Source organism: Meles meles, chromosome 6, assembly GCF_922984935.1.
Source record: "Meles meles chromosome 6, mMelMel3.1 paternal haplotype, whole genome shotgun sequence".
NCBI classification, from domain to species: Eukaryota; Metazoa; Chordata; class Mammalia; order Carnivora; family Mustelidae; genus Meles; species Meles meles.
In genome coordinates, this window is record NC_060071.1 from 54391035 (window position 1) to 54515068 (window position 124034).

The 124034-nt window shown below is 44.4% G+C and overlaps 7 protein-coding genes and 1 non-coding gene across 16 annotated transcripts; 4 read left to right on the top strand and 4 right to left on the bottom strand.

Annotated features, from left to right (window-relative positions):
* Positions 1 to 1763: 1763 nt before the first annotated feature.
* RNASE9 (ribonuclease A family member 9 (inactive)) lies at positions 1764 to 30748 on the top strand. The gene is given in 3 exon segments (XM_046007825.1): positions 1764 to 2013; positions 2016 to 2343; positions 30643 to 30748. Coding segments are annotated over 3 exon segments (684 nt in total).
* An 872-nt stretch (positions 30749 to 31620) lies between these two features.
* RNASE10 (ribonuclease A family member 10 (inactive)) lies at positions 31621 to 52733 on the bottom strand. Of its 2 annotated transcripts, XM_046009258.1 has the most exons (3): positions 52686 to 52709; positions 37548 to 37759; positions 31621 to 33293 (listed from the first exon to the last, which is right to left on the bottom strand). In XM_046009258.1, exon 3 carries the CDS (start codon positions 33286 to 33288, stop codon positions 32641 to 32643), a length of 648 nt encoding a protein of 215 aa, XP_045865214.1. In that variant the 5' UTR covers positions 33289 to 33293; positions 37548 to 37759; positions 52686 to 52709; the 3' UTR covers positions 31621 to 32640. The 2 variants fall into 2 exon arrangements, with proteins under 2 accessions (XP_045865214.1, XP_045865215.1); XM_046009259.1 differs by lacking the exon at positions 37548 to 37759 and having other exon boundaries at positions 52686 to 52733.
* Positions 52734 to 58886: 6153 nt separating this feature from the next.
* Positions 58887 to 66345, bottom strand: LOC123944293 (purine nucleoside phosphorylase). Of its 2 annotated transcripts, none has more exons than XM_046009257.1 (6): positions 66189 to 66345; positions 64477 to 64646; positions 60813 to 60916; positions 60432 to 60607; positions 60126 to 60316; positions 58887 to 59543 (listed from the first exon to the last, which is right to left on the bottom strand). In XM_046009257.1, exons 1-6 carry the CDS (start codon positions 66197 to 66199, stop codon positions 59326 to 59328), a joined length of 870 nt encoding a protein of 289 aa, XP_045865213.1. In that variant the 5' UTR covers positions 66200 to 66345; the 3' UTR covers positions 58887 to 59325. The 2 variants fall into 2 exon arrangements, with proteins under 2 accessions (XP_045865213.1, XP_045865212.1); XM_046009256.1 differs by lacking the exon at positions 66189 to 66345 and adding an exon at positions 65963 to 66182.
* LOC123945243 lies at positions 63335 to 63484 on the bottom strand. Its single transcript, XR_006819132.1, has one exon. It is a non-coding gene; the product is annotated as a U12 minor spliceosomal RNA (small nuclear RNA).
* A 12475-nt stretch (positions 66346 to 78820) lies between the features above and the next one.
* On the top strand, positions 78821 to 82558 carry PIP4P1 (phosphatidylinositol-4,5-bisphosphate 4-phosphatase 1). Of its 2 annotated transcripts, none has more exons than XM_046008975.1 (7): positions 78821 to 79237; positions 79575 to 79765; positions 80148 to 80254; positions 80698 to 80803; positions 81008 to 81060; positions 81162 to 81252; positions 81716 to 82558. In XM_046008975.1, the coding sequence occupies exons 1-7, from the start codon at positions 79096 to 79098 to the stop codon at positions 81857 to 81859; spliced, it is 834 nt and encodes a 277-aa protein (XP_045864931.1). In that variant the 5' UTR covers positions 78821 to 79095; the 3' UTR covers positions 81860 to 82558. The 2 variants fall into 2 exon arrangements, with proteins under 2 accessions (XP_045864931.1, XP_045864930.1); XM_046008974.1 differs by having other exon boundaries at positions 78853 to 79258.
* An 82-nt stretch (positions 82559 to 82640) lies between these two features.
* On the bottom strand, positions 82641 to 85701 carry APEX1 (apurinic/apyrimidinic endodeoxyribonuclease 1). 4 transcript variants are annotated; one of them, XM_046008973.1, is made up of 5 exons: positions 85576 to 85701; positions 85115 to 85240; positions 84734 to 84918; positions 83738 to 83930; positions 82641 to 83414 (listed from the first exon to the last, which is right to left on the bottom strand). In XM_046008973.1, the coding sequence occupies exons 2-5, from the start codon at positions 85170 to 85172 to the stop codon at positions 82897 to 82899; spliced, it is 954 nt and encodes a 317-aa protein (XP_045864929.1). In that variant the 5' UTR covers positions 85173 to 85240; positions 85576 to 85701; the 3' UTR covers positions 82641 to 82896. The 4 variants fall into 4 exon arrangements, with proteins under 4 accessions (XP_045864929.1, XP_045864925.1, XP_045864928.1 ...); XM_046008969.1 differs by having other exon boundaries at positions 85545 to 85616; XM_046008972.1 differs by lacking the exon at positions 85576 to 85701 and adding an exon at positions 85391 to 85538.
* A 227-nt stretch (positions 85702 to 85928) lies between these two features.
* LOC123944142 (O-sialoglycoprotein endopeptidase) lies at positions 85929 to 92390 on the top strand. Its single transcript, XM_046008968.1, has 11 exons — positions 85929 to 86301; positions 87941 to 88060; positions 88241 to 88416; positions 90202 to 90297; positions 90435 to 90484; positions 90629 to 90707; positions 91284 to 91349; positions 91461 to 91551; positions 91763 to 91838; positions 91938 to 92036; positions 92188 to 92390. The coding sequence occupies exons 1-11, from the start codon at positions 86187 to 86189 to the stop codon at positions 92225 to 92227; spliced, it is 1008 nt and encodes a 335-aa protein (XP_045864924.1). The 5' UTR covers positions 85929 to 86186; the 3' UTR covers positions 92228 to 92390.
* A 12689-nt stretch (positions 92391 to 105079) lies between these two features.
* Positions 105080 to 119123, top strand: KLHL33 (kelch like family member 33). Of its 3 annotated transcripts, XR_006818762.1 has the most exons (6): positions 105080 to 105905; positions 109508 to 110432; positions 110548 to 110715; positions 110820 to 111610; positions 111862 to 111927; positions 119041 to 119123. XR_006818762.1 is itself a non-coding variant. In XM_046009145.1 (4 exons), the coding sequence occupies exons 1-4, from the start codon at positions 105152 to 105154 to the stop codon at positions 111370 to 111372; spliced, it is 2400 nt and encodes a 799-aa protein (XP_045865101.1). In that variant the 5' UTR covers positions 105080 to 105151; the 3' UTR covers positions 111373 to 112121. The 3 variants fall into 3 exon arrangements, 1 of the variants encoding a protein (XP_045865101.1); XR_006818761.1 differs by lacking the exon at positions 119041 to 119123 and having other exon boundaries at positions 111862 to 112121; XM_046009145.1 differs by lacking the exon at positions 119041 to 119123 and having other exon boundaries at positions 110820 to 112121.
* Positions 119124 to 124034: the final 4911 nt, after the last annotated feature.

The window sequence follows — 124034 nt, forward strand, 5'->3', positions numbered from 1 at the left end:
AAAAAACCCCTTCAATGTGATCTATAGAATGGAATGTATAGAGTTTCATTTTGTAAAAATAAATCATATGTACAAAAGGAAAAAAAAAAAGAAAGAAAACCCAGGACACCTCTCCTGCAACAACACAGTTACGCTTCGTGCCATGGCGGCCAATTTCTCACAGCATCCACTGGTTCTGGCCACTTTCGTGATCTCTGTTTCTGTTAGTGTCTTCTGATAGTTACAAAGACAGTGTGGAGAAGGAGGTACATGTAGGTCTCAGGAAGGGAAACTAGACTGATAAAGGCCATAGAAGAGCAGTGAAGAACAGAGATATGGACATTCAGCAGGATTAGTGACCTGGGCTTGAATCAGGGTTCTGCTGGAGTCTAAGATCCTAAAACTACGATTTTAAGCAACCTCCTTTCACAAAGAGATGCTAATTACAATGCAAACCAAAAAATACTAAAGGAAAATATGTTTATCAAAAGTTGTTTGGATGATGAAGATGGCCATATGTATTTAGTGCTTAGCATAGGGCTTGGCACATGTCTGCTCATTATGCCAGCCATGATTATTTATTGTTTTTCTTTTATTTTGGGGTGACCCCAAGAATGTATGTATTTCAGCTGCTCTGACCTGTTTTTCTCCCTTCCCACTCCAAACTCCTGTATTCTTAGAGGAAGGCAATACCCGCCATGTTAGGATCTCTCCAGCACAGACCCAGAAACATCCCTTCTCTAAAGCACATACAAGAAAAAGACTGAGCGAGGTAAAGAGACCACAGGCTGAGGAAGGCCTGGGAGCCTGCTGTCCAGCAGACCTAAGGTACTTGTCTTTCTCTGGGAGGAAAGCCTCCTTGGAGAATTAGTGATTAACTAATTTATTAGTTAATTAATTAGTGATTTGGAATAGAAGTGGAAATCTAATCACTAATTAATTACTAGTGATTAGTGATTATATAATAATTAGATCATAATATATAATAGATAATAGATTATATAACATATATAATATATAATCTAATTATTATATAATCACTAATTAATTAGTGATTTGGAATAGAAGTGGAAAAGGATAGCTGGGCCCAGGAGCTCTTTGTGAAAAATGACATTTCGCACTAAAGGACCAACTCTATGCCCTGATGTCCATCAATGGGACATAATTCCTATGACACATGTTATTGCTGTCCTGGTTCTTGCAAGGAAAGTTTTAAATTATTTAACATCATGACCGTGAAGCTTAGTGACAACTTGCTTCGGGAGTATGTACCAAATTAGATATTTTCATTTCTTTTTAAAGTAGGACAATTTTTTTTTTTTGAGAGAGTGTGAGAGTGGGAGGAGGAGGGGGGAGAGGGAGAGAGAGAATCTTAAGCAGGGAGCCCGACATGGGGCTCAATCCCACAACCCTGAGATCATGACTCGAGCAGAAATCAAGAATCAAATGCTTAACCAACCGAGCCACCCAGGAGCCCCTAAAGTAGCACAACTTTTTAAAAATGTACGTCATCTCAGTTTACATATTTGTGTAGCAAAGACACTTGCTCATGTGCATTTAAAGTCCCAGCAGATATTGGTGTGACCTGAGCGGGCTAAGCAGACAAGGGGACCCACAGAGAGGCAGGAAAGCGAGGACTGAGATCTCTGATGGTGAGGTTACCATAATTGCAGAAGAGGCACAGGGTGGAGAGAGAAATGAAGGCATTTTGTTGGGGAACAGAAGCAGGCAGAGTGTGGGGGTGGCACCTATCTCTTTCTCTCTCCTAGTCCCCACCAGAGAACATGCGGATTCTGATCGCTGCGCAGATGCTGACTCTGATGCTCCTGCTGCTACAGCCCCTGCAATTTAAAAGTTGGCGTTTCCAACTCAGTGAGTCAGAGGAAGAGATAGAATGGTTTGAAGGTTACTTGGTGGAAATGCACAGTTCGGGACCTCCCAGACCTCTGACCAAAAAAGCTTTCCAAAGACAGATGATTATCGATCCTGAAAGACCACTAACCGATTCTAACTACTGTACTGATGGAATGAAGATGAAAATGTCCACGACACCTTCCGTTGTGTCAGAGAATATTTCTTCCTCCAAATAGTATATGAGGACTTGCAAAAGATCTGTAACAACGTATTTGTGCCTTGTAAGAAATGTCACAGGAGCAGTCACCTAGTAGAAGGAGTGTACTGTAATTTAACAAGAGGAGCTGGAATGACAGACTGTGAATATGACTCTTCTTATAGGCAGGGCCATGTCCTTATCACTTGCTGATGACAAAATGATATTCAAGAAATTGTTCCTGCTCACGTAAGTAATATTATGGTTTTAGATGATGATATGCAGGGTAGTAGCATCTTCCACAATGAAGCCGAGTGGCCATTCTTTTTTTTTTTTTTTTCATTTTATTTATTTATTTGACAGAGATCACAAGTAGGCAGAGAGGCAGACAGAGAGAGAGGAGGAAGCAGGCTCCCTGCTGAGCAGAAAGCCCGATGCGGGGCTCGATCCCAGGACCCTGAAATCATGACCTGAGCCAAAGGCAGAGGCTTTAACCCACCGAGCCACCCAGGTGCCCCCGAGTGGCCATTCTAAAAAGTATTCTCTAAAGTCATGAGTAGGAGGATATCACCTGTTCCATCCTGATCCTTGCAAGTTAAAATTGAGAACGGTCATTTTGAGCCCATTCATGTTCATCATCTGCCTTCTTCCCTTCTTTTAACCATGCAAAGGTAATGTGGGCTCAGTTCATCGATGACTCTCGGAGATGCGGTTTCAAACAAGTCAAGTAATTTAGCACATTTTGAGTGTGTTATGAGGACAAATGCCTACAGTGAAAGGAGAGCCAGCTCCAAGAGAAACAGGAAATGGTTGTCTGGAGTGTGCTCCTGACTCTTTAGTTCAGTAGAACTAATAAAGTGTATTGACCTAGTGAAGTGTGTCCGGTATGATTATGAGGGGTTTCTGGGTTTGGAATGACCTTTCTCTGTAACATAATTTGAAAAGAAAAGAACTCAAAGCTCCTCAAGAAGTTGTGCAATTCAACTTTCGAGTACTATATTTGTAGACATGTCACTTGTTCTGTTCTTTCCCTACAATGAAATACAATGAGAACATGAAGGTGTAGATTCTAATAGGCAACATCTCAGGATAAATGCCTAAATATTCAGGATAGCAAGCTTCCCGGAGTGTGGAGGCCAAGAAAAACAAGGCTGTATCCACCTCGAATCTAGCCCTGACATAAGTACAGCCATCTTGACAAAGCAAAAGCTGGCACCTCGCACCCCCTCTCCACCCGCTCCCCTCCCCTCGGTAGTATGTATGACATTCCTCAGCCACCCCTGGCTGCCCTAAAAGAAAAACAAATAGTTAACTTGCAGAGATCATAAGCCTGCAAGACAGGAGTCTCCCTTGGTTTACAAATGTCCTGGAGATGTACAACAAAGAAGCTATCTTAACAATAGCCCAATTTCCAGAGGCAAATAACTCAGTTCCCCAAGCCCTAACGTCGCCCTCCCCACCATAAAACTGAAGGAGGCTGAGGCAGAAGGAAATGTAAATAAAGTTAAATTTCTTCTAAACCTAAATCTCACTAACAAGGATACTTGATAGGAGAAATGTGAAACTTTATCTCTAAACCTCGGAGATAGTGTCAGCAATCATTCCCAAGCATATGACCCACTGATATTCATCTAAAGGGTCTCATGAGAAGATTTTTATTACTAGTAATAAATAACCTTTCTCCCAACAATAGCTAGCCCCTCAAGGTCCTGGAGACCTTGCTTCCAAAATTCCTTAGAGACTAACATCATCCCCTTTGTCCTCACCCACCACCGTGTCCAACCCTGCTCTGCCTTTAAAACTGCCTTTAAAAACTCTGACTGTAATCTGGTTCGGGGTCCAAGTCCCTACTCCGCTGTGTCGGGTACACTTGGGCCCAAGCTTAAGCTTGCTGAATAAACCCTCGTGTGTTTACATCAGTGTTGGCTCCTTGGTGGTCTCTCAGACGCGAAAACTCGGGCTTAACACGGAGTACTTTTCAATTGCCCGATGCTGTGTCTGTATATTCCCATATCTTTGCTTTGGATTAGACTATCACTGTTCACAAAACTCCAAACAATTCCTCACTTTCTGACACAGTTACCTTTCTTTATGATTCCTTTCCTCACTTGCCAGTATGTGGCTGCATCTGAGAATATGCCACTTACAAAAACGGCTGGAGAATCTGTATGATAAGAGAAATCTGTCTGTCCAGTACAGGTAATAATTTCTCTCTTTTTGTCTGTGAAATTCCATAACAGCCTTTAATTATGAGTCTCAATAACTTACAGAAGATGGGATAAGAAGTAGTGAAGGGAGATGGTAGGGAGAGTGTCTATTACTTTTGCACACTGCACTGAAATCCTATCTGCTCATTTCCTCCCCCGCCCTTATTCTTGTCTTCAGACTCAGAGCTAAGAGCCTACTTTATCAATCATTTGATGTAAATTAAGGGCCTAGGGCCAAGGACTGCCAGAACCCATTTCAGGGACTAAGGAAAGAACACCAGAAAATGAAACTACTCTTCATATGGAAGCCTGGGACTTTTTTTTTTTTAAAGATTTATTTATTTATTTGACAGGCAGAGATCACAAGTAGGCAGAGAGGCAGGCAGAGAGAGAGAGAGGAGGAAGCAGACTCCCCGCTGAGCAGAGAGCCCGATGCGGGGCTCGATCCCAGGACCCTGGAATCATGACCTGAGCCAAAGGCAGAGGCCTTAACCACTGAGCCTCCCAGGTGCCCCACAAGCCTGGGACTTTTAATTGTAATGTATGCATGAATGAGGATCCTATCAAACTTTAGAAATCTTATGACAGGCTCTAAGAGTCAATCTTCTATACATGAACCAAAGCAGTTCTACACAAAGGCTAGCCCAGGTATGTGCTATGGGCCCTCTCATCTGGTCCACTCTCATCTCACCTGTCTCGGGATTATACAACACACAATATATTTGTGAAAGTATGATATAGTACAGTAAATAAGGCATGAAATAATCATAAGATTATCTCTGTCTCTCCAGATAAGGGGTCTGATCCATACACATTGAAAACTTGAATCAAGGAACTAGAAGGATTATTTATACAGATTTTTTTTTCATCACACAATTTATTCTTTATATTGGAATTGGAATCCCAATAATGATGATGCAACAGTAATTTTTTAAATTGTGGTAAGATATACATAGCATAAAATTTACTACTGTAGCCATTTTTAACTGTACACTTCAGTAGCAGTAAATGCATTCACGCTCTTGTGCAACCATCCCAGTTGCTGTCTCCAGAAATTTTTCACCTTGCAAAATGAAACACTGTGTGCATGGAACAATAACTCCCCCATTTCCCCCTCCTCTCTGCCCCTGGTAACCACCATTTTACCTTCTGTCTCTTATGAATTTGACTACTCTAGATACTGCATGTGAATAGACCCATACAGTGTCTGTCCTTTTGTGTCTGGCTTATTCCACTTAGCATGTCTTCAAGGTTCATCCAAGTTATAACATATGTCAGAGTTTCCTTCCTTTTTAAGGCTGAATAATATTCCATTGAATGTATATACTACATGGTGTTTATCCGTTCATCCATCGAGGGACACTCACTTGGGTTACTCCTACTTTTGGGCTACTGTGAACAATGCTGTTATGAGCAAGGATGTACAAAGATCTGTTCAAGTCCTCACCTTCTATTCTTTTCGGTCTATGCCCAGAAGTGAAATTGCTGGATCATATAGTCATTCTTTTCCATAGCAGCTACACTGTTTTACACTCTAATGGCCATGCACTGAGGCTTCAGTTTGTCCAATCCTCACCAAAACTTGTCAGCTTTTTTTTTTTTTAAATAACAATCCTAATGGGTGTGAAGGGGTGATACAACCTTCATTTTAAATTTTAATTATTCAGTGAAGGAATGTAGGCAGCAGCATTTGTAAGAGTAAAGGGAAAAACTAGAAATGGTATTTGTCTCCTAACCAGAATAAACCCAATTGGTATTCTCCTTCAAAATGTATGATGTGGGGCACCTGAGTGGCTCAGTTGGTTGGGCATCTGCCTTTGGCTCATGTCATGGTCCCGAGGTCTCCCTGCTTGGGAGGAACCTGTTTCTCGCTTTCCCTCTGTGGCTCCCCGTGCTTGTGCTCACACACACACACACACACACACACACACACACACATACTCTCTCTCTCTCTCTCTCTTTCTCTCTCTGTCAAATAAATAAAAATAAAAGCTTTTAAAAAAGAGAGAGAAAAATGTGTGATGGACATTATGTCATTGAATAAGATCAGAAGAGTATAGTACAAGAAGAGAGCATGGTTGCTCCATCCCTTTTTTTGTTTTGTTTTGTTTTGTTTTAAGATTTTATTTATTTATTTGACACACAGAGAGAGATCACAAGTAGGCAGAGAGGCAGGCAGAGAGAGAGATGAAAGCAGACTCCCCACTGAGCAGAGAGCCCGATGTAGGCCTCGATCCCAGAACCCTGAGATCATGACCTGAGCTGAAGGCAGAGGCTTAACCCACTGAACCACCCAGGCACCCCTGTTCCATCCCTTCTATCCTAGCACAACATAATGAAATGACATGAGGGGGGAGTATAGAACTGAAGCTTGCATCTATCTCTGTGCTGTTCCTTATTGAAGAAAACTAACGATGCCAGGTTGAACCCTATTCATTTGCCCCTGCATATTTTTGTGCAAAATTGAATTCATACTTCTCATTGCATTTGGTGCATTCTATGACTTGCATTGAGTATATGATATATAACAGAATATATAAATATTCTACCCTAGTTTTCATGGTTAGAAGATTACAAAAGCTAGTAAATATTATCAAGTTCTTCTTAAGAGATCTAAGGAGATACCTCCAGTGACATAGAGCTTCTGGATAGTGACTCTAGCCTATCAACACAAGAAATAAAAGATACTTTATCCAAATGAGATTTTGAATTCAGGAAGACCTTTTCCACAAGACGGGACTCTGAGACTATGTTTTCCAACCACTAGGATATAAACTTCAAGAGAACGAGGGCATATATATATATACATATATATATATATATATATATATATACACATATATATATACATATATATATATATACATATATATATACATATATATATATACTTAACCCTTATTACAAAATGCCAATATTTGACATTATTTGGTTGTTGAAGATTACCTTCCTCCTCTTATTAAGATATATTCATTATAAGTAAGTACAAGCAATTTACCATTTCAGTATATGCTCTAATAATAGTACCAGAGCAGAGGGAAGAACAGGTTTTGAGGATTTCATAAAGCAAAATAGGTTATGACTATTGGACTAGAAGCTTGTGAAACAAATATCAAAATAGAGGGATCACTTTTTTTTTTTTTTAGGTGCAGAGGGAGAAGGAGAGAAAGAAAGAAATAGAGAGTATCAACTCTATGCCCAGCATGGAGAGAGGGATCACTTCTAAGAAAGGGAGAGATGTTAAGAATATAAGAGGGAGAAATTTCAAGGAGAAAAGAGAAGTAAGAGAAAGAATTATTTTTTTCCCTACCGGGAATAGAGACAGAAGATGAAAATGAGGCTTAGACATGAAGAGGCCTCTATACCAGGAATAAAACTGATGTCAGTAAAGGGCAATTTAAGGAGCATTGTTAGCCCATGGGAAGTCATCAGTCAATGCTATCCAATGTCTTTGTCTTCATACCTTCTGTGTCTTTATGTGCTGAGGGTGTGGGGGTCTGAAGGAATATTTCTAGGGAAGGCAGAGGGAGACACACCTAGGCCTCAGTTCTAAAGGCACATGTTCCCTCATTGATCCTTGGGAGGGTGCTGAACACTCAGTAAGATACAGAGTTGCCATAATCTACTACCACCGAAAGATGTGAGGTTGCACATTTAGAAAAAGGGAGAGTGAAAGTCTGTTGGTGTCTCATTTGTTGACATTCTGACTGCAGCATTTTGGAGAAAGGTATAGTGACAGGAATTCAGCAAGTCAGCAAAGATCCGAGACTACTGGTCCTGTAGGCTTCTGTCATAATTATGGTACAGAGGAATCTGATACAACAAAGAGTCCTAAAACACAGTACCTCAAACAGACCAAAGTATACCTCTCCTTTCTGTAACAATCCAGCGGAGGCAATCTGTCCAGGACGGGAAGGTGGCTGTGTTCTATGTGATCACTGAAGGACCGGGGTTCTTTCCACATGGTCACTCTGTCATTTCTCCAGCTCTAAGGTGCTGTCTTTGTCCAGCTGGCTGCAGACAGCTCACCACACCTCTGTACTCCAGGGTGTGGAATGCAAAAAGGATAGAGGGAAGCCAGCTTTCTCTAGAGGGAACATGGCAAGGAATTTGCTCCCATTTCTTCAACTCGCATCACACTGGCCAGAACTTAGTGCCAAAGACACACTGAAGGCCAGGAATCTGGAGACTGTGGTCTTAGTGCTAAAAGGAAGAATAGAAAAATGTATCTTGGGAAGCAATTATTTTGCCTATAAAACATCTGATCTGACCTAAGGAAATGTTTTTCTCAATGCAACTAAGCATCACTGTTACTATTATTCTGTCTTTAAACATCTGCTTTGACCAACTTCAGACCTCTATAGGAATCCAGGGAATGTACTCACGACTCATACTGAAGCCTCCAAGTATGAGCATCTCTAGGTAGGATTATAATTGAGGAATAGAGTGTTGACTCCTTGTGCAAAACCTTATTTCAGCCAACCTGTAACAGATATCCAGAATCTGTGACTAAGAGTGTCATCCTGAAGTGATAGCTAAAACCTAACTGCAAAAATTTGGTCCAGTGATTTTAAACAGTCTCTCATGAACCAGAATCTTTTGTAAAACCTTAACAAAATTGCTGAAGTGTCTGCCGATTTATTTGATTCACTAGGTGTAGATGAGACCGAGCCATCTGTGTCTTTAACAAGCTCCACAGGCAATTCTAAGGCTCAGCCCGAGCTCAGGATCACTGACTCTAGTGTCATGCCAGAAGCCTGACTATTGAAAAAACCAACAAGAACACATTATACCCATGATAGGAAATTCCTTTCACTAGAGATGTGTGCATCAGGCCATTACAGATGGCTGACAAAACTCATTAACCTGCCAAACCACAAGTTCCCTTGCTGTGGGAAGCAGCCCATTAAATTAACATGGGATCATGACCGAGGGATGAGAATTAGTCTTTCTCGCAGCTCTAGTTCTCATTTGAATTTGTATGGTTTCATTATAAGTTAATATATGGATGATGTACAGCAACAAATTTCCTTAATTTGGGGTGTTTTAATAAAATTGAGTGTCTGGAAAGCAAAGCTGAAAACCGATGTTCAGGTACAGCAATCTTGCCAAGGTAAGTCTAGCTGGCCTCAATTAGGGACACTTTTGTCACATCTCTAACCTAGTGCAGTCATCCCCACACAGAACAATCTTAAAATTTACCTTATGCTGTAACTCAGATGTGTAGGAAAGAAGGCAAAGTCTTTATGTTGTGGATAACGAATCTGCCATTCTCACAAGGTACCACTCACAGGGAAGTTGATAAATTAACTCCATATCTAGTATAGTTCCAACTTAAACTCATTCAATAATTTAAACAGCCTCTTAGGAAATAGTTTCTCCTTGAGATTAATATGCTCAGACTCTAGAATACTCCTCCCTCCCTTTTCCCCTTCTCTGTGGAAAGGAAATGCCTGAGGAGAGAGGAAATTCTGTTTCTACACTGTGACAGGAGAGAGTCAAGTCAGAGACTCAAGCAGCTATTTGCACACTGATATTCATAGCAGCATTATTCACCATAGTGAAAGGTAGGGAAAAACCCAAATGTCCATCCAAAATGAATGGATAAACAAAATATGGTGTGTACACACAGTAGACTATTATTTCGTTTTAAAAAGGACTGAAATTCCGATACATGCAACAACAGGGGTGGCTCTTGAAACATTAAGCAAATAAACCAGACTCAAAAGAACGAATAGGATATGGTTCCACTTATATGAGGTACCTAGAATAATCAAATTCCTAGAGACAATATAAAATGGCAGGGTAGAACCAGCTTCTGGAGGCAAGGAATTTCTTCTACATGCACATAAGGAGGTTGGAAGGTGCCACCCCTCCCTAGCAACAAGTACAAAGCTCAACAGACTAAAAAGTCAACAACTCTTCTGGGATCTGTAAAAGAGTTGAGGAGAGGGCAAAGCTCTGTCCCCAAGACTGGAGAGATTGACAGGCAAATACAGAGACTAACACCTTAATGGAGGAGAGATTCCTGAAGGGTGCTAAAGTAACTAGACCATGGGGGCCATTAGACAGAAGAGGCTCTAATGCCTTCGTCATCTAGGTAAACAGAACAAAACCTAAGCCTGAAATGCCTCTATGTCAAAAAATTAAAACCTAAGGACAACCAAACACAAGCAGCCAACTAGGTTTTCCCAGACAAAGGGACCATGTCAACTAGAGCCAATTAAATAATTTCCTTCCCTTGCTTCTTACCTCTTTATAGAAGTCTTTCCCCTCACTCCTTTGGTGAAGTACTCCTAACCACCTCTGGTTTAGCACATGATTCAAATTGGTGTTTGCTCAAAAAAACTGAAAAATTCAATACACCTCATTTTATCTTTAACAGAGGAAACCACTGTGGGAAGCAGAGCATGGGTAGGAAAATCAGAACTGTCATTGATAAATGGCTGGAGGCTCAGTATGGACAACCCCAAGAGTTAAAAATTCCAGGAGACCCAGTCATGGGGAGGCCCCACGATACAGGTTTCTCACATCACAGAAAAATCCCCTAGTGCTTTTGGCAGGGAGGGGAGAAAGCAACCATGTTTCCTCCGTTCTTAGCCCTCTGTTTTCTTAACAGATGCACCCTGTTTTTATTAATAAACTTTGCCCTCAGGAGAAACTAATTAACCTGAGGTAACCTGCTAGGGAATTATCAGAGGCTAACTGACCTAAGGGAAAGAAAATACCCAACTCCAACCCATTCTAGCCATTCTCTCCCCTGGAGAATCCAAGATAGGGCAGACATGACACAAGCGAGATTCTAAGAGCATCCGGAGAGTGTAGGGTAGAGCAGAAGGTACCTGTTGTCCCTCAATATGGTCATTCCTGTCTTCCTCTGGGGGTTGTAATAGGAAACTCAAATTTTACCTGAGCACACAGTCACTCAAAATAAGAGTTTTCTTCCCCAGGTTTCTTTGCAAGTAAAATTGTCCACGTGACTAATTTCTAGACAGTGGCATGTCCACAGAAATTGAACGAAATGAGGGAAACTTCTGAGACATATCCTTGAAGGGGAGGGAAATGCCCCTGTTTTCCTTTTCTTTTTCATAATGGCTGGAATAGAGCCAGGATGGCTGAAAGTAGAGGAGCCATTTTGGATGCCAACATGAAAGCCACATGCTCAGTTTGAGCAAAACAAAACTGAACAATAAAAGAGGAAGAGACTGGATATCTTACACCACGGAACACCCATATCAGACTTAAGTTGACTGTCATTGGACTTTAGAGCAAGAAATGTGGGAGAGAAATAAACACTTATCCGGTTTCAACCATTGTTATTTGAAGTTTCTGTCCCTGCCACAACAATTCCAACTGATACATACGGGATTTGGGGAGGAGGGAGCATAATCATGTGAGATGTAGGTGGTTACCATTTTTCTTTTTTTTTTTTTAAGATTTTATTTATTTGAGAGAGAGACAGTGAGAGAGAGCATGAGAGGGGAGAAAGTCAGAGGGAGAAGCAGACTCTCCAAGGAGCAGGGAGCCCGATGCGGGACTCGATCCCAGGACTCTGGGATCATGACCTGAGCTGAAGGCAGTTGCTTAACCAACTGAGCCACCCAGGCACCCCACCATTTTTCTTTTTTAAGATCTATTTATTTATTTAAGAGAGAGCATGTGCTTTCACACACCCAGGGGTGGTAAGGAAGGGCAGAGGAAGAGAGTGTTACGCAGACTCACACTGAGTATGGAGCCTAACACAGGGCTCAGTCCCACAACCCAAAACCAAGAGTTGGATGCCTCACTAATGACACCATCCAGGTGCCCGAGCAGGTGGTTACTATGAAAGCAATTCCATCAGTAACCCCAGACCGATGAGGCCTGATGAGATCTAGGTTGTCTAGGTGCAGGCCTGGTGTGAAATTTAAGAATGACGTGTAATGGTGTAATTAGAAAAACAAAAGCACAGCAGTGACACGGTGTTAGAGAAATAGCGACCCTCTTTTAACTCCTGCTCAATCCCCACTCTTTATTTTTTATTTCGTTTTGAAGACTCTGTTTATTTATTTGACAGAGAGACAGCAAGAGAGGGCAAGCAGGGGGAGTGGGAGAGGGAGAAGCAGGCTTCCCGCTGAGCAGGGAGCCTGATGTGGAGCTTGATCCCAGGACGCCAGGATCATGACCTGAGCCAAAGGCAGACGCTCAACGACAGAGTCACTCAGGCATCCCAATCCCCTCTCTATTTAACCCAAGTGTTCTGGCATGGTAGAACATTCAAATTCTGGCAAAAGAACATTCAAATATAAGAATTAGTAGAAACAACTCAGGTTGGGAAGTCACAGTTTGAGTTGCATCACTGACTTATGATCCTGGAGGACCACAATTACTTGTTTCATTAGCCTCAGATGATTCTTCTCAATCCAGAGATTGTGACAGGCAAAAGTGAGGCTCTCTACACCCCAAGCCAAGACCCAACCTGAGATTCCCTGTGCTCAGCCTCCTCCATATATCCGTTTCATGAATTATGACCATGGCTCACAAGAAAGCTTTGTGAGATACTCCAAATGCGGCAGGTATCTACTGAATTTATGAATAAATAACAAAATTTGTAATTTAAATGTAAAAACAAAGGAAAAACTATGGGTTTCATTTTTGTATTTTAACCAATTTAATTCCCATTGTTAAAACCAAAATGAAATTCTTAATAAGTATTTTGGAAAAACGGCTTTGGGTGCACCAAAATCTCACATCAACCTGCACACCCCCGTTCCTCAGTAGGCTGATACTATTGGCATGCCCTCGGTTAATGTTCAGTGCTAAGTTTACAGAAAAATCCTGATGTTAGGCCTGGTGCCTGCTCTGTGCCTTCTGTTTCTGGCTGGGGTCCAAGACAAGAAGGCTGATGCCTCTGAACCTCACTGGAGACCTTGGGAAACCCCTGGGGCAGAGTTTGGGCATGATCAAAGGACAGACCTGATGGGTAAAAAAAGATAATGGAGAAAATTAGGAACATTCTGGCATGTGTTGCCCATGCACACACTGATCTCATTCGCCTCATTGTTCAGGAGGTATCAGGGGTCAGGTGTTCTCCCTACGTGGGACCACTTTTTATTTCAAATAGTAATGATAAAAATCATGAAAGCTACATGTCCAGACTTCTATAGCCTCTAAGTATAAAATAAGGTTATTCTTCCATTAAAAAACCCATTTTAGGGGGGCGCCTGGGTGGCTCAGCAGGTTAAAGCCTCTGCCTTCGGCTCAGGTCATGATCCCAATCGAGCCCCGCATCGGGCTCTCTGCTTGGCTGGGAGCCTGCTTCCTCCTCTCTCTCTCTCTGCCTGCCTTTCTGCCTACTTGCCTACTTGTAATCTCTATCTGTCAAATAAATAAATCTTAAAAAAAAAAAAAAAAAACCATTTTAGGGCTCTTGGGTGGCTCAGTTAGGCTTCTGTCTCTGGCTCAGGTCACCATCTCCGGATCCTGGGATCGAGCCCCACGTTGGGCTCCCTGCTCAGCGGGGAGTCTACTTCTCCTTCTCCCTCTGCCCCATCCCCTATTTGTGCTCTCTCTCTTTCAAATAAATAAATAAAACCTTTTTTTTTTTTAAGAAAGAAATTCAGTAGAGTTGGATTTCTTTGTTACATAGCAATAAAATAACAAATACAGCAAGATTGAGAATTTTGACAGAACAAAAAACAATGCTATAGAGAGGCACCATGTTGACATTAACTTTTAAAAGTTTCCTCCAAAATGATAGAATTATAAAAACAAATGTAGTGGAATGTTAATACATGGGGAAACTGGGTTAAAGATATATAGGAAGTTTGGGTTTGTTTTTTTTTTAATTTGTGTGTGTGTGTGTTCCTTTTTTACTATTTTACAAATGTTCTCCAAGTCTGATATGAACTAGCAATTCTCAGAGTAGCAGAAACAGTAATGTGAATGGTCTTTAAGCATTTGAAGTGTTCAATTCCACTGGTAATGTGGGAAGTGTAAACAATTATGATAATAAGGTAATCGCATACATATTGCAATTTGGAATTATTTCAAGTATACATCCTAGAAAAACACATATATAGGCAAAGGAAGATACCCAAGAAAATTCATGAATGCGCTATTTGTACAATTACTGTCAGGAAATTTAAATGGCCATTTATGAAGGAAAAAAAAAATCCAATATACTTAGAGAATACAATAATAGAAAATCAACAAACAGGATCTAGATACAGTAGTGTTGATAATGTCAATAATAACATTGAGGGGCGCCTGGGTGGCTCAGTGGATTAAGCCGCTGCCTTCGGCTCAGGTCATGATCTCAGGGTCCTGGGATCGAGCCCCGCATCGGGCTCTCTGCTCCGCAGGGAGCCTGCTTCCTCCTCTCTCTGCCTGCCTCTCTGCCTACTTGTGATCTCTCTCTGTCAAATAAATAAATAAAATCTTTAAAAAAAAAATAACAACATTGATTGTTAATTGCCAAAGGATACGTACAACATGAAGTTATGTCCATTTCAAAAACACAAAGTAGTATACTATATGTATTTATATATATTGTTCGAGGTATATGCAAATCTAATAAAAGCATAAAACTAGGGGCACCTGGATGGCTCAGTGGGTTAAGACTTTGCTTTTGGCTCAGGTCATGATACCAGGGTCCTGGGATTGAGCTTCACATTGGGCTCTCTGCTCAGTGGGGAGCCTGCTTCCTCCTCTCTTTCTGCCTGCCTCTCTGCCTGCTTGTGATCTCTCTCTCTCAAAAAATAATAAAAATCTTTAAAAGAAAAAGCATAAAACTATCCAGGGGAAAAATATTCACTAACATCTCTTAAGTAGTTATTTCTGGAAAATGAGGATGAAGAATGGGGGAGTAACATTAGCTGCACCTGCATCCTTTAATTCTTTTTAAAAATAATAAAAATATCTTTACCACATATGGCTAATCGTTAACATTTAAAAAATCCTGATGGAAGTGTATATGTTCTAGTATTATTCTTATTCTTTTCTATATAGCTGATTTATATTATTTTTAAAAGAAATCAAAGAGACCTAATTATAGAGTTCTTTTTTTTTTTTTTTTAATTATAATGTTCTTAATTGTGGAGATAGGAGGCGGTGGAGAGGGAAGTGTCTTTAATTTTCTTAATGGAATTAGATGAAAAAGAACATTCTGAGGAGTCTGTTCATGAGATAGCTTTGGAGTAATAATTTCAAATAGTGACAGGAAAATAGTGAGTCACCAGTTTGTACCTTTATGTTAGTTTCTCGCCCTCCTAAATATTAAGAGTTGTGTATCATAACATCTAGAAACTATACTGTTTTACAGAGATATATCATTTTGATTTATATCCCTCGAATAATGCATAGTAATTGTTAAGTAAGAAAAGAGTACTATTGAAACAATTAACCATATTCTGTCATCCAGAGAAAATTATGATTAAATTATCAGTTAATCTTCACAGATTCTATTCAGTAAAATATGTTCCTGAGTACTCAAATTTTTATTTACTTAATTTATTTTTTATTCGTTTCAGAGGTAGAATTTAGTGATTCATCAGTTTCATACAACACCCAGTGCTCATTACATCACATGCCCTCCCTAATGTCCATCACCCAGTTACCCCAACCTCCCAACCCTTCCCTTCTAGCAACCCTTAGTTTGTTTTCTAGAGTTCAGCATCTTTTACAGTTTGCATCCCTCTGAATTTTCATCTTATTTTATTTTTCCTTACCTTCTCCTATGGTTATATGTTTTGTTTCTTAAATTCCACATACGGGGGAAATCATACGCTATTTGTCTTTCTCTGACTATTTCACTTAGCCTAATATCCTCTAGTTCCATCCACATCACTGCAAATGTCAAGATTTCATTCTTTTTGATGACTGAGTAATATTTCAGTGTGTGTGTGTGTGTGTGTGTGTATACCCCACATCTTTATCATTTTATCTGTCTAGGGGCATCTGGGCTCTTCTCAGATTATTTTGGCTCTTGTCGACATTGCTGCTATAAACATTGGGATGCATCTGTATCCTTTGGATAAATACTTAGTAGTACAATTGCTGGGGGGTGGGGTAGTTGTATTTTTAACTTTTTGAGGAATTTTTAACTTTTGAGGAACCTCCATATTATTTTCCAGAATGGCTGCCTCCCAGGGGAATTCTACCGAACATTTAAAGATGAATTAATACCTATTCTTCTGAAACTGTTTTAAAAAATGGAAATGGGAAGGAAACTTCCAAGCTCATGAGTACTCATATTTATTTTTCTTTAAAGATTTTATTTATTTGACAGACAGAATTCAGAAGTAGGCAGAGAGGCAAGCACAGAGAGAGGGGGAGGCAGGCTCCCTGCTGAGCAGAGACCGTCCCCCCCCCCCCGCCCCCCCGAAGCGGGGCTCGATCCCAGAACCCTGGGATCATGACCTGAGCCAAAGGCAGAGGCTTTAACCCACTGAGCCACCCAGGCACCCCAGTACTCATATTTTTAAAGAAAGCTTGGGACCCTGGTAAGAGTTGAGCATGGTTTCATAGTTCTTATCCTGAAACTTGTGCACTGGTGCCATCTGGTGGCCCGCCTCATACACGTTGTAGGTGCTGTGGGGTTTATTTTTGAAAAAAGAATACATAAAAAAAAAAAAAAAAAGAAAGAAAAATGATTACATAAAAGAGGAAAAATTAGATCTACCATAAATTCAGCACTTACCACATCCCTAGTATTACACACACACACACACACACACACGACACATACCAAACACACACATGCCTTTATGTTTCCATATATCTTTTAATAATACTGAATTATCTTTATTTTAAAGAGAAATTTACTTGTCCAAGTCTACAAAATCAGTCCTATTTGTTTGCAAAGTCCATTTTCTTCACATATTGGATGGTTTCCATGTCTCTTTGAAGATTGCAGTTAAAAAACACAAAGTTGGGCAACGCTTTTGGGTCCTCTCTGTCTTTGGGAGCTTTGTACTATCACTCAATAAACTTTGCTTTGCTACCCACACAAAACAAATAAACAAACAAAACTAATGAAGTAAAAACAAACCTCACAAAGCAGGGACCCGAAGATAATATCATAATAACTATAATTAGATCTTGAGTTACTGTATTCTGAGTTATCAGGGGACCTATTGCTTTTTTTTTTTTTTTAAGATTTTATTTATTTATTTGACACAGAGAGATCACAAGTAGGCAGAGAGGCAGGCAGAGAGAGAGAGGAGGAAGCAGGGTCCCTGCGGAGCAGAGAGCCCGATGCGGGGCTCGATCCCAGGACCCCGAGATCATGACCTGAGCCGAAGGCAGCGGCTTAATCCACTGAGCCACCCAGGCGCCCCGACCTATTGCTTTCATAAAAGAAAAACAGAATGCTGTGAAAAAGTAACAATAGAAAAAGAATAAACACTTGCAAAATAAGTATGTAAATGTGATGGGAACAAAAGAATCAGTATTAGGATCAAAAGATAAGGACAAAAAAAATAGCCAGCGCAGGAAATGGTCCCTCTTAGGACTTGGACCGGATTCAGAAAGTGGTGGGAAAGAGATGGTAGCTTCTGTCTCTGTGCAGGTATTACTTTGATAAACACAAAATGTGATCTGAGTGACAGAATTTTCGCTTGGGTAGTGATGGTTCCCCAGCATTGTGAATGCAGTTAATGCCACTGAATTGTATACTTTAAAATGATTAAAATGGCAATTCTTATGTTTACATATATTTAACCACAATAAGGAAAAAGAAGCATGACGCATGATAAGATTCATATTTTGCTGAGTCCATGAATTCCTCAAGATGGATTTAAGTGACCACAACTGTGAAGAAGGAAAGAACTGTGAGGATAGGGAATCGCACTCGTCCTATTTGGTTATTTCTGGATGTGATGCTGCCTGTTCAGAATAAAAAACATGTGTCACCATTAAACAGGGCCCTCAGGGGGAAAAGTTCTCATTTTGCAAATGGCTTGCTCTTTTTTTAAATCTAGTCTTGGGCTTTTAACTAAATCTCTTTCCAGTCTAGGATTAAGATTAAAAGAGTCACTTAAGAAGTCATCAAGGTGACTAATCTGGGCAAGACAAGTAGATTATAAGAGGAGGAAGTGAGGAGAAGCCTGGGTATGGGAGCAGGATGTCCAGGCTGCTATAGATAATCTGCAAAATGGTAAACACTGATGCTGGCATGACCCAAAGAAGGCTGTGTGGCCAGACTAAATATGGGTGAATTATGAGACGTCCACAGTGCTTGCACAAACTGAGCACTATTTGTAATTTCCCTCTAGGAAAATTTCTCTAGGAGAAATTCCTGAACCATATCATCCCTGGATATTTTCCTAAACAATCCCAGATTCAACACACTGAGTGCATGACTGAAGACATCACACAGTCATCATGAACAATCCACTCAAATCTAAAGAGCTTTTAATTTGTGTTTACAGAATATCAAGAAGGTGTGTGCAAAAATCAGATTCATGAGGGTTTGTGTCATGCAGTGGAGAGAATCTCAGGGAAGAGGAGACACTGAGTCACTAAGAATTGATTTAGAAATGGCCTGTTCAGTAAAAGATATGCAAAGTTAAGTAATAATGAGAAGCTATATTTTGCCTATCAAACTGTCAATTAAAATAAAAGATAATGCCAAATTATGCAAAGGATACAGTTGGCATGGGCCCAACCTGTGTACTGGTAGGTGGGGATATAAGTACAACTTCACTGAAAGGGAAGGTGTGAAAACCTAAAAGTACCTACAACTTTAAGATTATTTATATGCTTTGACTTAATAATTCCTACCAGAAGAATTTTTCTTAAGGAAAAGTATCTGTACAAATTATGTATCAGTGGAAGTCACTTCAATGTCCAAGAGTAGGGAAATAGTTAAATAGATAATATTTCATTAATGAAATAATATATTGGTAGTAACATTTTTAAAATCCAGAAAATGCTAATGCATAATTTGAATTTTCAACAAATAGAACTTCTTTCCTTTCCTTTGCTCATTTCCCCATATCTTCCCCTTTCCTTCCCTTCTCTTCACTTTCCTCCCTTTATTTCCACTTTCTTCCCTTCCTATACAATTTATTCCTGAAGCTATTAAATGGGACAGACCAAGGTAGGCATCCACAGGAGGGTGGGGCCGGTGTGAAGAATATAAGTCAAAGCATGAGACAGGTGAATGGGCCATCCATTTGGAGGTGAGAGGGATTTAGGTTGAGGTATGATGGGGGAAAATCCAGCATGAAGAGTCGAGCTTGAGTAGCTAGAGGAGGTGTCCACTCAGAGGGTGACCTGATGTGGGGTATGAAAACTGAAATGGGGAGCATCCATTTAGGGAGGCAGCTCGGCACAGAGTATCAGAGTCAGAGTAGGCAAAGGACATCCATATAGAAGGGGGACAGCGGCAGCTATAGAAAACTGGTTACATATGTGGAGATTGATCAGATAAGTAAAAATACTGAAGAAAATATGGGGGAAGAGGGTTATAAATATGGAAATGGGGATATAAATACAGAAAGGGAGAAAACTAATATGAGCCCTGTGGGGTTAGACTGGAATTGGACATATTGATGTGAACTCATGTTTTTCCATGTAAATATATAAACAACACACATGTAACTGTGTGTGTGGGTCCTCATGTGTGTGTTTGTAATTGGATCTCTTTGCTACATTCCTAAGCCCTGTCTACTGACAGAGTCTTGGAGCTCTCTCACCCCAACAACCATAAACACACAAAATTCTATTCTCCACAGAAAAAACCAGGTGTCTTTGGAGAAATGACTGGTTCCAGGGCGAGGAAAATATAAGGTAAGCTTGGACCATCTTGTTGTTTCTCAAAGCAGGGAAGTGCCTAAAGAATCATGGGGACATGGCAATAGCACCCAGAAGCCAGATTTAAAGGGCTTCCACTGACTAATTCAAGGACAGGCTATATAACTCCTTAAATTAAATAATAAACTATGAGGCCCTACTGATATAGTAAATAAGTACATTGAAAATGTGATTAGGAATGAAATACATGCATAGTTTCAAAGTACATTTACCACAAAATATGTATCACTTATTAGTTACAAGAGAAACAAATATTGTGAAAATGTCTATGCTATCTAAAGCAATCTATACATTTAATGCAATCCCTATCAAAATACCATCAATTTTTTTCAAAGAAATGGAACAAATAATCCTAAAATTTATATGGAACCAGAAAAGACCCCAAATAGCCAGAGGAATGTTGAAAAAGAAAACCAAAGCTGGTAGCATCACAATTCCAGACTTCAAGCTCGATTACAAAGCTGTATTTATCAAGACAGTATGGTACTGGCACAAAAACAGACACATAGATAGATCAATGGAACAGAATAAAGAACCCAGAAATGGACCCTTAACTGTGTGGTCAACTAATCTTCAACAAAACAGGAAAGAATGTCAAATGGAAAAAAGACAGTCTCCTCAACAAATGGTGTTGGGAAAATTGGACAGCCACATGCAGAAGAATGAAACTGGACCATTTCCTTACACAACCCACAAAAATAGACTCAAAATAGATGAAAGACCTCAATGTAAGATAGGAATCCATCAAAATCCTTGAGAAGAACACAAGAAGGAACCTCTTTGACCTCAGCTGCAGCAACTTCTTCCTAGAAACATTGCCAAAGGTAAGGGAAGCAAGGGCAAAAATGAACTATTGGGACTTCATCAAGATCAAAAGCTTTTCCACAGCAAAGAAACAGTCAACAAAACCAAAAGAAGATATTGTAAATGACATAGCAGATAAAGGACTAGTATCCAACATCTATAAAGAACTTATCAAATTCAACACCCAAAGAACAAATAATCCAATCAAGAAATGGGAAGAAGGGGGCGCCTGGGTGGCTCAGTGGTTAAAACCTCTGCCTTTGGCTCAGGTCATGATCTCAGGGTCCTGGGATTGAGCCCCGCATCGGGCTCTCTGCTCAGGAGGAGCCTTCTTCCTCCTCTCTCTCTGCCTGCTGCTCTGCCAACTTGTGATCTCTGTCTGTCAAATAAATAAAAATAAAATCTTTAAAAAAAAAAAAAGAAATGGGAAGAAGACATGAACAGATATTTCTGCAAAGAACACATCCATATGGCCAACAGACACATGAAAAAGTGCTCAACATCACTCGGCATCAGGGAAATACAAATCAAAACCACAATGAGATACCACCTCACACCAGTCAGAATGGCTAAAATTAACAAGTCAGGAAACAACAGATGTTGGCAAGGATGCGGAGAAAGGGGAACCCTCCTACACTGTTGGTCGGAAAGCAAGCTGGTGCAACCACTCAGGAAAACAGCATGAGGTTCCTCAGAAAGTTGAAAATAGAGCTACCCTACAACCCAGCAATCGCACGACTGTGTATTTATCCTAAAGATACAAATGTAGTGATCCGAAGGGGCATGTGCACCCGAATGTTATAGCAGCAATGTCCACAATAGCCAAACTATGGAAGGAACCTAGATGTCCATCAACAGATGAATGGATAAAGAAGAGTGTTTTTTATATATATATATATATATATATATATATATATTATATATACATTATATATATAATGGAATACTATGTAGCCATCAAAAGAAATGAAATCTTGCCATTTGCAATGATGTGGGTGGAGCTAGAGGGTATCATGCTAAGCGAAGTAAGTCAATCAGAGAAAAACAATTATCATATGATCTCTCTGATATGAGGAATTTGAGAGGCAAAGTGGGGGGTTTGTGGGGTAGGGAGGGAAAAAATGAAACAAGATGGAATCGGGAGGGAGACAAACCATAACAGACTCTTAATCTCACAAAACAAGGGGTGATGGGGTAGGGATATGGTGGCTAGGTTATAGACATTGGGGAGGGTATGTGTTATGGTGAGTGCTATGAAATGTGTAAGCCTGACAATTCACAGACCTGTACCCATGAGACGCCTTTGGTGCAAAAGGGTGGTTTTATTAAAGCAGAGGACAGGATCTAAGGGCAGAAAGAGCTATAGCCCCAGGGGTTGTGAGGGGTGACTGATTATATACTTTGGGTTTGGGGGAAGTAAAGGTAAGGGAGGTTTCAAAAAGATCTTCATACACTAAAGAAGACTCTCAGGATCCTGGAGTCCTTGCTATTGTCAAATGAAGATTGTTTTTCCCTCAAGCAAGGCATTAATATTAAGATAGTTGGGAGCTTCCTGGAGGATTATACTCTGCCTGCCTCAAGTATTTGTTGGGCTGCAGGTCATAAAGACATTTTTATCTACATTTCTTTCTACCTTTGTTTCCCGCATCAATCTGGTCTTGCTAGATCTAGGAACCACTTCATTGTGTTCTTTATTGCCAAACTATCATTCTTAGGTAATTTTACCTCTCCCACCACAAGAGAAAGGAAGTACAATGTCATGACTCTTCAAAACCTGAATTTAACCAACGTAGCACTCCCAGCCACTGCAGTTTCCTACCCTTTTGATTTAGTGCTGGCAATATCCTGACTCAGGACACTGTGTCACACGCACACACACACACATACACACACACACACACCCGGATGCCCGTGCACACCAGCTTCTAATGACTCTCTCCAAGTTTACCATGTTACTTTACCTTGTTGACATTGATCACAAATGCAAGTCTTACCCAGTAGATTCATCCGTTCAGGAGGTTATAACAAAATACCACAGACTGGGTGTTGAATAAGCAACAGAAATGTATTTCTCAGAGTTCTAGAAGCTGGAAGTTCAAGCTCAGGGTGTCAGCATATTCGGGTAGGGCCGTCTTCTGGGTTGCAGACTTCTCATAGCATCCTCATGAATAAGGAAAGGATGGGACTTTAGGGAGGGAAAGAAGAGGCCCTTGACTAGGTTCTGAGGGCATTTCAGGTATGCAGATGCTGAGACAGAACAAAGAGATCAGGAAAATTTAGACCACCCTATCCCAATTACTAGGGTTAAAATGTTTTCCTAATAATTGCATTGTAACCACAGAAAATAAAAATAACCACAAAAACTAATTAGGCCTCAAAGGAAAAGTTCACTATAAAGATTAACCAGACCTAGCAAGACATACCTATATCACAGATGTCACAGAAACAAAAATTCACACAACGTACAAACGTCATTTCTAGTTCTATGCCGCTGACCTAACCACCAGTAAGTTTCCTGGCAAAGTCTTAATAAAAGGTCAGAGATGGGGACCCCCGTGTGGTTCAGTTGGCTAAGCGTCTGCCTTTGGCTCGGGTCATGATCTCAGGGTCCTGGGATCAAGTCCCACATAGGGCTCCTTGCCCAGCAGGGGACAAGACCTGTGGGCAGAAAGAGTTGCCCTGGGGTCATGAGGGGTGGCCCATTATATACTTTGAAGCTGGGAGAAAGTTAAGGATAGCATAAGCCTCCCAGATTTTTTGGAAACAAGGTTTCCAGGATCCTGCAGAAGCTAACTATTGTTAGGAAAAGATCATTTATTACTGTTTAGTAAACCCTCAGTCATAAGACCCTTCATGTGTATATCAGTGGGTCATATGCGTGGAGGATGATTGCCAACATGTATATTGGAATGTAGAGATTGTTGGGTCCATGGCCAAAGGAGCGAGACTGACACAAAGCGAAGGTCAAGCAAAGCTTTATTTCGCACCAAGCATCGAGAATCAAACTGACCAGCCAGGGCCGTCTCTTGCAAATAGGCGACCTCTCTCTGCCTTACAGACTAGCTTTTAAGGACAAAGACCATGTGGTTGTGCCTGGCCACGCACAGGTGGCCAATGAGATTACAACACAGAGAAAGCTGCAAGTCCTGCTAGGTCACACATAAGTGACCAATTGAGTTACAATTTACCCTATAGTAGATATTTGAACTAGTCTATCACCTTGGTCAGAATTGGCGCCCAAAAGGCACCCAAAGGGCGGGGCCCATACTCCTTGGTAGCTAGGGAGACAGTATGCGCCCCCACCAATTGGATACCTCCACTTGGCCTGGCCCACCCTTGTATTTGGGCTTTGTTACCTGGGAATAGTTTCCAGGACTTGTTTTAAGTAAGTCCCCTAGGGGAAGGGGGGGCAGGGACAGTTTAAATTTTACTGTATAAACAACAAGGTCATTGTTTAACTGGATGGGATGGAATTGCTCTGGCTAAATAGGCCCTTACAGAGATAAAGGAATTTTCCACAGAAATTTTTATAGGTTAAAGTAGACTTACAGGATCCTGGGGGTTGGGCCAAGGTTGCCTTTTGCCCTTAGCAAAGTATTAACATTGAGGCAGTTGTGTCCCTAAAGGAATGTCACTCTGCCTATTTCAAGAACTTGTCAATGGGCTGTAAGTAGTAAGGAAATTTAATTTTTCTTTTGCTTTTATTTCCCACTTCACTTACCTTAGGCCCTCCCTTCTAATTCCATCACATGGGGCATTAGGATTCCAACATGTGAATTTAGGGGTGACATGTATTCAGACCATGGCACCGAGAGTATGAAGGAAAATAAGAACGATAATCCATTTTCTGGTCATGTAGAATTTGTCATTTGGAATTTTATAGTGTAAACATAAAACAAAACATCTTCCCACGATATCGTCTCTTGAACTCTACAGGTTGTAATCATTGCATTCTTAGAATGTGAACTCTTTTTTAATTTATTTTTTTAATGTTTTTTTTTAAAGATTTGATTTATTTATTTGACAGACAGAGATCACAAGCAGGCAGAGAGGCAGGCAGAGAGAGAAGGAGGAACCAGGCTCCCTGCTGAGCTCGATGTGGGGCTCCATTCCAGGACCCTGAGATCATGACCTGAGCCGAAGGCAGAGGCTTTAACCCACTGAGCCACCCAGGTGCCCCTGAACTCTTTTTTTAACTAACCTCACTACACTCCTACCTTCTACACATACCCATCAGCAAGGATGATAGGCAAGGAGTCCAGGGGAAAAGAAAGAAGAGTGGTCCTGTTTACATAAGGAATGAGTATCATTTGCCTTTATGAAGGCCAATCCAAGAGAGCACATCTCGTCTATCAATCAGAGGTGAGAGAAGATACTGATCAAAAGTGCCCCATTGGCACTGCAAAGCAATTGTCTCAAAAGTCCTTACAGGAGACAGGAGGAGCTACCCCCATCTTCACGTGGTGTGGAGCTTGCAAACAGTGGAGTAAACACTCTGGGTGCCAATGTGGGGGTCTGACAGGGTGAAGACCGTGTGCTGCTGAATAGGGAAAGGATGGGACTGTAGGTAGGGAAAGAAGAGGGGCCCCAACTAAGCTCTGAGGGCTTTTTAGGTATAGACATGGAGACAGAACAAAAACAAAGATCAGAAAGAAAAATTCAGATTACTCTGTCCCAACTCCAAGGGAAACCAGACGCTGTGTCCAACTGCTACGGTTAAAATGTTTTCCTCATAATTACACTGTAACCACAGAAAACAGAAAATAACCACAAAAAATGACCGGTCCTCAAAGGAGAAGTAAACTATAAAGATTAACCAGACCTAACAAAACAGATGTCACAAGAAACAAAGACTCTCACACAATGTACAAGCATCATGTTTAGCTCCAGCCCACTGACCTAACCACCGGCAAGTTTCCTGGTAAAGTTCTAATTAAAGGCCAGAGATGAAAAGCCCTGCTGGGCACCCTGGTCAGGACCCCTCTTACCCCTGAGAGCTCTTTCTGCATCTTTGCTTACTAAAGCTCCATCCCTTTACTCACTCTCCTTTGTCTGTGAGATCTGTTCTTCAATTCCAGGAGATAAGAACCTCACTCTCTGGCTTACTGCTCCTTGCCACCCTCAAGTGTTGTAGGCCAGAAGTAGCAGAACAGTAAGAACAGAAATGAATGAAAGCCTCCCACATACGCTCTCAATGTCAAGAGTCAGTAGTGACCATGGATGACCCAGAGTCCTAAATTCATACTGTGTCCAGGATGTGTTTCAACCCATCTGGTGAGTTGAGCACCATTCTGGTGACCCACATTCTGTGATCCCACAAAAGAAATACTATGCCTGCCAGAGAGAGTGACCCACTTCCCAGGCCACCGTCCTGGAACCTGGACTTGGCTTTAGGACTCGAGGATGGCTGCGTATATGCAAGGCTCAGAACTTTTAGGGGGTGGCCGGTTCTCTCTACCCATGGGGAACAGTGCCCTGACGGGGAGACATGGGATGTGAGCCCACACAGGTCCTGGTTCAAGCTCAGGGCACCTGACCAGTCAGTCAGTACCAGACGCAAGAGGACTTCCTATGTGGAAGGCACTCCAAAGGGTAGGGTACCCCTGAAGGGCTAGGCCCAGGGCAAGGGCCCTGTTTGCTCAGTTCTAAGGATTGCGCTAGCCCCAAGAATATAAATTTTGTGGCCACCCAAGGGATGAAATTTGAGGAGCTTTACAGGACCCCACATATCCACATACTAGCCAATGTGCCCCAAATTATAAGCTGTGCACTTACTGCATTTTGTACCATAGCACCGCTACCGGGGGGATCCTGTCAAAAAGCTTAGGAGCTCTCTGTGGGAAGCGAACCCAGCACCACCACCACCAAATGCAGCCGCCATTTGCTGTGTTAGGGTATGGAGTCGACCACCCCTCAATGAGACAGAGAACACTCAATAATGCAAGTCACACAGTGAGGTTTATTTCCAGCTAGCTGGGGTCCAAGTATCTGCCCAGCGCAGCGGGTTTCAACAAGGACCCCGAGCACTCAAAGCCAAGGGTTTATATAGCATTTTCAAGGCACTTTTTCATAGCTACATATATCTTGCGCCCCACTTTGAAAGTTTAACTTTGTCTAACTTTTGCCACCCCGGCGTCACCCTGGTGGTTAAGTGAGATTTAGGTTTAAAAGAAATTTAACTTTATTTACATTTCCTTCTGTCTTAGCCTCCTTCAGTTTTATGGTGGGGAGGGCGACCTTAGGCCTCAAGGAGCTGAGCTATTTGTCTCTGGAAATTGGGCTATTGAGAAGATGGCTTCTTTGTTGTAAATCACTAGGACATTTGTAAACCAAGAGAGACTCCTGTCTTGCAGGATTGTTGTGATCTCTGCAAGTTAACTATTTGTTTTTTATTAACATCTGGTCCCTTTGGCACCACCGCCTAACCGCCCTGGTGGTATATAATTAAGTTGCTTTTTCCCAGGTTTTAGCTAGTTCCTCTTATCTCAAGTTAGGTACGCAGTGTGGGACAGTTAGGGACGCTCAGTAAAATGGCTTCCCGGCCTTCAGGATGGCCATTCTTATGCTAACCCACTCTTACAGTGCAAGGTGCCAGCTTTTGCTTTGCCAAGATGGCTGTACTTGTGTCAGGGCTAGACTCGAGGTGGGTACAGCCTTGTCTTTCTTGGCCTCCACACCTGGAGCTGGTTCCAGGACTTAAGTCCCCTGGGAGAAGGGGAGCAGGGACAGTTTAAGGGTTAACCAACAAAGTTATTGTTTAACCTCAATGGAAGCCTCTGGCTAAAATAGAAATATAAAATAGGCCCTTACAGCTGAAGCCTACTACAGGCCATTGGGTCTCACACAATCCTCATAACAGCCCTAGAAAGTAGGTTTCATCTCGTTTAAAAGTAAGGAACTGAGGTTCCGAGAGCCAACAGCTACTATCTGTGGTCACAACTGCTTCTCAGCAGCAGAGCTTCGATTTCGTGCCACGACTGTGTGATTCCCAAGAACCGGCCCTTCTCACCTACGGCAGCACATTGATGTCATTTGGGAATGTTGGTGAGGTCTGGAGTCGACGGCCAAGAAAGAATTCTTGAGTCGTCTTTAGTGCAAACAGGTGATTTTATGAAAGCACAGGGACAGGACCCGTGGGCAGAAGGAGCTGCTGTGCTGCCGTTGTGAGGAATGGTTGATCATATACTTGGGAGTTGGGGGAGGCAAGGAAAAAGGGAGGTGTCCAAAAGGACTTTGATATGCTATGGAAGACTCCCGGGATGCTAGAGGCCTTGCTACTGTCAAGCTAAGGTTGTTCTTCCTTCTATTAAGTCATCAACCTTAAGACAGTTGGGAATTTCCTGGATTAATGTCATACTCTGCCCATCTCAGGTCCTTGTCAATGGGCTGCAGGTCAAGAAGAAACTTAATTTTGTTTACTTTCCCTTCTGCCTTGGTTTCCCACATCACTCAAGGAAGGGAGGGTGATGTTAGGGCTCCAGGAAACTGAGTTATGGGTCTCTGGGACTTAAGCTATTGACAAGAATGCTATTTCCTTGTAACTCACCCTCATTACTTAAGATAGTTCCACATTAAAAACCCCTAAGCTGAGAAACTCTGGAGATGTGGGCAACCCTCTGGGGCCCCCTCCCTCTCTGAGAGGTTTATACTGTTGCTCAGTAAACTTTGCTTTGCTGCCCACCACTCTGTCTGGTCTGCCTCTTTATTCTTTGAAGCGGAGTGACCAAGAACTGTAGGCACTAAAAGCAGCAAATCCTGCAACGCTTCCAGGGTGATGTAAATCCTTTTAAGGGTGGTTTCCTCTTTAGAGCAGGGGGCCCTTGGCCCTGCCTGCTTTTCTCCCAACTATCCTTCATTACTAGTACATATGTGCTTATCACAAAGGCAAAGAATCAAGAATCCTGGCCCTAAACTCTAGTTAGAGTTGAATGTCGCCATTTGGAGTCCAGGAGAGCAAACTGAAGGGTTCCAGAAATCAGGAAGCAGCAAATGGGGGGAAGGGCAGGAACACTCTGTTTAAATGACAGATCAACCATTTATAAATTGGGTGATCTCGGTCAAGATAAACTTGGCGTCTCCAAGTCTATTACTTCTCTTCTGTACAATGCAGCCAATCTACTCCACTACCACCTCTTTACAGGAATTATGCAAAACCAAGTACGTGACAGCATCTGGTAGAGTGCCTGCGTACTGGGAAGGTTTCCTTCCTGCTTCTCCGGAAAAGAACACACTGAGCCCTCTGAAATGTGAAGCAGGCTGCACAGAATTTGGCAGGAGTCCGAAAACTTGCTCCTTTTAAATAATTCTGTTTCATGCAATTTTTATAACTTGTGAGAAGGTTCTAGATAATCAACAAGCAGGTAATCTTTGATCAATAAATGTGCCAATGGCGACACCTGGGTGGCTCAGTTGATTAAGTGCCTGCTTTTGACTCAGGTCATGATCCCAGGGTCCTGGGATATAGTCCTGCATTTCCCTCTCTGCTCAGCAGGGATCCTGCTTCTCCCTCTGCCCCTCCCCCTGCTTGTGCTTGCGCTCTCTCTCTCGCTCTCTCTCTCTCTGGCAAATAAATAAATAAAATCAGAAAAAAAAATAAATGTGCCAATGAAGAATATAGAAGAAACTTACAATATAGTTGCTTCTACAGAGATGCTTATGACTTCCTTGGGCCATATATTGTATACTGAAAATAAATAACGGCTGACTAAATTGCGTATACAGGTCCGCATCCCTTACCTAAAACTTTTGGGGCCAATGCATTTTGAAACTCAGAATTTTTCAGATTTTCAAAAGCAATAATGTGTAAGTGCATGTGTACGTACGTGGGTGATACTACTTAAACATCCCTAGAGGAGTCGATCTGAGACAGTGTTCATAAACAAACTCTGACATTTCCTCAAAGAAATATGTAATGGGCATACAGCATAAATGAAGCATAAAGGTAATAAGTAGGCTTGTGCCATTAATTCAGTCAGGTTTTGCATCTAAAGGAGTTTGGGAGCCACTTTGAAAGAAACCCCTTCAGTTTTCAGAGGCTTGGGGATTTAGGAACATTAGGTAAGGGATCAAGGACCTGTTACAGGGCTAATGCATGTGACTGAAAGGGTAAGGATGGAGTTACACTGGAGTTGAAGGAGTTGGTGACAGTTTTGCGAATGAGGCAGCATTTGGACTACTATGAGTTAATTTTCTGTCCCTGGTGGGCGGGGTGTGTCTTGTCACCTTGTTCTGTGGGTCACAGAAGCTGTGTTTTCCTGCGTGAAACACTGGGAGCCCGAAGAGCATAGAGGGTTTTGTGAGTTGCTTTCCTAAGACAGTCTCCACAGTTGGAGCCTGACCCCCGAGAGTGTCCCAAGTGGAGAGGGACACTCGAGGCGGAGACGAGGACAGTGTGGGAACGCCAAAAGAGAGAAGCTGGCGGGAACCTATCTACAAATGAGAAAATACAGGCTTTAATTCCTAGCTAATCCCATCTCTTAATATTTAGAGCCAGACAATGTGGATCCTTTGGCTTTTGGTAAAAATGAAGTTACCCTTACAACATTTTCACATTCCTTAATGCCTTTGGTTTACCCTCTGGACAAATTCCCAACATGGCTGATTTCTCTGACATCCATTCTTCTCTCCTCTCCTCCCTCCTCATTTTTTATTTTCTTTCTGGCCTGAGATAACCTTTTGTTTGTTTCCCCTGAAAGGGATTCTGCATCAGGAAGAATAGGAATCTGCCCTAGCCTTGACCTTGGCCTTGGCCTTGGCTTTGGCCATACTTCCTGCCCTTCTCCTCACCCCCTCCCACCTCTAAAGGTCAGGGCCCCTGCAGATGCAGACACACTTCCTGCCCAGCAACACTGCTCCTCCTAGGTTATTACTGCCAGAAGAGGAGAGTGAGAGGTCTGAAGGGAAACGTTGAACCACGGGAGTCTGAGAGGATACCAGAGGCACCACGTTTAATGGTTGCCTATTTGGGAGAACAGGAAGGACAAAAGAAATTGGATAATAAATGAAGAAAGAACAGGAAAGTAAAAGCCAGATCAGGGTAAGCCCGATCTTTTTTCCCCCGCTAGTCTTCCATTCTGTATGTCCCCGACTCTGGAGTGTGTTACTGTCTAGTAGAAAGAAGCAGAGGAGTCTCCCCCCTCAGGTGAGGAAATCTCCAAATTAAGTCACAGAGCAATTTTCTTGGATTCCCTTCTGCACCCGTGCATGTCTCACTCCACTATTTCTTTTTTTTTTTTTTAAGATTTTATTTATTTATTTGACAGAGAGAGAGATCACAAGCAGGCAGAGAGGCAGGCAGAGAGAGAGGAGGAAGCAGGCTCCCTGTGGAGCAGAGAGCCCGACGCGGGGCTCGATCCCAGGACCCTGAGATCATGACCTGAGCCGAAGGCAGCGGCTTAATCCACTGAGCCACCCAGGCGCCCCTCACTCCACTATTTCTTGATGGAAATTAATTCAGAGGAAATGGGCTGAGGGCAGCCACTTCCATCCTCTATTTATTCAACCTCATCGTTTTTCCACTCCACGAATAGATTCAACCCCTTCTCTGCTGAAATTATTCTTTCACCAACATTCTTCTGCAGAGCAAAAAGGGGGAAGAGGTGATGACTGACAATAAGACACTCTTGATCCCATCCATTTTGCATCATTGAGCACGTGAAGTGAGCACCAGTCTCACTTCTGGACATAAGTAAACCTTCTGGAAACAGCTCTCTTTCTCCACCCTCCCACAGCTCCCTATGCCAGACTCTTTAGACTCTACGACCTACATCTTCTTACCTGGCATAGCATAAATCATCCATATTGGCTGAATGGATTTCTTTATTTTTAAAGATGAATTTATTTATTTGAGAAAGAGGGTGCTTGCAAGCAGGGGTGGGGGCAGAGGGAGAGAAGAGAATTCCCACTGAGGACAGAGCTGGGGGGCAGTGCTCAATCCCACTACCCTGAGATCATAACCCAAGCTGAAATCTAGAGTCTGACCCTTAAGTGGCTGAATGAATTTCTAAAGGGATTCAGAGAATGAACAGGGAGCGCCCAAAAAGTAGAGGAAAAGGAAAACAGAGGAAATGTTGGCGGTAAGAGGTGTATGTAAAAGAAAAAAACAAAGAGATGGAAAAAGAAGCAAGACAAAAGGGCAGATAGTAGAAGAAGGCCGAGAGAGAAAGGGGTTGAGAAGGGTCAAATGAAAGAGCACTGTCCTTGCCCCATCACATGTTCTAGCTCTGTCTGTGCCACTCAGCACCTTCCCAGCAGCCGGAAGACTAGTCCTCTCTTTTGAGGGCTGCAAGAAAAAAACCTGACCCACGGGGTTCACCAGGTGCAGTCACAGCTTGAGTCACTCATTTCCATCCGCAGCTCACAGGTGAGTGTGGAAAGCCCAGGAGGTTCGTGTGATGGTAGCAGCAGGGAAGGACGTGGCTGGAGGATACGTCAACCTCTTACAGTCCACACCCAAAGACAAAGGGACTGGGAAACAGGCTGATGACCAGAGTCACCACAGAGACTAGAGCAGTTCTTCACTTATCTCCTCCCAGGGCAGGGCGGACGGGAAGACCTAGAGACACTACAGATCGTTATCCTGTTCTTTCATCTCTAGCCCTAGGAACAAACTGCAAGTTGGGTGAAACCTAGGGGAAAGCAGCACTGTGTTCTCAGGGGAGAATGATCCAGAGGAGGCCAGCCCCTTTTCCCAGAACCTTTGTATGCAGAACACCAGGGAGGAGGAAACCAGTAGGAGAAAGAAGTGAGAAGGAAGAGAAAGAGGAGAAGGGCGAAGAGGAAGGATGAAGAAGATAAGTCATTTCATTGTCCAGACGTTATCTGGAACTTCGAGTCATTACAGGATATAATAATATACTTTTCAAAAATGACAGTGAGGTAATTGCAGTGAGGAGGGACCTGGCCTGGTTTGGACAGCCTGCAGAGTGTCAAATCGAAAGGACGGGAGCTTCTGTGGCATTTGCCGCCCTTGAGCTCACAGGCAACTGGAGGACTGTTACAGACAGCCTTGACTGTATCCGGATCCTCGTGGATGAACGTGTACTGGCTTATGCACGTGCGGTTGTGTTCTTTCAGCTTGTGTGACATCAGGCTGTTGCACTCCCTGGTCATCAGGTCAGACCTAAGGTAGTCTTTGTGGCTGGGAAGGAGAGGCTCAGCTCTGAGCATCTTGTTTCCCTGAACTTCGTCTTCCCCGAGGACGGTGTCTTCAGACCAGCCCGGTTGCACCACTCCTTTGTTGCTAACCAGCAAGGTTTCTGTAGTTTGGCTGCCCTCTCCTTGAGTGGCCTTGGTCTTGTCCTCGGAGTCACTGGACCACAGCTCGCTCAGGGACTGATCGCTCTCCTGTAGGACTGCTGCAGCCATCTGCAGCCCCAAACCCAGGCCAAGTCCCAGGCCCAGCAGGAGCAGCAACATCATGAAGAAGATCTGCACCAGAGTCAGCTTCATTTTTCCTGGAGGGCAGAAGGGATACAGAAGGGCTGACTTTGAGATGCAACTTGGCTCCAGAAGGAGCCCTAGACTCCCTACTAAACACTGACTCCATAGTCTTCAGAGTCTCCTCCCTCCTCGGCGTTACCCTCCTGGCAGAGATTCTTTCGTTTCTCTGGTCCCTCCCCACAACATTCCTGTTGCTGTGTACTAATGTGTAGGTGACCAGGAGAAGCAGTTCTGAAACTGGTTTGCATATGGGGAAACAGTGGGGAAAGTTAACCTCAAGTGGCTCCTACACAGATATTAGTTCCAAATAACCCAAGAGAACGGTTGAGAAGACAAGCAATTACAGTGTCATACTTTCCTTAAGAGAAATTCTTTTTTTTTTTTTTTTTTTAAGATTTTATTTATTTGGGATGCTGGGTGGCTCAGTGGGTTAAGCCTCTGCCTTCGGCTCAGGTCATGATCCCAGTGTTCTGGGATCTGCCGCATTGGGATCTCTGCTCAGCGGGAAGCCTGCTTCCTCCTCCCTCTCTCTCTGTCTGCCTCTCTGCCTACTTGTGGTCTCTCTCTGTCAAATAAATAAATTAAATCTTTTTAAAGATTTGACAGGGGGATAGGGAGTACAAGTAGGCAAAGCAGCAGGTAGAGGGAGAGGGAGAAGCAGACTCCCTGCCGCGCAGCAAGCCCAATGCAGGGCTTGATCCCAGGACCCTGGGATCATGCCTGAGCCAAAGGCAGCTGCTCAACCGACTGAGCCACCCAGGGGCCCCCTTAAGAGGAATTCTTATAGAAAGCCTTATTCTCAGTAAAGGACTAGAATTGTCATAGGAGACTAACTCTCTATTTTTATCCCAAATTAATTTTTGTTCATTTAAGTATCTATTACTGTCCTCTCTACCCATCATTCCCCTCAAAAGATAAAAAGAAATAAAAAAGCACTATGGTCCATTCTTATTCCTAAGCCCCAAGCAGAGGCTACATGATAGGGACGGGTGGGGCTTTGAGGGGGAGGCAATGCCCAATTTCACATCTCAGGACCCTGTTAAAGCTACATCGTGTCAATGCCAGAACTCTTTTACTACTAAAGATCTCTTAGCACTTGGGTACTTCCTGCTGAATAGTTTCATACTCTTAGGGAGGAAATGGCATAAGAATGAAACAAACAAACAAAAAAAGTCCCCAAAACTCCAAAACGGACCTCCTGGGATTCCCTTACTAATAAAGACCCCAATGAGTGCTGAGAAGAAAAAACCTGTATCTTTGTCCTGTGAGGTCAGTTTTGTCCCTCTATCAAAGACATTTCCTCCCAGAAAAAAAATTTCTGTAAAGAACATCGAGACAATTGATAAACTAGGATATAGTCTGTGGAGTAGATAGGATTATATCAATGTTTGCTATACTGAATTTGAAAATTATACTATGATTGGGTGCCTGGGTGGCTCAGTTGGTTGGGCGGCGCCTTCGGCTCAGGTCATGATCCCGGACTTCCAGGATCGAGTCCCACATCGGGCTCCCAGCTCTTTGGGGAGTCTGCTTCTTCCTCTGGCCTTCTCCTCTCTCATGCTCTCTCTCACTCATTCTCTCTCAAATAAATAAATAAAATCTTAAAAAAAATTATACTATGACTATTTAAAAGAGTATCTTCGGGGCACCTGGGTGGCTCAGTCGTTGAGCGTCTGCCTTCGACTCAGGTCATGATCCCAGGGTCCTAGGATCGAGCCCCACATTGGGCTCCCTGTTTGGTGAGAAGCCTGCTTCTCCCTCTCCCACTCTCCCTGCTTGTGTTCCCTCTCTCGCTGTCTCTCTGTCAATTAGATAAATAAAATCTTTTAAAATATAAAAACTAAAAAAAAAAACTTTATAAAAGAATATCTTCATTCTTTAAAAAAAAATGAAGCCTGAAATATTACGGAACAAAGGGGCATACTGTATGCAACCTACACTCAAATGGTTCAAAAAATAGATTACATGTATGTGTATACATGAGTTTGCAGAGAAAGAAAGAAAATGATTTTTTTTTTAATGTGGGGAAAAGTTTTTCATATTATGTATCTGAATAGAGGATATTCAGGAATTCTTTGTATTATCGTTGTAACTTTCCTTTAAAGTTGAAAAATTTCAATATTTAAAAATGTTTTCTAAAGAACTTCCCGTCTTGTTCCCTGGGGCACTCAATACTACAGGGACTTACCTCCACACCTAAGTAGCTTCAGAGATTTTTGTGCTCTCCTGTTCCCCAAGCTCTTCCCTCCCAGGGTTTCCTTCTTCCTGAAAAGTGCCCTGGATGCTGGTCTGTAGAAAAATGGTTGGCTCCTGCTGGTCCCTGTGCTCTTAAACCCAGACTTAATTCCCAAGCCCACCCACCTTCCATTCCTCCCACCAGCACTGGATAAACACTCACTCAATTCTCTCTGCTCCCACAGACACTTTGAAGTAAGGCTATTTGGATAGACAGACATCCAAGGCAGGAAATGGTTCCAGCCTGGGACACTGCGGACAGATTTGTCTGGTCAGTTGTCCCACTTGCGAGTTCCACCCACTATCCTGAGCTTTATTGCAGCCTGACCTTACCATGAAGCTCAAATCAAGTCACTGTTTAATATTCTCCACATGTACATCCTTTAACACTTTCCTGTTCGTTTCTAGCACGTCAAGATCCTTGGCCTTTATTTGGGACAACTCTCCAACATGGTTATTTTGCTTCTTATATTTTTTTCTTTTTTTTTTTCTTTTAAGATTTTATTTATTTATTTGACAGACAGAGATCACAAGCAGGCAGAGAGAGAGGAGGAAGCAGGCTTCCCGCTGAGCAGAGAGCCAGATGTGGGGCATGATCCCAGGACCCTGAGATCATGACCCGAGCTGAAGGCAGAGGATTTGACCCACTGAGTCACCCAGGCACCCCGCTTCTTACATTTTAGACTTGGATCATGCCTTCATTTGAACATTGGAATATTTGATTCCAATGAACATTGGAATACTTACATAAATTTGCAAGTACCTTAAACCTAGCACTGCCCTCCACTCCCTTCTCCCTGTTTCCAACCCAACCATGATCCACATTCCCATCAGAACATCCACATTTTGCAAACCTAGTAATTTAGCCCTAGATGAGACCGATCCAAAGCAGCACCTTCACTACCAGTCTCTGCAGCCTGGGTGAGCAAAACCGGGAGGGTAATAATTCTGATCCTATTCATGTCTTTAGCTAAAAGTGACAGCAGAAGGTATTTTTTAAAGCACTCTGGAGATTATTGAGGAGCTATAAAAACCCCTTTGGACATACACAAGGCTCTTTAGGAGGATGTTTTGCTTTGTCATTCAGGCAGGAGTTTTCAAACGATGGTCTGGGAGCTGCCTCTGTGATTGGCAGCCTCCACTTGGCTGGCCTTTTGCAGTGCTGATGTCGGTAATTTAGGAGTACAATAACAACAGCTAAACAATACTGAGCACTTACTTCACACTAGGCATTATTACATTTCACCATCTACTTGTGTGCTATCCCTCTGTGCTGCCCATTCTGCCCATTCGGTCCAGTGAGGTCTACTGGTAACATGAAGAGGACATAAAGAATCTTCTCCTGAGCAGCCCCTCTTCTCATGCTCACTCTCTCTTCCACTCTCTGTGTCTCTCTTTCAAATAAATAAATAAGGGGCACCTGGGTGGTTCAGTGGGTTAAAGCCTCTCCCTTCGGCTCAGGTCATGGTCCCAGAGTCCTGGGATCCAGCCCAGCATCGGGTTCTCTGCTCAGTGGGGAGCCTGTTCTTCACCTGCCCCCCCATGCCTGCCTCTCTGCCTACTTGTGATCTCTGTCAAATAAATAAATGATATCTTAAATAAATAAATAAAATCTTTAAAAAATAAGTTTAAAAAGGGTGGCTCAGACGGTCGACTGTCTGCCTTCCCTCACGTAATGATCCTGGAGTCCTGGGATCAAGGGAACCCTGATTGGGCTCCCTGCTCAGCCGGAAGCCTTCTTCTCCCTCTCCCTCTGCCCCTCACCCTCACTCATGTACACTCTCTCACCCTCTCTCTCTCAAATAAATAAAATCTTTAAAAAATAAATAAAATAAAATGTGGACTTAAAAAGTAATGGACTTCCACTTGTAGTCAGGATGGAGGAACAGTGATTGGATTTTGCCTAAAGCTCCTGGAAAAATGGACAAATAATATGAAACAATAGATTTTCAACACATTGGACAAAGACGATGAAGTCCAGCGATCACTGAGAGAGGGGAAACAAAGGGGATGAGTCTACTCCTCCAACTTACTCCCCGGGGAAAGTTTCTGGGCCAGATGGCACTGAGACGAGGACACGGGCGGAGTCTCTCAATCTTCCCGAGATGAGGAGATGGAACTGAGATTCCAAGGAGGACCAGGCAACTTGAGTTCATGCGGCAGAATACCAGGTGGGACAGGACTTCAGAGAAAGAAGTCCTGGGACCTTTGGTGGGAAGACACTGCTTCACATCTATCAGAATGGCTATAATGAAAAAAAAAAAAAAGTAGTGATAATACGGAACACTGGCAAGGATGCGAAAAAACTGGATCTCTTGTATATTGCTGATGGGAATATAAATGGTACTATTACTTGGGAAACAGTTTGGCAGATTTTTAAAAAATATTAACTACATGCTTATCTTACAACTCAGCAATCACACTCCTGGGCATTTATCTCAGAGAAATGAAAACATATGTCCACCCGAAAACTTGTACACGAATGTTAACAGCATTTCATTTACATTAACCCACACTAGAAACAGCCCACATGTCTTCCACTGGGTGAGGGGCTAAACAAACTGGAAGGCATGCACAGCACGCAATCCTACTCAGCAATAAAGAGGGATGGGCTACTGACACTCCTAACAACCGGATAGATCTCAGAGGCATTGCGCTGCATGAAAGAAATAATAACATCAAAGGTCGTGTACCCTATAGCTCCATTTAGGCAACATCCATGCAATATGGAGAACAGTGTTTGTCAGGGGTTTGAATGGTGGGCATAAGGACACAGATGTGATTCTAAGGAGGTACCACAAGGGAGGTCCTTCTGTAGGTTTGTTTTTGTTTTTGTTTTTGTTTTTTAAGTAATATCCACACACAAAGTGGGGGCATCGAACTCAGGACCCGAGATCAAGAGTCCCACACTCTACTGGCTGAGTCAGCCAGGCACCCACACAAGGGAAATCTTGGTGGTGATGAAGTTGTTCTATATCTTGTTTGCAGCAGTGATTGCATAAATCCACATGTAAAATAAAAAGACACAGAACTACACACACACACACACATTATGCTACTGTCAATTTCACACATCATGTGGATATGTAAGATGTAATCACGAGAAAACGGGTGAAGGGTATATTAGAGCTCTCTGTGTTATCTTGGCAACTTCCTATGAACCAATAATTTTTGCAAAATAAACACTTATATTAAGTGTCAAGCCTCATTATAGATGGTTTACTAACAGTATGGAGAAACACATGTCTACACACACAGGACCCTCACCTACACGGTTATTTACACTGGATATCTAGCCTGCGGTCTTCTTCCACCCCACTCAGCCCTGTGTGGATGTTAAATTCAACACGTGTATTAAAATTTCAAGTCGAGATGTCAGGCGGTAGTTAAATATAGTGACTATAGGAGACTGTACAGCAGACCAGTGTGAGCTGGAGCTACAAATTTCAGAGCCATCAGCATATGACCAGGTATCTAAAGTATGAGACTGAAAGGGCATAAGGGTCAAGAGAAGGTTGGTTTTCTACTTTGTTTTGTTTTTAAGAAAAGACAACATGAGCTTGTTTATAGATAATAAAGACTAAGCAGAGAAGAAAACCAATAATGCAGGAGTAAAAGGCAAGACTTGTTGGAGCAATGATGTTTGAGCGCTCGGACTCCGAAGACGAGTTGCCTGGGGGTAAGTGTGAATCCGTGTGATTGCATCTGAGAATCACACCTCAGGGTAGTGAAAGGGAGGTACAACGTCTTGGTTATGAAAGCCCGGATTTGGGGATGTGGTTGAGAAGCACTTGGTTACGCAAGAATTAGCAATGGTCAGCACACTCCTCCGCTGGGCACGCAGGAACTTTTCCCTCACCCTGCAGTGGCAGCTGCTTCTGCCCAGTGACAGCTGACTGGATGGGTGTGAAACCAGCTCAGCCTCGGGCTGGATGTTCTCTAAGCTATGAGGAGTTTCTCAGGATGAGAAACATAAAAACAAAAGAAGGGGAAAGAAGGGAAAGCGAACATCGATTCACAACTAAGGGATTCAACTTCGCTGTGAGTCCCAAACCAGCCATTGCCTTTTTTCCCCAGGGTTTTCATCACACACATGCCCTCCAGATGCACCGAGGTTCAGAGTGGGGCCAGTGGGGTGGGAGGCATTTTTCAGAGACAGACAGGTTACTTGAGATGACCCCATGCTCAAACGCTGACATCCATTAGGACTGCAGAGTGCTCAGAAGGGCGCAGAGCTTGGTGTCGGTTTAGCCCGACCCACCAAACCCAAAGGGACCTAGCCATGGAGGAGACCGGGCAAGCATCTTGGTAGGGAACGCTTCCTGGTGCTCCTACGCAGTGTCATTTCCCCTACAGAAACTGTTCTGCAGGGGCGCCTGGGTGGCTCAGTGGTTTAAAGCCTCTGCCTTTGGCTGGGGTCATGATCCCAAGGTCCTGGAATCGAGCCCCACCTCAGGGCTCTCTGCTCAGCGGGGAGCTCACGTCCCCCCTCCCTCTCTGCCTACTTGTGATCTCTGTCTATCAAATAAATAAATAAAATCTTTTAAAAAAGGAAGGAAGGAAAAAAGGAAGGAAGGAAGGAAGGAAGGAAGAAAGAAAGGAAGGAAAAAAGAAAGGAAGGAAGGAAGGAAGGAAGGAAGGAAGGAAGGAACTGTTCTGAAGGTTACGCTGTGCTCGGGGTGGCCAGCCATGAAGTACGTAGAGACCAGAATCTAACCGTGCTCTGAGCAACAAACTGCAAACTGGCGCAGAGCTGACTTCACCCAGAGGAAGTGCCTTTCCTTCCAATTCATACAATGGTGGTATTTAGGCTTTTGGGGGACCTAATCAGATGGCTTTGCATTTTCGTTTACTTTCACCTAAATGACTTTATATGACCCTTACAACTTCCTCAACAAGTAAAAGGAACTAAAATTATTTCTCTTGTTTTACAGTAATCTCGAGGTAAGTGACTTGCCTCAGGCCACATAGCTAGCAGGCAGTAGAATGGGGGCAGGACTCTGACCTATAGGATCCCACCAATTGTTCCTTCTTTTATCCATCTATCTTGCCCCTGATGGTCTGGTCCTATTGAAGTCATTTCCTCATGGATCTAGAGAACAACTGGTTATCACTGATGCCCAAAACAATCTTAAAAATATCTATCTCATATAAGATGGATATTTTCGGTTCTTAATAAGAATCCTGACAATTCACATTTATAAAATGAACTCACATAAACCTGGTCAAACCCATAGAACTCAACCCTTCTAACCTGTGCTGGATTTTTCTTTTCTTTTTTCCTTTCTTATTTTTTTTTTAAGATTTTATTTATTTATTTGTCAGAGAGTACAAACAGGGCAACAGCAGGCAGAGGGAGAAGCAGATTCCCTGCTGAGCAAGGAGCCTGACATGGGACTTGATCTCAGGATCCTGAGATAATGACCAAGGGGAAGGCAGATGTCCAACAAACTGAGCCACCCAGGTGACCCCAGATCTTTCATCCTTATACTCCTTTGTCCCCTCTAATTTCTGCAGTCTCCCTGGTCTGGGCTTGTCTGGTGTAGGCTCTGTCTAGCCCTGGTTCCGTTTGGTAGATGATCCTCTGGGGAGTTATGGTAGTGTGTCCTGTTCTTTCTAACGGAGTGATTTTGGCACCTTCTGTAATGTTGGAGGAGTTTTGCTAATAACATATGATCAATAAAACAGACCACAACCATCCCTACTCTAGTGCGACAGGAACTTCCAGAACCAACAAAGTCTACAGAACGAACTCCCCAAATTGTATCTAAATCCTACACCTCTGCTAGGAAAGACACCAGCTCAGTTAATATTCTGGGTTGCATTTTCTATAAAAATTACATTCATCCATTTTTTTCAATCAGCACAAGTAACATGCACTGACTTCTTTGAAATAGGCTTAATTATCTTTAAAGACATATTGTCTAAAATTTTTTTTGAAATGGCTTTTATTACTGATTTACATGCCAAAGAAACAACCAAATTTCCTTGTGAGGTGCACTATTCTTATTATGAACCTTCCTACATTTTCACATCTGAAGATTATCAGCTATAAACTAACCATGGGCATTTTAAGGTTCTGTCACCTATAGGTAGTTTCTGTTTATTGCTGGCCTGAAGGCTCTGTTATAAATACCAATGAGAACTTGTGTCTTTGATAAAAGGTGTGTCAGAGCCTCATGAAAAAGGACTGTACCAGATACTTCAAGCCATTGACTCTTTAAAGCATAGATTCCTAAGGACAGGTTTTTGAGTTAATATCATTTAGACAACTTGCATACCAAACCAGTAGACTGAGCCAAAATTTCCAGAACTCTTGGTCAATTAGCAAACAACTTCATGGGACTGCTTACACAAGATCTAGCAGAATAAGAATTAGTTGTATGGGACTGAAGGAACTAATAAGATAAATTTGCAGTTATTTGTTTGGAATATTGTTTTAATGTCTATTTCAATGTTGATGCTATTTTAATGTTCTATTCTGAATATCAAAATAAGGCTTTTTTCTTTCTTCTTCAACTCTCTGTAATCCATAACAAATTACTAGATTCTGCTTTTTTTTTTTTTAAGATTTTATTTGTTTATTTGACAGACAGAAATCACAATTAGGCAGAGATGCAGACAAAGAGAGGGGGAAGAAATCTCCCTGCTGAGCAGAGAGCCCCATGCGAGGCTGATCCCAAGACTCTGGGATCACGACTGAGCCGAAGGCAGAGGCTTTAACCCACTGAGCCACCCAGGCGCCCCTAGATTCTGCTTTTTTAAAACTGAAATAAACATTCTTAAATGATGTCTCCTTACTGACTCACACATCATCACCAAGAATTCAGAAACTTACCAAGTCTCCTTACTTTTCATGGCAGTGTAGTTATTTGCATAAGTTCAATAAGAATTTGTCTTCCTTTTTATCAGGATATAATGGAAAAACCAGTGATGCAACCAAGGCCTTGCCCAGAAGTCATTTCTGAGAATGATGTTTGTTTAATCCACTATGATGAATTAATGTGTGCAAAGTCCTCTCAGAAAACTTGCGCAGACCTGTTTACAGGGTCCCAGTTTTGCAGGAGGTGAGGAAGCTCACTCCTTGGCAGGTCAGGAACTTTAGGAAATTGTGAGGACCTTGAAAAGAAAGCAATTTGCCCAAATTTATAGGTACAATGGGCAAAACCTAGAGGAATGAGTTTCTTGGGCTTGGTTTTTCTAAACCCAATGTAGTGAATGATAGAGGCTTTTAAAAGTCCAACCTGAGATTCCTGAAAGAAACTTCCGGAAAGAAGTAAATGTTCTCAACTTTGTCAATAATACATGGCTCTAGATTTACAAAACAGATTAAGAAGTCCTATGGGGTCAAATGAACACTCCTGCTGCAACTGTATAAATAACCAGGCCAAACCAACAGTATTGCCCCTTACATTTTTTCTTTCCCACCAAACGGAGAGTATCCTCTCTCTCTTATCCTCAGTGCCTAGCACAGTGTCTAGCATAAAGAAGGTGGACACCACAAAAAAAAACAAAAAACAAAAAAAAAAAAGAAGGTGGACACCATTATTTACTGGAAGAATAAAAATCAAGTTATGAAATTGTATTTGCACTTGATTCGACCCACAAGGCAGTGATGGAGGGCTGGGGAGGAAGGATGAGGGGCTGAGCTCACCAGACTTGGTCTCCTCTGCTCAATTCCCAGCTTCACCTCGGGGGGGAGGGGGAGAGTCCATTAAGAATAAATTCATAATTTGCTTAAAAAATACTCTAGCAATAAATGAACACATAAATAAAAATAATAAAATAGGAAGGAGAGATGAAACAGATGGACAAAACATAGATTATTGTTGAGTTGCATGTACTGGGCACTTAGGGGTTAATTATACTCTTCTCTCCACATTTGAAGTTTTCCATAATAAGAAGTTTTTAAAAAATCATCTTGGGGTCCTGGGTGGAGGACCTGGATTAAGGTCCTGGGTTAAGCCTCTGCCTTCGTCCCAGGTCATGATCTCAGGGTCCTGGGATTGAGCCCCGCATCAGGAGCTCTGCTCAGCGGGGAGCCTGCTTACCCCCACCCCCTGCCTGCCTCTCTGACTGCTTGTGATCTCTGTCTGTCAAATAAATAAATAAAATCTTTTAAAAAATCGTCTTGAAGGGGAAGAAAATTACAAAAATGAAACCTGAGGACTCTGTGAGAAATGGAAATGAGGGATGAGTGAGGACAGGCAGTTTTTTGGTTTTGTTTTTGGATTTTTGCTTCCAGTAATTCAAACCATTCCCTGACCCACTTTTGCTTTCCTCTTCTGGCTGTTCCCTTCTGGGAGATTTGCAAAACACCAGAGGTTTTGGGAAAGAGTGTACATAGAGTGGGAGGGGCTCAAATGCACTATTTCCGCACTGAGCTGGCAAACCTCACCCCACACACTGGACCTCTGGCTGAGCCCATGCTGCCAGGAGCAGAATGGGAAAGGACTGCTCTCTGGGCTGAGGAGGGGGCAGGAGAGGGGTGTATGCCTGTGGGTGAAAATCAATACTGGACACCAGAGGAGTGACACCAGGAAAGTGGGAAGCACTGTGTCCTCTATTTGTCATTCCCTACCCGCACTGTGACACTGAAGGAAACCAGGATTCAATATAGTCAGCCGGGCCCTGGGAGAGAAGAAGCTGAACAGAAATACAGACATAGTTCTCTTGTGTCCACCACACATGCTCCTTCAGATCATCCTCAGGGCAACCTGGCTGCACGTGGGGCCAGGGCTATGGGTGAACACAGGATAAAAGTCACCTCAGAACACAAGACTCTTAAGGTTTGTTTCCATTACACCCCCGCCCCCCAAATTCTGTTTTACTAGCTGGTCATACTGTGTGAGATTCGACTGTGTGAGACACATTTCTTTCACATTCATCTTCTTTCCCAGCCCTTTTTTTTTTTTTAAATGAAATTACCTCCCAAAATCTTGACACGTTTAATTGGGCTTGTAGTCAATATCAACTTAGTGTGGTTCCTTATAACAAAAGGCGTTGTCCCTGCGAGTGAAAAGAAATAGTAGGTAGCATTTATAAAGTGCTGATTAAGTGCCACGGAATTGTGTTAAGTGCTCTCTTTACACGATCTCACCTAGCACTGTGAGGTAACTGATACTATACCCCACTTTATAAATGTGGAAACAAGGCTCTAGCAAACTTCAGATTTTAAAATACCCAGGAGCAAAAGACCAGTAAATGACAAGGGCAGTATTTGGCCTCTTTTAGAATGGCCACGAAATACTGAAAGAGTGAACCTTCCAGGGAAAGACCCAACCTTTCAAACAATTGTCATCATGTGATATTTCAACTTGAGGTAGTTGTCAAACAAGTTTTAGTGGAACTGCATTTAATTCAATTGGCAAAAAGCCCCTGAAATCAAAAGAAGATATACCAGCTAAATGGGTGACTTCTAATCTTTCAATCCGGAGGGACACTTTTTATTACTCCCAGCCCTCTTGAGTCCCTATAAACTACATTTATTGTTACTCTTATTTCTCTTGCTTAGACAGAGAAGAGATGATAAAGGCATCCAGAAAGGCCCGATGGCCATAGGGCTTCTGGAGTTGGCGGCAGGATTTACCCTAGAGCCCCTTTGGGTCCTTGTTCTCACTCCCTAGTCCGTACATGATTTTTTCTGTACAGCTGGTGTTTTTCTGACTCACAGGATTGACTCATACCAACGACTCCCAAGATAAAACTATAAACAAGAGGTTCACAGAAAAATATGCAGTGGGCAATAAATCACCAAGAATTTGATGAGTCCGTGGGTTCTTAGCATGCTCCATTGGTAGATTAGGAATTTGGGTAGATTAGGAGTTTGATTTTACAAATGGTGGTTACTATTTACCAAATGCCTGATCTGACCCAACCTAATTCTCAGATGGTACCAAAAATTTTAAGTTTTGAGGAGATTTTGCTATTATACTTACAAGTCACTACATTTAAGGTTTCTGTTTTATCAATAAAAAAAAACTTACCAAAGAGTTTTTAATAAGAGAGATAATGAGGGGGCGCCTGGGTGGCTCAGTGGGTTAAGCCGCTGCCTTCGGCTCAGGTCATGATCTCAGGGTCCTGGGATCGAGTCCCGCATCGGTCTCTCTGCTCAGCAGCGAGCCTGCTTCCCTCTCTCTCTCTCTGCCTGCCTCTCTGTCTACTTGTGATCTCTCTCTATCAAATAAATAAATAAAATTTAAAAAAAAAAAAAAAGAGAGATAATGAGGATTGCCTCAATGGGTTTATACAATTCAAATAAACTTAGTATGAGTTATCATGTTGTAGTCTTTTTTTTTTTTAAGATTTTATTTATTTATTTCAGACAGAGAGTGGGGGGAGAGAGAAAGCATAAGCAAGGGGAGTGGCAGAGGGAGAGGGAGAAGCAGACTCCCCACTGAACAGGGAGCCCGATATGGGACTCGATCCCAGTACTCCGGGATCACGACCTGAGCCAAAGGCAGATGCTTCATCAACTGAGCCACCCAGGTGTCCCATATCATGTTGTGGTCTTATTTACAGTAAACTTGTGGTTTTCATTAAGATTACTGAAATGTGGGGCACCTGGGTGGCTCAGTTGGTTAAGCACCTGGGTGGCTCAGGTGGTTAAGCCTCTGCCTTCAGCTCAGGTCATGACCCCAGGGTCCTGGGATCGAGCCCCGAATCAGGCTCCCTGCTTAGCAGAGAGCCTGCTTCTCTCCCTCCCTCTGCCTGCTGCTCTGCTTACTTGTGCTCTCTATCTCTCTGTCAAATAAATAAATAAAATCTTTAAGAAAAAAAAAGATTACTGAAATATTGGGGCGCCTAGATGGCTCAGTGGATGAAGCCTCTACCTTCAGCTCAGGTCATGATCTCAGGGTCTTGGGATGGAGCCCCACATCTCTGCTCAGCAGGGAGCCTGTTTCCCCCCACCCTCTCTCTCTGCCTGCCTCTCTGTCCACTTGTGATCTGTCAAATAAATAAATAAAATCTTTTTTATAAAAAGATTACTGAAATGTTGAAATTAGCTCACAGACCTCCATGTTTACAAATTTACATGTAGGAAAACAATCTTGAAAGGACAGCCAGAAACAGTATTAAAAAAAAAAAAAAAAAAAGCCTAGCAAGGAAATGGGAGGACCCCTCAATCTGCAAATCAGATCTTTTTCCTACATGAAGAAAACATTAGAAAACACCAAAGCTAGTGAAGGGGCTTGCTTTCTCTTCATGAAATTGTCTCTGCTGCCCTGCTCAGGTCATGATGATGGGGAGGGGTTAAGAGGGCACAAGTGGTTCAAGGAGCAGAGGCTTTTTCCACCCAAAGCCCACAGACCCGGTAAGGTCACCAGCAGACAAGCCAGTCCTATGCGCATGATGTTCTTAAACGGTAGGCTACAATGCCAAGGACAGAAACCACTCACCAAAGAGAAACTCAGTCTTTTCTGTACTTTCTTGAGATTAGACACCAAGCTCACTTGGGTCGGCAGAGCTTGGCAGAGAATCTATCTCTGAACAAGTAGATAGTAAGGTTTGGTGAGGCAGAGAGGAAGGGAGGGAAGGATCCCAAAGCAAAGCTCTAGCCCACAGCCTGGCAAATGAGCTCAGGGTAAAAGAAGTGTCCTGGGCTCCTCTGAGCGGTGTCCTTCTGGCGGGCTTCCAGATTTCTATGCTCTTAGAGTCTCTTTCTTTCCTCCCCCAGCATCCAGTTGCTTTGGCTTAGCTGGCTAGGTAAGTGATTGAAGTTCTGCCTTTATTTTTTTTTTTTTTTTTTTTTTTTTTTTTTTAAAGATTTTATTTATTTATTTGACAGAGAGAGATCACAAGCAGATAGAGAGGCAGGCAGAGAGAGAGAGAGGGAAGCAGGCTCCCTGCTGAGCAGAGAGCCCGATGTGGGACTCGATCCCAGGACCCCGAGATCAATCTGTACTAAGACATACTGATAAGTGAGACAGAATTTGTATTGATCTTTTCAGGTGAGATACTGTGTTATGTAGGAGAATGTCCGTATTCTTAGAAATGCATGCTAAGGGCACCTGGGACACCCAGGTAGCTCAGTCAATTAAACGTCAGACTCTTAGTTCCCGCTCAGATCATGATCTCAGGGTTCTAGGATTGAGCCCTGCGTCAGGCTCCATGCTCCGTGTGGAGTCTGCTCGAGATTCTTTCTCCCTCTGCCCCTCCTGCTCATGCTCTTGCTTTCTCTCTAAAATAAATAAATCCTTAAAAAGACAGAAAAAATGCATGCTTACATATTTAAAAGTGAACTGATGTGGGGCGCCTGGGTGGCTCAGCGGGTTAAGGCCTCTGCCTTCGGCTCAGGTCATGATCCCGGGGTCCTGGGATCGAGCCCTGCATCGGGCTCTCTGCTTGGCTGGGAGCCTGCTTCCTCCTCTCTCTCTGCCTGCCTCTCTGCCTACTTGTAATTTCTATCTGTCAAATAAATAAATCTTTAAAAAAAAAAAAAAGTGAACTGATGTGATATTGGCAACAGTTTACTTTCAAATGGCTCAGGAAAAGAAAAAGAAGTGTACGTGTGGTATCATGCTAACAACTGATGGTGGAAGGTACAGTAGTTCTCATCACATTACTCTTCTGACTTCTCTGTAGGTTTGAAGGCTCTCAAAGTAAAAAGTGAGGGACACAGTAGATGTTAACATTTCCAAAAAATATATCAAATCCATTGTAAGTATACCAAACTGATAACAGTGCCTGTCTTGACTAAAGGATTCTTTGTTTTTTTTTCTTGCTGCTATTCTTTATATTGTCCAATTGTTCTACATTAATATGTATTGTTTTTGTAATCATTTAAGATTTTTTTTTTATTTAAAATTTATTTTTCAGGGCACCTGGGTGGCTCAGCCAGTTGAGCGACTGACTCTTGATTTTTGGCTCAGGTCATGATCTCAGGGTTCTGAGATCAAGCCCTGCAATGGGCTCCACACTCAATATTCAGTCTGCTTATTGTTCCCTAGGATCTTTTTCTTTCTCTCTCTCTCTTTCTCTCTCAAATAAAATCTTTATAAAAATTATTTTTAATAATAGGGGCGCCTGGGTGGCTCAGTGGTTTAAGCCGCTGCCTTCAGCTCAGGTCATGATCTCAGGTCCTGGGATCGAGTCCCGCATCGGGCTCTCTGCTCGGCAGGGAGCCTGCTTCCCTCTCACTCTCTCTGCCTGCCTCTCTGCCTACTTGTGATCTCTCTCTGTCAAATAAATAAATAAAAAATCTTTTTAAAAAATTATTTTTAATAATAAAATAAAGATTAAAAATAAAATAATTTTATTTTAAAACTGTATATCTTTTTGTTTTGTTTTGTTTTTCTACACGGGGCTTGAACTCATGACCCCAAGATCAAGACTGAGGTGAGGTGAAAAGCTTCACACTCAAGCAACCGAGATATCCAGGTGCCCCAGAACTGTCTATTTTTAAAGGCCACAGCAAGGACTCTTCCCTCTGCTCCCGTGGCCTCTCTCACTGCACCAAACACCCTGCTCTGCCATCCCAGATCCAGACCCAGCCAAAGAAGCTCCCTACAAACCATGTTTCTCACGAGTGCTCCCATGCATATCACTAGCTCCATAAGCTTCTTCCCCACAGACATTTCCCTCATAAGCTACTGCCCACACAAACAAAATCTCTCTAAATTGCTCTCCTGGAACAAATGACTTCTTTTACCCCTGACCGCTCCTCTGTGCAAAGCTTCCACCTATAAACCAGCCCGTCCCCAAGGTTCCTGTATAACACTTCCCCCACCTGTCCTCTCTGAGTCAGTACCCTGGTGAATTCCTCCTGATGTGCGCCAAAGGTTTCTCCATTGCTGAGACAAAGGTTTGCCCTTCCCTGCCTGATGAAGCAGCGAATTTCTTCCATTTTCGTCTGGGATCAGTCACGGCTCTGTTCTCTTCCTGAACTAGCCTCCCAACTCCTCAGCTCCCATGTGGAAGCTGGTCAAGCCTGAAGTATAATTATAGCAGCAGGAAAGTACAGTGTAACATCCCATCTTCCTTCCATGGAACTGGAATGTTGGGGAAAGTCTACTACTATTACTCAAGCTTTTTGCAAACAAGCCCTACAAGTTTCCAAAGACTTCATTTGAATAGAATTTTAGAAGTTGTAAGATCAAAGATTTCCCTCTACAGCCTTGTCAAATATTCTGCTTGCCCCTGATTCAACACTTCAAGAATGCACTTCAACAATTTCTTCTTCATGGAGGTCTTTACAAACTGAGTGGAGTCTCTCTCCCTGTTCTAGTATTAACTCTCCAAAGTTGCACAGAATAAATGTGATTCATCTACATCGGTATCAACAAAGAGGACTGCTCCTTGCTGCCCCTCTTCATCTTCCACTTGCCATCAGCTTAAGTCCCCTCAGACCTTTCATATTCGATCCAAACATGTGATGTGTTTCCAAATAATACCCCCCCACAAGTCACTCTCTGAAGATGCAAAGATACAGAGATGAAAGTCCTGAGTCTGAGTCCTGGATTAGCCATTCCTTAGCTGTGTGATGGTGGAAAAGTCAGGTGACCTTTCTCTAAGCCTCTTTTTTCATCTGAAAAGTGGAAATGAGAATAACATTAGAGATACTCAATGGCCTCTATAAATATCGAAAGGAAAAAAGACATGCTCCTGCTTTCTCTCTAAAATAAATAAATCTTTAAAAAGAACCTGTATGAATGTGAAATCTTTTGTGGGCTGGAAGGCCCTGTGTCCATGTTACATGCTGTGGTTATTCACATTCAAGGTTAGTCAGAGCTGGAGTGTCGTAAGCCCCTTTCCTTGACCCCACATCCCTCGCCAAGCCAACCATTTCCCTACATAGCCAAATTGCTCAAGGGGGTCGTACATGTTGTCTCTGCTTCCTCATCTCTCATTCTTTCTGATGTCCCCTCCGACCAAGATGTCATCCTTATTGCTGTACTGAGACGACTTGTCAAGCAGTGACCTAGACCACCCTCCTCACTTGCCCTCCAAGACATCCTACTTCTGATTTTCCTACTACCTCACTAATGGTCATTCTCAGCTGCTTTAATGCCATCTATATGCTAATGACCTCCAACTTTATATGTCCAGCTTATATCTTTCTTTGATTCCAGACCCATTTATCCAACTTCATACTCTTCATGTACTCCTGGAGGTCTAGACTTTTCAAACTTCACAGCTGTAAAAATAAATTCTTGATGAATCACCCAAACTGCTCCACTCTTAAGGGTCTCATCCCAGTAAAGGGCAATTCCATTCACCTAATATATCAGGCAAAAATTTGTGAGCAATGCTTGATTCTTCTCTTTTTATCATACACAATTTCCAATAAACCAAGAAGTCTTATCTACTCCATCTCCAAAATATCTCCAGAATCTGACCTTGTCTTACCGCTTTCATCACTACCACTGGTACAAGTCCAAACTAACTTTTAGCCTTATCTACTGCAGTTAGTCTCCTCTCTGATCTCCCTATTTCCATTGATTTTTTTTTTTTTAAAGATTTCATTTATTTATTTGAGAGAGAGAGAGCATGAGCTGAGAGGAGGGGACAGGAGAGGGAGAAGCAGACTCCTCACTGAGAAGGGAGCCCAACCTGAAGGCAGATCTTAAACAACAGAGCCACCCAGAGGCCCCTTCATGGTCACTGATTTTCTACAAAGCAGGCAGTGAGGGTTTTGTTTTTGTTTTTTAAGGTAAACCAGTTAAAAATCCATTCAGTATCCTTCATGCTCAAAAGAAAACCCACACTTCTTACCATGCCCTACACCTTGCCTACATCTTCAACTTTACTTTCCGCAATTTCTGTAGTTCACTCCACTCTAATACTGTGGACTTCTTGATGTTCCTAAGTTGGTAAGTCTCCTTGGACCTTTACGCTAGCTGGGCCTGTGCTTCTACACTCTTCCCTAATCATTGCATTGCTTACTCCCTCATTTACCCGGCCTCTGGTCAAATGCCAGCTCCTCAGGAAGGCTTTCCCCGAACTAACCCACTTGAAATCTCTTGCCCCTTTATTCCTTTTATTACTTTCTTTAAAAAAAACAAAAAAACAAAAAAACCACAACTTTACTGAGGTATATTTTACATATCATAAAATTCACCCATTTCAGGTGTACAATTCAGTGACTTTTTTTAAAAAGATTTTTAAAATTTATTTATTTGACAGACAGAGATCACAGAGAGAGAGAAAAGAGGAGGAAGCAGGCTCTCTGCTGAACAGAGAGCCCGATGTGGGGCTCAATGTGGGGCTCGATCCCAGGACCATGGGATCATGACCTGAGCTGAAGTCAGAGGCTTAACCCACTGAGCCACCCAGGCGCCCTAATTCAGTGACTTTTAGTAGCTTTACTAGTGATGCACCCATTTGTTCTGTTCTCATCCCCTAAGACTCCTTATGCCTGTTTCATTTCCATTTCCACCCTGAACCCCAGGAAACCACTATCTACTTTCTGTCTCCACAAGTCTGTCTTTTCTGGACATTTCATATAAACAGAATCATAGAATACATGTTCTTTTGTATCTAATTATTTTACTCAGCAGGTTCTTGAGGTTCATCCATGACAAGAACAGTGTGGGTAGTTTGTTTCTTTTTACAGCTGAATAGTATTACATTGTATGGATATATATTTTTTTGTTCACCAATTATTTCATTTTTTTATTACGACTAATGTTGCTGTGAACATTTGTGTGTAAGTCTTTAATGGATATAATTTTTTTTCTTTTTTTTTTTAAGTTTTTTTTTTTTTTCAACTGAGCCTGTCAGGCACCCCTGGATGGTTATGTTTTTATTTCTCTTTGGTAGATACCTAGAAGTGAAATTGCTAGGTCATATGGTAGTTTTGTGCTTAACTTCTTGAGAAACTGCCAAACTGTTTTGTGGCAACACCCTATTACCTTCCCACAAGCGAGCAATGCATGACGGTTCCTGTTTCTGTCTCCTTGCCAACGTTGGTTAACGTCTGCCTTATTGTAGACATTCTGCTGAGTGTGAAACGGTATCTCACTGTAGTTTTAACTTGCCTTTCCTTCCTTTATTACTATCCATTCCCTCACTTTATTTTTTCTTAACCCTTACCATTTCCTTAGATTTCTTTACATTTGTATTTATTTGTAAATTGACTCCCCCAATTTAATGTAAACTCCACAAAGACAGGCACATTGTCTTGTTCTTCTTTGTTCCTTAATCTCTGGAACATAAGTGAATAAACATACCTTCCTCGTGTGTTCATCTTTTTCCCTGTGGCGCCGCCCAGAAACACATATTTGAAGAGTGCCCTCTCTGAGACACTGTGAGGCTTCAAGTTTCTTCAACTTTTCATGGGCAGACAAGAGTTTATAAGCAGATAATTTTGGTTTTTGCACATATGCATATGTGCACACATGTGCGCGCACACACACACACGCCAGCATTTCTGGCTTAATAATCTCATTATAAAAGGACAAAGTTCAAAATAAATGGAGAAAAGGGACGCCTGAGTGGCTCAGTTGGTTAAGCGGCTGCCTTCGGCTCAGGTCACGATCCCAGCGTCCTGGGATCAAGTCCCATATCGGGCTCCTTGCTCAGCAGGGAGCCTGCTTCTCCCTCTGCCTCTGCCTACCTCTGCCTACTTGTGATCTTTCTCTCTCTGTCTCTCTCTGACAAATAAATAAATAAAATCTTTAAAAAAAATAAAAAATAAATGGAGAAAAAATGGACAAACAAATGCAATTCAGGATCATCACGTCAAAGTTCTGGTTATCTGAGTGCCCTACTAGGTGCAGACTGATGACAAGAACTGACCCAGACATCCTTTGCACAAAAACCAAGCAGGATTATTTATCTAAAGGGCACAAAATAGCTCAATCAGAGAAATGAACACATTTTCCAACTCAGATGGGACTACAAACATCCTGACTCCAATGCCTTTACCAGAAGAGTGCACTGTTACAGGAAACTCCCAAGTAAGTGAGGGTCACATTAGACTATGTTCACCCTAGTTGTCTCATAAACAAGTGTGACTGCCAAGAGCCCCTCCCTGGATGGAGACACCTCATGTGTCTAAGAGTTACACAATACACAATACCACTGCAGGATGGGATTTGTTGTGTAAGGCATCTCTCGGGCTCTTCAAAATAAAATAAGAAAAAGGAAGACTAAGGCCAAAAATCAAATAGCCAACAAACAAAATGGCATAAAAAAAATGAGTAACAAAGAGATAGAAAGCAAGAAAAAAAGAGAGACTGGCTGTTGAGATAGTAAGCTTCCCACAGTGAAAAAACTCAGAATGGAAGTGAATTGAATATGAAAACCAAATGGAAGGGGCGGAGGAGGTCTTCGACCTAAATACCAGAGAATAAGGATTCCTTCCAAACAATGTCAAGTCTAATGGAGTCCAAAACTAAAATCTGGCAAAAAGGCTAAGGACTGGAAATGTTCCATTTTCATCAGAGTCCAAGTTTACGATAACAGAAACACCAGGCAGAGAGCCAATGTTTGTTCAAACGATATCCTTTAGAAACATGAAGTAGTTAGAAAGAGCAGATGCCTGTTTACAAAGGAAAAAAAATGCAAATCTAAGCCAAATCAGATCTAGACAGAGGGCACAACACAGAAAGAACAGTTCTGTTCTCCCCCACCTTCTTGTTTTAAAGGGATGGCAGATGGTATTATCTGGGTCTCTATTCCTATTGGCAATCAACAAATGGCCTGGACAGTGGCTAAAAAACATCAAGGCCATATTCTTCCTTTGCTTCTAAAAAAACTTGAGGTGACAGACATGTATCCTTGACAGCACTGACCTAAGTCATCAAAAAAGCACACTGATACATTTATGGTACATGCAAAACATCTCCAAGACATCAAAGAAAACAGCAATCTCTCTCTCTCTCTGACAAATAAATAAAATCTTAAAAGAAAATGAAGAAAGAAAATAGCAAGATGTAGGACAATATATATAAGCTATTAACTTCCATGGATCATAAGAGGTAAAAATGAGAACATATATTTACATTTGTTTATATTTTTATAAATCCTGGAAGAATGCACGAGAAACTATTAAGTTGTTACCAGTGGGGTGGGGAAGGAAAGGCAGATGGAGGACAGGATGAAGTGAAACTTCACTGTAGGCAACTTTTTTTTTTTTAGATTTTTATTTATTTATATGACAGAGAGAGAGAGAGAGTGAGAGGGAACGCAGAGGGAGTGGTAGAGATAGAAGCAGGCTCCCGGCTTCCACGAGCCTGGGCTCATGACCTGAGTGAGCCAAAGGCAGATGCTTAATGACAGAGCCACCCAGGCGCCCCTCACTGTATGCATCTTATGTTGCTTAAGTTTTTTTTTTTTTTAAAGATTTATTTATTTGACAGACAGAGATCACAAGTAGGCAGAGAGGCAGTCAGAGAGAGAGAGAGAGAGGAGGAAGCAGGCTCCCTGCTAAGCAGAGAGCCTGATGCGGGGCTCGATCCCAGGACCCTGGGATCATGACCTGAGCTGAAGGCAGAGGCTTTAACCCACTGAGCCACCCAGGCACCCCTGTTGCTTAAGTTTTTAACTATGTGCTCAAAGTTTTAGTCTAAAAAAAAATGAAAACCACTAATTTGACTCAAGTGTATATTTTCATTGCTAAATTGCTTGCAATTTTGCCTTTACATTTTATTTTATAACAGTGTAGCCTTTTAAGCACTACTAAAGACCAACCTGGTTAAACACTTAATGCTACCAGTGATGCTATTGTATTCAGCGAGTTTGGGGTGGAAGTTCTTTCTACCATCAAAACAGCCCTTTCTGCTTCCAATTTGGCTTCTGTCCATCAGAACAGTAGCATGATTTTCACCCATCAGTCCCTACTTAAAAAGCCTTTTTTTTTTTTTTTTTTTTTTGCCTAAATGACGATTCTCACTCTTTAGCCTGGGATTAGACCCCTGAACAATCTAGCCTTGTTCACTTATCTCCCACTGTTCCCACTCATGGTTTCTTCGATTTTGCCATTTTGTTCTGTTCAGTGATCAAACATTCCTCAATCTACCTTCATGGAGTGCCTTCCGCCATACCCTCTTCACCTGTTTTTCCTGTAGGGCCTAACTCAAGTCTCACTGCCCCTTCCCACTCCTCATCCCATGCTGGTTCTCTTTGAATCCCTGTAGCACATTTTATCATTGGCACTTAGCACAGGCTACTAAAAAGTAGATGTAGAGGGCACAACTGATTCAGCTTTTCTTTAACCCACGTATCCAATATTCCGTTTAGATTAGAAGCCCTTTGTCCTTTTACCAATTTATTTCATGGTTTGTAGGGCAATGTTCTGTACAAAGTACATGATTAATAAATATTATTGGTGTTGATAAAGGTGACCATGATATGGCCAGGGCAGAAAAGCCTGCCTCGAAATGTGTGTTTTGACACCTATCCTGAGATCAAAGAAAATCAATTTCGGGGGGCGCCTAGGTGGCTCAGTCAGTTAAGCATCTGCCTTCCATTCAGGTCATGATCTCAGGACCCTGGGATTGAGCCCCATGTCTGTTTCTCCCTTTGCTCCTCAGCTTTCCCTTGCTTGTGCTCTGTCTCTCAAATAAATAAAATCTTTTTCTTTTAAATCTATTTTGCAGGCACCTCTAGAGAGCAATAGTCTCATCACAGACTGTTTTCGAGAACTACCCTTCTCTGGGTTCTCTTCCCAGACCTATCTTCCTTGACTTTTGCTTTATTCTCTTGCTCACCTAAACTGATCCATTCAGTTTGGGTTGAGTTGGTGGGCACTTTGAAGATACTTGATAAAATGCAGTGTACCCATGCAATGGACTATTCCTTGGTTATAAAAAGAAACGAGGTACTGATAGAGGCTGTAACCCAGAAGAACCTTGAAAACATGCTAAGTGAAAGAAGCAGATACAAAGTCCACATGATTCTATATACAATTCCCTTCATATAAAGGTCCAAGATAATTCTATCTATAGAGCAGAAACGAGACTAATGGTTGCTTGGGCTAGGGAGTGTTGAGGGCATAGTAACTAAGAGGTACAAGGTTTCCTTCTGAGTTGCTTAAAATATTCTTAAATTTACTGTGGGGATGATTACACTGACCTGTGAAAATACTAAACGCCAATAAATTATTTACTTTAAATGGAGGAATGTTATTATATATAAATTAATAAAGCTGCTTTTATTCTTCTTTTAAAATTTTACTTATCTGAGTGCCTGGGTGGCTCAGTGGGTTAAGCCTCTGCCTTTGGCTTGGGTTCTGATCTCAGGGTCCTGGGATTGAGCCCCATGTTGGGCTCTCTGCTCAGCAGGGAGCCTGCTTCCCACTCTCTCTGCCTGCCTCTCTGACTGCTTGTGATCTCTGTCAAATAAATAAAATCTTAAAAAAAAAAAAAAAGGATTTTATTTATCTGAGGGTGGGGGTGCAGAGGGAGGGAGAAGCAGGCTCCCCCAGGAGCAGGGAGCCTGATTTGGGAGAGGGGGGAGGGTGGATCCCAGGACCGTGGGATCACAACCTAAGCCGGAAGGCAGACACTTCATCAACTGAGCTACCCAGAAGCCCTTGAATCTAGTATTTTTTTTTAAATATTTTTTTTTTTAAGATTTTATTCATTTGACAGAGAGAAATTACAAGAGAGGCAGGCAGAGAGAGAGGAAGGGAAGCAGGCTCTCCGCTGAGCAGAGAGCCCGACGCGGGACTCGATCCCAGGACCCCGAGATCATGACCTGAGCGGAAGGCAGCGGCCTAACCCACTGAGCCACCCAGGCGCCCCTGAATCTAGTATTTTATCATTAAATACATGACACCCTTTACAGGGTAAATGGGCAAACCCATCTACTATATCTAAAAGGCTAAAGGTGTGTCTAACAATTCCATTTGAATCTCTCTGGGACCTATTTTTTAGACGGCACCATTCTCACTCCTGAGCCGTCTCACCATAAGGCAGATCAGGGGTAGGAAGGCCAAGCAACAAATGCTTTCCCTTTCTAACCTCCAAGTATGTTTGCCCGTGTCTCATTAGAACCCTCATGTCCTCTGTCCTCATTACACTTATTGTGACAATGACCCATAAACATGTGTAGTACTTTTTATAGCTCTGTGCTTTGGCTCACTTGATATGAAAACCTTTTCCTCCTTTCCATCCTTTAGGGCTAAACTCAAAGTTTTCATGAAACAACCCAATCCTTAAGGTCCAGAGTATACAACTGCTCTATCCTTTGGGCTCTCATTCTATGTAACTTGTACACATTTTGTATCATCTTGTATTAACAGTTAATGGTTTCACAAATACATCTCTCTTAAGATTGAAGGGCAGTTAAGAGGACTTTTGTATTTTTAATTTAATATTTTCTTGGCTGAGGGTGTTGTAATTCAATAACTTGATAAAAAATGTTTATGAACCATCTCATTAGATGAACAAGTTACAGTAGCATATGTATCTGAAGGACACACAGTACTCTCTTCTAAACCAGCTCTCTCGCGGGCACGTGGAATACACCAGCAGAGTGCCTGAAGGTCCAGGTAGGGTTTTAGAGCCATTGGATGTACAAAAAATAGACGAGATAGAGAGTGGGGACAGGGCATTCCAGGATACTTTTTCTTTGCGCTGGGTTCAGGTAGGTAGGTCAGTTACCAAACAAAGGATGATCTGAGAGGCTTTAAAAGTTTTCAATGGACAACTGACATGTCACTACTATTAGTGGCTTGTCCAACTCCACCTTTCCTCAAAAGGCAAAGAGGTCTGGGAGAGTAGCGTGGTTTTGCAACTCACTGGCCAGCTGAATGCAAACAGTGCACAGAATAGTGCAATGAACCAGCAAATAAATGCCTGGATGCTGGGTCACTGGGGCGTTCTGAGCAAGCAAAAGTGAAGAGAAAGATTAGAACCCAGGAAGGAAGCAATAGGAGAGAAGGAGGTGCTCCAAGAGAAGTGAAGTATATGAGCTAACTTCACAGGTTTTCCTGGCACTGGCAGGACTCGAACCTGCAGCAGGATGACTGGTAGCAGATAAAGAGGTATTTGCCACAGCATTGCCAGAATGCAGAGAGGGAATGCAGGGTTGCCATTAATTATGGAGGGAGAGAAAGAAACCAACAAGAAATATCATCAGGGCGTAAGAAGAATATAGCCAACTGTGGAACAGCTGAGACCAGTGAAGCAATTCAGATATTCATGAGAGTGTAGACAGGGCATGAAGCAATCAGAAGGCAAAGGACAGAGGCAAAAGGGGCCATCTTGTGCCAGATGTTAGCCCTTCCTTCTTTACCTTCTAATAGCTCTATCTTTCAGTCTTGGCTTTCCTTCATCCTTCCATGCAGTCACACACCACCCATCTCAGTCCTTCGCCACTTGACTCAGAAGCAGATAGTCACACGAGACATGGGATCTCAACCTTTGATGCCAAACTCAGTCTGTGCCCCTACCCTCATCCCAAACCACACAAAAATGAAGGAATTATTTCATCTTTCTTTTTATTCTCAAAATATGGGTATACAAAAGTCCTAGGGGTATTGGACTGGGCTGGCCCTTGCAGGGGCTCTCCTGCTTTGGAGGAGTCAGAACTGAGTCCCCAGGAATGTGAAAGCATTACATCAGAAGGACAGTAGTAGCTACGGTGCCAAGTTCAACCGCCCAAGTCACACCCCTACCACAGACACAGCAGGGGCTGGGCTCTAGCTCTTGGAGAAGAAGTTGGGGGGGTGATAACTGATTTGAGATAACGAGTAAAAAAAGCCTGCACAGAATGGTCTGGTGGGAGAAATGGCGAAGGTGAAGGACAGGGATCATCCTCTTTCTCCTACTACTGAAGGGCAGAGGCACGTGACCACAGCAAGGGACCAAAGTAGACAGCAGCTACTTGGATCCCCTTAGGGAAAGGCCAGATCACTCCAGCTCAGCTGGCTTTGGCAGGTGGTGGAATACTGGCCATAAGAACAGAGACAAATTGTTCCAATTTTTGTGCAGCTTGTCTCCCGGCCTCCAGTACTTCCTCATGATTGGCCTTCTCCTTGGTTTCATAATCCAAGATGACTTTGTTAGTGATGAGGGAGAAGCCAAAGACTCGAAGTCCACAGTGCCTTGCAACTATAACTTCTGGTACTGTGCTCATGCCTGATGAGGAGAGAGGGGAAATCAACCATCAGGGTCCTCAAAGGACTATTTTCCTCACCCTCTGGCCTCATCTCCATTCGCTACCTCACTGACAATTTAGTATCTCAAAAAAATCATCCAGAGAAGCAGTTAATTTCCTGTCTGGCTTAGGCTGTTCTTGTATTGCTTCAATGAGTGGGGCCTCAGAGGGCCGTACACATCACTTATAAACACTACAATTACTCCTCTATCTGTTTCTCGTTATTCTGAAGTCAATTCTAAGGATACAGTTCCATCTTCCAGCCAGAGGTACACAAAGTGGTCTATAATACTATTTTTTTAGAATAATCCTTAGAAATAGTCATGGAATCTTGGATGGGTCATTAGCACTATGGCTGGTAAAGCCCTAGGTGCTGGGTGGGGAGGTTTAATGCTGACAAGACACCAAATATCAACACCTTTCAAATCAGTTTAACTCAATCTTCCCTTAAGTTAGATCTCTCCCAATTTACCATTGAGGTCTATCATTTTTAACCCCTTTCCATCCCTATTTTTACCACGCCCCTCCCTCTTCAAGCCTCCAGCCAAAGTCCCCCTGCTCACCAACAGCATCTGCCCCCAGCTTCTGCAGCAGCCAACACTCTGCCACAGTCTCAAAGGAGGGGCCTGCCAGCATCACATAGGTGCCTTCCTTTAGCTCTCTCTGTTCCCCCATCTGTTTCCAGGCACTGTGAGCCCTCTGCCTCATATCCCGGTCATAGGCATCAGACATGGCAGGGAAACGAAGTCCAAACCTAGAGCACAGGTTAGAATCTCAGATTCCTGGAACCACATGAGCCCTCTCCTGATTTCCAGGCAAATCCTTAAACCCTACCCAGCTATAAAAAAATTACAAAGCAAGATACACACCTTTCATCATTGGGCCCCATAAGAGGGTTCACACCACTGAAGCCAGGTAAGTTGATGTGATCACGGATCAGCATGATATCTCCGACCTCAAACTCAGGGTTGAGTCCTCCAGCTGCATTGGTGACCACTAGGGTGTCCACGCCCATAAGGTAGAAGACCCTCACTGGGAATGTCACCTTATTAAGCACAAGACAAAAGATCATAAAGTGTTCTTAACAATGTCACCAACCCACTCACACAGATAGGCAAGATACAGATCAGGAAAGAAGAGAAAGGAAAGGCCTAAAACCTATCTAAGAGCCCAGGGATCTAGGTAATAAAATAGGATTAAGAACTCTCTCCCCCTCCTTCCAGATCCATCCAGGCTTTGACCTGACTTACCTTCCAGATTGAGTAGCCTTCATACATGTGGAATCTGCCCTGCATCACCACACAGGCCTTGCCATTCAGGAACCCAAACACCAGTCGACCAGCGTGACCTGGCACTGTATGCATAACAGAAAGGAGAAAGCATGGGGTGATGCCTTCATAGGATACATATCCACTGAGCACCCACTACCAGCCAACTCATTGCACCCAACATGTGAGGATGTAATTAAGCCGAAGAAAACATTCTTCTCTCTGCTTTCAGAAAGCTGAAGTCTGGCAGAGACAGAAATCAATCATAAGCCTACAAATAAGTATATAAATACATCTTGAGATTGGGGCTATGGGAGTAAGGATGTTCAATGTGAACCATGTAGCAAGGGAAAGAAGGAGAGGTTTTTTTAAAAGAAACTTCAAAAGGATAAGAAGGCCTTACAAGAGAATGAAAGTGAGTAAAAAGTAAGAGTAAATGGGAAATAATGATTGCAAGTAAATGTAGTCATTACACATTACTTTTCCAAAAATTTTAAAATTCTCAAAATGTATTTTTTTTTTTTTAAAGATTTTATTTTTTCATTGGGCGCCTGGGTGGCTCAGTGGGTTAAGCCCCTGCCTTCGGCTCAGGTCATGATCTCAGGGTCCTGGGATCCAGTCCCACATTGGGCTCTCTGCTCAGCAGGGAGCCTGCTTCCCCCTCTATCTCTGCCTGCTGCTCTGCCTACTTGTGACCTCTCTCTGTGTCAAATAAATAAAATCTTAAAAAAAAAGATTTTTATTCATTTGACAGAGAGAGAGAGACACAGCACAAGTAGGGGGAGCAGCAGGAAGAGGGAGGGGGAGAAGCAGGCTCCCCACTGAGCAAGAAGCCTGACATGGGGCTCCATCCCAGGATCCTGGCATCATGACCTGAGCTGAAGGCAGATGCTTAACTGAATGCGACACCCAGGTACCCCTCTTCTTATTTCTCACCCTAACTACACCATGGTTTAACTGACTCTTGAAAGGGAGCTCATGGTATATTCTAGCTTCCTAAAGAGGCTACTAGACCAGCAGGCAAATGGGCTGAGTTTGGACTCATCTAAGTCACCTCCATTATGACCCACAAAACCATTGTGTAGGAATACAGGCCCCTCGTGGGGCCTGAAGGGATGTGGGAATGCCAAATAACTCCCCACACAAACATAAGAACCACTATTACCATTTCCCTTCTCTGGCATTTCTCCTCTAATGGACTGAACCACCTATCCGGGAGGGAATGGGTGGTGTGAGAGAGGGACCAAGATCAAGAGGAAAAGTTGATGGATGGTCAGAGACAGAAGAGCTTATAAAAAAGTAAAAAATCTGCCAGTAATAGAGCAGAAATAACAAAGCTAGGAAAACGAAAGTATAAAAAAACAGGTTGATAAAGAAAAATTAACCCACTTAGTGAAGTTCAGCACCCTTCTTGGGGGGAGGGGAAGGGCAGGTGGAGCCAATGTCATTGTCATCTCCCTTAGAAAACTTTGCCCTTTGCCTTCCCTCTCTCTCCAACTCTGAGATCAGACCTGAGCTGAAACCAGGAGTCAGAGTCCATGGCTCTGAGCCACCCAGATGCCCTACCCTCCCCCTCTTTTTTTTTTTTAAAGATTTATTTATTTATTAGACAAAGATCACAAGTAGGCAGAGAGGCAGGTAGAGAGAGGAAGAAGCAGTCTCCCTGCTGAGCAGAGAGCCTGATGCGGGGCTCGACCCCAGGACCCCGGGACCATGACCCGAGCCGAAGGCAGAGGCCTTAACCCACTGAGTCACCCAGGTGCCCCTCTCCCCCTTTTTAATCTTTCTTTCCCCAACCCCCCATTCCCACCTCCCTGCTCTGGTCTCCCAATCTTGCTTCATAGGGTTTGAAAAATACCTGTTCAAAGTCTTAACTCCTAGAGAAAAGGGGAAGGAAGACAGGAATTTACAACATGAGTAAGGGGTGCCCAGGTGGCTCAGTGGGTTAAAGCCTCTGCCTTCTGCTCAGGTCATGATCCCAGGGTCCTGGGATCGAGCCCTGCATTAGGCTCTCTGCTCAGCAGGGAGCCTGCGTCCTCCTCCTTTCTCTGCCTGCCTCTCTGCCTACTTGTGATCTCTGTCAAATCAATAAATAAAATCTTTAAAAAATAATAATAATAAAATAAAACATGAGTAAACAAATCAATGGATATTAATTATCTGAGAATAAGTAAGCCAAATAAACCACTCTTGCCCTTATTTTACCTGGTCTATCCGCCCTCCCCTCTTTTTTTCCCCCAGAGAACTGGCTAAGGTCACTAACCTAAGTTCATGAACCACAGGTGAAAACAGAATTTCATAGATAGTAAATGGAAAAATGTCAGTAAATTAAGAGATTCAGCCAACATGGGAGAATAGCGAAGGGAAGTGTATGGCCGCTCCAAGGGTTGCCCACAGTTGGGGGGAGGCATAAGTGCAGTTTATTACTTACAAACAATAGGAACTTCCCAGCCTCATTTACTACTTTCATACGAGCCTACTCTCAGTGTGATAGGGGACGAGCAGGAGCAGATCGCGACTCCCAGGCATCTTGTAAAGTAGGTGCGTCACCTTAGGTGCAATCTTTACCCGCTCAAAAATCCATCCCACATTAGCAGTAAGGATTTGGGCGTCACCCCAAATTGTTATTTTCCTTACTCATAAATTAAAGGCATGGCTTCCCCCCCTTTTAAGTAAACTCTTCCCCAACAGGGGATTCGAAGTCCTAACCCTGAGACCAAGAGTTGCATACTCTACCCATGAGCCCAACAAGTACTCCCTACCTGCCTCTTTTCTGAGGGGTAGGCTTAGAGTTTTCTAGCTATTAAGATGCTGGATATGCCATCCTCAGATCCCACAGAGCTCCATGTGCATACGGTACATCAGCTCCTTTCCCCTTCCAAAGGGTGAGTGTCAATCAGGTCTTGCATATCCATTGCATTATCTGTGTATTTTGTCTAGAAGAACATGGCAGTCTGTGTTCATTTATTATTGGGCACCAGTGTGCACCTTATCCTGGGACAGGAGCTAGAGCTGGGGAGATTGAGACAGGGCTTTCCTGACGGTCCCTAGGGGTTATGAGCACTACTCTTTCCATTTAATCTGCAGACTGAAAGAAATGAGAGGGGCTGTGCAGATGCGGTGACTACATAGTGTGTGGGTGGGGGGGGTAAGGAGCATCAGAGTGAGATGCTGCAAAGCTTTATGAAATTCAGAATCATTACACCACTGGAAATAAGTCATCATGTGGTACCACTGCCACACACCTGCCCTGTCTATTACAAAATTTCTTTTGGGGGAATTTCCTTCCGAAGTCACTCTGATTCATGGTGGTCTCTTTCCACCACCACCCCCCTTTTTTTGAAGACAGAGAGACTGAGAGAGAGTGTGTGCACAAGCAGAGGGAGCAGCAAGCAAAGGGAGAAGCAGGGTCCCCACTGAGCAAGGAGCCTGATGCAGGACTCCATCCCAGGACCTTGGGATTAAGACCTGAACCAAAAGCAGATACTTAACCAACTGAGCCACCCAGGTGTTCCTCTTTTCCCCCTCTCTTAAACAAGCTGTCCTTAGTCAAAAGCTGTAGAGGCCAAGCAGGTGCAGGTATGAAAGCAGCACGCCTTCTCATCAGTATCCCTTGGTCCAATTCCTCACCCCCCCTTGCCAGCACCTGTACTTTGGGGAAAGTTTGGAATCTCGCTGTAGTCAAAGCTTTGGGTCTCCGTTAATTTATTGGCCAGATTCCCTAGCCCAGAGCCACAGATAATCGCCACTTGAGGTCGGTGCTTGGTTTGGCACAGAAGCCATTTACTCGTTTTCTGATAATCATCATACGTGAATCTAGGAGAAAAGGAAAATAAAGGTTAAGTTTCTCTCCCAACCCATTACAGACTAAGGACTTTCAGTGCAAAAAGGCTGGGAGGTGTGCCAGGGTGGTAGGGACACAGAAGCTAGACAAAGAACAGCCCCAGAGGGGGGATCCTTGCTCTCAGTAAATACCACACCAAGTACCCACCCACTCCTCTTTCGGAATCAGACCCACGGGGAAACACTGGCTGCTGGAAACTCCCTCCTCATTCCAGAGCCTGGCAAAAGTTAATGATACCTATGTTTCCACCCTGACCCCAAGCCCCAACTTCAGTTTTGCTACCATTGGCAGGTTTAGTATCTCTCTCTACGGCAAAGATTTAGAGAGGAAGGGCCCATAGAGTCTACAGAGAAGTACAGTAAAATAATCAAATCAAGGAGGCTAAAATGGCTGGGTCTCAGGATTACGACTTCTTTAGGGCAGTAACAAGCCCAATACAATCCTTCTACCCTATCTATCACTGAGGATACGCAAAATGTAATTAAGACTACCCTGTGGGCAGGGATAAAAGGCAAGAGCTACTGTGATCCCCAATGCTGGTGACTTGGAATGCGATTTCTGGGACCTAAGCAGAGTTTTCCAAGGTGGGAGGTGGGAGGAATGGGCAATCTTTTGCTCAGTTCAGTAAATAAGGATTTCCTTCTCTCCTTGGAAACTCCATCCCCAACTTACTTAAAAAAAAAAAAAAAGAGAGAGAGAGAGAGAAGGAGGTGGGGTGGGCAGCTGGGTGGTTCAGTCCGTTAAGAGTCTCACTTTGGATTATGAGGTTCAGGCCATGACGTCAGGCTCCTCTAATCGAGTCTCCCCAGGGCTCCCTACTCAGCTTCTCCCAGTTCCTCTACCCCTCCCCTCTGCTCCTGCGCGCATTTTCTCTCAAATTTTAGAAGTCTTAAACTTTTTTTTTTTTTTTTTTAAGTAGGCTCCACGCCCAAGGTGGGGCTTGAACTCCTGACTCCGGCGATCAAGAGTCACAGACTTCTCTACGGATCTACGGACTGAGCCAAGTTATTTTAATTGGATCTCCAATTTGAAGGGAAGGGAGGCGCTGTATGGGACTTCAGGATCTCGCCTCTGAAAACAGTCACCAAAAAAACCTCGCAGCTTTACCTAGACTCTACAACGCACATCTTTGAAAAGCACACGGGGTGGGAAGACGTCTTCCCGGTACGCGTGTCAGGGTGGCTGGGGGACAGGGCGTATGCCCCCCTGACACTTGGATCTCAGTGCGCGCGCGCACACCCACACAAACACACCGGCTCCTTTCCCGAGTAGACTACACCGTACTTACACTACACGGGTCCCCTTCATGCTCCTGTGACGCCAGCCCTGCTCGATTCCTGCCACCCCAGTGCTGCGCCGCGCGGCCGCGACACCTGGCTCCCCGCCAGGCCTCTCTGCATTTCCAGGGCACTCGTTCCCCCTCTTGGCCCCCTGGGGACCCCGGTACCGGGCTTCCACACCTCGGTGACAGCAGTTCCCCCTCCCAGGTTCCCCGGGCCTGGTTCCCGTCTCACCGCTTCTCCATGGCGCCGCCGCCGCCCTGTGGAACAGACCGCCCTTGGCCTCTCGGATCCCGTCCGCTGAACCGCTCCGCGTAGCGCTGAGCTGTACTGGCCGGGAGCGGTGTGCCCAGTCAATGCAGTTACTTGAAGCTGGCTCTCAGCCCAGCCCGGAGTCCCCAGCCAATGGCAGCCGAACACGCAAGCCAGCCCCCATCTCCATGGTGACACACCCAGATTCAAGCGCCCGAGGCTAGGCTAACTACTTAATCTGAGTTCTCCCGGCGCGGAACCTGACCTCGCTCCACCCCACCCCCTGGAGGCTTCTAGCACTGCATCCCAGCCCCCACTTCCGTTTGCAAGGCCGAAGTTTCCCTCAAGCAAGCCTCTTGGAGAAGAGGGTTGCAAGCCAGAGTGCCCAAAACCCTTTATCTGTAACCCCATTCCCGGCCGGTTGTGTCTAGAGCGAACCGTGAGAGAGTTGAAAAGACAAAAATTTAAACCTTATATCTTGCAACTGCAGAATAAAATTAAGTGAGCCTGTATCTGAGTTGTGTCAAAATTTGCAACGAGGATGCAAGGCAAACACAAATTTATTGGGGGTCTTAGGAATTGCAATTTGGGAGACTTGGATTTGGGAGGAAAACCAAATTGTGCTCCGCTGAAGGAAAAATGTTAAAAAAAAAAAAAAAAAAGCGGGGGCGGGGAATTCCAAGAAGATTTACATAAATTGTTTTGCCAAATTAGGATTGTCTAAAAGAGTCTAATTTCCGTTGAATTTCCAGTTTGCTTTCCAGGACTGCAAGAAGCCAAGATGTTGCAGTTTGGCAACGAACTATATTTAAAGTTTATGCTCTGTGCAGAGATGGACCTACATAAGCCTCACTTCCCTAAAAGCTTCCTGGTTCCACTTTTCCTGACAGTAGTGATTCCATTCCAGGTTTTCCACTTCAAAGGTTTTCCACTTTCCCTTTTGACCAACATCTTTCCTTGGAAAGCATGGATGATCAACCACTGGGTCATCTGTTATCCACCTAGCTCAGTAGGTTCATTCCCCAAAAGGTCATGCATGTCCCAAAGAGGAGGGAAAGTGAAATGTTATAGATGATGAATGTCATGGAGAGCATATAGTCACAGAAAAACCACAAAGAGGTTTTTAAGAAGCAAGTCTTAGACATTGTCTCATCTTAAAAGTCCATAGAATTGATTTGTCTTCAGGGATTGCCAATGGTTAGCTGTAGGTTGATCATTTTAAACCTCTGTGTGACCATAATTTTGACGTCTTGAATGGCTAAACAACAGTGAGAAATACAAAGCATCATTGACTTAATTATAATTAAAAAGGAGCATGTAAGTACAATAATAAATATTATTTGTAATCCAGATCTTAGAAGGGCTCCAAGTCCTGTGGGGAGTCCACTGAAAAGTGGACTGAAAGAAAACTTTAAACTGACTTAGAGGACTGAAAACACTTATTTTAATGATGACAAGTTTAAGTATTTTGGGGTTTTCAACTGAGCCTGTTTGGGAGGTGTTAATCTAGGTGCAGCAGGAAGTCATGGGGATGGCACAGACTCCGTGAGCAGCTAGCGAGTAATCCAAAGCTCTTCTGTCATCTGGTACAACTCAAGCAAGGGAATCTAGAGACCACTGTGCTCTAATGGTCCTCACAGTGGATCTGGCTATTCTATTAACCATCCAGGACAGATTCCTAATCATGACCTCATTTGTGGCAGGTCCTGACAGAAAAAAAAGGAGCACGAAATTCTAAGGAAATCCATACCTCCGTTAGGATTGTATCCTATAATACAGGATGTCCATAGCGATTGTCCAGAGTGATGATCTTCCTGTTTGTAGGAGTCATCATCTGGGAGGTCATTAAATGGAAATCATTTAATAGAAAGAGCTCTCTTGTTTCTATGGTGAGTGTCTTTAGGGCAGGAGAGATCCCTGTGACCAACTGAAATACAGTGAAGGGAGAAACTAGATATTCTAGGAGACACTGTCCTGTCATTCTCTGACTATGATGAGGGAGCAGAAGGCAAGCTGAGGACAAAGCATAGGCTGACACCCCACAATGTACCTCTCCCCAAGTGGGATCTGTGTTCCTCAGGCATTCCTGGTTCCTAACTGCCCTAAAACTAAGGGAAGGAAAAAACAAATGGTTTTAATAGAGATCACCGTCTTGCAAGACATGAGTCTCCATCAGTTTACCAATGTCTTAGTGATTTACAAGAAAAAGAGCATTCTTATCAATAACCTACCTCCCAGAGACCCATAACTCAGTTTCCTGGAGCCCTAACATCACCCTCCCTTCCTTGAGTGATGTGGGAAACCAAGGCAGAAGGGAAAGTAAACAAAATTAAGTTTCTTCTTGACCTGCAGCCCATTGACAAGGACCTGAGATGGGCAGAGTATGACATTAATCCAGGAAATTCCTAACTGTCTTAAGGTTGATGACTTACTAGAAGGAAGAACAACCCTAGCTTGACAGTAGCAAGGCCTCTAGCATCCTGAGAGTCTTCTATAGCATATCAAAGTCCTTTTGGACACCTCCCTTTTTCCTTGCCTCCCCCAACTCCTAAGTATATGATTAACCATTCCTCACAACCCCAGCGCAACAGCTCTTTCTGCCCACAGGTCCTGTCCCCATGCTTTCATAAAATCACCTGTTTGCACCAAAGACATCTTAAGAATTGTTTCCTGGCCATTGGCTCCAGATTTCAAAAATATTCAAAGACTGCATCATCTAGGCAGTAAAATGTCCAAGGTTGTCACTTGTAGGCATGGACAAATGCCTACATATATCCCACAGGATATGGGGAGCACAAAATATTTCTTTTCAAGTCTGATTATCTATTGACTCATCTGTAGGTATGGAGGGTAAGACAGGAGAAAACCAGGGGTCTGTTTTGTTCAAGCAGCCAGATGACTGCTTCTTTTGATAGCAGAGCTTAGTTGAAAGACTCTTTTGCAAAGGGATGGCAGGTAATTTGTGATGAAATTTAGAACAGGGTTAGAGGGTGAGTTTATCAGTGGGTTAGGCCAGTAAAATGAGATCCCCAACCACTATGAAGTTCAGCAGGGACTCCCCAGGTAGGAATAGGCTTTTTTTTGTTTGTTTGTTTTAAGATTTTACTTGTTTATATGATGGAGAGAGATCACAAGTAGGCAGAGAGGCAGGCAGAAGAGAGGGAGGGAGAAGCAGGCTCCCCACTGAGCAGAGAGCCAGACATGTGGCTTGATCCCAGGACCCAAGCATTATGACCTGAGCAGAAGGCAGACGTTTAGCGACTGACCCACCCAGGGCCCCTGATAATTTTTGGTGATGACTTCAAGTTGTATTGTTTACCCCATGAGACCATCTAATCGGTTTTCTAATGTGTCAAATCATGTATATATTGCAGGACATATCTCTATAGGCAATCAGGGAAAATTGTTAGAACCTATCCATAGATTTCATCTGGGGTCAAATTTACAATCTATTCCTTTCGTTTCTTCCTAGTTTGCCAAACAAATTTGTCAGCAAATTCAGGAGACACGGGCATTGCAGGTGGTAAGTGATAGGGTAGGGGCTGACTTAAAGCAGCTGGGGTAGTCGCTGTATCAGCCAAATGATCTCCTTTGCTTTTCTCCATGTTTGTCATAGAGTGCCGTGGAATTTTAATGACCACCAGAGATTTGGGCAGTTGGATAGCATTTGAAAGATCAAATATATCTTAAAATTTTTTTTTCATTTTCTGTTCAGAAGTCAAGAAACCCCCTTTATTTCCAGATACCAGAACCATGAGCATACAAAAACCACGAGCAACACCAGACGCCTATCTACTATTGATATAGATGTTAGCAGCCTTATTTTTACCTAGAAAATAGGCAGTGGATATTGCCAGAAAGTTCTGCCTGCTGAGCAGAACTGGCCTCTGGTATGGGTTTAGCCTCAGTGGTTTCAGTTAAGGATATTATGGCATCACTGGCTCAGTGGTGACTGCTTTCATCCTTTAAGTAGGATCTGTCAGTAAACCAGATTAATTCAGCATTTTTTTTTATTTTTAAAGATTTTATTTACTTATTTGAGAGAGAGAGAGTGAGCATGGGAGGAGCAGAGGGAAAGGGACAAGCAGACTTGGCACTGCGTGCAGAGCCTACTCGGGGCTCAATCTCATGCCCCTGAGATCACGCCCTGAACTGAAATCAAGAGTCAGACACTTCACCAACTGAGCCCAAGCCCCCCCTAATTCAGCATTCTTGAGAGGCACTTCCTGTTTATCAATTCAAGGGGTTAAAAGTTGGTTCCTCTGTGTTAAACGTTCATGAGCGTTTTAATCACTTGGCAGAGAAAAAAATGGCAGGAAATCAATCCTCTTGAGGTTTTTCATCAGGCTCAAATGTGGAAATAGTTCCCTCTTTTGGGAAAAGACATGTGTGCCTCATGGGCCTCAAGGACATCTCATCCTAAAAGATGAATAGCTGCTGAGGTACTAAAATGAATTGGCAAGTCCCTTGGATGAAACCCGTCTGAAAAGGGACTGGTAATGATTTTAAAACAGTTATAGGTGTATTAGAAACGCTCAGCACTTGAGTAGTTCCAGAACTCTGAGGACTCAGGCAGATGGGGTTAAGGACAGACAGCATTGCCCAGTGTCCACAAGCTTTGGTCACCTCATCTCCCACAGCGAAATCTATCTCCTCCAAAGGATTGATCTGGAGGGTGGAAGAACAAATAAACAAAAACCCTGTGGGGCCCCTGAGCAGCCCTAATGTTGAAATTTGGCTTGTTTTCCTGGGAAAGATGCCATGAAATTGGAGGGCTAACAATCTTGTCATAGCCTCTCAAGTTTGAAGCAGTTCATCCAATGCCGAGGCTCTTTGCAGTACTGGCAATCCCTTAAGGGGTGATTTGCCTGGAGGGTTTGGTAATAAAGTTTAGTCAATTGCTGTAATTGCAGGCTGGTAACCTGGGTTGCTTATGTTTGAGTATTTAGGGCTTGTGTGGGTTTCCTTTCGGTATCATTTTGAATAGCCCACCAGAGCTGCCTGGCAATAATTAACTCGGTCATGAGGTCGGTTGCATAGCAGCGCAGTTAAGTTCTAGTTTTTGATTTGAGTTGAAAGTTCCTCTTACAAAACTTCACTATAAGCAGAATTTAATGGGGTGGAAGAATGATGGTCAACTTTTTCAGTGTCATGTAGTGGTTTAAAAGATTCCTCAAATCTTTAAACAAACAAACAAACTATTCATCAGATCTTTGGACACATTTTTGTATTTTTTTTTTTCTGGTCAGTAGTGTGGGAGAAACCACTAGGAAGCTTTCTGTGGAGTCTTTAGCTAATTTTGAGGCTTCCTTCATGCCTAAGGCCTTTTTGTGGGGAAGTCCAATAAAGAATCTTTTTGCATCCATTCTCTGCCAAGTCTTTCATCTACTAACACATGAAAGAGCTGATAAGAGAAAGAGAATCCTGGGGCACCGGGTGGCTCAGTGGGTTAAGCCTCTGCCTTTGGCTCAGGTCATGATCTGCTCCCCCCACCCCCACCCCGCACCCCGCCTGCCTCTCTGCCTTTTTGTGATCTCACTCTCTATGTCAAATAAATAAATGAAATCTTAAAAAAAAATAAATAAAAAGATAATCCTGGCTTATAAATTTGGACTACAATCAAGAATTCTCTAGCAAACCCAATAGGGTTTTCTTTAGGGTTGGGGAACTGCTTGATAATAGCTCAGAGTTCAGCTTTAGTCCTAGGAGAATGAGAGAACTTGGGCCCTAAGGTCTCATCTCCTGGCTTAACTTTAAAAGGGGTACATCATGGTAGGCCTGTACATCAAGGGACGCCTCTGTGGCTCAGTTGGGTAAGCGTCTGCCTTGGGCTCAGGTCATGATCCTGGAAGGAGTCCCTGCTCCTCCCTCTGCCAACACCTCCCACTGCTTGTGCTCTCTCTCTCTCGCTGACAAATAAGTAAAATCTTAAAAAGAAAAAGGGGGGGTTCCCTCCTGAGGAGCCTCCAGATAATCATTACAGAAAGGAAGTTCAGTAAGCGAAGAGACAAGAATAGTGGATAGGTAAGCAGGGGTGGAGCAGAGGGAGGGAGGGATGGAGCAGCAGAGGATTCTTCTAGTGTAGTAAATCTCCGAGATAATTCAGAATTTGCCTTAGTTTAGAACTAGTATCCTAGAAAGAAGGAATTTTTGAGTCATTAGCACATTTTGAGGCCATTCGGGCTGTTGTTTAGCCTTATATCCTTTCTCTAATTGATTGCACAGATAAACTAACTTGGGAATCCCGAAGGAGCCCTGAGTTGGCCAATTAAATTTTAAATCATCCCAGGTAATCATTGTCCAGACAGATAGGAATTTGCAGGATGAAGGCCCATAATTCTTATACTTAAAACCAGCACTATTTCCAGAAGGGTACCCAGCAGCCTTGCTTCAGAAAGCAAACTTCCCATTTTCAAGAGAAACTGAGAACAACAGCGGGCCACAGAGGACACTCCAATAAAGCCAAACCTCAAACTGGGAAGTTCAGATTACAAGAGGACTCAGCAGACTCTGACTGGGACCACTGGGGAGTTAAGGGAGCAAGATGGACTCTGTAAGTACCTTATTTGAATCCACGGTAGAGCCAGAAGAGGGAGGTGAGACACTCCGCAGGCCCACTTCTGACACCATGTAATGTCAAACAAAATTTGCAATGAACTTGCAAGGCAAACAAAAAAATGTATTTGGGTAACCTCCTAGTATGATGCAAAAAGGATATTCCATCATTCTCTTGCTTTGTTTCCAAGTTGGGGATAATTTTTCTTAAGAGGCCTTTTTCATTCTCCCAACACATCCCAATTCAAACAATAAATCACATGGCTACCAAACGTACAGAATATCATGGATATATTCTCCACCTTCCCGGCCATCCTTTCCTTGGCATATTCTTATCCAGGTTTATCCTTTAGGATGTGGCATCCAGAACCAAAAATTAAAAATCTCCACGTATGCCTTGAACCATAAAGGCTACAGAATAATTCAGACTCCCATAATTTTAACACTATCTCAGCACAATGCATGGAATGAACAAAGATCACATTAGTAGCCACATGGTATCTCATTGGCTTATGTTGAGCAACTGAAATCTTCAAAGTCTTCTCTATCTAGAATGCTCCTTTTGTAAAAATCTTTCAAAATGCTGAATTTACTCCTCCTGACATATAAAATTATTCCTCTCTTTTGTATTTTCTTCCACCTCTGCATCCCTTTCTATTAGAACTCAGTTAATATTGGAACTCACCAGACTTCAAATATGTATTACCTCTGTTTGTTGAATATTGCATATACATACACACACACACATATATGTGAGAGTGTGTGTGTGTGTGTGTGTGTGTGTGTGTGTGTGAATAAACTTTTTTTATTGTTAAATCAGTCTGGGTGGGTTTTGTTTTTTTTAATATTTTATTTATTTGACAGAGAGAGAGATCACAAGCAGGCAGGCAGAGAGAGAGAGGGGGAAGCCCCTCTTATATGTTTATACAACAAATTGATGGGATGTCTGGGTGGCTCAGTTGGTTAAGCGTCTGCCTTCGGCTCAGGTCATGATCCTAGGGTCTTGGGATCAAGTTCTGCTGGGCAAGGAGTCTGCTTCTCCCTCTACCCCTTGCTCATGCTGTCTCTTGCTATCTCTCTCTCTCATATAAATAAATAACATCTTTTTAAAAAAGAAGCCCCAGCAAGCCAGCACATACAGTTGCTAGACATGTGAGTAAGGCCATCTTGGACCATTCAGTTATTTCCAGTCACTCATTACGTATTCATGAATGAGCCCAGATGAGACCAGTGAAAGAACCATGCAGCCAACATGCAAAATCACAAGGAGAAAACACATATCACTTTGTTTGGGGGTTGTTCATTATTTGCAATAGACAACTAAAGACAAGAAGTATTCCTCTCCTCCATGCCAGCAGGGATTTTTCCCACCTCTTTTATGGCCCTTCTCACAAATTACTGCCTTGCTTTATGGGTATGAATCTACCGACCACTACCAGATTGTAATGTCACTGAGGGCGAAACAATTTATTGGCCTTAGATTTCTCCTACAGGACTATATTCAGAACTGTAGGTAGTAGATGATGAGTCCATTTGAAGATTGAGTAATGGCTCCTTGGAATTCAAGTCCCAAAGTAATTTATTATAAGGCAGTTTTCTTTGTGAGAGCACTTAGAGAACCACTGCCCTTCCTTACTTAGTTCTCTTCCACACATATATGGATGGAGGTGAATCCGGCATTGAAAGAGATCTTAACAGGACATATTCAGGGATTATTCCATCAGACCTCCCATCAGCGCCTCACATTCCTGTCCAACAGAACATGTTTCTTACTGGTTAACATCTACGTCTGCTCATGGGATGCCTGGGTGGCTCAGTTGGTTAAAGCCTCTGCCTTTGGCTCAGGTCATGATCCCAGGATCCTGGGATCCAGACCGGCATCAGGCTCTCTGCTCAGCCGGGAGTCTGCTTCCTCCTCTCTCTCTCTCTGCCTGCCTCTCGGCCTACTTGTGATCTCTGTCAAATAAATAAATAAAATCTTTAAATGGGATGCCTGGGTGGCTCAGTCGGTTAAGCCGCTGCTTTCAGCTCAGGTCATGATCCCAGGGTCCTGGGATTGAGTCCTATATCGGGCTCCTTGTTCGCAGGGAACCTGCTTCTCTCTCTGCCTCTGCCTGCCACTCTGCCTGCTTGTGTGTGCTCTCTCTCACTCTCTCTCTTTCTGACAAATAAATAAGTAAAATCTTAAAAAAAATAGATGTGGTTCATATACACAATGGAATTTTACTCAGCCATCAGAAAGGTTGAATACTCACCATTTGCATCGACATGGATAGAACTGGAAGGGATTATGCTAAGCAAATATGTCAAACAGAGAAAGACAATTATCATATGGTTTCACTCATATGTGGAACATAAGGAATAGCATGAAAGACCACAAGGGAAAGGGGGGGAAACTGAATGGGAAGAAATTAGAGAGGCAGACAAACCATGAGAGACTCTGGACTCCAGGAAACAAACTGAGGGTTACAGAAAGGAGGAAAGGAGGGGGGTGGGGAGATGGAGTAACTGGGTGATGAGTATTAAGGAGGGCACGTGTTGTGATAAGCAGTTGCTGTTATATGCAACTAATGAATCACTGAACACTACATCAAAAACTAATATATGTTGGTTAACTGAATATAATAAAAAAATAAAGACACCAAATATGGCTTCGGTGAAGGTGGAGAGAGTCATAAAAGGACAGGTTTTGGAATGTAAGTATAACTAACATACAAATAATGAACACTGTTACACTGTAGAGTGAACACTTGGGTTTGTGTGCTAGAAACACCAGAAAGAGCAGCAGACTGGGCTGTCCCTCTGTAGAGCTCCAGTCCCTTCCCCATTTGAATCCAGATGTTCCTTAGTTCATTAGGTGTATGTGGGACATAGGTGGTGGGAGGATACCAGCATCTAAGTAGAACCTGCCCTGGGAAAGTTGTCTAAGATCAGAACCCAGGTGAAGTCTCCAGCTCCTGCAGCAGCCACAAGTGCTAGGACAGCAGCGATTCCTTTATCATCACGTATTTGGGGTTGGTTGTACTTCGTTCAATCTTAGGCTCAGTGGAGAGGCTTCTGGCTAAACTGGCCATGGTCCTTGCAGTTGTCTTTTCAATTCCCTGTCGCCTCCCAGATGTAAGGCAGTTAACATTTGAGCTATGACCTGGAGAAACTCAGTGTGGTTTACGCTCCCATAGAGACCACACAAGGTTGGAGAAGGAGGCTGGTGGGTACACTGTCTGCAAAAGTTGGGTTCGTAGGTTACTAGTAGACATCAGAGTTCTCCTTTGGTTTCCGGGAAGGGAGTGAGGTAGAACCCTTGTCTGAAGGGTTCTTCAGGAAAAGGCAGCCATTCCAGCATGGTTTTCAGTCAAGGATCCTCTACATTTAATAGATCTGAGCTAAAATGGCCCATCTGTCTCAATCAGATATTTACCACGACCATGAGCTGGCACCACCTTGTTTTCTTGTCTCCCAGTATTTCCTTCTCCTATGACAATGGGGTCCTTCCCATCTGTACTTGCTTAATTAGAGGAAATTACTTCAGTAACACCTAAAACAAAGACTTTTATTCTATCATCCATCATTAATCCCAGAATAATAGTCAGCTCCTCCTACACTTACCTAATTAAAGAAATCCTCCTAAACTATTCTTTACATAACAAGGGACCACTCACCTTGACTTCTGAACCTGCCCAACCTGAAACACCCAACAAAGTTGAAAGAATACAGTTCCCTAAGTGGGGGGATCCTGCTGTCTAGGTACCCATTTGGTAGAGCACTTTGGTAGGCTTGAAAATTGCAAGTGTCCCCTACTTTTTGCAAGTTCAAGTTATGCCACTTTGGTTAATGAAACACCTACATCAGTACAGGTATACCTTAGAAATATTGCAGGTTCAGTTCCAGACCACTGGAACAATGATAATATCACAATAGAGTGATTCAAGTGAGTTTTTTGGTTTCCCAATGTGTATAAAAGTTATGTTTACACAATATTATAGTCTATTAAGTGTGCAATAGTATATCTGAAAAAGTACTTACCTTGATTAAATACTGCTGAAAATGCTAACCATTAATAAAAAAAATTAAACCCAAAGACATACACACCTTGTCATCAAAATCTACAAAAGAAAATGCAGATGGACATAAAAATTTAAATGTAATATATTTTTGGAACAACATGTCGTAGTTGGAGATAGAAAGGTATAATCCAAGGGAGGTAAAGCCAACTCAAACATGCATTCAAGAAGGAGCATAAAGAAATAATTTAATGTTCCTAGGATCTGTTTCCACCTAACAAGTAACTGAGAAGGCAAAAGCCCTTGATATACTGACCCAAGATATTTCAGTAATGAGGCTTAATCATTTGTTAACACGTAACTCATATTTTTGAAAATTTCATAATGTCATAATTTATTACTGTTGCTTTTGGAAGGATGGATTTCATGAGGTATCCAATTAAGAAATAAAATTTCCCACCTGGTGAGAAAAAGGCTAATCATCTGCGCTTTCGGCAAGTTGTAATCACTGATTACAGATCGCCACAACCAATATAATAATAATGGATAAATTTGCAATGTTGTATAATTACCAAAAGGTGACTCAGACACGAACTGAACAAATGCTGTTGGAAAAAATGGCGCTGATAAATTTGTCTGACACCGGATTGCCACAACCTTCAGTTTGTAAAAAACCGCAATACCTGCGACGAGCAATAAAGCCAAGCGCCCGAAAACGAGGTATGCCTGTAAATGTTTTCCATAAGCATAAGAAATCCGAAGAGCCTTTTCGCTTTTACAAAAAAAAAAAAAGGGGGGGGGAATAGCTTTCACTGTTTCGCCGCTGACTCCAGTGGAGGCAGCACGCCTAGAAGGGAAAGTGGCACCACCCAGCTCCTTCCCTGGGAATTACACTCAGTATGAAGCCGCCATAGATTTGAATTGTGTCTTTTTGAAATTCTGTGCTTTTTTTTTTCTCCATGTATTTTGTTCATCTCTTAGCAAGATGTGTCCTACGGTAACAGAAAAGCCTAAGATTATTTTGGGGGGTTGGGACCACTCAAAAAAAATTTCCGTAATAATTAATGGTAATTGTTTCTTCCCTTTATTCACTTCAGCTTAGGGAAGAGTTCATTAAGACTTCTCCTTTCGGATACGGGTGTTTGGGGGTGGGGTGGGGGGACCTGCAGTCTTATCAGCTATGCAAGTTGAGTATGGAGGATTACGGATGAACCGGAGAGTGAGTAGGATTGGCTCTATGTTTAAATGCCCGAGCTGCTCATGAGCTTTTCCAGTCTTGTCAGAATCACCTCCATTAGCAGTATCCTGGTTGGGGCCAAGTTGTGATTAGTCTAAAAACGGTCTCATCTTGTCAGAAAGTAATTAAAATGTCCCTATACTTAATCGGGTCAAGAAATTGAGTGAAACACGAGATATCCTTGTAGTGGTAGATCCAGACTCATTAAAGAGGCAATTTCATAACCAGGAATGGGGAGTGGGAAGCTGGAATCTGCAGGGCAGGTTCCTGGAGAAGCCAGGCTTGGGTTTGGTTCCAGAAGTGACTCCAGCGAGAAAGGCTGGGTAACTTAATGTTTCAATCTACTTCCTATTGGTACACCTTTACTCCAACTTTTCACAGGTGTCTTTGCAGCCTGCCTAAGCACCACCGACCTCCCTCCTTTCGCAGCTCCGCCCCAGCTCTGACACTTTCACTGCCCGCTCCTTCAAACACGCCCCCGGCTTCTGGACCAAAGTTCGGACCAATACAGTTGCACCCCACGGGTCACAGGACCAGAGAGGCCAGCCAATTGGAGACCAACTGTAACCGCAAAGCGGAGATGTCTTTTAGTGGCATCTTTGGGCCAATGAGGAGCAATGATTCCGCGTCCACTGTGGGCGCGTAACAGAGGACGCGCGGCTTCCTGAAACACGTGACCAGCGAGCTGAAGTCGCCTAGCCCCACCTCCTGGTCTGGAGGTAACGCGATGGCCACGCTTCCAATGGTTCGCAAAACCTCTCGTCACGTGCAGTTTTTGCAGGCCCAGCGGCCTCCGGGAGGTCATGTGACAGTTGACGTTGCCGCGGCGCTCCCCAATGGAAAAAAAGAGCTGCCTTGGCAGGACCAAGAATTGATTTGTGGCCACGAATAACAGCACGGCCGGGGCGGGGATAGCCTATCACGTGCTTGCGGGACGGAATCGGGCGGGGTGGGCCACTGGTTGCGGGGCGAGCTGGGCGCGAGGCGCGCAGGCGCCCTGGGGACCCGGTAGCGGCGGCGGCGGTGGCTGCGGAGACGGCAGCGGCGGAGAGAGCCGGATCCTTGGCTAAAGCAGGAGGCGGTGGCGGCGGCGGCCATGGCGGCAGACGGAGAGCGATCCCCGCTGCTCTCCGAGCCCATCGACGGTGGCGCCGGTGGCAACGGATTAGTGGGGCCGGGCGGGAGTGGGGCTGGGCCCGGGGGAGGCCTGACCCCTTCCGCACCACCGTACGGAGCCGGTAAACATGCCCCGCCCCAGGGTAAGCCGGGGTGGGTCCGAGGTGTTCCCGGGGGTTCCCCTGAGCAGCGGGAGGGGGCGGGGCTTGGGGCGGAGGCGGGGCTCCAGCGCCAGGTGCGGAGCAGTTGCACCTGTGACTGGGTGAAGCTCTCTTTCGCAGTTGGCACGGAGCTTGGGAAAGGAAGGGGCTTCTAGGGAAGCTGATTGAAGCACGGTGTATAAGAAGCCCTCCGGGCTAGGTCAGAAGGGTTGAGGACGAAAAAGAGTTCCCTGACCCTTTGGAGCATCAGTGAGGTGTCTGCAAGTGACGCCACCCTCCTTTTTACTTTCCTCTTCAGCATTTCCCCCGTTCCCTGAGGGACACCCCGCCGTGTTGCCTGGGGAGGACCCGCCCCCCTACTCCCCTCTGACCAGCCCGGACAGTGGGAGTGCCCCTATGATCACCTGCCGAGTCTGCCAGTCTCTCATCAACGTGGAAGGCAAGATGCATCAGCATGTAGTCAAATGTGGCGTCTGCAATGAAGCCACTGTGAGTTATACATATCTATGAAATGGGCCCTGTTTCCTAGATCCTCTTTCTGATCCCTCGATTCTAGACCCTGACCTTCAGGTGTTAGCCAAGTGCTAGTCATGAAACCCTGGTTTCAGTTCCAGGAGTCTCACACTGTCATTTCCCCAGAAGCCACTCACTGAAGATAATGTTTACCATCCTGTACCTTCATACCTGTCTTGGATACTTAAGCCTAGTTTTTATTTGTGAATCTCATCTGAATCTGAATCTCATCTGAATCTTATCTGTCTGTCCTGGCTAAGATCTCATTTCTCTGATCTCTCCTCAGAAGGTGTTTTTGGAGGAAATGGAAGGGATTGGAATTAGAGGTTTGCTTACCGATGTCCTCATTATTCTCTAGCCAATCAAGAATGCACCTCCAGGGAAAAAATATGTACGTTGCCCCTGTAACTGTCTCCTTATCTGCAAAGTGACTTCCCAGCGGATTGCCTGCCCTCGGCCCTACTGGTAAGAGACATAAGGTGGAGAAGGGCATCAGTGGGAAAAATTGGGAAGCCGTAAAAAGGATGAATGTTTGCAGAGAACCTTAAGTTGAAAGAGCCTTATGTTTATTTAGAAAGAGGAAAATACTGCGGACTGTTGTATCTTTTAGAATGTTACAACCATCTTTCACATCTGACAATAAAAAGATTGGGGTGAAATGGTGTCTTATAGGAAATAGGGAGTCTAGTGGGCTGGGTGAATTATCATGAGATAAAAGAGAAATTAGAGATCTGAAGTTTGAACTGTGTTATTCCTCAATTCCCTGGGGATAGGGTTGGGTGGTATGGGGTATAGTACACTACAGAGAAGTAGAGGAACTTAGGCAGGGAGTGGAGGGTGTGGAGGAGGGATAGTGTGGGGACCTTTAGGATTAAGTTATTTAAATATAGTCATTTTCTTCTTTACAGCAAAAGAATCATCAACCTGGGGCCTGTGCATCCAGGACCTCTGAGTCCGGAACCACAACCTATGGGTGTCAGGGTTATCTGTGGACATTGCAAGAATACTTTCCTGGTGAGGAGGAATATTGGGAAGTCTTGGGAAGGAGGGGGAGAAACAGAAGTAATCATGAATGTATTTCTGAGTTACGATAATTTATCCTAAAAAGACTTGTTCTAATTTCCCTTCTGTTCATTTCCTACCCTCCCCTGCCCCAAGGCCTTCATCAGACATGGTCCTGTTTCTATTAATTGGTTCTCCCCTTTTTGTTCTCCATAGTGGACAGAATTCACAGACCGAACCTTGGCCCGTTGCCCTCACTGCAGGAAAGTGTAAGTGATTGGAGAGTGGCATTGTTGAGCAAGTAATTGTTGACATGTGTGGGAAAATCTGCAGGGCCTTTGAAAACATCCATTCGTTTGCCGCCCCACAGGTCATCTATTGGGCGCAGATATCCACGAAAGAGATGTATCTGCTGCTTCTTGCTTGGCTTACTCTTGGCCGTCACTGCCACTGGCCTTGCTGTGAGTAATCTTGATCCAGCCCCTCTCATTCTTCAGCCTCATCTCCATAGCCTAAGATTTGGGAAATGGCTACCTTAAAAATAGTGAAAGATTAATTGAGGGGGTTTTGTTTTAATGTGTAGGTGAACTGAACTTGAAGGTAACTGATAATCTTCATTGTTACTGGAGGAGTAAAAATCAGCCATCTTCTTTATGCAGAAGATAGGGCAGTGGAGAAATGGGTTAAATTAGAGTTGTTGTAAGGAAACCTGGCTCACCTGTCAGACAGAAAAACTGACAGACGTCTGGTATTGTGTAACTTATGTACCTGCCTAGGGGAAGGGAGCGGAACAACTGGCTAAGAAGGTCCCTGAAGATGGATACACATGGATAGGGAACCAGGGATTGAAGCTCCTAGTCTGTTACTACGATTTCTAGAAAATGTTAAGAGATCAACAGTAACCCCATCTTCCTTCTTCATCAGTTTGGCACATGGAAGCATGCACGGCGATATGGAGGCATCTATGCAGCCTGGGCATTTGTCATCCTGTTGGCTGTGCTGTGTTTGGGCCGGGCCCTCTATTGGGCCTGTATGAAGGTCAGCCACCCTGTCCAGAACTTCTCCTGAGCTTCATGACAACCCACAGACTGTGCCTGGCCCCTCCCTGGTGGGGACAGTGACACTACAAAGGGAACCGTGGTAAAAGGCTCCCGCGGCTTCTATAAAGGGAGCCAAGCAGCTGCCTTCCTTTTCCCTGGGGAGAGGTAGGAAGGAACCAGGCCCTCACCTAGGTTTGGAGGGGTAGAGAAGACCACTGCTGGCCATCTGCTTTCCTCCAAGGGCTGCTGTGTTTAGGGTGAAATAGACAGAATGTTGCCCCTAAACCTGGGTCCTAGAAGAGGGTTCTAGCCTTGTCCTTCCTAATACGCTCCCTGAGAGCCATTCCTGTCCCTTAAACATTCCAGGGCAGGGTGGGGGTGGGTAGCCCTGGGGGTTCCCTCCCTCTTGTGCACCATTAGGACCTTGCTGCTGCTATTGCACTTCACCAGGGGCTGGCTCTGGTCTCAGTACCCTCAGTCTCCTCTCCCCCCAATTCCGTGTCCGGGGGGGTGGGGTCAGCCGCTGCTCTGTACAGAACCACAGGAACTGATGTGTATATAACTATTTAATGTGGGGTATGTTCCCCTAGTCCTGTATTTCCCTTAATTCCTCCTTCCAATCTTACCCCCTAGTTGGAGTATTTAACTGGGCTGGGTAGGGTTGCTCTGTCTTGGGGGAGGCTAGGGATTCATCCTGTGCTTGTAAATAAATACGGTCATGACTATCCTTTTCTAGTTGTTTATCTTTATATGTAAAAAACGAGGGGCATTTGTAGCCCCACGAAGGGGTAGAATACAAAGACAGCAAGGCGGAAACTATGGCTCTTTATTTTCATGTGGACAGTTCAAAGGAAGTCATCAGTAGCTTTTTTTAATGTTAAAAAAAAAAATTGGGTTTAAAGAAAAGCATCAGTAGTAGGCTGGTTGAAGGATTTATATTATTAGAAGGGAAATACAGTGCACATACTTCTAGAGAGCAGTTTTTAAAGATGTTTTGGGGAGGTTAAGTTTTAAAGCTAAATTGGGGGGCTTATTTCCCAGCTTTAAAGTAATTTAGGGATGGTGTCACAGTGCTAAGTATAGGGTGATGGGACAGTGGTCACTACCCAGGGCCTTGGAACGGATCTTGCTGTCACACAATGCAGGTAACAGAGAGTGAGACAACAAAAAGTAATCAAGGCGCCAACCGACATTTTTGGATCGAGCGTTCATCATATAGGTCCAAAAGGTATAGGCATAGGCCGTGTTGGGGTAGAGGTGCCGGAAACTGTCAGCCAGTGGCACGGCCTGTAGTAATTCCCCAAAGCCTTGACGCTCTTGTGGAGTAAAGCCAGCATTCTTTTTGTTTCCCTTGGGGTTGCGAAGGTCGATTTCTTCATGAGCCACATTGAGGTCCCCACATAGCACAAGGGGCTTGCGGGAAGCCAAACCTTTCAGGAATTTGCGAAAGGCTTCATCCCAGCGCTGCCGGTACTCCAAGCGTACCAGACCTCGGCCTGCATTAGGTACATAGGCTGTTACCAGCACAAATGTATCAAATTCAGCCACGATCACTCGGCCTTCCTGATCATGTTCCTCTTCACCTACAGAAATGATGAAACAAAATCAGCATAAAAAAGTGTAAGAAGGGGACTCTGGGTAGCTCAGTTGTTAAGCATCCGCTTTCAGCTCAGGTCTCGATCTCAGCATCCTGGGTTTGAGCCCCATGTCAGCGGGAAGCCTGCTACTCCCTCTCTCACTCCCCCTGCTTGTGTTCCCTTTATTGCGGTCAAATAAACAAAATCTTAAAAAAAAAAAAAGTGTAAGGAAAGGAAAAGCAAAGAAAATAATTCACATTAGGGGCTGGGGTAGGGTATTAGCCTTTGGATTGGAAGAACTCAGGGATTAGGAATGAACAGGGTCTCACCAATGCCATAGGAGACTTTCAGTGGGCACTGGCGGGAAAGCAGGCCCACACCACTGTACCCCTCCTTGTCTGAAGGAGCTGACCAGTACTGATGGGATAGTCCAGGTAACTCTTGAAGTTCAACTGGTAGTTTGTTCTCTGAACATTTGGTCTCTTGGAGGCAGAGGATATCTGGGGCTTCTTCCTTTACCCACTGTGAGTGAAATGAAAAGTAGAAAAAGTACTACCAGTTCAGACATTCACTGAAGACTCTGTGCCAAGTACTAGAACTACACTGCTTAGACACAGTCACTATGCTTAAGAGTCTAATAAGCACATGGCACCTAGGTGGCTCAGTTAAACATCTGCCTTAAGCTCAGGTCATGATTTCAGGGGCATGGGATGAGCCCAGGGTTGGGCTCTTTGCTCACTGGGGAGTCTGCTTCTCCCTCTTCATTTGCCCCCCCACTTTGTGCACTCTCTCTAATAAAATATTTAAAGAAAAAGTCTAGTAAGTGTAACAGCTAAATTCTACAACTGGCAACTAACAGAAAAAATGAGTATTCCATGCAATGCTGAAGAGACTGTATTTCTTTCATAGGCAATGGATAGCCACGTTAAGATTTTTAAGCAGTATTTTTAAAATTTAAACTCCAGGCCACAGGTGGGGCTCCAACTCACGACGCCCCAAATGAACCAACGAGGCACTCCTAAAGCATATTTTAAATGGAAGGCCTACTGGAGATGAAATGAAGCAAGTCCAAAAACAAGGTGCATGGCAAAGAGATGAAACCATTAATTAAAACAATAGAAATGGAGTTAAAAAATTGGACATTTCTCAGAAATACAGTAGTTCTATAACTTGGTGAAGCTCCTCCTTTTAACTCTCACCAAAAAAAATCTACACACAAAGGGAAAATAAAACCTACACATTGGGACTAAAATGTTAATGTGATTAAATCCCAAGATTGTTCAATACGAAACAATGTCCCTTCCCCCTCCCTGAATTCCACTTACATCTAAACCTTTCTTCTTAATCCAGGCTCGAAGCCCATCCACATTCCAGGAGCAGATCTTGAGGGTGGCCGATTTACCATTGGGCGAGGTTTTCTGATCTGGGGGGTCCTCATACAGGACTGGCCCCTCTCCTGCCTCTTTTTCGTTTTTCTTTGTTCCCGCCTTACTCTTCTTGGCTTCTGGCTCTACAAAATAAGTAATACACAATGATAAAAAGTTGACAAAAAGCAACTTTGATACGCTTTACTATAGATCCACTGAGAGTTGTTACGACTTCTTTACAAGCTGCAAGAACACACAGAACATTCCCACTTCCGTTCACTGAAGGAATCAGAAACCCCCACGGCAGCCTCTAGGGATAGGGGCTCATTTCGTTCTTACCAATCTTGGGTTCTTCCCCGTCTTCTACCACGGCTCCCTTTTTCCCACGCTTCGGCATCACTGTAACGAAAGCCTTTCTGAACCAGTACCACGTCGCCCACCGAAGCAGTATTTTTACCGTGTTCCCTGCAGACAAGAGGTCGTGAAGTGAGCTAAGGCTTGGGAAAAGACTCCTCCCTCGGGCGCCCCCGCACTAGGTACCGCCTCTCAAACCATATTATCTCTGAATCCTTTCCCCGCCTCCATGCACCACAGGCCCTTCAGCCCCTCACCCACAAGACTAGATCATTTCAGGGTGCCTTGTGTCGTCCTCGCGAGATCCGCCCTCCGGCCAACCGAGGGCCTTAATTCAGGGTTCTGACTTGGGCTTGCGGATCAGACGTCCGGGAAGCCCTTCTGCGGGGCAAACAAGAGCAACCCAGTATCTGACCTGCTCCGATCCCAGCCTGGCTCCTCCTTACCCGAGCACAAAGAGTCTTGCACGCTGTGCCCCCACGTGGGTAAGGGGAATGGTCACGTGACCCGAGGAGCACCGCCTCAGGCAGAGGAATGCGTGTGACTGGTCGTCTGGGACCATGTGACAGAGAGGCTCGGCCTTTCCCGCTCCCCGCCTCCATGTCTCCAAGGGACTGAAGGCCCCAGCCTTTCATTCTTGGGCTGTTTATGATGTGCCAGATGCACCACTCTTTCTACCGCCCCGACCGAAGACTCCCAGTGCTGGGCAAGAGCGGGAAAAAAATCAGTGGAGGTGTCTGGGCTGGGCCACGGGAGAGAAGTAAAGGAATGGCTAGGAATGTAAGGAGCAGATGCCGGCTCAGCGTCCCTGGCAGTTAGAAGGACAGGTCCTTGAAGGGGCCTTGATGGGTCGCCGGGACGACGGGGGTGGGGCTGGCGCGGGCAAGCGAGCCGTGGAACCCTTTGGGGCTCGTTTCGGTGCGCGCCTCTGCCTGGCACCTGGGCTTTGAGTCTTCCTGCGCGCTCCGGAATCCGCGGCCCGGCGCGGCCTGGTGAGGGCTCTACCTACGGCTCCTGTGGTAGCCAGCCCCGCTGACATTTTCTCTCAGTCCCCGCCATGCCGGCGGTGCTGGGATTTGAAGGCAGCGCTAACAAGATTGGCGTGGGAGTGGTCCGGGATGGCGCGGTGCTGGCGAACCCGCGGCGGACGTACGTCACGCCTCCGGGCACAGGTGCGTGTGTGGAGAACTAGAGTTCGTCGCGCGCTCCTCGGCACGGCAGCACTTTCCATCTGTCGAAGCGCAGGCTAGCAAAGTAGGGCGTGGGGCGCATTGTCCGCTTGTAGAGGTTTTTGCTCCGAATCTCTGAGATTATGTGACAGTATGAACATGACGGGTTGATGGTTAGAAGAGTCACAGGCACTTGGACCTGTATCTTCTGGGTTTCTTTTGCTTTTATTGAGTGCTTTTTATATACTCATCGTCAGCTGGGTGCTGGATACAAGAGTATATATTAGGAACCGCTATGGAGTCGGACGTAGGAACAAAACTACAGTATGATGAACAGTATTAACAGATGCAATCAGAATTATCTAGAATGAGGAGCGTAGAGACTTCCACCTTGGGTGTTAGACAGGAACAGTAATATTCATGTTCAATATTTGGTTTGGGGCTTATGTTCTTGACTCTTTAAGTGGAAATAATAATATCAGCATTATTGGGTCTTGAGAAATAAGTGAAAATACTAAACATATTACAACTCATCTAACAAATGTTATTTCTAAGTTATTATGTTGTATTTTTTTCCAAATATTTTATTTATTTATTTGACAGAGAGAGAGGTCACAAGTAGGCAGAGAGGCAGGCAGAGAGAGAAGGAGAAACAGGCTCCCCACTGAGCAGAGAGCCGGATGCGGGGCTCGGTACCAGGACCCTGAGATCATGACCTGAGCGGAAGGCAGAGACTCAAACCACTGAGCCACCCAGGCGCCCCGATTATGTTGTATCTTTTTAAAGATTTTATTTATTTATGTGTGAGAGAGAGAGCATGAGAGGAGAGAAGGTCAGAGGGAGAAACAGACTCCCTGCGGAGCTGGGAGCCCTATGTGGGACTCTATTCGGGGACTCCAGGATCATGATGTGAGCCAAAGGCAGTTGCCTGAAGCCACCCAGACGCCCCTCATACATTGTATTTTATCCACCATCCCTTAAAACTCCTGCATATAAAGGAGAAGGCAACTGACTTGCATATACCTGCAAAGCCTCCCTGAAATGGTGATGTTTTGATGGGTTACTTGTTAGAAAATATGTATCTTGTGTTTAGTAGTCACTCCTTTAGGCATTTTTGCACCAGGATTACAAAGATAAATAGCCAGTGCTTTATGATGCTCATGGTTAAACTGGGGAACTACAAATAATTATAATGCTCTAATTGTTATATGTCTAATGTGGTGTGGAGAGTATAAAGATGTGATCGTGCATGGGGTTTGTAGGGTCACAGAGAAGATCACCAAAGGGTGAAGTGAAAGGTAGCTTTCACTTGAATTGAGTCCTGAAGGCTGAGTAGGAGTTGGGTATGAAGAAGGGCATTTCTGGAGAGCTGGTCAGCCTAGCTGAATAGGCTAGAAAGAGTGTATCTGAAAACCTGGAAGACAAGATGCTTGAGGAGAGTGAAAGGGACTCTTCCTACACTGCGTAAATGTTAAAAACAAAGCAAAACAAAAAACAGTTTCTTTGCCAGTAAAATGGGTTTATTCAGGAAGAGTAGAGAATTGCAATTTGGATCAGGGAATCTATGGCAAAACCATAGGCAAGTCTACCTGCCTTTGCTCTAGAAAAACCCTGTGATCTCTGACCTGTGTCCATCTCCTAGGATTCCTTCCAGGTGATACTGCTAGGCATCACCGAGCTGTTATCCTGGACCTGCTACAGGAGGCATTGACAGAGGCTGGATTAACCTCCCAGGATATTGATTGCATTGCCTACACCAAAGGTATAGCTGGGATAGTGGTTGACAATGGAAGAATATACCTGGAACCTGGCTAGGTTAGAAGAGCCGGCTCCTCTCCTTTCCTACCACCACTACCCCAACCTCACCTCTTGCATTCCTTACTTTCCTCAGCTGTTTTTCCCAGTGTCCATAGGATTCTAACTCCCATTTCTGTCCCCCTAGGCCCTGGCATGGGTGCCCCACTGGTTTCTGTCGCTGTTGTGGCCCGTACTGTGGCCCAGCTGTGGAATAAGCCATTGCTGGGCGTGAACCACTGTATAGGCCACATTGAGATGGGTCGCCTTATCACCGGAGCCACCAGCCCAACTGTGCTGTATGTCAGTGGAGGAAACACACAGGTATTTGGAGTACTCCATCATTCCCTCGTAATTTCTAAGGCACTGTACCAGCAACTTTCATGTACTCAGTGTGGCACCCGCAAGAACAAAGCTGGGCTCATCTGAACCTAAAATGTTATGCACTAGAAAACAGACAGGAAAGTTTGCAATACTGCAGGTTTGGGCAGGATAATCAAGATACTGGATGGCATTTATTTATGTATGTATGTATTTACTTAAAAGATTGTACTCATTTATTAGAGAGACAGAGAGAGAGCATAAGCAGGGGAGAGGGAGAAGCCGACGACTTCCCCCTGAACAGGGAGCTCAGTGCGGGGCTTGATCCAAGGACCTTGGGATCATGACCTGAGTGGAAAGCAGAAGCTTTAGTGACTGAGACACCCAGGCGCCCCTTACATGGTTTTTATGTATGTGGTTATAAAGATAAGAAATTCCCAATTTAGAAAAAAAAGAATGGTAAAGATGGAAGCCTTCAAAATAACGAAAGCTTTCTTTGTTTTGTTAATCTGAAGCTTATTTTTTCTCTGTATCTTAGCAATTAAAACTAAGGGGCACTATGTGATTTGTTTCTTCACAATAATTGCATGTTTTGTTTTATGTTACTGGTAGTAAATAGAAGTTATTGATCTAAGAGTGTGAAAATAGAAATAATTTTAAAAACATTTTATAAGTGGTAGAAGGCATTTTAAGTTTATAGGTGAAGCCAGAGTTGTTTGGAGTACCATACAAGACCTTTCTCGGTTGTGATTGGAGAACTCTATTCTTTCTTTCCCACGGAACACCTGATGGGGTTATTTTCAGAAAAAGTCATCCTCCCCAGCTAATGAAAGGCTTAAAACTTCATTTTGTGACATAGTTATTTAGGATGAAGCACATATTCCTATAAAAATGATGTGGGAACTTTTACAGGTAGAGGACATGTGGCTGGCAGGGGCCCGAAGTATGGCATACAAAATTAGGGACTTGGGGTGTGCACAGTAGCAACGGAGCCTTGCAAGAGTTACTGAAGAGAAGCAGTGATGGTTTTCTCTTCTTCCCTCTTGAAACCTGTTAAGGTGGGAAAACAGGGAAGATGATTGTGTAGAGAAGTAGAAAGGCAGGATTTTTTTTTTCCCCTTTCCCTTTTGTGGCCAGCCTTTTAACAGCAGATTACAGTCTATATCAGAATGGAAGGAAATCCTCAGCAGCATCGGAAAGGGAAAAGGACTTCTTATGGTCTTAAGGAAACACTGAATGTCAGAAGTATGCATGTCACTGGGTGGTAGATATTCTCTGGTAGAAGCTGGTCATATGTGAAGAGTGAACATAAGTTGATTGCCATGCTGAGTTGGATATGTTATTAGTGTGATCCAATAAAGGATTTTTGGAGGTTTTCAACTCTGCCTCTTGTGTTGTTTCCAAATAACACTGCCCTGGTAGAATAGTCTAGAAGGACTCTGGTTCCGTGCCTCTAAGCTGGAAAGTCCATAGTGTCAAGACTGCCTTTAAAGGATGTATTAGGAACCTCCAAGCTAGAAAAATGTATTTGAAATGAGAATTGCTTCTACCCTGACCTAGGCTGCCTTCTGTAGGTTAGGAATCTGCTCTGGGAATCCTCAGGGTACATGTAAACTTCTGAGATAAGAGCTATGAAAAAGTACTTATTCAGGGTTTGGGTGAGTTCTTCTGTTCCATTTTTTATTGGAAGCTGCAGCGGCCATGTTGATCCTCTGCTATGTTCTTCCCCAAAGCCAAATACTCCTCTTTACAGACTTGAGGTTTCATGGACATCCTCATCACCCTTAGGTGATTGCATATTCAGAACATCGTTACCGCATCTTTGGGGAAACCATCGATATTGCTGTGGGTAATTGTCTGGATCGTTTTGCTCGAGTGCTGAAGGTAAGCCACTGGGGCTAGAAAAAAACACAAGGTATGGATAAATTTCTGGGGAGCCATGGAAATGGAAGTAGGAAATAGTGAATTAGTTTCTTATGCTTTCTGAATATCTGATTCCATCCTCTTTTTCCTTCTGCTAGATTTCTAATGACCCAAGTCCAGGCTACAATATTGAACAGATGGCAAAGCGGTAAGGTTACATAAGAGGGAGAAGGCTGACTGGTGGGTCTTCTGGGATTTCCTGTACATACAGTAAGGAGGTTTGGGAGCGCTTTGGAGGGTGAGCAGTCAGCTGACTAAAGGCTTCATGCCTCATACACTCACTCCCACACAGAGGCAAGAAGCTAGTTGAGCTGCCATATACTGTGAAGGGGATGGACGTTTCATTCTCAGGGATACTGTCTTTCATTGAGGTGAGTGTGGGACAGGTGAGGAGAGAGCACCGCCATGCTTTTTAATGAGGCGTACCTGTTTTGCTCACTATTGTATTTCCTGTCTGTAGCGTAGTTCTGGTCTGTGTTAATGATGCTAACTAAATTCATTAAGCAAATATTTATTAAACATCTGTGTGCCAGGCACTGCTCCAGGCAATAGCAGTACAGCATAGAGCAAAATAAAAATCTCTTTCTACTTGGCACTTACATTCTATTGGGGGGGGTGGTAGTGACAAAGAAACAAGTGGGGGCAGAAGATAATAACATAATAAGGGTCAGATAATGATAAGCATTAGGGAGAAAGTTAAGCCGCGGAAGGGGTTGGGAGGGTTGGGGGTGCCAGGCAGACATTTGTGATTATTGAATCCCAAATAAATGCTGCCCATTCCATAGCTCAGTGCCAGTGAAAGGCAAAGTGCGGTGTAGACATGCTGGTAAGTGGAATTGTAGTGAGACACAGTGATCCTCCAGGCACACTAATTTTTGCTCTCATGTCATGCCCAAACCATACATTTATTTATTTATTTATTTATTTATTTTCTTCTTTAATTATAGGATGTAGCCCAGCGCATGCTGGCCACAGGCGAGTGTACTCCTGAGGATTTATGTTTCTCTCTGCAGGTAATGGGATAAAATGCTGGGAGAGACCCAGTTGGGTCTGGAGGAGCTTTTACGTAGTAGAACAGAACCAGGATCCCCTCTGGTGTTCTCACCTTAATCTTTCCCCCACAGGAAACCGTGTTTGCAATGCTGGTCGAGATCACAGAGCGAGCCATGGCACATTGTGGCTCCCAGGAGGCCCTCATCGTGGGAGGTGTGGGGTGTATGTATCATTGAACTGTGCGCCTCTTTCCTGTTCTTGGACCTTAGTGTCTTCCTCCTGCTAGTCTAAATCTCTTAAGGGTTTGGGAAAATTAGAAGTTTCTGCTTCCTAGCTTGCCCCCAAACTTCTACTTCATAATTGTAAGTAAATACACATGAGGTGTACAGCTGGACCACACAGAAAGGGCTACCTACCCCCTACCTCCTCATAGGTAATTTGAGGCTGCAGGAAATGATGGAGACAATGTGCCAGGAACGTGGAGCCCGGCTTTTTGCCACAGATGAGAGGTAACGGCCCTTTCCCTTTCTTGATTTATTCTTTTTTTCCTCCAATTACTATGATTCTTCACCCTTGAATCCCAAATTTCGTATCTTTTTTCTTTCCAGATTCTGCATTGACAATGGAGCCATGATAGCCCAGGCTGGCTGGGAGATGTTTCGGGCAGGACACAGGACCCCCCTTAGTGATTCTGGGATCACACAGAGGTGTGTATCCTCCTGGCAGGGGTAGATAGGATTATATGGGAGGTAGGCAAAAATCAACAGGGAAGAGGGTCCAGAATCATGAGGGTAGAGAGGAATGGAAACTTCTAAGGGATAGCTCTCCAGCAGGTTTTCTGTGTTTTTTTTTCCACAGGTATCGGACAGATGAAGTAGAAGTGACCTGGAGGGACTAACAGGGTTAACAGGATCAGAGTAGGTAGTGCCCTAAGTGGAGCCTATGGGAACTTGGGCCTTGATCTCTGTCCTGACCTGAGTGTCCTGGCAAGGCTATGGACTCCTGTCTCCCATCGTTTGAACCTCAGGTTGACTCAGCAATAAACTGTTTTTGGTTTTGTATGTTGGTAATTGGCTTGTGTTAATCAAGAATGGCACCGGGTTGGCACTGGATAAATTCTTGTTGGTGGGGTGAGTGGGTAAGGAGGTAAGGGTCAGAGCAGGGCCTTGGCCAACTGTTCAGGGCTGCTGCTTTGAAGTTAAGATGGAGGGGCCATCTTAGGTGCTCTTCTAACATCATCTTAATAATAATATTATCATTACTAATACTATTTTAGTATCCTGCTTCATGCTGACTGCTTTGTGTTTGTCATCTCGTTTAAATTCTTTGAGGTCGGTTCTCAGGACTTGCCTCAAAATAGCCAGGAGCCAGGTCTCATTTTGTACTAATTTGTAACTAAAGAGCAAAACTGTTTCTTCTCCGTGCACTTACTCCTACATACTCCTCCATCCACTTCCAGGGGCAGGCCCCTAGGGGTGCCCTGGATCCCTCCCTCCCTGCCCCAGCTGCCAGAACTAATGTCATCTGGGCTTTATCTTGTTTGTTAGTCACCATGAGAGGTCCCAAACTACCAAGGCACCTCCAGCTCTGCACTCTAATAACCATTACTCTCCATCCCTTTTTTTGTTTTCCTTAAATTCTTTTGTGCTCTTTGGAACTAATAGCTGGTTATTCGTAAAATTGCCTATATCCTCAAGCTCTCTTCTGAATGTTCTCTTTACATTCCTGCTCAGAGCCCCGGTTTCTCCTGAGGACTCTGCTTCTCCTACCACCTCTAGTGGTGCTGTTTTCTCTCCCCCACATCCTTTGTACCACTGGCCCTGGAGGTGGTGGTGGGGGTGTCCTCATTTTTCTTCATTCTGTGTTGTCTGTTCCCTCTCATCCCTACCACACCTTAGCTTTGAAACACATGTCATTTATTAGACTATACCATGCCACAGCTGCTCCTGTTAAATCTTGATTTTAGGTGTGCCTGGATGGCTCAGTTGGTTAAGCATGTGCCTTCAGCTCAGGTTACGATCCCAGGGTCCTGGGATGGATTCCCGAGCTGGGCTCCCTGCTCAGCGGGAAGTCTGCTTCTCCCTCTTCTTCTGTCCCTCCCCCTCACTCGTGCTCTCCCTCTCTCTCAAATAAATACATTAAATCTTAAAAAAAAAAACAACAACCCAGATCTCGATTTTAGTACCTGTGTAGATCATCCTTCTAATGCTCTGGTCTCAGCTCTGTGTTCTTCCCGTGATCTTGTCCCCCTGCCCCTCCTGTAACCACTCATTCCCTTGGTCCTAGTCTAGACCTATAGCCCCACATATCTCAATCTCAGACATCCCTCCTGTCTTTCCAGCTCATTTCCTTTAGTGGACTGCGTCTGACAACCAGGCCCTGCAATCTTTTGATTTTCCTTTCCACTGACCTCATCCCCTATGTGTCTTCATTCCCCTCCTGCTGAACTCCAGTTATGAGCACTTCACTACAATGCCTCACCTCTCTTGACTTTCTTGCTTTTGTCACACTTGAACTCTTCACATACTTGATTACTAGAGCCACGCAGCTGAAAGGGCTTGCGAAAAACAGCCAGGCTAACTCGTCTTGCTTTAAATGCATCATCCTGAAACTTGGGCCACCTCACAGTATACCCTAGTCCTTTCACTCGCCTTCTTTCCAGTAACCATTTTATACCTTCTGGCCCCTCAAATCTGTGTCTCCCCTGATTTTCACTCTTTGGCTCCTATGTTAGAAGATAGAAACAATCAGAACATTCATGAGCTTCCACCACTACATCCAACCACCTTCCAGTATTTATTCCAATGTACTCTGCTTTCCCTTCTGTTCCTGTATTAACAGTATGTTGTTAATACCTGTTACTATAGGGGCGCCTGGGTGGCTCAGTGGGTTAAAGCCTCTGCCTTCGGCTAAAGTCATGATCCCAGGGTCCTGGGATCAAACCCCACATTGGGCTCCCTGCTCGACAGTGAGCCTGCTTCCCCTCTCTTTTTCTGCCACCTCTCTACCTACTTGTGATCTCTGCCTGTCAAATAAATAAATTAAATCTTTAAAAAAAAAATCCTTGTTACTATATACTCAGTTGGGATTGATTTTGCTCCCCAGAGGATACTGGTTGTCACGACTGGGAGACAGGGCTACTGGGTAGAGACCAGGGATGCTGCAAAATACCCTGCAATGTACAGAACAGCTCCTCACAAAGAATTCCCTAGACTAAAATGTCACTGGTGTCAAGGTTGAGAATCCATGCTGAAACGAACTGTCCATGCTCCTGTCCAACTACTTTGATGGTCCATCCCGTCCTCTAGCCTTTCAGGACATCTCTCAGTTCTCCCTCTTTTTCTGTTGAGTCCGTATTCCCTTTCTTTCCTAGATCTTCCTCTCAGCACACAGTTATGCTTTCATTTTCCTCATCTGAAAACACGATTGCCTCTTGCACCCATTTTCCCCTTTTAGTTGCTTCCCATTTTTCTGCTCCATTTTACAGCAAAACATCTTAAAAAGAGTTGTTCCAGTTCCTCACAACCAACTCCCTATGAAGAAGTCCACTCCACTGAGGCTGTCTTTTGTTTTTGTTTTTTTATAGGATTGTATTTATTTGCAAGGGACGGGGGAGAGAGAGAGAGAAAGCGAGCACACACATGTGTACTTGAGTATTGGGAGGGGCAGAGGGAGAAGGAGAAGCAAACTCCCTGCTGAGCAGGGGCTTGATCCCAGGAACCAGAGATCATGATCTGAGCCACCCAGGCGTCCCCACGGATAGCTGTTCTTATGGTCACCAGTGACTTCACATAGCTAACTTTAATGTCATATTTAGCTTCATCCCATGTAGGCTATCAGCAGCTTTTGACACTCCCTCTTTGAAACATTTTCTTTACTTGGCTTTAGGACACATTCTCTGGTTTGCCTCCTAGCTTACTGACTGCTCTTTGTCCCCTTTGATGGTTTCTCCTCATCTTCACAAGCTAGTAACTCTAGGGTTCAGTGTTTGGACTGCTTCTGTACACACATACCTTCAGTGCTTTTGTCCATTCTTCTACATTAAAACAATTTCAATGTGGGTGACTCCCAATTTTTTAGCCCCAACCTGAACTTCTGTTCTGAATATTTAGCTGCCAATTGGCCTTTCAACTTGGATGCGTGATAGCTATCTCAAATTTAACATACACAAAACTGAACTTTTTTCCTCCCCATCTTCATGCTGCTGACTTCGACAACCCCATCCTTCCAGTTCATGTCAAAGTGCCCTGGTGTTATTTGGCACCTGTTTTTCATGTCCTCCAATTCATCAAATCACACTGACTTTATCTTCAGAATATATCCAGAATCCTGTGTCTTCTTACACTGCTCCCACCCTAGACCAAGCCAGAATTCTCTGTCTCCGATATGGCAGTAGCTGCTGTATCTGCTTCTACCGCTGTCCACTTAAACTCCATTTTCACACAGCAGCCACAGTGAATAGTATTACCATAGAAGCCAGATTATGTTACTCTGCTGCTCAGAACCCTCTGTGTCTTCCTGTATTGCAGTAAAAGCTAGAGTCCTTCAAAGGTCTGTGAGACATTCCATGATCTGCCCTGCATCTCCACACTTACTACTTTGACCTCATTTCCTGCTATTCACCTTGTTCATTCTGTTCCAGCAACAGTGGCCTTTTTGTTTTTCCTTAAACACTGAAGATCTGCCAGCCCCTCAAGGGTCTTCATTCCTTTTTTTTTTTAAATTAATATATAGTTTATTATTTGCCCCAGGGGTACAGGTCTTTGAACCGTCAGGCTTTCACATTTCACAGCACTCACCATAGCACATACCCTCCCCAGTGTCCATAACCCAATCACCCTCCCCCACCCCCACAAACCCTCAGTTTGTTTTGTGAGTCTCTTATGGTTTGTCTCCCTCCTGATCCCACCTTGTATCATTTTTTCCTTCTCTACCCCCAAACCCTCCACTTTGCCTCTCAAATTCCTCATATCAGGGAGATCATAAGATAATTGTCTTTCTCGGGGCACCTGGGTGGCTCAGTGGGTTAAAGCCTCTGCCTTCAGCTCAGGTCTTGATCCCAGGGTCCTGGGATTGAGCCCTGCATTGGGTTCTCTGCTCAGCAGGGACCCTGCTTCCTCCTCTCTCTGCCTGCCTCTCTGCCTACTTGTGATCTCTGTCAAATAAAATCTTAAAAAAAAAGTTGTTAAAAAAAGATAATTGTCTTTCTCTGATTGACATACTTTGCTCAGCATAATACCCTCTAGTTTATCCACGTTGTTGCAAATGGTAAGATTTCTTTTGATGGCTGCATAGTATTCCATTGTGTATATATATCACATCTTTATCCATTCATCTGTTGATGGACATCTAGGTTTTTTCCATAGTTTGGCTATTGTGGACAATTGCTGCTAAACATTCAGGTGCACGTGCCCTCAGGATCTTCATTCTTGTTGCTCCCTCTGCTCAAGAGCTCTTCCTCAGCTAGAACTTGTTCCATTAGTCTCATAATCTTTAAGTCTTTGCTCTATGTTTTTTCTTTCTTTAGTGAGGACTTTCTGACAATCCTACTTAAAATTACACTCCTCCTGCACTTCTTAGCCCCCTTTCTTGTTTTATTTCTCTTCATAGCACTTATCACCTAATCTAATCGGTTTTTTTAATGATTTTATTTATTTATTTGACAGACATGAGAAGCAGGCAGAGAGAGAGAGGGAAGCAGGCTCCCCGCTGAGCAGAGAGCCCGATGCAGGGCTGAATCCCAGGACCCTGAGACCATGACCTGAGCTGAAGGCAGAGGCTTAACCCACTGAACCTCCCAGGCACTGCTAATCTCATAGTTTTATTTGTGTTTGTTGTTTGGCTCCTCCCATTAGAATAGGAACTCCACGAGATGAAGGGATTTTTATCTTGTTTTATTCATTGCTGTGTAATCTCCCAGTACTTAGAATAGGGTGGACATTCAGTTAGCATTTGCTGAATGAATGAGTAAGTTGATGTGGAGGTAAACCAGAGATAATCAAAGACTATCAAGTAAGACTTGGGCCAAAAGGTAAAACAAATTGGGATTATATGCACTTGGGAAAAGAGGAAGTTTCTGGTTATGTACTAAGTAGAAAGTGCTGATAAACACTTTTGTCATTGACAAGGAGCGACCCATAAATGGGTTGAAAATACACTGAGACATGGACATTTATAATCAGAAATTGTGGGGTGGAAGACAATGTTTGGCATACAGGTAGAAAGGTAAATTCCTCTCCATGAATATATTTGAGAATAAGAATGATCTCTGCCTCTCTTGGGGAGAGGCTTGGGGAGTTAATTTGGTAAATGGGAATCAAGCATATTATTTTGTATTAGTGTCGGGTATTACAAGTTTCTATTAATATTGTAAGATGGAATGGATCTCGGAGGGGGATTTTTTTTAGCCCTATAGACCCAGCTGGTTCTGCTTAGTAGGAAACTTTCAGGGAGCTTGGGCTCTTGGCTAAGGCTTCTCAAGATAGCCTTATAGTTTGTAAAACCAAGAGACTAAAATCGTGGCTCCTTGAGTCCCAAATTGTGGACTTCTCCTAGCTCAGTCTCTCCCGAGTCTCTTATTGGCAGTACAGGGTCAGTGTGTGCTGCTGATTTCCACGAGTGAAGACATTGGGGGATTGTCAGGCCCCTGGACAGCATCCAACTGAGTCATATATAGGGTCCCAGGGCAGGCTGACTAAAGGATCAGAGGTAGGCTCCTGTTACAGAAGGCAGTGTGAGAAAGAGAACCTGTTCCTCAGCTCACCTAGCCTTGAGACTGGCTTTACCCGCATCTTTGCTCTGTGGTTTGGAATTTCGCCAAACTCATGACTATGAGGGCGGCATCCTGGGAATATTATTGTAGGACTTCATGAAGATACATGCCACTCAGACTACACAATTAGGAAGAAAGCAGAGGACAGGTGAGCACCATGGTCACTTCCTACTCTCGGACAGTTTCCCTACTTGCTGGTCCTGTTCCTGTATACCTACTTTGATTCATCTATAAATCCTGCTCAGAGGTGTGGCCTGAAGGAACAGGAATATTGAAGTATGTTTCAGGTTCCCCCTTTAGTGGTTCTTCTTCTGCTGCTTCTCTGGTATAAGGCCACAATGTCTTCAAAAGCTTCTCAGCTGCAGAAAAAAGAAACCCCAGATTCAGCAAGGAACAGAGATCAGCTCCTCCCTACCCACTGGGGGATTTTAGAGAGGATTTTAGGGAGAAACCAAGAATATTAGGCTTCTCCATCTCACAGTGCCATGAGGGAAGCTGGGAACCCTGATTCCTGTGATGTCTGCTTTGCCAGGGAGCATCCTTCCTCAAGGAGGCCTACTCTGTCTACCCCGCCCCTCCTGGATTTGGGAAAGCTGGTTTCCTTTTATGGCTAGAGCAGCAATTGGAAACTCAAAAGCCTGTGAGAATCAGACACATAATAGCAAAGACTAAAGTGGACCAGGTGAGAACTGTGACAAACATAGGAATACCTGCCCTGTCCTTTTGGGCAGCAACTACTTGGCTCCAGCTAAGTGTGTCCCATGGGATGGAGGCCCCAAACTACCAGATGCATGTTAAATATTGGCAATTAGTTTTAAATACTGTAAATTCTGTATGATCTGAACTAAACTTGTACAGGTAAGCTCCAGTCCAGAGGCCACCAGTGTTCAACCCCTGGTCTAGAGACTCCCTCACCAGAAGTTCTTGACATGGTCCTGCACACTATTCAAGCTTACTGAATAGGACAGAGCCATGTGATAGGTGCCCACCTGGACTAAAGACCTCCAGTTCACCTCTGCTGAGGAAGGTGGGTTGCAGAATGACTAGGTGGGGCCTCATTTCTCAGGCAGGAGAGGAATGAGTTACTGTTGGTAGTTCTGGATTTCTTATGGGTGTCAACCTTGTGCTGTCTCTCACTTCCTCATCCCCTTAACAGCCTGCTCACTTACCAGGTTTCTTGTAGAATGTATAGAGCAAGAGCAGAAGGATAAGCAACATAGCAATGAGTACTGCCCACCAAGTGAGAAGGAACATGAGCAGGTGAAGCAGAGCCCAGGAGGGAGAGCCAGAGATGGTACCGATGGAAGGAAGGGCACCAGATTGCAGGGGAGAGTGAATGCTGCCTATTCTTTGTCCAAACCTCAGTGCCACCCACTCTTGTACCCCAAGGATGCTCTTCCAACTTTCCCAGGTCCTCCTAACCCAGGGCCTGACCCCGTGATAACCAGTGCCCATACTAACCAGGCAACCACCTAAGGAAGGCGTGGAGACAGTTGACAAGGGCATAGGAGCAGAGGGAAAGTTGGAGATGATGGGGGTGATGTTCAGATCAGTTTTGGGAGAGATGAAAGGTCAGGAGGTCAGTCTGCAAATGAATCATGGGTTTGAGGTTTAGAAAGACAAGTACAGGGGCGCCTGGGTGGCTCAGTGGATTAAGCCGCTGCCTTCAGCTCAGGTCATGATCTCAGGGTCCTGGGATCGAGTCCCACATTGGGCTCTCTGCTCAGCGGAGAGCCTGCTTCCCTTCCTCTCTCTCTGCCTGCCTCTCTTGTGATTTCTCTCTGTCAAATAAATAAATAAAATCTTTGAAAAAAAAAAAAGAAAGACAAGTACAGCAAATTCTGGCTTCCTTCCCTCGTACTTTATTCCCTACTCGTCACCCCAACTTCCATGCATACCACCACCAAGTTAGCAGATGTTTTTTTTCCACTTTCAGGACTAGAGATAAAGAAAAGAGGCGTGTCAGGGCCAAGCCCTAAAAGTCAGAGGTAGGGCAGTGAGGGGCAGGAGGGGAAAGGTGATTAATGAAGGCGCGTGTGGGGGTGGAGGAGGAGTACTCACCAATAAGAATAAATACTACAGGGGCCCCTTGGTGGCTCAGTGGGTTAGGGCCTCTGCCTTCGGCTCAGGTCATGATCCCAGAGTCCTGGGATCGAGCCCTGCATCGGGCTCTCTGCTCAGCAGGGCTCCTGCTTCCTCCTCTCTCTCTCTCTCTCTCTGCCTGCCTCTCTGCCTACTTGTGATCTGTCTGTCAAATAAATAAAAGCTTTAAGAAAAAAAAAAGAATAAATACTACAGCAATAAGGAATGTGAACAGATAGCCTCACGTAGTTCATGGGTCCTGCCTTAGCCTTTCCCAAAAAGCTGATGACTGGGTATAGTTTATTCTAGCAGAGCTACTCTAAGAGGGCACAGCAATCACTGGGGAATGGTCCCAGGAAGAGGGAAAATGACTGCCCCCTTCTCCTCTCGAGAGGTAGGAGGGAGTGAGCAAAGAAGAAAGAGTTGAGGGAGCTTAGGGGTCTTAAGGGGAAGAAAGGATGGGAGTAGAGTGCTGTGAGACACCTGGTAAATGAGGGATGGGAAGATGGGAGGCAGATGGAAGAGAGTTACTGTCCCTAAACTTTGCCTTGATATGCAGACAGACTTCGAATTTTTCTATATGAGCTTGGACTGTCTCTTAAACACCGGCCAACCACAATCATCTCCACCTCCCTACATTGTCATCTAATTGCTGGTTGCTGAGATGGAGCCCTCTTGTACTCCTCATCCTCCAAAAATTATGCTCTTAGGATGGCCTTAGACTCTACCTACATTTTCTCCTTTTTCCGTCAAGACTCTTGGTAAGATAACAACTAACCTGGAAGACTTCAGGGGTTGAAACAAAGCAGGAAAGGGCAGAGGACAGAAGAGCATTGAAGATTATGGGCAGTCATGAGGGGACATACAGACACCATCCATGCTCATGCCTGAGGAGAAGGGCAGGCAGAGGCAGAAATCAGTGCTTTGCAAACACAGTACATTCCCCTCATATTTTCACCTAGCTTTCCCAGAAGTTGCTGGACATACTAAATTTTATACTATCTTTGAAGGTTTTACCCTGCCCACATCAATCCCCTTAGGTCATTCTTGGTTTTTGAGCATCTACTCTGGCAGACGATGGACTAAGTAAAGTTTCTCTCAACTTCTCCTTAGGTTCACTCACCTGGTGGTGATTAGAGAGCGCATACAGGCAGGACCCTTGCTCTGCATAACTGTGGAAATCCTAGCCATACTGGTATTCTGGCCTCAGGCAGCTCCCATCCATACACCCACATCGGTCCTATTTCCTGGAGCTTCTCCAGTCATACAGGAGCCTGGAAATGAGCCTGGGAACAGACATTTCTTTGTGGGGAGAGAACCACATCGCAGAGCAGTAGGACTACTTAGGTACCATCAGTGCCAAAAGGGGGAATGGATGTTTGTTTGAAGGTGCTGGGGTGGGGAGAATGCCAAATTTTATTTTCTTAAAAAAAAGATTTTTATGTATTTGCGAGAGAGGGAGAGAGCACACAAGGAGGGGGTAAGATCAGAGGGAGAAGCAGGCTCTCCGCTGAGCAGGGAGTCCCACAAAGGGCTTGATCCCAGAAGCCTGGGATCAAGACCCAAGCTGAAGGCAGACGCTCAACTGACTGAGCCACCCAGATGCCCTGGGAATACCAGATTTGATCATCAAAGACCACCATACAATTTTTTAGTGAAATGAGGGATGGGAAGAAATGGCGAAGGAAGGTGAGGGGCTACCTGCACATAAACTACTTTTAATGTGATTGATGAAGTCTCTTGCTCATTTTATCACTTATACCCTCAGCCCTCAGAGGCAGAAAGCAGGGCTCCAGGTCATTCTGCCCAGAAGGCTGGAGCGGAGGGCCTTACTGCTTGTGTCAGAGATCCCCAGGTAGGAAGGTGTGTCCACATGATGGCAAAGATAGCTGTCTCAGGGTCCTGGAAACAACAATGGAAGCATTAGTGGTGAGAGAACGGGTAGATGGTGAGTGGGCTCCATACCTTGGTGTGGTTCTCACCTTGAGGTCTCCAGAGATGCTGATCCCTGTGAGTACCCCAGTGGCTAAAGAGAAAAAGATGGAAAACATGCCAAAGAAACTGCCCTCTGGACTTCACCACTGTGGGACCATATTTTCCAAGAAAATGCTATTTATGAAAAAGAACAGAGAAAAACTGGGTTTTGGAGGGGGCAACTCCCAGCTTCCCTTCATTCAGGCAAGATAACACCTGTATCCAGTTTACTGTCAGTGACTTAGGTTAGGCTGGGACAAATAAGGCAAGATTGTAAATTAGTCAGTCCAGGGACCTATAAGACTTAGTGTTCTGATGGCCAACTTGCAGATGACATATGGAATCAGGGGTCTTTTCTGGGGAGATGTGGGCTAATGAGGTGCCCTGCTCCAAGGGGAGGTGACATTTTGAGGCATGCATTCCCTTTAATACATTTCTCAGCCAGCTTCCCATTGTCTCACCTGGGCACCCAAAGAAGAAAGTGGCTGGTCAGTTGGGGTTTGTGGGAGGAATGTTCTAGCAGATAGTTGATGAAAGAGGATTTGGGGGTGGGGCGCCTAGGTGGCTCAGTTAATTATGTGTCTGCCTAACCCAGGGTCCTGGGACCCAGCAGGGGAGTCTATCCTCCCATAGCCCCTGCTTGTGCTTTCTCTCAATGTCAAATAAATAAATATTTTAATATTTTTTAAGAAGAGGGGGGGATCAGGAAGATTGGAGGAATACTATGGGTGTTTAAAAAAAAAAAAAAAGGAGAAGTGAGTGGAAGGGAAGGAGGAACTACCACCTCCTCACTCTCTTCTCCCTCTTAAGTTCCGTTTCCCATCGGCCTCTTCCCATAAAGGAGTCTGGCTAAATGGGTGTCCTTTTTCTTCTTGCCTCAAATTGCAAAGTGTCCCTTCCCTTACTAGAAGGGTGGATCTCAAGATTGTGAATATCTGGGAGCTGGAAATGGCATTTCTCATCTGGTAGTCTTGTCTAGTGCTCATCCTAGCAGATCCCTAGAATACATCCTTATTTTTCCCTGAAAGAGTTGGCATATGGAGTCTGTTCCAGCAAATCTGCCCAGTTTCAGGTTGGGTCCTTGAGAATCTGCTCTGCCAGCTACACACACACACACACACACTTCCACATCTCCCCACATTTGGCCCTTTCCCGATCTGTCCAGCTCTTATGGCCATCCCCTCAGTTACTCTTACCCTCACCTTGAATCCCTGGCCACTGCCTTAGACCTCCACTCCATACTGCCCATTGCCAAGCACAAAAGGACCATCAGGGTCACCAGGCCCACCAACACTAACTCATTTTCCAGATCTGTGTTAGGTAGCTGCACCCATGCTCCTGGAAGGGCAGAGACTTTATTGACTGATTTGATGCCTCTACCTGATTCTTAAAATGACTTGTCCAGGCTGGAGTCAACAAAAAGTGCAGGCTGGTGGTCAGCAGATTTGGGAAGAGGGCATATCAAAGAAGAGGATGAACATTACCTGAAGCAGGTTTGAAAAGATCTCTGTGAAAACTGCCTTGTTCATAGCCATGACTTGTTAGCCAAAGCGAAGGTGATCCAGATGGAACCGCCAAGTGCTAGACCCAGGCTTCTTGAAATAGGAAATAGTGCCACCAGAGAGGAGAGGAAAGAGGAACAAGTCGGGTCTCGCCCCTCCCTGACCTGAAAGCCACCCTTTCACCACAGTAGGAACAATCATGCTTTGCTGCCTGGTTGAGTTAGCCTGGACCAATCTTTTTATTGGTCAGCGAATCCACCCTAGCAGCCATGCCCCAAACCTCCAACCTATCTTCCAGGGAGAGGGGAGAAAAGAGGCATTGCTGTCCTAGTCCCTAAATTTCTTCCCCATAAAGATACCTAGAACTATGGCAAAACCCCCAGATTTAAGGGGTCTCAGAGTAAGAAAGAGGTGTTACCCTGGACAGAGGGAGCAGCTGTTGGTGTCCCACCCCAGTGAAAATGCTCATGGCCCCCCAGAACATTGGTTCTCCCCAACAGCAGAGATCACCCCACCTTCCACTGTTGGGTCCTCATCCCAGGGATCTAGGTGAGGATTAGACTCACCCTGACTCTCTGAACACACGGGGTTGGGCTTCTCTTTCTCACCACTGACCCCACCTCTGGACAGGGAGGAAACCCAAGCTGTGGGGTGGATCACCGGTGGTAGGTATCCCTGACTCCTTTCCCCTTAGCCTCTGCCCTGGGTGGACCCAGCCTGGTTATGTGTGCATTTCATGTTAGTTCTGTTCCCTCCAGAACCTCAGCTTTATCATGCACAGGAAAACCAACAGCCAAACCCTAGAACTGACCCCAAACACATCCTTCGATTTTCTGGTCCCATGCTCCCGCGGGTCTGCGCAGACCTCTCCCCCACCCCACCCCAGACCCGTCCGGTGAACGCAGCCTTTATAGCCTGGCTCACTCCCCCATCCCCGCATCCTCCTTGGCTTCTGAATTTGCCTCGCTCAGCGCAAGGACGTGACCTACAGGTGGAAGCGAGGAGGTCATCTCAGGACGAGCCCCGGGGGATTGGATGTCAGAGTTTGGGTGCCCGGAGCCCAGTCCCCAAGCCCGCCAGCACCGGCTATAATTAGTCGGGTGGGGCCATTGACCCGGTTGCAGGGCAAGTTCCCTCTGCCACAGGGTCCGAAGCTAAGAAGGTTCAAGTGAGAAGCAGGAGGAACGCTGGTGTCTCGGGAGGGTGAATATCGGGATGGGCTGGGGGCAAGCCGGGTGGGATACGCTGCGGGTACTGAATCCGTACGCAGGCTCCTTGCACGCTTCCCTGCGCTTGGCGAATCCCAGAGTTGGGCAGCATAGCCTAGGGGCTCGAGCCTTGGGATTGGGGGTGGGGAGTGGGGTTTGAAGTAGGAAGAGGGTCTGTCATGTTGCCGGGCTGGAGGCAGGGGTTCCTCCGGTCTCTCTGGGTCTAGCTCTGAACCCCTCCTCTCTTCCCTCTGTTCACCTGCGGCAAAACAGCGAACCGGACCATGAGCGTCTCGGACTCCGCACATCATCCCTCCGACCCCGGGAGCGTCTCTCTTCCCGCCCAGAAGGACCTCCTCGGCCTCCCTTTACCCGACCGGAGAACCCCTTCCTGGCCTCCTTCCCCGGACGAGGATCCCGGTTTGCCCCCCTTCCCTCTGGAAGAGACTGTCCCCAGGCCTTTGGCCCCGGGGAACCTTCCATCTCCAGCCTTGTCCCTAGAGGAAGAAGAGGAGGAAGAGACTGAAGACGAAGACGACTCGGGGGAGCCGGAGGGACTGCGCAGCGAGGAACACCCGAGCCAGTTTTTCGCGGAGGCACAGAGGCTTCGGGAGCAGAGTTTGTTGCTGGACGAAGAGGTGTCCGTTGCGGGGCGAGTATATGGGGTGCATCGGGTAATCTTGGCGGCGATTAGCAGCCTCTTCCGAGACAGGCTGCTGGGCGGCAGAGCTCCACAACCGCCCCTCAGCCTCGACGTGACCGCCAGGGCCTGGGAGGCCGTGGTGACCTTTGCCTATGAGGGGTTCCTGGGCCCTGCCCCGGGGGGAGATGTGCTGGTCGTGGCGGAAGCTCTGGGAGCACCCCGGGTGAAGGCCGCGGCCCAGTGGAGATGCGAAGGGGCTGGAAGCGCCAGGGAAGACGGAAAGCCGCCCAGCCAGGAGGAGGAGCTGAGGGAGAACCTGCGCAGTATTGAGCTCCTATACAAAGAGGGTGTCGGGTGTGACCTGGAGCTGGAGGCAGGCGGCTGTCGGCTGCGAGGTGAGGACCTGGGTGGCATTACATTACTGCAGGCGCAAATATGTGTGTGCAAGCTGTGGGTGGTTTGATCCCTACCACAGTGGTTTTGATCCCTGCTGCAGTCAGAATTTCCCTGGGGGTGGCCTTTGGTGCCTTTCCTGACCCACTGAGAGTGAGGCATGCGCAACCGAGTTGTTTTCCTGGGAGCACTGACAGATTTAAGATGACCCTTCAACGTGTGGCTTTCCCTGTGCCCAGTAACAAGGGATTTCCAGCCAGCTGGCTGGTGTTAGGAGTATAGTCTAAGCCAGGAGAACAAGCAGAAAGTGATTGACTCAAACAGGGATTAACCAAAGGCCCTTCTTGGCATCTTCTATTTAGAACACAGGAAAGCCAGAGGAATATGGTGGGAAAACTCACCGTGTGTCCTCTCACCTAAGTGTGCTTGACACCATGGTAGATAGGAGTCCTACAGCTAACAACAAGATCTGGTTTTGTTTTTCCACAATCTTAAGACTACCAGGACATGGCACTTTGAAGTTAACTGTGTTCATCACTAGGAAAGCTAAGGACGGTTTAATAAATTGAGTATTATTCAGATTCTACTAACTTAGTGAAGTACGGGGGTCCAGGAATTTTTACACACGTCCTTTCTTTTCATTCTTGCTTTAAACTAGTGAAGTAGGTATCATTATCCCTAGGTGCAGGGGGAAAGTGGTAAACTAAGAGATGATAACTGGTGAGAACAAGGATATTAGCTGATATTCAATAGCCCAGTCTGCTTTCACTAGACCATGCATTCCCTCCTGTGCAACCAAACCAAAGACACATAGGATCTGACAAATGGGAGTTAGAATGCAGACACATACAAATTTAAAATTAAAAGATATTGATTCAGAGATTATCTAGTTCAGCTTTTATACCTTACTGATAAAGAGACCAGACTTCAAGACATGTCCAGCATCACAAAGTTACTGCTCATTGGAATGACTAGAACCCAAAGTGCTTCTGGGACTCCCAGAGGAAAAACCATCTGGTCTTAGCTTGGACTGCTTTAACAAAAATATCATAGACTGGCTGGTATGACAACAGAAATTTATTTCTTACAGTTCTGGAGCCTGAAAGTCCAAGATCAGGGTGCCCTTATGATTACGTTCTGGTTAGGGCTCTCTTCCAGGTTTGCAGAGGGCCACCTTCTCACTGTATCCCCACCTGGTGGAGGGAGAGGTTATCCCGCTAGTGTCTATTCTTATAAGGGTAGTAATCCCATTCATGAGGGTTCCACTCCCATACCTAATTACCTGCCAAAGGCCCCACCTACAAATATCACCACACGGGGGACTACGGCTTCAACATATGATTTGGATGGGGGGAGATTCAATCCACAGCAGGTCTCTGTGTGCTTGTTATCATTTCTGATAGTGGTAACTGGAGGGGGGATTTACAATTTCATAGTTATAAAGTTTTCTCTAGGGCTTGGAATTTAAACATACTTCTATCCCTGCCTTTATTTCCCTAAGAAACATTCCAACTTAATGGTGGAAACCTGCCATGTAAAATTCTAGGGAATAATGATGAATAGGAGGGAGAATACAAGTGGCCATGACCCTTTCCCTGTGGCCCTGAGCTACAGGTTGGCTGACTATATGGGAACTGAAAAGGCTTACCTGCCTTGAGGAATGCAGATTTTCTCAGGCAATATGTATTTGAAAGCTGTCACTGATAATCACTTCTCAGGAAGCACTGAGGCACTACTGACTGCTTAAAAAGTAGTGGCAAGCCACATCAACATCACCTGTCCTTTGAGAGAGGCCAGTGTGCCACAACTGGTCAGAGCAGCTGGAGGTTTATAAGCTTTCCTGGGAATTCGGCCCTGTTACCTGCCTGAGAGGACTTCCAATAGCATTTCCCCCTTTTTTCTAATGAAGCATTTCAAACACATAGCAAATTAAGAAAATATTAATATGAACACTCAAACACCCATCTCCCAGACTTAATAGTTAACATTTTTCTAAAAAGATTTCATTTATTTATTTGACAGACAGAGAGAGATCACAAGTAGGCACAGAGGCAGGCAGAGAGAGAGAGAGAGGGAAGCAGGCTCCCTGCTGAGCAGAGAGCTCTATGCAGGACTCCATCCCAGGACCCCAGGATCATGACCTGAGCTGAAGGCAGAGGCTTTAACCCACTGAGCTACCCAGATGCCTCTTAACAGTTAACATTTTTATGATATTTGTTTCATCTCTTTATTTATCACTGAAGTTTAAAGTAAATCTGACATTTTGCTGATAAATACTCTTTAAAAGAGGACATTACCATAATACCTTCCTTATGTCTAATGAAGTGAACAATAATTCCTTAGTATTATCTAGTCCACGTTGATTTTCCCACTTGTCCAAAAAACGTCTTTTAGAGCTGGTTCATTCAACCTAGGACCCACTTGAGGATTATGGTGTGTTCAGATACAGATCTCTTATGCTTCCTTTACTCTTGTGATGACTTGACTTAGTTGAAAAAACAAGATTAGTTAGCTTATAGAACGCTCCATTTTCTAGATGTGTATGTGTTTTCCATCATGGTTTTAACTTGTTCCTTTAGTCTCTCAATTTCCTATAAATTTGAATTGAGAGCTAGAGCTTCGGTTAGATTTAGATTAAATATTTTGGTCAGAATACTCCATGCCAAATGCCAAATATCTTAAATTCAGTTGCATTAGGAAGCAAATGAGTTTAGTGATTTAGTAGCTTTGGTTAACCGGATAGTTTTGGTGTCACGGGGGCCTTGCAGACAGGAAGGGTATGGATACCCGAGTATGCTCCTTGCATCCTGACATCATTGCCATTGGGTGGTGAGATTAGCTCAGATCTTCTTATCTGTGGGATAGAAAATAAATCACTTCCTTTCTGTAGGACTCAGTTTCCTTCTCTTAAAAGGAGCAACTGAACTGGATGATTTCGAAGGCTTCCAATATAAAATGTCATGATTCCATGAATTGTACTGACATGGGCGGGAGGTGTGCAGAGAAAAGCTGTACATGGGAAAACTTAAGGAGGAGATGGCAGTTAGAGGAGGTTAGGTCACAGCCATTCCTGAGTGTGGTACCATTTTCTAATTAAAACTGGAATAACAGAATGGCTGAAGCCAGTGGCTTTTACAATGGCAAAGGAAAGAACTTTATTTTGTTCACAATACAAACTTATATAAATTACACATTGGTCTTTGCAGTTTGTTTTTTGCCCCCTTTTAGCAAATGTCTATAGCATCTACTCAACTTGATCCATCAAGGCTCTTTTTCTAATTGACCTAGGTAAAAATAAAACAAAACAAAAAAAAACCTAAAGCAATGTTTATCACAGTGTCTTTAGGCCACTAACATGAGAATCTTGCAGGGTGCTTGAAAATGTAAAGATACAAATTTCTAGGGTCTCCATCCAGACTTACTGAGTCAGAATCTTTGGGGGTGGGTCCCTGAATCCTGCATTTTAACAGCACCCCATGGTATTCTTTTGCCCACCACAGTTTGGCCTGTGGCCTTGGGTGGTGGGCCCAAGTTGGGGGTGTGAAGCTGGGATCGTGCCTGGCAATTTGCAACACTCTGGATTCCCCTCTGCTTCTTCTTGCAGTGCACCGAGCAGCCCTGGCCTGTGGCAGTGAGTTCTTTGGCGCCATGCTCCTGAGTGGGATGAGGGAATCCCAGGGCACAGAGGTATCTCTGCATACCATCTCTGCCCAGGACCTGAGACTCCTCGTCTCTTTCGCCTACTCTGGTGCCGTGCGGGCAAGGTGGCCAGGACTGCTGAGAGCTGCCCAGGCTGCTCTGCAGTACCAGAGCTCTTCTTGCCTTGCTCTGTGCCAGAGAGCCTTGGCCCGGGGCCTCAGCCCCGCACGCTGCCTGGCCCTGTTCCCCGTAGCTGAAGCCCCTGGATTAGAGAGGCTCTGGAGCAAAGCCCGTCACTACCTCCTCACCCACCTGCCTGCTGTGGCTTTGTGCCCCACTTTCCCTTCTTTACCATCTGCCTGCCTGGCCGAGCTCCTGGATAGCGATGAACTACACGTGCAAGAGGAGTTTGAGGCCTTCATGACTGCGTGGCGTTGGTTAGCTGCCAACCCTGAGACCCAGGAGTCAGAGGCCAAGGCCCTGCTTCGATGTGTTCGCTTTGGCCGCATGTCCACCAGGGAGCTGCGGAGGGTACGGGCAGCTGGGCTGCCTCCAGCCCTGCCCCCTGACTTGCTGCATCAGCTCCTGGTGGAGGCTGCAGTTCCGGGTCAAGAGAGGCGGAGGGTGCCTGACCAGGCCCTGGTAGTGATTGGCGGGGATGGGCTCCGATCAGACATGGCCAGAAGACAGCCGTCCCGAGGAGTGTGGTGGGCCCGGGCCTTCTGCTGCGGTACAGGACTGGTTCGAACTGTGGAGTGGGGACGGCTCCCTGCTCTGCCTGCCCCGGGGCGCTTCCGGCACGGGGCTGCGAGCCTGGCAGGAAGTGAACTCTATGTGTGTGGGGGACAGGATTTCTACAGTCATGCCAACACCCTGGCTTCGACTCTCAGGTATGGGCCCCACAGAAGAGCAGGCCCCAGGGTGGGCAGCTGGGGGAAGTTGTTGGCCCGGCCAACCGCAGAGTCCCGGGGTCACTCCTCTCATCTTTCATTCCACTGTGTCCAGGTGGGACCCCAGTCAAGAGGACTGGGAGGAGATGGCGCCCTTGTGCCAGGCTCGGAGCTTTTTTCCCCTGGTGGCACTGGATGGACTACTCTATGCCCTGGGCGGCCGGAACGGTGATGTTGCTCTCGACTCTGTGGAGGCGTATAACCCTGAGCTCAATGTCTGGAGGTGAGCAGGGAAGGGCTGTTTCTAGACAACAGGGAGAGACTAGGGGGCTTGGAAGGGAAGCCGAAGAGGATTTTTGCCTGATCAGGTGCCCTGTTCTCCCTCAGGCCAGCTCCTGCCCTGCCAGCACCATGCTTTGCACACGCAGCTGCTGTTCTGGAGGGCCGACTGTATGTGAGCGGTGGCTGCAGCGGTGCTGGACAATACCTGTCCTCCTTGCTGCACTATGACCCCAAGCTGGAGAAGCCAGGGACACTTCTGAGCCCTATGGGCATACCTCGGGCTGGCCACGTCATGGCCGCTCTGGGGGGCCGGCTGTATGTAGCAGGTGGGCTAGGCAAGACGGGGGACCTACTGAGCTTTGAGGCCTATGAGCCAAGGACCGATAGCTGGACTCATCTGGCACCTTTGCCCTCCCCCCATGTGGGGGCTGCAGGTGCAGCTCTGCAGGGGGAGCTCCTGGTCCTGGGGGGCTACAGCCACCGTACTTATGCCCTCTCCCACCTTATCCATGCTTATTGCCCTGGCCTGGGCCGCTGGCTCTGCCTGGGAACTCTGCCGAAGCCTCGGGCTGAGATGCCCGCCTGCATCCTGGAGCTGCCCACTGTGCAGCACATAGCTTTGGTTCCCACACGGCACCAAACCAAACCTGCTGGGTGAGTGGGGAGCAGCAGGGTCTGAGGGGGTGGAGGAAGGTATCAGAAATATCACGAGAGAAGGACACAGATGATGGGGGGAGAAGGAGAAGGCTTTATTCATGATAGCATTTTATTCTAGCACAGTGTTTCATAACTCACAAACTGCTTTTGTAATATGATCTCTGTTGAGCAAGAGGTAGCTCCAGAACTCCTGGAAAAAGGCCATTGGAGAGGGGGAGGCGGCTGAATGCCTGGATAAGGTGAGGAGGCCCAGGAGCAGCTCTACAAGGTTTAGGGACCCTGACACGATTGTGGGTGGGGCAAGCGTATCTAATGGGGAAGACAGTTAAGAAGTTCCAGTAGTCAATGTGTAGGGGCCACGAGAGGACAGTCAGCAAAATGCTGATTCTGACCCATGGATCAAAATGAAAAACGTGGAAAGGCCACCCCTGAAAGAGTATGAGGAGTGTGGGGAAAGGGACTGTAATTGTCATGCTCTTCCCTTTTTCAGGACTTGCTCCTTTCTACTCTCCAATCCCCGGGACACCTAAGCCTTCTTGGCAATATTCTTTCTCAGGTAACTTGCAGGCTCAGTCCAGTGTTTCCTCAGCCCACACACTGCAGGCTGCCCCTAAGAGCCTCTTGGCAGAAGTCCTTGTCCCGACCTGGCAACCTGGTGCTGCACAGGAGCCTGAGTTGCCCAGGAGATGAGGTGGGAATGTTGCGTGTGGGGAAGAGGAGGAGGCTCAGGCAAAGGAGCCAGGTGTCCATAGTGGGAAAGGGATGGGATGAGGTTTGAGGGGTGGGATGGAAAAAGCCAGAAGCCTGACTGGCTTCTTTCCTTCCTTTGGGGTGGGTTCAGGGATCAGGAGTGACAACAGGACAGTTATGGTATGAGGTCCTAAGTTGTGTGAGGAGGTGGAAGAGAGGAAAAGTGAGAGACAAAGAGAACTCAGAAAAGTGGTTTCCCTCCTTTCTTTCTCTTTCCTCTAGAGTTTTTAAGATTCATTTCCCTTTTTTTGGCCAGGCAAAATTAAGTCAGATGCTTCCTTTCTCCCTTCCTCCACCGTGCTCTTTCTTCCTTTCTTTTTTCTTTCCTTTCCCTTTCCTTTCCTTTTTTCTTTTTTTTTCCTTTTCTTCCTTCTTTCTTTTCTCTTCTCCCTTCTAGCACATAGTGATCAATCCCCTACTATGGGGACGCCTGGGTGGCTCAGTTGGTTAAGCAGCTGCCTTCGGCTCAGGTCATGATCCTAGTGCCCTGGGATCGAGTCCCATATCGGGCTCCTTGCTCGGTAGGAGCCTGCTTCTCCCTCTGCCTCTGCCTACTTGTGATCTTTCTCTCTCTGTCTCTCTCTCTCTGACAAATAAATAAATAAAATCTTTAAAAAAAAAAAAATCCCCTACTATGTGCCAGGCACTAAATGAGGCACAAGGACTCAGAAATTGGAGAGCTCCTGACCAGCAGGTAGACTTGTGGGTGGACTTAGGAGTAGGGCCACTTATCTCATCCCTCTCTTCTCTCGCTCTTAGAGGTGTGAGAGCTCAGACAACAGAGGAGTGAACTCTGTGCAGGGAAAGCTTCTGCTAAGGAAGTCATCATCAAATGGGTGTAGTTTGGATTGGATTTTGAAGACTCCTTTGAAACTCACCAGTCAGAAAAGGGAAAGGCACTCCAGTCAGAGAAGAGGAGCATGTGGGACATGTAGTACCCTGTGTCTCTCTAGCAAAGGGAATGCCAGTATTCCAGAGGGTTCTTCAGAGGCTTCTGCTGCTGTTGCCATCCCACCCTCTTCTTTGGAGCCTTTTGAAGTTTGTAGCTTGCACTTACTCCCTCCATTCACAACTCTCCTAAGTCTTTCTTTCCTGTTTGGTATTTCCATTTCTGACCCCTGAGCAGCTCAGGGCAAAGAAGGGCCAGTTCTTTGTATGGGTCAGTTTTCTATTACCATTGTTCATTTGAGATAAAGGAATCTCTCTTGTGCCTTTCTTCATCCTGGCCTGGAGGTGCTTGACATACTTTTGTTTATTTTATTTTATTTTATTTTTTTTGAGATTTCATTATTAAGTTCTTTTGCCCCCTATATCTCTGGTTTGGAGCATAGATGAACATAAGGAGGAATAAATAGGATATATATGAGAAAAGGGAGGAAAGACTGAAGAAACCAAAGAAGAAGGATATTGAAGGTTCTGAGAAACTATGAGGATTGAGTCTTTAGGATGAACTTCTGTGTGTGTGTGTGGTTTTTTGTTGTTTTTTTTTGTGGTTTGTAGGCAAAGCAGACTAAAATAAAGGCTTCATAATTATTGAATGATTCTTGTCTCAGTTTTTCTATTATAAAAAGCATGTAAAAGTCCCATGTAACTTGGCTTCTATCTCCACCACACTATTTTTTTTTAAAGATTTTTATTTATTTATTTGACAGATAGAGACCACAAGTAGACAGGCAGGCAGAGAGAGAGGAAGAAGCAGGCTCCCTGCTGAGCAGAGAGCCTGATGCGGGGCTCAATCCCAGGACCCTGAGATCATGACCTGAGCCGAAGACAGAGGCTTTAACCCACTGAGCCACCCAGGCACCCCTCCACCACACTATTGAAACCACCTACCCTCGTTGTCACCATGACCTACTTATCACTTAATAATATAAGGCCATCCTCATTCTCCCTCATCTTTCTGCAGGATTGACTGGCTTGAAAATTGGCTCTTTCCTGAATATTTCTCCTCCCCTGGTTCCAGAGAGCACACTCTCCTGGGCCTTATCGTACTTCCCCAATCCAAAGAGGTGGTAGAGGAGATGCCTGGCTGGCTCAGTTGGAGTAACATGTGACTCTTGATCTTGGGGTTGTGAGTTCAAGCCCCATGTTGGGTATAGAGATTATTTAAACAAACAAACAAATAAATAAATAAACTTTAAAAAATTATTTAAAAAAACCAAAGAGGTGGCAGAAAGCTGTATTATCCAAAAGGGCATGGCTCCATTCCAGGTAGAACTAACAGCTAAGGATCCAAAAGTATGTGGATAGGGGTAGTTAGTTACAGAAGTCTCTAGCTTTTGCTATTTAGAATTTTGTTTGTTTGTTTTTATTTTTTTATTTTATTTTATTTATTTATTTATTTTTAGATTTTATTTATTTATTTGACAGAGAGAGAGAGATCACAAGTAGGCAGAGAGAGAGGAGGAAACAGGCTCCCTGCCGAGCAGAGAGCCCGATGCGGGGCTCGATCCCAAGACCCTGAGATCATGACCTGAGCCGAAGGCAGTGGCTCAATCCACTGAGCCACCCAGGCACCCCGTTTGTTTGTTTTTAAAGGTAGGCATCCCACCCAGATGTGTTTGAGCCCAATGCAGGGTTTGAACTCATGACCCTTAGATCAGGAGTTGGATACCTAACCAGCTGAGTCACCCAGGCACCCCCTCATTATTAGGTTTTGGGTTGAGGAAGGAGTGAGGAGAGAAGTCCTCTGATTTGTAGCAGGACAGTGGTCAGTGGTCTACTCGTCACTGAGAAAGTCCTGATATAGGGCAGGTAACAGGTTGGGGCCCTAGCCAAGTGGTCTGAGATTCAGTGTAGTATTGCAACCCCCGAAGGGAGGTGGAGTGAGAATCAGGAATGGGATGGAAAACACTCACACAGAGTGGGCAATCATGGGACTCCAGGGATTAGGCTACAGTTTGGTGAGTGTGTGGAGGTCCATGATTCTTACCTTTGGTACATCAGATAATGAGCCAAGGATTTTTTATTCCCCTACTAGGTCCCTCCACACTCTTCTTTCAAGCTCCTTTGTGGGTAAGGATGAAATTTCTGTATTGCTCCCATCTTTTCAAGACTGACTGGGGACCTGGATAGGACTGGGTATGCAGGCTGATGTCTGGTATCAGTAAATGCATTGAACTACCAGGATCCTTGGTTTCCTGTGCCTTGTTCTAGGTTGTCCATGTCCTTTACCTTGCTTTATGTCCATTGTCCTTGAGAAATCTTCCCTCCCCTCCATGTAAAGTCTTAATAACTAACCTGGGTTCTAGTCTGATTTTTTTCCTGCCTTCCTCACCTCTATTTGGATGAACCACCATCATGACTTCAGATTCATCAGGCTTTGTTGATACTATCATTTTCGTTTTTTTTCCTAGACACAAAGCTTTGAAATCATTTAAGCTTGTTCTCCCCTTATCTTCTTCTTTACTTGACTCATCATATGATCTGAGCTACTGAAATAGAAACCTAACTGGCTTCTTGTCCCAATGTTTTTTCTGTCAAAAACATTACATGTATTATGTCCTGGACACCTGGAAAGTTTAAGAGGAGAAAAAGTTTAAAATGAGAAAAAAAAGGAGGGTAAAAGTGATGTGAAAATCCTAGCAGATACAAAACCAAGTATCCTCATTTGCCCAGAAAGAGCCTGGGCTGAAGAAGCAGCAAGGCCAGAAGACTGGAAAACTGCCCAGCAAGATTGTTTAATGGAATCACGGAATGAGATTTTAGAGATCATGTCATTCAAACCTTTCTTTATAAAGTGCAGGAAGCCAAGGTATGTGGCACAGTCTGGGTAATGAAGAGGAAAGCTCTTTATGAGAGCAGTTTCCAGTTGACATATCTGTACATAAGGACCAAGAGGCTGGCTTGGGCAAGCATCACAGTTTGGGGTCTATGGGCAAGAAAGTCCTACCTACTCTTTCAGGGCCTAGACTGCATTCCAAATCTTAGCCAACCCCTGGGATCAAGGGGCTACATGTGGAAGAGTGTAAATTTATCATAGTTCCTGGTTATACAGGACAACACACACACACACACACACACACACACACACACGCACACACATGTATATACATATACATATTCAGGGATATGTGTGTATGTCACTAGCAGTGAGGTTATAGTCTTTTTTTTCCTCGAAGAGATAGGATGTCTATGATATTATTGTCACAGTTGGAATTCAAGATACAATAATCTGTATTTCTGATTAGAATAATGAAAAAAAAAAGTACATCCTGAAAGTGTACTGAATTAAAATCAGTAACTTGGGCTCAAGCCCCAGATCAATTGCTGCTTTGATAATTGTAAGTCCCTTAATCACTTTGAATGACAGAATCTTAGTCCATGAACTAGGGATAATACCTGTACTATGAACATCTTAGTGCTAGTAGAGTCATGAGCCCCAGAGCTTGGGATAGTCCTAAGGACGTATAGGTACATCTGGAAAAGTATGCCCTGGTAGTCTGTAAACCAAGTTCCAAGGCCACATCCTTTTTGATCGGTGAACTAGATAATGTCAAACAAGATAGTCAGTGCGCTGTACAGTTCCCTGAGACCATAAGTGTCACACACAGGGTTACGAGGTATATTCCCAGCCACTCTGGTCTGAAATTGCTCCTAAGATAAGGATGTAGGCTCATCTGGACTCTAGCTAGGGCCAGGGCATTGAGGGGGTTAGGGATCTTCTAGCTATATACCAGCTTGACTAATCATCAGATAGGCAATTTGAACCCCAATGCATACTTTTCAAGCAAACTGTCACTGATGAAAACCAACTCTCTCATAACAAAGTAAAAACCATTGTTTTATAGTACTTGCTATGTTCTAGGCAGTGCGCTAAATGCTTTACATACATTATCTCATTTAAATGTCAATAGAATCCATAAAAAGTGGATGCTATCATTATCCATCTCCCCTTTTTAAAAAGATTTTATTTATTTACTTGAGAGAGAGAGAGAAAGAGCATGAGAAGATAGAGGGTCAGAGGGAGAAGCAAACTCCATGCTGAGCAGGGAGCCTGATGCATATCCCCTTTTTACAGATAAAACACTGAAACTTAGGGGCACCTGGGTGGCTCAGTGGGTTAAGCCACTGCCTTCAGCTCAGGTCCTGGGATTGAGCCCCACATCGAGCTCTCTGACCAGCAGGGAGCCTGCTTCCCCCCTTCTCTCTGCCTACCTCTCTGCCTACTTGGGATTTCTGTCTGTCAAATAAATAAATAAAATCTTTTTAAAAAACCCTGAAACTTAGAGGAGTGACTTTATTTACCTAAGGTTACATTGTTTATAAATGTTGAGTGTGTATTCAAACTCAAGTAGAAGGAATTCAATCCCATTTTCTTTCTATCTTTTTTAAGATTTTATTTATTTGAGTGAGAGAGTGAGAGAGACAGAGAGTGCCAAGGGGAGGGCAGAGGGAGAGAGAGAGAGAAGCAGACTCCCTGCTGATACAGGGCTCCATCCCCAGACCCTGAGATCGTGACCTGAACCCAAGGCATATGCTTAACCAACTGAGCCACCGGGAGCCCAGATCCTGCTTTCTTCAATTATGTCACCTCTCCAATGTAGATCCGCCTCTACAGAATGGTGGGCTTTGTTTATGAAACCCATTACTGGATTCTACAAATGGGAGCAATTAAAGGTAAAAATGGCACTGGAGGCTTAGAGACATAGTCCTGAGGAGTCTGATATAAAAGTGCCGTAACACATGCTAGTTGTGAATTTCAAAGAAGCTCAGCGAAAGCACGAAGCTCTTCCTTCCAGTAGTTTGCCTCATTTGCTAGGATGTGTTGAGCCAGGGATTGTTACGAGTATAGTATATCAGGTGAAACTTGTCAGACAGAGGACTTTGGCCATTTTACCTTATCAGCAATATCTGGTCTTAGTGCAGACTCAAGGACCAGTCTCTTACTCAGTTTAGGGTTTATGAGATCACCATACCTTATTTTCTTCTGCAGCCTAGGTCACACAACTCATCAACAGCAGAGTAGAATTCAGACATAGATCTGTTGGACTCCAGAGTGCACACTTAGTTATTATACTATACCATCTCCACACCCATCTCTAATGTGGTGGCCAAGTATTCCACTCTTCCTGGGACTATCCTTATTCCCATATTTGGTTTCATTATTCCCACGAGCCATTAAAAGATTCCCCCAAGTCCACTATTTTTACATCCAAAGTTTACTATGAAATGCCCCATCCACCCAGAAGCAGCACTCAAGTCCTATGTGAGATCAGGTTTCTTGATCATGTTTTTAATATGATTACTCTTTGTTTGTTTGTTTTAATATGATTACTCTTTGACATGAGTCTGTACTCCTCAGGCAGGTCCCATATTCCAAGACTTATGAATTGCTAACATCCTCTTTTAATGTGTTCATGAAAAAGGCCTCCAGGGGCACCTGGGTGTCTCAGTATAATTAAGTGTCTATCTTCGGCTCAGATCATAAACTTGGGGCCTGGGATTGAGCTCAACATCAGGTTCTCTGCTGAGCGGGAAATCCCTCTGTCCCTCCCCTTGCCCATGTTTTCTCTCTCTCTCACTCTCTCTCTTTCTCTCAAATAAACAAGTAAATAAAATTTAAAAAGAGAGAGAAAGAAAGAGGCCTCCAGGACAGCAGTTCATTTTAACAGTGGCATTCTGTAGGCAATGATGCTAAAGACATATCAAAGGTAGCAGATTACGGTGGTCAAGGTCTGGACTGGGAATCAAGGGACTCGTGTTCTAGTCCTAGCTCCTTCTCTTACTGACTGTTTCAACTGGGGCAGGTCATTCGAGCCCTTTGGACAGTCAAGTGAGAAACTGAGTAGTTAGGAAAGTGTTAACAGCTCTTTTTCTCCAACTGTTAAAATGTGGCTAGCAAGCTACAGGCAGGATTGTCCAGCCCCATTCATAGCCTCCGGGATAACTGATTCACAGCATGGACTCCTCTTCTCAGGTCCTCACAAGGAGCAGTGCTGTGGGGCAATACTAGCAAATGCTAGATTACCTGGCCATAACAACTTCTGTAGTGAATCTGGGTAAGTTTTTGTTAGAGCTGCATATCTAGAATGTGGCCACCCAAAATGGCCTCTGACCACTTGTGTAGTCTGTTCAAACACATGCTTGCTAATATGCAGGGAGCAGGTGTTGAAGTTACCTGTTAACTGAGTTTTAAAGGTTTTTTTTTTTTTTTTAAGATTCTATTTATTTATTTGACAGCGATCACAAGCAGGCAGAGAGAGAGGAGGAAGCAGGGTCCCCGCTAAGCAGAGAGCCCGATGTGTGGCTTGATCCCAGCACCCTGGGATCCTGACCTGAGCTGAAGGGAGAGGCTTTAACCCACTGAGCCACCTGGCGCCCCCCCCACCCCCAAGCCCGTTAACTGAGTTTTAGACAGCATGGATTATTTTGTACTAATACTATTTAACAAATGTCCCAAGACACTATGAAAGTTGATATTACATTTTTATACAAAAGGTAGAAGAAGGCAGAACAATATATTAAATCTATTCACTGCCTTCTGATAAGACCTCTTCCCAATACCTCTCTGTGGGCTGAGAAACAAGGTCGCTTCCCTGAACACAATGACTAGACTGATCCTAGGGCACAAGGGTGGGAAGGAGTGCTGAATCTAATAGATCACCATCGTGTCTCCTTGTATTTGCTGACTGTAACCCTGGGGCTGTACAGCTATTAGGGAAACATGATTTCACTGCATACATCCCAGAGGTTGGTTTGGATGCTGATTAATCTGATATCAATGAAGAAATATTTGTTGAATGAATAATGAGGGAATGTAGCCATTTCTATAGATATGAGGCTCCTTGTCCAAGCAGAGATGCTTGCCACCTGAATTGACATCTACTTCAGCTAACCTACCTCCCAGAATAAGCAAATCTACCTCAAGGTACTAGTGCACAAACCAATGTATTAGGAAGTGATTTAAAATGTTTGAGGAGGGTGGGTTGACTACAATGTAATCTAATGTAAACTAGCCTTAAATGTTGTAGGTCTAGTGTTCCAATTATCTAATGATGCATAACAAACTACCCAAAACTTAGTGACTTAAAACAGCAACTACTTTACTATTTTTCTCATGGTTTTATGTGTCATTGGTTTCACTTAAATTTAGGTGGGGTTTAGCTAGATGATTTTTCTGTTCTGTGTTCATTGATGGAGGTTACTTGGTTGTATTCAGCTGGTCAGTGGGCTGGTCTGGAATGCCCAAGACAGCTAGGTTCACATGTTTGGTGCCCTGATGGGAGTGGCTGGAAAACTAACTCAACTGAGATCATTAACTGAAGCACCTGTACATGGCCTCTTCCGTGTGGTAGTGTAAGGGTAGTTGAACTTACTCGGCAGCCTCCAGAGGGAGGCTTCCAAGAGCCCTGGGTAGAAGGTGTGAAGTTCCTTTGACCTAGCCTCAAAAGTCCCAGAATGATGCTTCTGCACATATATTGGCCAAGAAAGTCACCAAGTCATCCCAGATTCAAGAAGTGAAAAATCAGACTCCATTTCTCAGTGACAGGAGAAGCAAAAAATTTGTGATCTACTTAAATCTGCCATACCTGGTAAGGGAGACTAGGCAAAGAGGGAGGGTTTACAGTCCCTTAAGGGAAGGTGAAGAGAGGTGTTAGTAAATGTCAACAGGTCAGAGACCAAACGCAGGGTCATTTTGAGTTAGAGGGGTCAGGAAGAAAAATGCCCTAAAGTTCTTGCAATCTGCTGATGGGCTTCTGTAGCTTTCAGGTGGCCCAGAGGGCTACTTTGGGACATCAGGTACTACTGAATAAGTGCTTGTCCATGTATCACAACATGTATGATGTTTCAAAGTTGGTAGTAGTTAGACTGAATAGAAACACAAACTGTAAATCTAAAGGTAATTATTCACAAAGAAGAACAAATCCATTGAAACCAGTGGCCTTTAGATTCCCAAGGTTCTCACTCTTCTCTGCTTCTTATCTGAGGAGGCCTGCCCTTCCCAGTTCAAAGTCCTATCTCTCCAGGAAGTTGCTCAAAGTCCCTTCCCCACATAAACCTGTAGTTTGTTTCCTAGTGGAATATAGCATTTCTCATAATCTGCCTGTTTTTTTGAAAGATTTTACTTATTTATTTGACATGGAGAGAGAGACAACAAGTAGGCAGAGAGGCAGGCAGAGAGAGAGAGAGGGGGAAGCAGGCTTCCTGCTGAGCAGAAAGCCTGATGCAGGGCTCAATCCCAGGACCCTAAGATCATGATCTGAGCAGAAGGCAGAGGCTTAACCCACTGAGCCACCCAGGCTCCCCATGCCTATTATTCTTTTTATAAAAGCTTTTTTAAAACATTATTTTTATTAACATATAATGTATTATTTGCCCCAGGGGTACAGGTCTGTGAATCGTCAGGCTTACACATTTTACAGCACTCACCATAGCACATACCCTCCCTGATATTCATAACCCAACCACCTTATCCCTACTCCCCCACCTCCCAGCAAACGTCAGTTTGTTTTGTGAGATTAAGAGTCTCTTATGGCTTGTCTCCCTCCTGATTCCATCTTGTTTCATTTTCCCTTCCCTACCCCCCACAACTTCCCCCTGCCCTGCCTCTCAAATTCCTCATATCAGAGAGATTGCATGATAATTATTTTTCCCTGATTGACTTATTTCACTTAGCATAATACCTTCTAGTTCCATCCATGTCATAGCAAATGGCAAGATTTCATTTCTTTTTATGGCTGCATAGTATTCCATTATATATATATATCACATCTTCTTTATCCATTCATCTGTTGAGGGACATCTAGGTTCTTTCCATAGTTTGGCTATTGTGGACATTGCTGCTATAAACATTTGGGTGCACATGCCCCTTCGGATCACTATCTTTGTATCTTTAGGGTAAATACCCAGTAGTGAGATTGCTGGGTCATAAGGTAGCTCTATTTTCAACTTTTTGAGGAACCTCCATGTTGTTTTCCAGAGTTCTGCCTAATTATTTTGTGACTTCTGCATATGTCTGTCTCCTTCATGATATCATGAAGCCTTGAGAAGAATGCATGTTTTATACATTTTACATGCTATCATTTGCACTTGGTAGATGCTTAACAGATTAGACAATTTTTTAATTGAAGTGTAGTTGATATATAATATTATAGTAAGCAGGTGTTTGTTGAATCGAAATGGGGGAGGACAAGAAGTGTGCAATCAATACAGCAGACAAGAAGAGATGAACAATTTTCATGGGTGGTAGGGCCCTTAATAAAGGGGTTCAAAAGGCTGAGAGGATGGTACTCCTTCGCCCCAGAAAGGAATCAGTCTGGACACTACAATCTGAAGAAAGTTTGCTTCAACTCAAGAGAGTAGCTGATTTAGAAAAGCAGGACTTAAAGGAACAAACATTGGCAATGTGCATTTATAACTGTCCACTGGAGAGAAAAACTACATTTGGACTTTGTAAACTTTTTGCTAGTCGAGAGATTTTCTCTGTTGCAAGGCAGAGATAATTCATCTGGCTCCCTTAAAATCCAGCCGAAATATCCTTATGGATTAGTCAGTGGCTCTCTCACTGGGACAGAATCAAGCTGGGCCCAATATATATGAAATATATATATGAAATTCAGGTGTGGCAGGGGCTTTCCTTATTAAACTGCAGTAGGGTAGGTGGTTACTGTCTCTCTATCTGGAGAATCACTCTAGACCAGTGGTTTTCAAAATGTGATCCTAGAATCAGAGATTAGAATTAACATTACCTGAACAATACTTGTTAGAAATGCAAATTCTTGGGTCCTATCCCAGATCTACTGAATCAGAAATTTTAAGGGGTGTGGAGAGTGGTGAGAAGCAATCCCAGTTTTAATCAGGGTTTATTAAACTTCAGCATATATCAAAATATCCTGGAGAGCCTGTTAAAATACCACTTGCCAGATCTGGCCCCCAGGGTTTGGAAATGCAGACGCCAGGGCCCACTCCACTTGTCAAGATTAGTGCTTCTCAAAGTTTAACGTGAGTGGGAATAATCTGGGAATCTCGTTAAATTATAGTTTGTGATTCATAGGTCAGGGGTGGAGGCTGAGAGTCTGTGTTTCTAGCAAGGTGATGCTGATGATAGTGGTCAACATCCCATAGTTTGATTAGCAAGACCCTGGGGCAGAAGTTCCCAAACTTGCCTGCGTATTAGTATCTAGGGAGCTTCAAAAACTACTGGTACCTGGGTCCTACTCAGGAGACTGTGATTTAATTGGTCTGGGGTAGGGCCTGGATTATGGAATTTTTTTAAAAAAAGATTTTTAAAATTTATTTATTCACTTATTTATTTTAGAGAGAAAGAGAGATGGCACGTGTGTGCGAGTCCTGAGCCAAAGGGAAGAGGGAGAGGAAGAGGGAGAGAGACAATCTCAAGTAGAATCCCTGCTGAGAGCAGAGCTTGCCAGTGGGCTGGATCTCATAACCCTGACTGAGATCATGACCTGAGCCAAAACCAAGAGTGGGAAACAACAAAGTGAGCCACCCAGGTGCCTCTGGGTTATGGACTTTTTAAAAGATCTCCAGTAGTTCCAGTGTTTAGGCTTTGCTGGCCTTGAATTTCTTTGTGGTGGCAGCTAGCCAGAAAGTAAACTCTAGATCTTCCTAGTAAATCAGGAAGTAGGGGCCCCTGTTGGTATTCTCCCTGCATCTGATGGGAGTTCTCTGATCTGAGGCTTCAAAGCTCATTGGACTAAGTTGGAAGGGCTTGCATATCCTGTTCTTTCACTGGTAGGGCAGATAGTTCCCATGGAGAGCTACAGAGGAGGAGGCCTTGAGGTGGGACAATTATCTAAGGTATTCCCCTTATTCCAAGGGGAGCAGGCCTTAGAGATTTAGGCCTTCAGAAGGAAGTCATATGTGCACTCCACTCTTTTCATCTCTTATATCCTTCTTCTCAATATGCCACCATTAGAGTCTCCTTGCAGGACCTCTTCTTTCTGGTTTCCT

Bases quoted from the DNA above. Each gene is read 5' to 3' on its own strand.
- RNASE10 (XM_046009259.1), bottom strand. From the start codon at position 33,288: ATGAAGCTGACTCTGGTGCAGATCTTCTTCATGATGTTGCTGCTCCTG.
- LOC123944293 (XM_046009256.1), bottom strand. From the start codon at position 65,982: ATGAAGGGGACCCGTGTAGT. The intron at 60,608-60,812 runs GTAAGTCAGGTC...GTGCTTAATAAG, and splicing joins AAGGCTACTCAATCTGGAAG to GTGACATTCCCAGTGAGGGT. The intron at 60,317-60,431 runs GTGTGTATCTTG...CCTGTGCTCTAG, and splicing joins ATGGGGCCCAATGATGAAAG to GTTTGGACTTCGTTTCCCTG.
- PIP4P1 (XM_046008974.1), top strand. From the start codon at position 79,096: ATGGCGGCAGACGGAGAGCGATCCCCGCTGCTCTCCGAGCCCATCGAC. The intron at 79,766-80,147 runs GTGAGTTATACA...ATTATTCTCTAG, and splicing joins GCGTCTGCAATGAAGCCACT to CCAATCAAGAATGCACCTCC. The intron at 81,253-81,715 runs GTGAGTAATCTT...CTTCTTCATCAG, and splicing joins TCACTGCCACTGGCCTTGCT to TTTGGCACATGGAAGCATGC.
- APEX1 (XM_046008973.1), bottom strand. From the start codon at position 85,172: ATGCCGAAGCGTGGGAAAAAGGGAGCCGTGGTAGAAGACGGGGAAGAA. The intron at 84,919-85,114 runs GTAAGAACGAAA...CTTATTTTGTAG, and splicing joins CGGGGAAGAACCCAAGATTG to AGCCAGAAGCCAAGAAGAGT. The intron at 83,415-83,737 runs GTGAGACCCTGT...TCATTTCTGTAG, and splicing joins GAAAGTCTCCTATGGCATTG to GTGAAGAGGAACATGATCAG.
- LOC123944142 (XM_046008968.1), top strand. From the start codon at position 86,187: ATGCCGGCGGTGCTGGGATTTGAAGGCAGCGCTAACAAGATTGGCGTG. The intron at 90,298-90,434 runs GTAAGCCACTGG...TCCTTCTGCTAG, and splicing joins GTTTTGCTCGAGTGCTGAAG to ATTTCTAATGACCCAAGTCC. The intron at 90,485-90,628 runs GTAAGGTTACAT...ACTCCCACACAG, and splicing joins ATTGAACAGATGGCAAAGCG to AGGCAAGAAGCTAGTTGAGC.
- KLHL33 (XM_046009145.1), top strand. From the start codon at position 105,152: ATGAGCGTCTCGGACTCCGCACATCATCCCTCCGACCCCGGGAGCGTC. The intron at 110,433-110,547 runs GTATGGGCCCCA...CACTGTGTCCAG, and splicing joins ACCCTGGCTTCGACTCTCAG to GTGGGACCCCAGTCAAGAGG. The intron at 110,716-110,819 runs GTGAGCAGGGAA...GTTCTCCCTCAG, and splicing joins CCTGAGCTCAATGTCTGGAG to GCCAGCTCCTGCCCTGCCAG.